We start from the raw sequence: 144179 nt of genomic DNA on the forward strand, positions 1-144179 counted from the left end.
AAAAGGTGTACCTGGGCTCAGTAAGATTTATTTGTCCTGAGAGCCTCCAGCCCTGCCTCCTAGCAGGGCTTTATTTTACCTCCACATCAGTGGCTACAGGCAGCCCTCCCGTTCTGCACAGCATCTGAACATTCAGGTCCAATCCTGGTCTTGGGGTTACTTGGGTGATCCCTGGCGCCCGCATGTCTGACAGTTACTAGAATTGAACAGAGGTTCTGGCTCGCTACCTAGACCTTGGCCCAGGGTGTATTTCCTGCGCACCTGGTTCCCGCAGCGGTATTACTGCATCCCCACCATAACCACCAAAGAAAAACATATTATTTTGCTTGGAGTCAGCAATGGATGGTTTTCACTGATGGCCAAGCTCAGTGATGGAACTTAGGCAGAATGGTCCCAAGCTCCTCTGGAGCCTAAAGACACAAAATAAAAAGTGAGGAGAGCCCAAAACACAGTCTTACATGGAAGCGGGTTAGGCAACTTGCGGTTCCGGCGACCCCAGGAGTGATCAGAAAAGGGGAAACGTTGTAAGGCTAAGGCGGGCACAAAAAGATTCGGGCACGGAAAGGCAGCGCTGGGTCGCCGGGCTTCGGTTTCCACTTCTGCAAAATGAGGATTATGGACGAGAGGGTCTCCTAACCCTTGAAGTTCCCTAGACCTGTACGATACACCAGGCCGAAGCCCGGGGCTCCTAAAGGAAAAGCGGGAAAAGTGAGAGAAGAGCAAAGGAAGACGCGGGACGCTGGGGTCAGGCTTGGCGGGTTTCCCTCATTACTCCGCCTACTCCCACACCTGCGTGTTCAGAGATCCGCCAACGCCCCGCGCCCGTCAGCTTCGGACACCGAAGTTCCTTCTTTCTCATACGTTCTGGAAGCCGTAGGGCAGAAGCTGAGCATGGTCATGCAAAGGGTGGCATGGGAAGGGGGGCCCGCTGGGGACCGGAGGGCAGGTGAGCAGACCCCGGGCTGTGCACCGGTTGGCATGGCCCCAAGCTGAGGATGGCAGGGAGCCCGCGTGCCCTTGCTAGCCAGCCCTGGACAAGTCAAATTTCATCCCCCAACTTCGATCTCGGATAAAGGGTGTTTGCAAAAGAAAAAAAAAGGAAAGGTTTTTGAGGACTTTTCCCCAAGTCTGGCTGTAGGCGGGGTCGGAGGGAGGTGCCTACAGCCTGATTCGCCACGGCAGCGGTGCAGAGGCGCCGATTGCGCGCGGGGTCCCGGGCCGGGAGAGCGGCGTGGGGGGAGGGGAGGCTCCGCGCCCGCGGGAGCGGCTCGCGCCGGGAGCGGGTTAATTTCAAATCGGGGGCTGGACTGCTCCGGGACGGCCACGCTCCCACGGCCCGACCGCCGCCCCCCCAGCCTCGGCCCCGGTGCCGCCCCCGGGCACCCACCTCTGCGCGGCGGGCTGAGCGAGTCTCCCTGAGACGCGCGGGCTCCCGGACCGGTGGAAACGCGCAGCCAGGAGCCCGGGCCGCCCGGAGCCGCCAGCCCCGGAGGAGGATTGACAGGTGAGCGGGGAGCTAACTGGCGCGGCGGGGCTGCGGGATCACAAGCGGGGTAGGATGAAGGCGGCCGTTTCCCGCCTCCCGCCTCCCGCCTCCCGCCCAGCCGGGCCCGTGGGGAGGAGCCGAGCTCCCGCGCAGAGGGCGGGGGGAGGGGCTCGTTCGCGCTCCAGCCCCGCGCACTCGGGGGCGGTGCCAGCCACGGTCCAGCTTTCCGCGCCAAATTTTTAAATCGAAGGCGGAAGGTCCGGCCCCGCCCCGGGGACCTCTAGCCAATCGCAGGCCTGAAGCGGACGTTCTGATTGGCTGGGAGCCGTCGCCCTGGAAACCGTGAGATGCTGTCTGGCGGCCCCCGGGGGCGGTGTAGTTTCGGGGAGGAGGAGCCAGTGCGTGCGCCCGGCGGGAAGCAGGCTACTGCAGGGTACTGTACCTGGCTGGGAGCGCAACCTACTTTGCATCGCAGTGATCTAGGCACCGAGGGAGACCCCTCCACAGCCCCGCATTACTGCTTATATTGAAACAAATCTAAAAGAAGGGGTCCAAATCCTGAAGCGCTCTGTAAATGCCCCATCGTGCGTTTAGAGCGCAAAGGCTGAATTGGAGGGTTGCTCTCAGGACCATTTCCCAAGTCCTTCCTTCTGAGCCTGTGCACGTGTGTGTCAGGCGAAAAAACTTAGCATCTCCCCAGATGCAAGCTCGGTGTGTGCCAATTGGTACCCGGGTTCGTACGCTCCATCCGCAGCCCGGATCAGTACACAGGTGGGTGCTTGCTACAGCTGTCTTTGAACGTGAGAGAGGACTGTCACTGCAGATTGTGTTAACTTGGAGTCTTGTGACAGAAGATGGGTTTGATGGAGGAATTTATTGCTGTCTGTTGGCGCGATCTGCCTAGAGCAGCGGTGTTTTGCTCGAGGGGGGCAAATATAACCGAATTGTCATTTTTCGTTTCTTTGTTTCAGGGGTCCTCCTGTGTCCGTGAATGCATTTTCAGCAGATCTTATTTCTCTCATCTCTCTCTTTTTTTTAAGGATACTAAAAAAATTTAATAGGATCGATTGGACTTCTTGAACCACTCGAATTTGGGAAGGAATTTAAGATTTTTCGTTTTTTAAAGACACACTAAATGTATGAGAAATTGACAAATGGAGAACCAAAAGTATTTTTAAAGTTAAGTCTACACCGTTGCTGTATGTTCCTGAGTAACAGCTAAAGTTTTTCCTTTAATAGGGCCATTGATGTCCCTTTTTGGTTGACTGTTGTTACAGAAATTCAAAGGAAATTCTATTTTTGAAGAGGAATAGTAATCTCTCTGTTTCAATAGTTTAGTGTAAGTTTCACATACACAAGTATTTTTTTAATACTTATGGCAAGTATTTTGTAAAAATTACAAAAAACTTTGACAGTGGGATTGTGTGGATTGTTTTTTTTTCTTCAAGTGAACTTATATAAATTTCCCGTCGATTTTAAGTGTTAGTTAAATAGTTTCACTGAAACTGCCACCCTTGGGTCAGCACCTCCTGAGGGAGAACTGGGCTGGCCAAATTCAGGTGCTAGTCTTATGAGATCTCTCAGCTTGGTGTCCTCTTCTGCTGAGTAGAAATGCCAACTTCAGCAGAAATACACACTGGAAAGTGCTTGATAATAGTCATGTAATACAGGATTTTTAACCCATGTTCCTAAAGTTACTGAGGGAACAGTGGGTGTCTGTTCTCTGAGCTGTTGTTTCCCAAGCAATTTCTTTTTTTAAGAATGGTGCCCTCCCCAAAGTGAAAATCCCAGTCCCCACTAGCCTTATGAAGTGCTAGCTTACCACTGTGTCTCCTAAGCAGGGACTGGCCCTGAGACCTTAAATGGCTACTTCCCTTGGCTATTTTCTGTATCTGTGCCTCAAAAGTTGATGTTGAAAGCAGATTTTTTTTTTTCTGGTCAAAAGTCTTGCTGGTAGGCATGAAGCCCTTCCTGATAAGTCTAACCGTAAGGGCACCCTCAGCTTCGCTGCTTGGTTCTGTTCCTGGTCAGCAGGGTGTTAGTGAGCCCCCACTGCACACAGCGAGGTGGAGAATGGCTTTGGTCCTGAAGGCCTTTGCTTGACATGAGTAGAGGCTGCCTCTAGGAATTTAGGTCACTTAGATTGGTTCTAGTAAGAAAGGGTGTGAGCTCCAAGCTGTCTTTACAGCTCTCCTATCTGAAAATAAAATTTAAAGACAAGGCCTGTAATTAAAGTTATTTATTGATTTGATTCTCGGATCATGGGGCAAATCCATTTTAAAGATAGAAAACTCTCTGATAGGTTCTCTTTTGCGATGAACTCAGCTGTGACTTCCTTCCAAACCAGGAAAACCTCTTTTCTGAGCCACATAAAAGGGGACTGATGAAAAGCCCCTTGCAAGAGTCCTCGAAGGCCAACATAGTATTGGCTGAGATCCAGCCTGACTTGGGTCCTTTAACCACGCCAACCAAGCCCAAGGAAGTTTGCCAAGGAGAGCCATGGACACCCACAGCCAACCTGAAAATGCTTATCAGTGCGGTGAGCCCAGAGATCAGAAGTCGAGATCAGAAGAGGGGCCTGTCTGACAACCGTGGATTACCTGAAGCTAGAGACTGTTTGCATGTAGGTTTGCGAGGAATTTCGTGTCAGCTGGGGGCTTGTTGAGGGAGGGGGGGTGAATACAGAGAGTCAAGCAATCAGCCGCTGGAAGGCTGCTGTTGACCTGCTGAGCATAAAAAGAGTTTGTACCCTTGAAGCACAACACTGGGAATCCTGGACCTTATGAGCGGCCTTCATCCCACGCTTCCTTTTAAGACCATTCTAATTCTACTCCCAACTCTGCAGTGATCCAAATTGTGTGTGTGTGGGGGGAGGGTAAGAAGTTTAAGTCATCTCGCCCAGATGTCCCCAATAAGTCTGTCAAACTTTATTTCAGAATGAGACATTGTTTGTCTTTTCCTCTGTAGGAACACTTATCTGGAGACGAGTTTGAGAAATCTCAGCCAAGTCGAAAAGAGAAAAGCTTGGGGTTGCTATGCCACAAATTCCTAGCGCGGTACCCTAGGTACCCCAACCCTGCTGTGAATAATGACATCTGCCTGGATGAGGTGGCCGAGGAGCTCAGTGAGTATGCTAGTCGTCGGCATGGCTAATAATGACAGCAAGTCCGGGGACTTAACTCACATCACCACAGATGTAAATGAGGCCCTGTGGAAATTAGAAGTCTCACAAAAGGCGATGGAGAGTGGCTTCCGGGTTCAGGTTGTCTCCAGAGCTATACAGGAAGGAAGTAGAGTTTCATAACTTGTTTTTACAAATAGTTGTGACTCTGACCCTCACCTTGGCCTTGGCCTTGAGGAGCCAGCGTATCCATAGCTGCACAGAGGGATGGCTTCTGAGACTCTGCCTCTCAGCCATTTGAGACTGGTGTAGACCTGATTCTAGAGCCAAAAAGGAGTCTGGCAGATACCATATCTTTGAAGTCATTAAAATATCTATGTGTGTGTGTGTGTGTGTGTGTGTGTGAGAGAGAGAGAGAGAGAGACAGAGACAGAGAGAGTATGGGTGTACATGTGTGTTCTCGTGTGCAAAGGGTCAGAGGTCAGCTTCTGGGAATGAGTCTCACTGGGAGATCTGGGGCTCACCAATTAAATGGGGTTGGCTTTTTCAGCTGGGTGCTGGGGTCTGACTCAGGTTAGCGCTTTCCCAATGGAGCCATTTCCTCAGCCCGGATGCATCTTTTTTTTAAAATTTTTTTAATGATTTATTTAACTTTATGTTCATTGGTGTGAAGGTGTCAAATCTCGTGGAACTGCATTTTCAGACAGTTGTGAGCTGCCATGTGGGTGCTGGGAATTGAACCCGGGTCCTCTGGAAGAGCAGTCAGTGCTCTTAATCGCTGAGCCATCTCTCCAGCCCCCGGATGCATCTTAATCTAAAACTTTGAAGAAGTGTGTTCAGGATAGTGTTTTAATACATAGCTATCACCCCATAAAGGAAAAGATGGCCTTTCTAAGCAGGAACATTACTTCATGGTTTAAGACTATGCTGTTTGGGTCCATCTGCTCTTCACATGCACCCTGTCTGGCTAGCGTACGTGCGTACTCTTCTTTGATTCATCAGAGGAGCATCTATAGCTCCATGAACAAAAAGGGCAAAATTCCCTTTTCACTGGAACCTGTCTTCAGTGGAGCAGCGGCTACAGAGCAAAAGGACATGGTAGGAACTGACCTTGTGTGAGCAGACAATACATGCTACAGAAAAGGAGGGGGGATATCTAGAAAACGGTGAAGGACCAGCAGTGTGTGGGAGCGGTGTTCCTGGCATAAACTAAGGGCTCATATCAAGCCAATGTCCAGGGCTTGAAAGATAAGCAGAGGGTCTGGGAGGACATCGGGGAGAAGGGCTCTGGGTGAAGGACCAGCCAGGGTAGAGCTCTTTATGCTCCTTCTCACCTGGCAGTTGAGGCCACTAGGGGTGCTCTATCCAGAAAGGCTAAGTTACTCTGTCCAGTATTGAATTGGAATTAGCAGTGAAGGTAGTTTCTAAAACAAGGAGAATCCCACCATGCAGAACACTGAATCCCCTTGTGGATTTAAGAGCCACAGAGTTGGTAGTCTTACCGTCACTGATGGTAGGCGGAACATGGGCCAAATTAGACCCCAAGAGATAGACCTTTCTGCTTTTTATGTAGGTTTTAAAGAAACGACATCATGGATTTTTTTATATTTTTCTGAAACCTCAGCACTTTAAAAAGGAGTGTGAAAAGTGTGGTGTGTGTGTGTGTGTGTGTGTGTGTGTTGTGTGTGTGTGTGTGTGGTCTTGGAGACCAGATGGAAAAGAACGCTGAAATCCTTTGTAGCTGGAGTTGCAGGTGGTTGTGAGTCACCCAGTATGGGTACTGGGAACAGAACTCTGGTCCTCTGGTAGACACAAGTGCTTCTTAACCACTGAGCCATCTCTCTAGCCCCAGGTCTAAGCACTGCGTGCTTGTGATATGATTAATGTGGGTACAAGGAGGGGAATAAGGAATGGGCTCAGAATTGCAACAGTTAGACTATTGAGAGGCTTGGCCATGCCTCGTCCTCGCTGTCACTGCAGCAAGTCTGAGCTGTGTCCTCACAGTAAGGTGCTGGTGACAATGGCCCACCACACACATTAGAATACAATTGTCCTTATGATGCATTTTGCACCCCTGGGAAGATGGAAGATGGTGACTGTAATTTAAACAGGCTCATTTCCCTGTGAGGGAGCCATGTCTTTCTGGCCTCCGTAGTGTCTGTTATGTGTATTATATTACTGTGTTGTTCAGATGCACCTGCTGACAGATAGGAAAGCCTTATTCCACTTCGAACACACAGTGAAAGTCTGATCCTGCTAACACACCGCCACGCGTTCTTTGCAGATGTTGAACGGCGACGGATTTATGACATTGTGAATGTACTAGAGAGCTTGCACATGGTGAGCCGCCTTGCCAAAAACCGGTACACCTGGCACGGCCGACACAATCTCACCAAAACCCTCGGGAACTCTGAAGAGCGTTGGGGAAGAGAACAATATGCGAGCAGATCATGATGATCAAGAGGAAAGAATACGAACAAGAGTTTGACTTCATTAAGAGCTGTGCCATAGAGGACCACGTGATCAAGTCAAACACTGGCCAGAATGGGCATTCAGACATGTGTTTTGTCGAACTCCCCGGAGTGGAGTTCCGGGCAGGTGAGAGGTGATGTTGCGTGGTGGTTGTGAAAACCACCACAGAGCCTGCTGCTCTGCAGCTGCTGTCACTTGTTTGGGGTGGGGATGGAAATTAGGGCTGGTGAGTCGAGGTTCTGGGCCCAGCCTGGCCTCACGTTCCTGATCGTCCTCTTGTCTCCCCTTGCCTAGCGCTGAGGTTTTGGGCGTACTCCACGTCTGTGGGCTGGCTGGTCCAAAGGTGCTATTTTTAAGGCTTGCTGGCTTTCCCTTCTTGTTAATCCCTAATCCCCGTCCTTCTCTGCAGCTTCCGTGAACAGCCGCAAAGACAAGTTCCTTACGAGTGATGAGCCTAGAAGTTTTGTGATGCTGTCTAGGTGTCCACGCCGCAGATATGTGAGCCTGGAAATCGCTGCCAAGATTTTAATTGGGGAAGACCATGTGAAGATCTGGATAAAAGCAGTTTAAAAGTAAGTGTCCACAACTACCCAGGAGGTTTGGGCATCCATTCATGAACAACAAAGCGTCGCCTTCCCTTTGACCAGGCACTGAGCAGATCTCTGGGTACCTGTCTATTTCATCCTCCCCACAGTGGTGGATGCTGCTGCTGCTAACTGGCGGAATTCAACCAAGACGTATAACCTTCTTACTGGTCCGACACTATGGTGTCATCTGATACGATAGCTCTCTCCCCGTTTTACATGGTAAATATTCCCCAGGGCTAAATGAATAATCAGTCGTAAAGTAGGTCCAGCTACTAGACCTCATCTCTCCACTAATACTGATCATTGATGGCATAAATAATTCCCACTAAATTGTCCCCAATGGCCCTGCAACACAGATGGCCTGCTACTTTGAAACAGTTTAGCCAGATGGCTGTTGTGAATTTTGCTGGTTCCTAACCAGCTCTTTTCCCATGGCTATGCCAGACATTGTAGGAAAGGTGTGGAGGAAAGAGCCAAGCAGGCAAGAGCAACCTTCCACACTCTTGCCTCCCCTGGAGGATCACCCAGATGTGAGCTGCTGGGCATCCAGCTGTATACAAGGCATAGCTGCCCTGAGAGGCCAGCATTTTGTAGATTTGTGTGGTCCCTGGCCTCGAGATGACATGTTCTGTAAAAGCTGTACCAGTCTGCAGAAGTTTAGCCCAGATATTCCTTGATTGACAGCGCATCTACAAGACAGGATCAAGGAGAGAGTAAGGCAGTAATTCTGACAGTTCTTAGGGAAAGTATAATTTGAGAAAAACACATCCTGACACCGCCATTGGTCGATGCTTTTCTGAGTCACCAGGTGCTCTTCAGCTTAACATTGCCATTGGTCAGTCATACCCTTGGAAACCATTCTAGTAACTGTGGAATGTGTCGCTTGCTGAATCACTGGGACCACAGAAACTTTTAGTGGGGACTATGAAGAGGGAGAGTCAGTTTGTTACTCTGTACTGTAGACTGAAGTTTCTGTCCCACCAAGCCTTGCAGCTCTTCAGTCCCAAAGAAACACACAGAGGCTTGCATCAATAATAAACTATCTGGCCCATTAGTTAGACTTTTTACTAACTAGCCACTTACCACTTAAATTAACCCATAATTCTTGTCTATGTTTAGCCACATGGCTTGGTACCTTTTCTCAGTAAGGCATTTCTCATCTTGCTTCCTCTTTGTCTGGCTGGTGACTGCATCTCTGCCTTGCCTCTTCCCAGAATTCTCCTAATCTGGTCACCCCACTTATATTTCCTGCCTGGCTACTGGCCAATCAGTATTTTATTAAACCAATATGAGTGTACAAAAGCATTAATCCCACAGCACTGAACATGGATGTAAAGGAAGACTTGTTAATGCAAAGCTTTTCAAGACAAGTGAGTTATGTAAAGTGAATAGATCTATGTCTTGCAAATTTTGCAAGGACAGTATATATGTTTGTGGTGATACAGAACTTTGCAAGTTTGTGACACTGTGAATCTCACTAAACTATCATGGGTAGAAAATCCATACATTTCCAACGCTGCCCTGTTTCTGTTTTTCCCTATTCTGACACCCAGGAATGTTTCTTTTTATAAAGCAGGGCCATCTCATTGAGTCACTTCCAACTGTCCTTTCAAAATTCAGGACCAGCAGTGACTCCTGAAATACATAAAACTCATTTTTTTTTGTTTTAATCCAAGCAGTGTTGTTAGAATAACTTGAAAGGAGGCAGGATGGCTCTTGAGCATATCTGACATTCTTAGGAGGCAAAATCCTTGTCATCTTTCATTATTCTATTTAATGCTCTTCATTCCTTTTTCCCCACAGCAAAAATTAGGAGGTTGTATGACATTGCTAATGTTCTGAGTAGCCTGGATCTCATCAAGAAAGTCCATGTCACGGAAGAAAGAGGTCGGAAGCCAGCTTTTAAATGGACAGGCCCAGAAATCAGCCCAAATACTAGTGGTGCGTATGGGGTTTTATTGTTGTTTTCCTTTCATTGCTTGTTTCTGTTTTTAATCTAGATGGATTCTTTCCCCTCCTTTCTGCTTAGCCCCACCCATGGGAAGACCATCTGTAGATGATTGGAAAAGCAGTTTGCTCATAAAGAAAGTTGGATGCTCTGACATTGGACACTCTCAGGGAGAGGTCCTTTGGTACAAGAATTTGGAATGGAGGCTCTGGAGCTGTGGTGACAGCTGCATAACCCCAGCCACGATATTTATTAGTGTGTGTCCTTAGCCAGTGTCTTCTGTGACCATGCTCCTCAAATCCACCATGGAATGCATTTCTTGAAAGGGCCTGCCCAACTGGAGCAGGCAGGAGGGTCTCCGCCTTCCACCCACTCTAACACCCCCCTGAGGAGAAATAAGCAAGATTTTATACATCACCAAAAGAGGAAAACCAATAGTCAATGCACACTGGCATTCCTCTGGTTGTGAGATACGGTCCACTCTCCAGATCCACGATTTTCATATTGAAGGGTTCATCCATAAGTTGGAAATGTTTTTTAGTCTGCATCAAACATGTACAAATGTTTTCTGGTCGCTAATCTCCTAAACAATAATATGTGACAGCCATGGGCATTCTATTAGGTATTTCAAGTAACCAAGAGATGATTTAGTGTAGACAGGAGGAGGTGTTTAGCTTCTGAGCGTGCATATGCCGTTGTGTGCAAAGCACTTGAGCTTCTGCAGCTTTGGGCACGTAAGAGGGATTCTGGAGCGAGTCCTCCTCAGATGTGGAAGGCCAGCTGTGCACCGTGGCATCAGTGATGCCGCACTGAAATACTATCTGTGACGTCACTGAAGGAGATTTGATGAGGTTCCAGAAAACAGAGTGTTTAGAGCAGGCGCACACAGTGGCTGTCTGTACTGTTGCCCTTTTGTCCCTGATGTGGTTTTATTTATTTTAACTTTTGTGCATTGGTGTTTTGCCTGTATGTATGTCTGTGTGGGGTGTCAGTTCCCTAGGAAACGGAGTTCCAAACAGTTATGAGCTGCCATGTGGGTGCTGGGAATTGAACCCAGGTCGTCTGGAAGAATATCCAGGGCTCTTAACCATGGAGCCATCTCTCCAGCCTCTGCTCCCTGACATGGTTTTAGAGCTGCATTTTGATTTACTCTGTTAGAAGGAAGCAGGACCAACTGGACTTTAATATACTGGCCTTTTCCCTTTCAGGCTCCAGCCCAGTCATGCCTCTTACCCACCTCCTTCTTAGAGGTGGAGCAGTCTGCAAAAGAGAACTGTGCCAAAAACCTCTTTTCTACACGGGGGAAACCCAGCTTCACTCGGCACCCATCTCTTATCAAACTGGTAAAAAAGTATAGAAAGTGATCGGAGAAGAATCAGTTCTTGCCCCCAGCAGCCCTGTCAAGAGCAGCAAAGGTATGTTTTCCTGGAGGTCAGGCTCTTCTCAGAATTACTTTTGATCTGCTTTCTTTAAACCTATTTCATCCCTCATAAGTCTAACTTATAAATGAATATATATGTATATATACACACATATATGATAATATATGTATATACATACACATATATGTGATATATAGCTTATATATATTTATATAACTTATAAAGATTAAATGCAGTTTGTGGGATTTAGTGTTTTTTAATTGCTGTGCAACTAGGTAGCAGATGGCTGCTTTCTGGTGTTTTTTTTGATACCTGCGTTTTCTTCCCTATGAATACTTAATCTTTAGCTCCCGACCATCTTCCCTCTACTTTCTTTTCGCCAGCTGAGAGTTCTCAAAATTCTCCCCCCCTCCCGAACCAAGATGGCTCAGCTCGCTGCTATCCTGCAAGATGCAGTTGGAAGAGCAGTCAAGGTAGGCTGGCCTCGCAGCTAGAAACAGGATGGGCTGCCTTGTCTCGGTGATGTTGTTAGAACTGATTGCCTCTACTCAAGGGTAGGCATCGCTTATGGAAACTGGAGAGACAGTCTTTAAAATACCTGTCCTCAGTCATTTAAGAAAAGAAAACCAACTGCCTCTGTTTTCATCAAAGTATGGCTGTGACCTGGGCAAAAAGCGGTAGATTGCAGGGGTTGGGGGATGGTTTGGTGGATAAGATGCCTGCTGCTCAGACGTGAGGACCTGCATCTAGATTCCTATACTCATATGAAAGGCCAGGTATGGCAGCAACCATCTGTAACCCCAAAGTGAAGGTATGGCCACTGGAGGCTCCTCCCTGAAGCTCATTGGCTGGCTGCCTCAGCTCACTTGATAGCGGCGCCGATCTTTAATCCCAGTGTGGCATTATGGCCACGGTAGGATCCCTAGAGCTCACTGACTGGCTGACCTAACTAATGAACTCCAGGCTCACTGAAACGGTGGCAGTCACTGAGGAAGACAGCTCCCGTCGGCCTCTGACCTCCACGTGTATGCGTGCCCACCCAGATGCAGACAGAACGCTTAGGAGCGAAGCAGTTCCATGATGCTCCCTTATCTCTTTTCTTCTAGTGAACCCAGGAAGAAAGTGAAAGTAAAGCTAGCAAGATCTGGGCACTACAAACCACTGGCCCCTCTGGACCCTGCAGTGAGCACCGAGCTGGAACTGCCTGCGCCCTCCCTCATCCAGCCCCTGGGGGTGGTCCCCCTGATCCCTAGTCCATTGTCACCTGCAGTGCCTGTGATCCTACCTCAGGCCCCTTCGGGCCCATCCTATGCCATCTACTTTGCAACCTGCCCAAGCCCAAATGCTGACACCACCCCATGGCCTGAGCCCAGCAGTCTGCCCCACCCACTCCTCTAATGCTACTGGATCCAAAGGACCCCACAGATGCCCCCACTGAGAGGACCACCACAGATGCCTCCAGCAGATCCGGAAGCCTGCAGCCAGCACCGGAAAGGACAGGGTGCAAAGAATCGAAGCAAGGAGACAACTGGAGAGCGGGGCACAAAGAGGGCAGGCTCCTCGGAGGACAGTGGCTCCACAAGAAACCTAAGGAGGAGCTGAAGGCGCGTGAGAATGTCCCCACGGTGAGTACAGCCTCGATGGTGCCTGGAAGTTTTTAGCAATTCCTATGGCCGACTCCATAAGGAACAGATGACTTGTAAAGTTTGCTAAAGCAAAGAGCAGTCTCTCAGAAGACAGAGTTGTCCTTTAACGTCCCCGTATCCAAACAAAGGCCCCAGACAGCTAATCCTCACGTAGGGATGACGGCAGGGACATTTTTAAACCTACAGGGGAGGGGCTGACTCGGTCTCTTTTTAAAGCGTCACAGGTGGCCACCCCATACTGGAACACAAGCACCTGTCATGAGAGTCATAAATAGTTTAAAAGCAGTTGTCACCGGAGGGGTACAAGGGCCTCCTTTAACTCGTGCCTTCTGAGTCATTCCTCAAGGTTTGCTTGATGTCATGTACCTGGCATCTGTTGCCTGGAAGAGAATCTGCCCCCCCCCCCATTTCTACTACCTACCTCAAACTTACCACAGTCTTTTTTGTGTAAGTGGAAAAGCCAAGCTGATCTTGTCAACCTGTGGGTACAGTGAATACACATTGGCTCTAAGGTGTTGGCCCTTGAGGTGATTTCTTTTCTTAGGTGAGATTAGATTGGGAAAGAATGAACTGAATGTTATTGGCCAAGCTAGCCACCCACATCAGGTATCACATCAAGGATCTTTTGCCAGAGGTCTAACTTGATTTGCCGGACAGCGGTGCGCGGAGACAGTGTCATTAGCAGATGCAACTAAACCCAGAAGCAGAAGTTAGTCCGTCCTTTCCCCTGCTGTTTCTTTAGTTCTCCACCTCTTTTCTTTGTCATGAAGTTATTCCCAGGCCCCCATCCCCTCTCCCCTCAGTCCGTCTATCCACTAGGTTAGAAAAGGACTGACCTCGATCAGGGTTCTAAGCCAGCACCCACCTTTTGATGGCAGTTGCTTCTTCATATGCTCACCCTGATGGCCACATTACAGTTTTTTGTGGGTCTTAAGGGAATGTGTACATGAGGATATGCAATAAAGGGCTTTGTGATCCCTCTAGGACCCGGTATCAGCTGAATGGCCTTATCTGGCATTGGGTTTAGTGAAGGCAGCTTGAGTCTGGAATTTTTCCTGAAGATGGCCTTGTGGAAACCATTCATGTCACCCACTGTCTCGAGGAGTATTCCCCTGCACTTGATGTACATACCAGGGTTGTGGGGAATCATAAGACCCTGGCTTGACTCAGTGTTCTGTGAGGGCCACACTGTCTGTGGGCACAGCACGCGTGATTTTCAATGGTTTCCTGGTGTTCCCTGGTTACCCCCAGCTTAAGGGTTTTAGATTTCTTGTGTCCCCTAGGCTCTTCATCTCTGTTGAGTTATTTGGACTCTCCTTTAGCTTGGACAAACAGTACGAAGAAAATGAATCATGTGCAAAGTTCATTCAATAAATATGTTCTGAGAACCCAGGCATGTGGGGACGGAGATGAAGGCAGTATTCAAATAAATGCAAAAGTATCTGATAATAGTAGCTCATAAAGGCAGAGAAAACAACAGGATAAATGATCAGAAGATGGGGGAACTCAGCAGACTAGAAGAGGTCACATTCAGGGAAGAAACATCGAATTCATTCATTTTGCTAACTTCAAAAAGTGGAATTACTATCGGCTAAACGAATTGTAGTAGATGTAATTTGTTGAAGTTGAGGCATAGTATTTCAGGGGTAATACAGGCTTACTAAAGATTTGAGTGAGTCAAGCCAGCAATCACAGTCCCTTGTCCCATCACAGAGGATGTCGATCGACTTTAGCAGCCCCTATGTACAACAAACACCCAAAACCCCAGTGGCTAAGGGCTCTCTATCCCTACAGCTTTCAAGGCACCAATTCCCAGTGTGAACAGTTCCAGGCCCCTGAGAAACAGTTTAAATCTCTCAGCTCTATGGATTCTGAATTCCCCGGTTCTCCAGGAGACCGATCAAGAGCTAGGGATCAAAGTGTGGGCTGTTGTTTTGACAACAGAGAGAAGAAAAGTCTGAAGAAGGATGGAAAGGAGCCCCCTGCTTCTAAGAGCTGCTTTAGATTCTCCAGTCAGCACCGGGAGGGGGAAAGCAGACTTTGGGGGCACCCACACACTCTTTGTGTTAGGAAAAGCTCAGCGGCCTAATAGGGTGGGAGCTTGTGCCTTTTTGGCATCTGGGTCTCTAATAGAACCAATTGGCGCTAGTTTCTCCCTGCCAGTTTGCTTTGCATGTGAGCAGACTGCTAGGTTTCGTCAGAATAAAAGTGCAAGGAAACTGCCAGCGCAGTTCCTTAGTTCTAAATCAGGAGTCAGAAAAACCCGGAGGCCAGCTAGCAAATTCGCTAGGCCATGGGGTCTCTGTTGCCACCCACTCAACTGTCCCTATTGATGGTCCAATGGTCCCTGCACAAAGGGTGGGGCACATTCCAATGAAGGCCCTCTCAAAAAAAAAAAAAAAAAAAAAGGTTAGGATGGTTTAGGACTATAGTTCAGCCACTCCTTTCACTTAATCAGTATTGCTTGAGGACCTTTTCTTTGTATATTAGTCCTCCTTAATGGCCCACTAAAAACTTAGTTGCCTAATGAACATGCAGTGTTCCCCATTGGGTTACTAACAGAGATCCATCATTGAAGTTTCAGAGTCCCTCAGTAAGACATTTTGTGTTAGTTTTTTTTCCAAAGCCTATTTGGGCTATGATTCAAGTATTTCCATTTAAATTCCCTAGAAACGGCGTCCCTCAGATATTCTCAGGGGAATACCAGTCTTCCGAATTAAAGATCAATCCAAGTAGTGACCAGCAGGGTCATATGTGGCGTTTATCACTGTTACGCTTCGCTCCGGCAGAGATATCTGATTGCAGGAGTTGGGATGCCAGTGTAAAGATAATATGCCGCCTGAGCCTACCCTTAAGGAGCCTCAAGTGGTTTCTTCTGAGTTGAAAATGGTGGTACACACGGGTCGTTCCAACACTAGGGAGACTGAAGCAGGAGGACCCAGGGTTCAAGGCCAGCCTGGGCTATCTGGGTGGCTAGATAAATGGCCCAGAGTGCTCTAGAAAAACAGCCAAGAGATGGTCCGGAAGGGGAAGGTACCTGACCCTGTTCTTTTGGTACGTGTGTGAAATAAATTCTTTCTCCTTATTTTTTAGACCCTGTTCCATCGGGTACCTAATCCCTCTCACCCAGTGCCCGTCCCTGGGGCAGAATCCGTGCTGTCTAGCACAGAAAACTCAGGTACACTTTCCCCGAACCACAGGATCTACGGCTCCCCAATTGCAGGTGAGTATATGCCAGATGCCATTCAGACCTGAGCTGGCCTGCAGTCCCCTTATCATCTTCCTGAACAAACGTTTTGCTCTTAAGACTTAGCCCTTTCCCCCCCCCCCCCCTTTTGCCAGGTGTTATCCCAGTGGCATCATCTGAACTCACTGCTGTGAACTTTCCCCCTTTTCACGTGACACCTTTGAAACTTATGTCTCCCCAACATCAGTGGCAGCCGTACCTGTTGGGAACAAGCCCAGCTCTCAACTCAAGCCACCCTGGCCCTGCCCAGAACCCAAGCTCAGCCATTGTCAACTTCACCCTGCAGCACCTGGGACTCATCTCCCCCAGTGTGCAGATGTCTGCCAGCCCTGGGCCTGGAGCTGGCACAGTCCCTGTGTCCCCACGTGTTGAAGCAGCTAGTGTCATACCAGATAACTTGAGCTTTCGGCAAGGGAGGGCCACCAACTATGACTCACCAGTCCTGGGCCAGAGCCAACTAAATGGACAATCAGTTGCTGGGGCAGGACCACAACAGGTAAGAGTATTTGCCTTTAATTTAAAGATAAGCCTAAAACTTGAAGATGGCCTTGACATTTTGATCCTCCTGCTTCTGCCTCCCGAGGGCTGGCATTGTCATTTAACTTAATTATTGAATCATCTGTATCAGGAGGCTTGTGTTCCCCTCTTTGGAGCCCCAAGAAGAATGCCCAAGGCACCCATGAGGTTTGTCTCCTCTTAGCAAACAATAATTCAAAGGAACTAGGGGCTTTCCATGTGGATATCAGGATTTATTAGTCTCTCAAAATGCCACAGATCAATCATCCAGCCCTGTCTTGAGTCTATTGGGGAGCGTTAGTCACCGTCGGCCTAATGCCATTTTTCCTTTGCTCTCTCCAATCAGCCTGTTCCTGTGACCCCCAAAGGTTCCCAGTTGGTGGGTGAAAGTTTCTTCCGTACCCCAGGTGGACCAACCAAGCCTACCAGCTCACCCTACATGGATTTTGATGGTGCTAACAAAACCTCCTTTGGAACCCTCTTTGTCCCACAGCGTAAACTGGAAGTCTCAACTGAGGATGTCCACTGATTGACCGAAGATGGTGGTTTAATTTAATTTCCTAAAGAGCTATTTAATGAGATGATAGACAATACAGATCGAGAGAATACCACCTTTGAAAATACTGTAAATACTTTGGGGGTTTTACTCAATATCACAGCGATATTTGTCATGCTTACGCATGTGTGTGCATGTGCACATACACATATGTGCACACACATTGTACAAGGCCAAATTCAGCCTTCTGTACTATAAGTAAAATGGTGACCTAAGGTACATTAACTTCTAGGGCAGAAAGACTCATTTTTTTCACCTGTGCCTGTATTATTATGCAATTTACACTTTACTACCCTTTCAGTAAATGTTTGGCTTACTGAACACAGCACCTGCTCAGACTTTTTTGCACAAAGGAAATGCTGTGTGATGTATAATGTATTTTTACCTAGGGAGGAGATAGCTATATTATTTTTTTTTTGTAATTTCTTTAATCCTTCACTGTTTGCAGTCTGTCTTTTTGTAGAGTTTACAACCCTCCTCAATCAAGTCTGGAAAAATTATTTATAAAATGTATTTTTAATCATAAGTTGTTAAAATTAAAACTCTGCTAAAAATGTAGTTAATGTTTTTATTGGGCCTCTTAGGGCACTTGCTGTTGGGCACTTGCCTAATCTCAGGGACAGTTTCTTGGGAAGGGCTTCCTCGGATACTTGGAGTTCATGGGAAGTGTCCACATTCTCCCAGCTTCTTCCCCCCCCCCCCCCCCCACACACATGGTCCTGAGCCTTGCTAGAATAGTAACAACGTAATGTGGAGATGCCAAAGAGGAGCAGATGTAAGGCAGGAGGAGCTAAGGCAACCCTGGCTCTGTCCAGTGCCCATCCCAGGCCTACTCTACACTGTCCTACACCTTCTCTGTGACCCAGCTCTAGGGAAGGAACTGCAGTAAGGAGTCTACTTTCCTCTAGGTAGGGAACCACCATGCACTGCACTGCACCCACAGTGAGCTCCAGGAAAAGGAATGAGCTAGGGTGTGTCCAACGTACATCTTCTTGAGCCGTTAGGGGAGAAGCTGCATGCTGAGAAGTTAAGGGCCTCCCCTGGCCTGCGTCTTCCAAGGACATCGTATCTTCTTCCTATGTACTGATGTCAGAAAATGCAGGACGCTTGAGTTGCATGTTATGAGCGAGGACCACAAGGCCACTGAGACAATAAGGCAACAAGTCCGAGGAATTGTTAGGACTCAACCTTCCCGTCCAACAGTGGGGTGAAGCCATCCAGCTGTGGGAGGCTCTGAGCTGCTGTGGACATTCAAGGTCACCCCCTGGGAACATGCATTCTCTTTGTGCGGCTAAGCACGGGCAAGACGGCAGATCTTCTGGTTGACTTTTAGCCTTCTTCCTCTGCACCAGAGAACCAGTGTAAGGAATTCCCTCCAAGGAACTCCACTTCTGTTTTTTCTAGCTGCAAACCTTTTGGAAGCAAATGCAGAGCAAACGATCCTGTCAAAAACAGCCCCGGCTTTTAAAGCACCTGAGTGCATACTTGGGGAAGATATAAAATCCACAAGGCATCTCCATGCACTAGAGTTCCCTCTGGCAGATATGGAGGGAATAGTTGCACAGAAGCCACTAGACTTAACTGCACACACAGCACAGCCATGAGCTCTTGGGAGGTGGGGCCTCCTTAAATTGCCTTAGCAGCCTTTGTGGACAGGGTAGGAAAACGGTGTTCTGTTCTGTTCTTGTTCTCAATCCTCCATGTGAAGAACCTCCCTGGGAAAATTAGATGCCCAGGAAGAAATGTTACCGGTACATTAGATGTCAGGACAGCTCTGCAAACTGAATCTCTCGGTTGTGCCACTCACAGAATTGTGAAGCTGCCCCCTCGATCACCACCTCCTGGTGTTTTACACCCTTCTTGAGTATGGGGAGGTCCTATGCCCTGCTTCTAATCGATAAGACCGTCAAAGAATGAGGTATATGTAATATTGTGTGTGTTTATACGATTTTTATCAGACTAGTTCACGTCTTCTCTTGAATCTCCATGCTGGTTTTGTGGACTTAGCTGCAAGAGTCCAAGGAAGTGGGCAGCCTTTTGGAGCTACAGGTAGCCAACAACTAACACAAACCAGGAAGAAACAACTTAAGTTCCTCCTATAGCCACAAAGAAATGAATCCCGCCAGCACCCTGACTGGAGATCAGAGTGTGTAGGGCCCCAAAGGCTCATATGTTGGTCCCCAGTGTGAAGAAATAGGGACCTCTAGCTGGTGAGCGAGAGCATGAAGGGTTAAACCATGACAAATTCATAATTGATACAATACAAGGAAGTGCGTAGAAGCCTTCGGAGGTGGGGCCTGATTAGAGAAAGTAGTTACCGTGTGGACAAACACAGTCCTCAAAAAGGACATTCTAGCCCTGGCCCCTCTGGCATCCCTCGGGGCTACCATGCAGTGAGCAGCTTGGCATCAGCCATCCCCCAAACAACATTCAAATGGCCATGTCCGGGGACCTCTGAAGCTGTTAGTCACAACAGCTTTCTTCCTTTAGATTTTTTTTTTCTGAGATATTTTTGCCCACAGCAATAGAAAGCTGACAGGATCATTCCGTTGGGGAAGCCTCAAAACAGATCACAGCCCCAAATGGCTACCCTGTCTGAAGCCGTGGCCAGCAAGCAGATGGGTGCTCTTTTAAGATGCTTTGTGGTAGTTCTGTTGAACAGCAGTCGGTATGTGCAGCCACATAGACCACCAGGGTTTATAAAATATTCTCCCCCTGTCTGTCATAGTATGGTTCATTGTTTGATGGTGTCCAGAGAAGGAAACGGGACTCCACATGGACTTTTCTGGAACTGAGCTCCATTCCTCAGCTGGGATCAACTGTCAAGATGCTACACACTACTGTAGTGAACACTTACCTGAGCAATTTCTTTTCTCACACGGCCCTCCATCTCCCTCCCCAGCCCCCCCTTTTTGAGACAGGACTAATATAGGCCCTATGCTGGCCTCAAACTCAGAGGGAGTAGGATGAAGACTGATTTTGAACTGTGATCCTCCTATTTCTAATTCCCGAGTGCTTTTCAATTACAGGCGTGTGTGACTCATGGGGTGTGTGAGGGAAGACCCGGAGATGTTTTCCACAGAGCATTGTGCCCCCTCTTCTATGCTTCATACAATATTCATTGTGTGAAAATCTCTCAAATTTTACCCCCTGAATGAAAATATGTTTAGCACCAGGAGATTGTACCATAGAAGTATGCTTAGCTGGTATGCACAAAGCTCTGGGTTTGATCCAAGTCCTGCCTTTTAAAAGACATGGTGGTACATGCCTGTAAACCCCAACACTTAAGAGGTTAGAGGCAGAAGGATCAGAAGTCAGGCTACATAGTGAATTTGAGATCACCTTTAGCTAATGGGAAAGAAAGAAGAAAACATTTTTTTGTTTTAGATACAATATATCGGGATCTTTCTTAAGCGATAATGTGGCTCCTGGACTCCTAAGCAGGACTGTACCACGTTTATTTTAAACTCCTCTTCATGGCTTATAACATGGCTCTGAACACAAGACAATGGAACACCACTTAGGCAACCGAAGATACCAGTTGTGCTTCAGAAGTTATTAATTAGGTAAATCAACATCCTTCTGAAATCAATGGCCCCATATTTTAATTTTTATTTTGTTTGTTTACTTACTAATTCCTTTCTTGACTGTGTCCTGTGTGTCCTTGCTATGGCATACTTGTGGTCAGAGGACAACCTGCAGAATCAGTTCTCTCCTTCCTTAGGGATTTAACTCAGGTTATTGGGTTTGGTGTCAGTGCCTTTACCTGCTGAGCTATCTCCTGGCCCATTGGTCCATGTTTTATAGTTGTTGGTCTCCGGCTTTGATGTCACCGTCTAATTACTCTGTCTGTCTTCCCTCATGATGGATGTCTTTCCTGACCCAGAAAATGTGAAGGCTTCCAAGGGAACTCATGTCTCCAACTTTGCCTTTATAAACCATGCCAAGTCCGTAGATTCCTTTCTGACCACTTACTGAGGCTCCTTTCCTCTCTGATGGGGAACAGGGACACAGCTTTGGTCAGATTTCCCCGACAATTAGTTGTTCTTCCTCACTATCCCCTCAGGCCCAGACATGTTAACACTGGAGAACTCTAAACCATGATAGTACCGGGAGAATGCCAAATATAAATTTCTGTGTCTATATTCACTATCAGTTCAAACCTTGGACAAGACGTTCATTTCTACACAGAGATATTCTGGGAAACAATCTTCTAGAAGCTCGGGGTCGGAGAGACAACTGGCAAGGCTTGGAAGTTGTAAGGAATAAGCATTGTTGGACTTTTGCTAGTCATCCTGAAAGCAGCATTACAAAATAATTACTATCAAACCCGCTTTGAGGAGGCTAACTTCAGAAAGCTGACAGTGCAAGTGTCCCCCCACACAGTATGTCTGCAGGGCCAGTGTGTAAAAGCAGATGTGCCTGGTGACCACACCTGCACTGCCATATCACACTCCAGAGATCAGGCTTCCTCCGTCTGTCACACACTTTCAGACTGTGAAGAAGAAACAGACTGACTCCACGTTGCTCGTGAACAAAGAGAACGGCGCTTCACTTGTATTAATCTTAACGATGTGGGAGCCATGCTGCTGTCTCAGGCTTCGTATTAGAGTTGATTGACTCTATCAAGTAGTTCACTCAGAACATTACGTAATTTTGTTTTTTTTTTTTGTTTTTTTTTTTTTACGCTGTGACTGAGGATTGAGTTAGTCCAAGTAGGAATTTTGCACAAGATGTTGGAAGCAGAGACAAAGTTACCGCTACTCTCAGAAGGTCACTGCATTTCATGCAGGGACAGACACAGGTGCCCTACGGGCACTCCCTCAAGGTTGCCAAGTTTCTGCTCTGAGCAGTGGCTGCAGCCTAACACCAGAAACCTTGTTGCTTCCTAGTACCAGCTGCCTTAGCAGCTCTCTTCAGTGACCGCGACACCGGCTTCATTAGGCTGACTGATCTATGGTTTTACTGATCAAGCAATATGCCATTTCAAAACCTCCACTCCTTCTCCTCTCCCCAAACGTGTTAAGGGTCTCTACTTCCTTTAAAAGCTATTCCCAACTCATCGGAGTTCTGTTTCCTTATTAAACCACAAATATATCATGTAGGACTTACAGATGATGGGGCCGGGGATAGAGGGTGGGGGAAAGAGAGACAGTCAGAGGCCATCACTTCCCACAGCCCAGAGAATAGGATGTACTAACATACAACTTGGCAAGCTGTGGGCCATTTTACCGGCCAGTACTTTCAAAGCTGCAAATCCGAGAGCTGAAGTATTCTTAGATCAAAGTCCCCTTTCTGAATGCATCACCCAGAGGCTGGCCACCTCCCAGCAGCCTCCTGCCCCAGCTGGTCAAATGCCTGGAGCACTCACTCAGTTCACTGGAGCCTAGGAGCTGAAGTCTGGTTTCTAATGCTGGTCCGGTGCCCCAGAAAAGGCACTTAGCCTCTCAGAACTGATTTCCTCCTTTGAGAGCAGCCCCAGTGAAGTTCACTGCCCCCTGCAAAAGACATGAAAGTAAAAGGGTGACTAGTAAAGAAGAGGAAGGGCATCGGTGGAGCTGGAGAGTGTGATGGGGGTGTTGGTTAGGCAAAAACATTATTCTCGTGTGTGTGAAAATATAACAAAAATCACTATTACATATGATTCATAGGTGCTAGCAAAAGTTTTGGAAAATGAAAAGAAATTATATTAACTTTTTAAAAATGATCTCAAGGAGTTGTTTTTTTTTGAGGTCCCTTATGAGAAGCAAACCCATTAAAACCCACTAATGATTCAGAGCACGTAAGCAGAAAGGGTGTTCAGCAGCCTGTCAAGCATACAGGAAAGGGCAGGTCCTAAGGAGGAATGGGGGCAGGGGTGGCCTCCAGGGAAACCACTGATCCTCAGACCTCAACACACAGGGCCTCCCTCTTGGCGAACACCATGTAACGTGGATCTAAAATTGACCGCTGTTGCTATTTCAGGAAGTGGTTACTTCTAAAAAAAAGGTCCCTTTCATTCTCCTGGTGGGTTAATGCCTTCACTTTACTTCTCAGTTCTATGGTTCTGTCCTCTTGAGAACATCTTCTGTGTGATGACCCATGGGACCTATAGCATGCAATGGAGTTCGGAGGAGGTCAGTAGACTGGCATCTAGCTAACGAGAAGCTGTGTGAGTGGTCATCCTGCCACATGTGGCGTCCTGGATCTTGGAGATCTTACCTTGAAGATCTTCCTATTTCAACCTTAATGTTGGGCCCCCAAACCAGTGCTTGGTTGGCTGTATCAAAAACACTCAGAAGGCATCAGTAAGGTGTGGCCCACAGATTTTGGGTTTCTATTTCCCTAGCCCAGTATAGGGTAGGGTTCTTGGACCTGTGTTTTCAGTTGCTACCTATGAAGATTCATGATATAGGAAAATCTAGATTTTCACTGAAGACTTCTGACATTAGTCAAGCAGAGTAACCCCATCACAGGCTCAAGAGTGAGCAGTATGGCAGTGAGCTGGGAGCCTGGTTCCCCCAATCTCTCAGCGGTGACATTGGCACCTCTGCCCTCAGAAGGTGACACATCAGGGTGATGGCTGCCAAAACAAGGAATGAACAAAAACAATGTCCACTAGAGGATTGTAACAGGGATCATGGATTTCATACCCCACTATTCGAGTGGTTGGGTGTGTTTGAAAGTTAGTTGGCCAATATAAATGTGAAAGAGAAGCAAAAGGAAGGAAAGTGGCCAGCTCTGAGGGGAAGAGATCAGCAGGCAGCAAACAATTACCAAAAAAACCTTTTTTAAAGTGACTGCTATGGCGATGCCTTCATGAATAAAGATGAATTCTCCGGAAATGCGTGGAAACAAAGGCGCTCATCAGAAGAGTCCAAACTCTAAGAAAAGAACAGTGGGGATTTTAGACCTTAAGATACACCCGAAGAAAAGAAACTGACTGAATGAGTTCAATAGGACAAAGTAATGCCTTACTTTCCAGAGATTTTAGTAAGGCAAGGAGCCAATAGAATGGCTTAACTCACAGTGACTGTGGTCAGTTGGTCAGCTGGTGTTGCACTTCAGGGGAGGAAGGACAGCACTTTCCATCAAGTAGACACACACATGAAAATATGACCCCCCCCCAATCTGCACTGTAACTTTACAAAAAAAAATTATTTTATACAGATACAGGCCTCAGCTTACCAAACATTTAGGAGAAAAGCTACCTTGGATTAAGTAAAAACCTTTTGTGTAACCCCTCAAAAATATCACCTATGAAAGAAAAAGACTGCTAAACTGGACTTCAAAATGAAAAAAAAAATACTCTCATAAAAGATGCTGTTTAAAATGAAATGCTAGTCATAGACGGAGAAAATATTTGCAGATCACACATCTGGCAAAGGACCAGCGTTCAGACAAAAACAAAACACACACAAAAAAACCTCTCAAAGCTAAGAAAACAATACCAATGCATTAAATAAGCAACATGTTTGAACGGTTGACTCATTATAGAAGAAATATTATGACAATAAGTATATGAAAAAGGGAGACACGCCACTGCTTACTGGGGAATTGAGACTAAAATTATGCTAAAGCACTGCTATATTACTGTTATAATTACTAACACTTAAGAAGCAAATGAAGTACTCTACCAAGTACTGATGGGATGCCCACAGCTGGACCACTCTCCACTCACACAATGCTGGTAGGGATGCCCACAGCTGGACGACTCTCCACCCATAGAATGCTGGTGAGGATACCCACAGCTGGACTGCTCTCCACTCACAAGAGTTCTGGTGAGGATGCACACAGCTGGACTGCTCTTCACTCACACAGTGCTTATGAAGATAATCACAGAGTGCTAATAAAGTCATTTTTGGCTATTTATTTCTTGTGAAGCTCAACACTGATATACCCAACTACTCAGAATATCTACTCAGACATTACTTTTAAAAATGAAGAGTTAAGCAATTTTTAAAAAACATTTTATAAAATCCTGTGTTCTTGGTATATATATTCATAACTGTCCCCTACTAGAGAAATCCAATCAAGTAGCTCTCCATTTACTATGGATGATGTGTCTGTCCTCTGGTGTCTGACATTAATTTGGGGATATTTTCAGTCATCAGTGCTCCAAACATTTCTCTTGTCCTTCGCTCTCCTCCTCCTGGTGTTCTGTGGCTTAGCAACTCTCCTGGATGACCCAGTGTTCAGTGTTCTACCCCACTGATTCCCCAGGCTTTTTTTCTCCTTTGCTTTGGGTCTGGGGAGTCTGTAGCCATATGCTGAAGCTCACCGACTCTCCCTCCTGTGTCTTGTGGACTAATGGTCCCACCAAAGGCAGCCTTCGTTTCCTTACAGCACTTTTCCCTCTGTGCTTCTTTGAGTCCCATCCCTCTGCTCACACAGCCTGCCCACTCTTCCTTGCTGTCTATGTGAATCAAATTATTTAATTATTCCATGTGAATCAAATTATTTAACATTCCGAGTCTGATCACTCCAAACACTTGCTGTATTCTTGCTGGGGTCTGATGCTTGCTTGCTCTGTCTCTTCAAATCTGTTTTTCCTATGAATATAATATTCCTTGCTTTTTTGTGTTTTTTTACAAGCCTAATTTGATATATTCTGGCAAAATTATTGCATTCTGATTTCCATGGGAGTTTCTACTCATGGCTTTGTTGTTTGTTTGTTTGTTTTGTTTTGGCTTGGCTAAATTGTGGTGCTGTTTTAATCTACCTGCCTCTTTCCCCAATTTGGGGGCAGAGCATTTCCTGTGATCTCAGTTCTCAGAGGAATGGGGAGCGAGATTTTTAATTCAAGTTGCCCAGCTTTTTATATGAGGTTAAGATGGAGTGTTGATTTCCAAGTTTCTTAAATGTCAGGATAGAAGACCAACAGCCATGCACTATGACTATGGAGGATCCACACGATCTAAGCTACTGAGCAGTAAGAAGCAGCTTACAGAGCCGGGCGGCGGTGGCGCACGCCTTTAATCCCAGCACTCTGGAGGCAGAGGCAGGTGGATCTCTGTGAGTTCGAGACCAGCCTGGTCTACAAGAGCTAGTTCCAGGACAGGCTCCAAAGCTACAGAGAAACCCTGTCTCAAAAACGAAAAAATAAAAATAAAAAGCAGCAGCTTACAGGAGATGAGCCGACGGCGTGAGTAAATCTCCATTGCACTATGTTCAGTGGAAGAAATCTGACCCCAAAGGCCAGGCTGTTGTATAATTTGATTTATATGACAATCTGCAAAGGTCAAACGTTTGGGATGGAAAACAGTTTAGTGGTTACAAGTGATTGGCTCTAAAAGAAAGCCCTGGACAATCTGGGGCTGTATTAGTTGGGATTCATTAGAGGAACAAAACTGATAGAATAAGTGTACATATTTAAGGAGATTTTATTAGATCAGCTTAATGATAATGGTCTGGGCTGTCCAACAATGGCTGCCTCATTCTAGAGACCAAGAGTCCAGTAGTTTCTCAGTCCACAGTGCTGGCTGCCTCAGCACTCTCTATCTGGTGCTGACGGCTTGGAGATTTCTTAGAGAGCTACCGTCTTTACTATAATATAATGTTATAACAATATCAGTAAAGGAATGTGACAGTGGCGGTCAGCAGGATGAAGGAAGCTGACAGAAAGAGTGAAGAAAGACAAATGGGCAAAAAGCAAAGTTTTCTGGTCCCATCTCCCTTTTATCTGGCAGAAGGGACCACCCATATTTAGGGTAGGTCTTCTGGCTTCAAATAATCTGGTCTAGAAAATTCTTCATAGCTGTTTCTGGCAGCTTGTGTTTTAGTTGATTCAAGATCTAGTAGAGTTGACAAAGTGCATTGTCACCGCAGGAAGTCATTTGAGTCTAGGCATTCATTTGAACTCATAAAACAATACATCAGAAAGCATATGCAGCTAGGAATATTTTTTTAAATTGCTGTTTCACACCCTATCTGGGTTGTTGCCAGACCTTACCCGAGGGTTTCCCGTGACAAAGAATTCACTGCTTTTGAAGATCATTGATTCCCCTACAGTAGGTCTTCCTTCCCAATTGCACTGCTGGAAGTGGGTTACAGGTTGCCAGGCTGTCCTCTGCCTCAGGCAGGCAGGAGCCACAGTACTGCTCTCCCAGAGGGGGCTGTAAGACGGGCTCCTTCTTCTATCGCTGTTACAGAGTGGAAAATGAACCATTACCCTGTAGAATAACTTAATTTTTTTCTTTTATGTTGAAATAAAAATCAGCTCATCTGCTACTCTACACTTAGTGGTTTCAGGCTTTGTTCTTTCTTTTTTTTCTTTTTTTTTCCAAGACAGGTTTCTCTGTATAGTCCTGGCTGTCCTGAAACTTGCTCTGTACCCCAGGCTGCGTGTTGGGATTAAAGGCATGTGCCACCATTGCCTGCCCCCCCCCCTCTGCTTATATACTTTATGTTTGAGAGCTTTCTCTGCATGTATACCTGCACACCAAAATAGGGCATCAAATCCCATTATAGATGACTGTGAGCCACCACATGGTTACTGGGAATTGGACTCAGGACCTCTGGAAGAGCAGCCGGTGCTCTTAACTAGTCCATTGTTTTATTCCAGCCAGTTCTCATCAGCTCCATTCTTTTTTCTTGAAAAAAATTGATTCCTTCCTTATATATGATGGTTCATTAAATATTTGAAGATTTTCTGTAGGCTCTCCTATCCCCATCATCTCTAGGTCTTCTAAGTGTATGTGTCTGGTTCTTTGGGCTTTTTCTCACATGACAAGTGTCTAAGATTATTGTTTCCCAGAGTTTTGCCCTTATTTTCAATACTTTTTCTCAATCACCGTAAGAGAATATCATATTTAATTTCTAACTAGCTTAGATTCTACAAAGATAGGTTTTGTTATTGAAATGGATCCCATAGTTCCTGATTTCACAATCCAACCAATAATGCATAATACAATCTTTCTTTGCAGAAGCCAACATTGCTATCTATTTTTGTGGCTGGCCTGCTCTGTCTGTCCGCATAGCCTCTGGGAGTTCTTAGAGAGCTTTGAAAGTCTAGGATTTGGAGACAATCCACAATCCAAAGGAATTCATAGACCTGAAACGTTACCAAGCAAATCAACAATAACTATCACTCAACTCCTATCACCGTATCTCAGCAGCTGTAAAAGAATCCACAGCTATAAAAAGATCTTCAGTTCACACCATGCTCAGCCTCTTCCCAGCACTGCTGATCACCATGACCACTTCCTCTCAAGTATTCTCCAATGAGAGGCAAACTCCTCCTATCTTCCAGGAATTGGGGCGTCTTTATGCCCCAGCTAACTTCAGAATGGTGTTCCTCACTCACACAGCTGCTTGTAAGCGAAGGACACCCCACATCAGTCTTGGCAGTCACATCGCAGCCAATAGACTCTGTACAGTATACACACTTACTAAGAAGTGTACTTTCCCTTGTTGGGTTATGGACCATCATTTGAAATTCTTTGACCTGTGACATCATATACAGCAAAATATTTCAGAAACAGGTTTGAAGTTGGCCATCCCCAAGATATCTGATCTTCAACAAACTTTTGAGACACGCTATAAATCATAATTAAATTTGATCAAAAGTGATTTCTCTTATGTCTTCTAATCATTAAGTCAAGGAACTATAAATAAAACATAGCCTACATTTACTAGGAGTGGCAGCTCATGCCTGTAGTCCTAGCAGCCAGGAGGCCAAAGTAGGGAGATTACAATCAAGTCATGGCCCCCTTGAGCTGTTTGAAGCAAGCCTGAGATATCTCCTCCCCTCCTCCTCCCCCTTCCCTCCCCTCGCTTCCACCCATACCCCCACTCCCTCCCTCTCCAGGCCAAAGAGCCATCAGGGTTCCCTTCACTATGTTAAGTCCAAGGTCCTCCCAACTCCCCCCAGGTCCAGGAAGGTGAGCAACCAAGCTGACAAGGCTCACACAGAGCCCGTCCATGCCGTAGAGTCCAAGCCCATCACCATTGTCCTTGGTTTCTCAGTCATCCTCCACCGTCAGCCACATTCAGAGAGTCTGGTTTGGTTGCATGTTCCATCAGTCCCATTCCAACTGGAGTTGGTGATCTCCCGTTAGTTCTGTCCCACTGTCTCAGTGGGTGAACACACCCCTCACGGTCCTGACTTTTCTTTCTCATGTTCTCCCTCTTTCTGCTCTTCAAGCTACATAGTGAGTTCGGGATAGCCTGGGTTACATAAAACCCTGTCTCTAAAAAAATAAACCAACAAAACAAAGAAAACAAAACCGTCTTTTATAGGTTATGAAACATTCTGGGTGACATTTCTGCTTGAGTGATAGGAAAGTGGGGTTTTGCTTGGGTCAGCAAGGTAGACAGCGTTAGCGTGTTCTCCAAAGGACGCCCTGGGTGGGTCAGCTGAAGGTGGACAGCATTAGCGTGTTCTCCAAAGGACGCCTGGGTGGGTCGACTGCAGGTGGATAGCATTACTGTGTTCTCCATAGGACACTCAGGAGAATGAGAAGACAGCTAGAGCCTAGGAGAGAATGTTTTCAAAGCACACCTGTGATAAATCCAAAATGCATAAAGAACTCTCAAAGCTCAACAATAAGCAAATGAACAGCCAGATAAGGGAGAACAGACAAGAGGGCAGGACGGGTTCTTCACCGGAGACTGAGATACGAGCAGATGAAGAGAGGCCCAGCATCCCATGTCCTTAGGAAAGTTCAAAGGAAACAATGTGAGATCTACTACACAGCTCTTAGAATGGACACAAGCTAAAATGCTGACAACCTCAAGGATATGGGCAACAACATCTTTTATTGATGGTAGGAATGCAGAATGGTCTAACCATTCTGAAAACAGATTGGCAGTTCCTTACAAAGCTAAAAATAGCATATTCTTACCATTTGATCCAGTGTGAACTTCTTCATATTTACCCAAATGAGTTATGTTGACCCAGAAACTTATGTACACACACACACACACACACACACACACACAATGAGTGTTTCTAGCAACTTTTTCTCATAAGTGTCAAAACATAAACACAACCAAGATGTCATGCAGTCATTTTATTGATAAATAATCTGAAGCCCATACAGAGAGTAGAACATTATTCAGCATTTAGAAGAAAAGAGCTATCATAGCCTAAGAAGACTCAGGGAGCAAAGTATAGTGCCAAGTAGAGGAGGCCGAGATGGACAGGCGACATGTTGCATGGCCACCACAAGACACCAGGGAGAAGGAAGAGCAATGAGGACAGTACAGAGGTTGGTGGCTTTCATGGGTTAGTGGGGTTGGGATTAATAGAGAGAGCACAAAGGATGTTAACCTCCACAAACTCTTCCTGTATGATGCGATAATAATGGGGTTCACAGCAGAATTGAAAGGAAGTCACGGGGTTTGTATATGTCCCCTGTCTCTTCCCTCACTACCCCCAACAGGGGGAAAAAGCATGACTATGTATCCACTACCAGGCAGCCTGTATATGGAAACTTTGTGACTTCTACCCAGTTCTGAGGTAAATCTCAATACTTACTAAAACACAAAGAGTGCTTTCAAAAATTGGAAACACCAGGTATCTTCTTTTATGGCAAGGCTGTCATGGTAACCATTTGGAGCCTGAGACACAGTGACACATACAACTCTGAATGAGTGTTACTTTAACTGGGCCTGTGTCACTTCTGGACAACTTTTACAAAGAGCTGAAGTAGTTTTCCATTTCATCTTCAAATCTTGTTAGATATGTTCTAGCCTCCATTTTCAGCACCCTCACTGATCACCTAATATTTGGTGATTATTGTATTGGGGTCGACTGAGGTAAGGGAAGGGAAGGGAAGGGAAGGGAAGGGAAGGGAAGGAAGAGGGAAAGAAGAAAGAGAAGAGAAGAGAGAGAAGAGAGAGAAGAAGAAGAGGAAGAGAAGAGAAGAGAGAGAAGAGAAGAGAGAAAGAAAGAAACGGAAAAAAAGAAAACGAAAACCATCCAGCCAAGACCTACTATCTCTCTTCTCTCTCTCTCTCTCTCCTCTCTCTCTCTCTCTCTCTCTCCTGTCTTTCTGTCTTTCTGTCTTTCTTTACTCCTTTTACTAGGAATCTCTGACTGGCACGGAACATCCCTTGCAGATTTGGCTGGCATCAAATGTACGGCAATCCTTCTGTCTCTCCCCTCAGGTGCCGGTGTGAGCCACATACTCAGCTTAGGCGAGCACTCTCTGAAGTCTTTCCATTCTCTTTGGGTTGTCACCATCTGAAGCGGAAGAGTCTGCTCTAGCACTACAGGAAATTCCTGTTTGTTGGGCGCTCTTGCTTTTACTTCCCTCCATATCAAGAACTCCCACCCCAAAAGCTATCCAGAGCCTTTCCTAATACTGTGTCTTATTAATAAGGTCACAAAAGACAAAGGCGTTTTAATGACAATGTGGACGGACCACTCCTGTTAAGAAAGATCATTCACACTCAGAGGGAAATGAAGGCTTGGTTTACATCACTGGAAAATAAGGATTATCAAATTATAGACTTAGAAGAAGCCTCAGAAGTCTACTGGTCTAGTGTGAACACTGCACAGAGAAAAAAATTAGAAAGGTACACAGCTAATTAGTAGCGAAGCTGTAGCTAGAAACCCATCCCAGAAGGGCTAGGGTTTTGGCTCAGTGGTAGAGCACTTGCCTAATGTGCACAAGGCTCTAGCTTCTGTTCCCAGCATGGGAAGAGTGCACAAAGTAACTGCCCACTCTAATCCAGTGTCTTTGCACCGTCGGTAGAGCACAAATCTAAGTAAAGCCAGTGAGAGACCTTCAGCTGTCATGGAAGCTCATTTAACCAGCCTTGTGGTGCTGCGAATAAGCACCCCTAAACAAGTAATGTTTTTACTGAATTTCTACGTTATCAGTTGCTGCTTATCTTAGATGCAGTGGGAATTTAGCTCTTTCAAATCGCTCAAAGTCTGACCAGTGAGACTGCACCACAGGTAAAGGGTTTGTTAAAAAACCTTGTAAACTGAGTTCCGTCCCCAAACCTTGCGTAATGGTGGAAGAAAATTGACTTCACAAAAAGTTCTCTGACCTCCACATATCTCACACATACAAATAATAATCAATCAACTCTTTAAAAATGATCAAAATCATTCAATTATATGAATACATTTATTGTGCCTTTTTGTTGGGGAGGTATAAAGTCTTTGTATGTAATAGCCCAGACTAGCCTCAAGTTCTTGATCCTTCTGCTTTGGCCTCCTGAATGCTGGGATTATAACAAAAGAATTCAAACAAAAAGTTCTGAATACATGCTAAGTATCAAAATCAAGGACTCAGAGATCACCAAGACTCTCCTAGGCCCTAACAAGCTCAAGATCTAATGAGTTAGAAGAATCCTATAGTAAAAAACATAGAATATTCTGAGGACCCGTTACCCAGAGAGGCACATCCCACCTGGAAAGGGGAGGCGTGAGCGCCCTGGGGAAGAAGCATCATATGAGCTGTTTTCCAAGGGATGAGGAAGATTCCACCAGGGCGGACGTGAAGGTGGAGGACATTCCAGGCAGAGCACAGAACATGAACGAAGCCGAGAGGCATGACTGCCCTGGCTATTTTTGGAGAACAGAGATTAGACTGGAGAGGCTGAAAGATAGGATAAAGGAAGGGCTGAGGAGAAGCTGGAAAGCTGGTTTGGAGTAAGATGAAGAAACTCAAATGCCATGTTCAATTTTTGAACATGATCTCATAGCAGTGGGGCACTTAGCAGAGGCCTTTCAGCTCAGGGCTGCCATCGTCAGAACTGCTTCAAATGACTCTGGTGGATGTGCCAGATGAGAGAGAGGTGGGGAAGCTTGGTGAGGGCTTCTAGAACAATCTAGCAAGATGTCTGAATGAGGACAAGAAGAGGAACTACAGGAAGAGAAAGAAGGGGTGGATTCTAAAGATGTTGAACTTATTGTTGACATAGATGACCAGTGAGCATCTATTTAACCCACTGAAACTGTTCCTAAAACAGTCTCACAGAATGAATGGTGCTCACTTGACTTGCCCTGGTCAGTTTGCTGGCCTGTGGTAGCCACTTCAGGGACTATGTTGCTCAAGGATACTCTTAGGGGCATAAAATATAAGAGCAGCCTCTCCTGATACCAAGGGACTAATTATATAAAGTCTTGCTAATCTCTCAGTGGAAGATAAAGTTGTGTTTGCACTTTCTTTGTGCAGGCATCTGACCCAGAGTCTTCTCTGACATCTGTATAAAACCACTGTAGTGAAAATTTCCACAAAGCCACGGCCTTTGGTGTGGAGGACTGATTGGGTCCAAGCCTAGACTTTGCTGTTTACTAGCTGTATGATTGAATTTCTCAAGCCAGCTTCTTCATCAGTAGAAATGGGGTAATTGCACCTCTGTTCTCCCTCTGCTTCAGAGAGAGAAAAACAGAGGTAAATGGACAGAGATGGAGATGAAACTAAGAGAATCAAGGGCATCGGAGTGCTCTCAAACTGAGGAGTATTGTGTAAGAACACCGTTGTCATGGAAGTGACCAATTAAAAATGCCCAGATACTGGGAAGAAGTGTGCCCTTTGCTTTTTCCAGTCTCTGCGCCTTTCAGAAAAAGTGGCAGTATTATTACCCAGCTTAGGTAGAAATAGCCATTGTGACTCACTCGTGTGTCCGTCTGTCCATTTCTGTGCCTTTCACAGACAGGACACAGGGCCAGGCTCAATTTTTGACTGGGAGGTTAGAGTTAATTCTCTTTTTGAAATAAGAACTGAAGACAAATGTCAGACCACTGGTGCATAGAAATAGCAGAAAGCCCTAGTTACTTCAAGAATGTGGCTGACATTGAATACATCAGGGCCCAATTATGTTTCTTTTCAGAGACGTTGGGATGAGCAGATGGGAGCAAAGATTCCTAGGCTGCAGATTCTTTTTTTAAAATATGCCTTCTTTTGTGTGACTTAGTGCAGAGCAGTGATTTCTAAAGCCAGGAATGGTGAACAGCAACCAGGGGAGCATGGGAGATAATGGAGCAAGAGAAAAAAATTAGAACTTTCATTATATTTTTTTCCTTTTCAGAGCATAGTTTGAATGTGCTTCATTATATGCATATTGTAGGAATATGATAAGAAGTTAGATATACATAATATGTAAATATGAGAGTGCACAAACACGTATAGCATATTGCTCAAAAATGTTTGCGAGTGGACCACAATCAAGCTAACCTAAGGGCCACTGTGTAAAAGGTTTTGGAGTTAGATCTGCATTTGAATGCCTTGTCCCTTTGTGACCTGTGTGTCTGAGTGACTTGCTACTCCAGGAGCAGCGAGGAGGGGAACATGTGGGTTCTCAGCTGAAGGCTGCCTGACTCACATGTGTGTTGGAGGACCGACTGATTTAAGGAGCGGTATCCTCACTAATCCAATGGGAGTAATAATAAAACCGTCTCGGCAAAGTTACTGTGAGGCTTAAGTAAAGACCTTATAGCATAGTGTCTTTCCTTTCTGATTTCAAGTTCAAAGGTATTGTTTAAGCTGTGTGTCCTAGATGGTCTCATTTTCTCTCTGACCTGCTGTCCATCACAGCTTGTCTCTTGATGGCTCACTCTCTTACAGCGGCTCTCGGGGGGCAATGCTGCGCAGCAATGGGCTCAGGTCTTAGCACTGCCACTCATTTTCTACTGAGTGAGCTTCCACTTCCTCCTGTCCAGGTGTCCTGCTGTACACCCCGCGAGATGCTGCCTGTCCTTTCTTTCACAGCACCCCGGACAGGACGTGGGTACCTTCTGTCTTTTTTCACACACAGGGAAGCTTTATGCCAGGGCAGCCCCACAGAACTTTCTATAGTGCTGGGCCTTTTCTGTCTATGCTATGCTGTGTGTTGGCACTGGACACATGACTATTAAACACCTTCAATGACTAAGAAATCACATCTTATTCAATTATAAATCATTTCAATCTGAATAGCCAAGTGTGGCTACTGACTACTTGGTTGAAGAACAAAGATTGCTAGAAGACTAAGGGACTCCAGAGAGAGATGTATTAGGGGAAATAAAACCATAAATAATAGTGAAGAACAGAGAGTATCCATCATTAGGTAAGGAAATTTGAAAAAATACAGAGAGGGCCTGAACACAAGGAGGATCCCTGTGATGAGGTGGGGGCTGCTTTGGGAACACTCTAAATGAAATCAGTAGAAATATGTGGAAAAGACTCCTAAGGCCACCATGATAATGAGCAAGGAAACAGACCCAGGGCCAGAGTGCTTCAAGTCTATAGTGTCAAGAACCCTAGAGTAGCAGGGTGGTGCTGGCACACGCCTTCAATCCCAGCAGCACTCAGGAGAAGGAGGCAGGCAGATCTCTGTGAGTTCAAGGCCAGCGTGTTCTACAGAGACAGCCAGAGCTGTTTCACAAAGAAACTGTGTCTCAAAAAACAAAACAAAAACCAAACAAACAAGAAGGAGGAGGAGGAGAAGGAGGAGGAGGAAAAGAAGAAAGAGAAGAAGCAGCTGAGAGAGATTCCTAGAGAGGGGCCGGAAATTCCCACTCCAGCCCAAGTCAACATAGCACACCACAATTCAGCCTGATCCATCCCTGGCTCACAATTGAAAGGAAAATCCTTCAATTGGAAACAAGCCAGGAGGCAAACAAGCAGGAATTCTCAGAATTACAAAAGATAGCCAAGAATCCTGAATACATTCTAAAAACCAGCACTACCAGGAACCCGAAAGTCAATGCACAAAGGAACCAATAACCAAGAAAATAGAATAGAGAAAATAGACCTCTCTCTCCTCAGTTAGTATGATTAATGTGTGCAGAGGTTCAGGATATAAGCCAAACAGAAAGCAAGAATGGGCTGGGCAAAAAAAAATTACATGTGCTAAAAATTACACAGAATCAAGTGTGGTGGTACACACTTGTAATCCCCCCAAAATGGAAAAAATGGTAAATGAAATCATTATTAAACTAGTGAATGAGTAAGTGGCTAAATATACTTGGATATAATGCAAATTCATTCTAGGCCAGTGGTTCCCAACCTTCCTAATTCTGTGACCTTTTAATATGGTTTCTCTTGTCGTGGTGATGCCCAAACATAAAATTATTTTTGTTGTTATTTTGTAACTGTAATTTTGCTACTGTTATGAGTCATAATGTAATTATCTGTGTTTTCCAATGGTCTGTGAAAGGTTTGTTCAACACTGTACACCTCCCGCCCCCAAAAGGGGTTGCCACTCACAGGTTGAGAACCACTGTTCTAGGAAATGTTGAGCTAAGGGATTTTTGCATCAACACAAAAAGACAATGCTATCAATTTTAGTGGGCATTAGAGGGAAGGCATTAATTTAAAAAAATAAAATTTTCCAAAGCTAAAAACAAAACAAAGAAAAGAAAAGAAAACAGGAGTTTTTTCTGACTGAAATGACCCACTAAATTACAAGTGATACAAGCTTTAAAAGACAAAAAAAAATCATGAGATTTAAGAGATCTAGTTTCCAGAGGAAACAAATCAAATTAATACAGGAACAAGAAAAAACTGATATCACCGCTCACTACAACACTACTGGCAATTATAGACAGTTCTGTCTAAATTCTGACTAAAGAATATAGTCATATAGATAAAGAAATAAATCTGTGTTCACCTTAAATATAGATTCTCAGGTGTAAGCATGATATTCACCCAAGAGGAATGCAAGATGAAAATTGAATTGACTACCTCTGAAATCCACGTTTACATCCCAACTAACAGCAGAATCTCAGAATGTGCTGCTGCATTTGGAGACAGGGATTTCAAAGAAGACACTAATCAATATACCTGGTTTCCTTATAAGAAAACACGGGGCCACACAAACACTGAAGGAAGATCACAGGAAGACATGAGACAGGACTCGCGTACATGCCAACGAGTGTGGCTTCAGAGAAACTAATCCTGTGGAATCAAGACCCGCGACATGTAACTTTGTCATATCTGAGGCCCTTTTGGTTATGTAAGGATTCAGTGAAGTCATTACAGGCTCTTTTTCAGGAATGTAGTCTCATGCCTGACTTTAAAGCGCAACGTTAAAGAGGACACTAAAAGCAGTGTGGAGGTCTGGTTTTATTGGCTTTATGCACTGATGCCTCATTTAACATGCGCTAAATTTAAAAAATATTGGTGTCAAAAGACACAAAAGTTCAAGATTTTGGGTTTTCTTTTGTGTGTGTGTGTGTGTTTTGTTTGTTTGTTTGCTTGCTTTTTGAGACAGTCTCATGCAGCCCAGGCTTGCTTTAACTTTGTTATGGGCCTGAGAATGGTAAATTCTGGTCCTCTGGCTTCCAACTCCAAAATGCTGGAATTACTGGAATTCACCAATTCCGCTGGTTTACAAAGGTTGAGGACTAAACACACACACACACACACACATGCTCTTTCGCGCATGCACACACGCATACGACTTTAAAAGTTGCTATCCGACAAGAATTTTTCTTTTGAGGGTGGGTTTCAAGACAGGATTTCTCAGTGTAGTCCTGGCTGTCCTGGAACTTGCTCTGTTAGACCAGTATGGCCTCGAACTCAGAGACCTTCGCCTACCTCTGCCTCTGAGTGTTGGGATTAAAGGCTTGGGCCACATTACCCAGCTTCTATAAGAATTCTTAAGATCCTTTAACCTTACAGGGCAGTCATCATTGCCTTATTTCTCAGAAGAGCAAGTTATGCTGTTTCCATGATAACACAGACTAAGTATATTTCATTTAAAGCAATGTTATGCCCATTCTTGTGAAATCACCGCAAGCCTTAGTCCAAACCACGAAATAGCCTGTTAATCAATACTTGAAACTCAACCTTGAGTGAAACCTTTTCTTCTTTGAATAAACAGGCCTCTGACGATTAGCTGATGTCAACCCCACCTCTCCTGAAGCCTCCTTGAGGAGATTAGCTAAGTGTGTGCCAGACCCCCATCACTCTTATTTTTAGCTCTGCGTTCTCCTCACAAGTGCGCTGACCTGGGTCTCGGAATTCCAGAGGGCTCCCAGGCATGGCTCATGGTTCATTTGCAGGTACCCTACACTGATTTCCAGAACAGGCTGGGCATGGGGGAGGGGCGCCGCAGAAATGATGTTAAATAAAAACCCTTTACTCTTCTTCCAAGTCCAAGTCTTTGGTTGGAAACTGTATACTTCACAAATGTATCCCTTGGTGCCTTAGGCAAATGGCAATTAAAATAGAACCCAACTAATATTGTTCTCTAGGAGGCTCCCGGCTGGTGTGGGGTGTGGGGGCTGGGGAACACAACTAAGGGCTTTGGTCACGGGCTATTTTGGGCAGCTGTGTTACTCATGTCTTATTCACCCCCTCCCCTCAGCCTCCCCCCTGCCCTTCCCTCAGCAAGCCAAGGCTGGTGACAGCCTCGATATATTTAAAGAGGACAAGAGTCCCCTTACTCAGTTGAGCTGACAGAGACCACACAGGCAGGTAAGAGGATTGAACCAGGCATTGGACTGGGGTGGTTGACTAACTGGGTGGCCGATGGACTATATAGAGTTCTATAGAGTGCAGGTATATTTTACAAACAAGTCCTAGTAGCTACTCTGGCTACACATGAGGAGGGTCAAATTATATACTTGATCCACATGTGAATCTAGCAGTTATTTTAAGCTTCTTAAAAGCAGGATTAATATTGGGGGGAAGTGTTTGTGAAGGTCTGGGTTTGATTTTCTGACATCTTAAAAACAAAAAAAGTTGGGGATTCAAGGGAACCTCTCAGACAGAGCAATGGGCATGGGATTTATCTGGGTCTAAAGCCACCGTCACAGAGGGACGGCTCCCGTCCTCTGACCCAGATGGCAGGAGAGCAGAGGAAAAATGGAGCTCAAGAGATCTGCATTGTGGTCTCAGAACTGCCATCTAAGAAGCAGATGAGTAGCTCTAAGGAAGTCCCTGCCCTTGGGGTCTTGGTCTCTTGTCCTTCAAGGGTTTGATACAAATAGAGTGACTTTTTATTCTAAACTCTAAAGAACTACACAGTTCCAAAGCAGGCATCATAGCTTTAATAGCACATAGCCTTTCTCAGCTCAAATCACGAAACTTTGCTACTCACGATGTGTGGGTAGACGATGAGATTGATGAGATTCCAGGTCTGTTGTTTTAAAACAGATACACATCAAAGATACTCAGTGGAAGGTATGCTTTTAGCCATTTAAGATTAATCAAAATTGGTCTTAAAAAGACACCGTGATGCTGAAAATCTATTAAAAGCTCTTATTTAATGGGAAGATTAATTCACTGCCAGTGGCAAGGATGATTCCCAGTGTTTCCTACAGGTTTCAGTCAAGGATTTCTTTTTGCTATCTGGTGAATGAGGATGAGAGTGGTTCTAAGCAATGACTTGGGCAGATACGCTGTGCAGATCAAAGATGCTGCTTCTAATTTCTGTTCTGGCCCTTAGCCAGGGCGGTGAACCCTCAAAAGAGGAGCCCGGTAGCCATCGGAGGGGCTTGTCTAACTCCGGTGTGGTGCAACGCCAGTTCATAAGCCCTATGACCTGCCTCCTATCTCAGAATTGGGGCAGGTAGAGGCATAAGTCATGAAAAGGGGTAGGAGACAGTCTGTGTCCTCAATTTACTTTGGAGGCTGAGTGTCAAGGGAAATGATATAAGGTGAAAGTGCTATGCTGTTTTCTGCAGAACAAAGACCAGGGATATCTCCTAGGAATCAACATTATGGCTATCTGTGCGCAATTACCACACCTCTCTCAACTAAACAATGCTTCATCCTCCAACCAGGTCATTACAATGTGTGCAGAACTGTTTTATCTCACAGAACCTGTGGAGATTTTCCTGATTTGCCTTTGGTTCATCTCTTATTTGTGCTCAGTGTTAGCAACTCCACTGTTAGGAAGAGCTATACCCCAGCCAGGGTTTGTTGCTTGCTCCCAAGTTGGGCTGATGGGTACTCTATAGCTTGGTCCTATCTGTCAGAGGCAAGAGAGCAAGCATACCAGAAAGAGCCTAGATGGGGTGAGAGGTAGGATGGGCACAGGGTGAGAAGAACAAGCAGCAGCAGCCAACAGGTGAACCACAAGAGCCTTACCCAGAAAGTGGAGACAGAACCACGGTAGATGCAAATCCTTAACTCTTGGGAGCCGTGAGAAGAAAAGCAAAGCAAACAGAGTCAAAGGTTCAACTCAGAGCTCTGCTTCCCAGTTTTCACTTCTGGAACAGGAACATGCAAGGGTGAGCACCTACCTCCAGGGGATGTGTGTGCACTGAGTAAGACACGGGGAAACACTTTCCAAATTTCACACCACTATGAGTAAAAGAAGCCTTTCAGAAGCGGCACAGGGCTGTCTCTGAGTTAGGAAAGATGTCCTGGGAAGCACAAGATGATGACAGAAGTCCAGCAGTCAGAGTGGCTAACAAGCTAGCCAGAAGTGAAAAGGTGATTGACATGTTTGTCAAGACGAAGGATACAGGCCTTAGGGTATCGTTCACAGGAAATACAACTCCAGGCAGGCAGCCTTCCAAGCTCAAGCATGCTGCCCAGATGTCTGGGAGTACTTACTGTATAGAGGGGTTGGGAGTCATGTCCAAAGAGAAATATGATCTGCCTAGGTGGAAACTGAGTGTCCTTCCCGGGGAAGGATCCTGCAGTGAGGGATGCAGGGATAGTCTAGGAGCTGCGGAGTGTGGAGCCTGAGGACATGGCTGAGCACAGAGATGGGCACCTGATGCTGCCAAGCTGCCCCTTTGCCGTTTCAGGGTAAGCACAGGCTTCTTTAGAGTCACAGAAAGTCCTGGAAAAGTCATTCTTTAAGGGGAGAAACTAAACTTCAAAAGACTGCAGCAACCACAGGGGGTCACATGTCCAGGAAGCAGCAGAACCAGGATGGGATTGAGGTACAATGTGGTCTTTAAAGCACAAAGGTCAACGCAGAACCATGAATGGCTTCCAGGAACAGAAGTCAGCCGTGCTACAGAGAAAATTCAGAGCAGGGTTACTGTGACTGTGCGTTAGTCTAAGCTCATGTCCACCATGCCTGAGAGGCAACATTCATGGTTATTTCTAAGCATGGAGGCCTTCCGAGGTTTGGTGACAGGAGATGGTGGGAAGATGTCCTATATACACCTGATCTCTAACATCAGGAGAGAGCTGCCCTCTGACCTTGACTCCTACTCTAGGAACAAAAGGGATGTGACACCCCTCAGCCACAGCTACTCCGTGTGGGTCTGCTTCCCTTCAAAGCCCCATGATTGGCAAGACAAGCTCATGGAGAGCTTCGGAGAGGCAGGGTAGGCAGAAGGCCAACTCAGTCAATGGTACTGGCAGTCTGAGATGGGAGCAGATCCCCCCAACCCCTGTCCTGGTCACACATGGGTAGCAACCTCTGAGATTCTGAATACTGGGAAACACAGTTGATTTGTGATCTGAAATGAAGATCCACAGAGAGAAAAGATGGAGAGCTTTGTTTGTTTTGCAAAAATCATTTAAACTATAGAGTAAATCACACCAACCAACCATCATAGTAATATATAGGCAACGCAAGTCTCTGGATCCCTGTGTGCAGCATGGATGAATATGGAGTACACTAACTTACTGCCCTTAGCTTTCTGGGACTGACCCGCTCCTTTGACACGCATAGGGACTGTGCTCAGGAATCTGAGCCATGTGCCCAGATCAGACTGCTAATGTTTCAAATGGCTCTGGTCTTTCGGAAGCCGGTGTCTTCTCACGCTTTGATGTCTTTTTTGCTGAACTATGAGAGGAGAGGCACTTGAGAGGGAACACTACTGAGCAGTGTTTCTGCAAAGAGAGTCTTCGCTCGCCGGCAGTTCGGGTCCTTAAATTGGTCTCAGGGCTGGGAGGACTCTAGAAGATGCTTCGCTGCATTGCAGCCTCTTAGATGTCCATCCCCACAGGAGATGAAAACCAGCAGTGAGAGAGACCTCCAGCTCACCTGAGCCCTTTCCATGTGTGAACACCACAGGTTCCTGGGAGGTCCCTTATGTTACCAAGTTGGAGTCCCCGGGACTCGTCTCATGAATACTTCCTACACCCCATGGAGAGATGATGGGTCTGTGAGATCTCAGTCGCCACCAGATAAAAAACTTGGTCACTGGAAGAGCAGGCTCATGTCTGTCTCCCGGAAGATAGGAGGCAGCAGAAGGTGGCAGATTGGTCAAGTTAACTTGCCTTTGAGATGCAGCTCTCCCATTTACGGACTGTGTGATCTTGGTCAAGGCCTCTGTATAGTTTTCTCATGCCCAACTTGGGAACAACACAATTCACTTTGTTTGACTGTTGTAAGTGTCCAAGCTAATGTATGGAATGCATTCATGTGAACACAGCTCTGGAGTCAAAGATCGGAATTCCAGTCTAACTATGTGATATAGGACAGAGATGTAAATTTTCCTAAATGCACATTTCCCTATCTACAAAGATGGTTTCAACAACAGCTACCTGGAAGGGTTACTGGTTATGAGTTACTGAGTGCCTGGCCCAAGGGCTGTGCTCTAGAATCTTTGACTTCATGGCAATGTCTGAGATAGTATTAACTCTATCATGGAGTCCAGAACTCTGTCTCAGCTTGTGTAGACAAATCAAACTCACCATGCGGCGGCTTCTCTTAAGAGGAGCAGGTGAGCCAACGGTAAGCTGAACACATTTGCTGAGTTGCTGGAGGTGTCTTTCCAAGTCTTGACTTAGCTTCCCTCCCAGATTTTTAAACAGGCCTCTAAGAAGTAATACGGTCACTAAGTGGCAGCTTTTGTCTACTCCACTTTGCCCTGAAACATCATCTTTTAGCCTCATGGTTGCAGGGAATGAGTAGAAAGAGAAAGAAGGGGGAAAGAGGAGGAGAAAGGGAGTGAGGAATGAAAATCAAAGGACTGTTCAATGAACAGTTTGGCTTTATTTTAGAAAATTCAGGTGACACACAGCTGTTCAGAGAGGTAGCAGACCCAATCAAAATCTACATTTTATAACTGAGTACCACTCAGTTTCCAGAGCGTGTGACAGTGGCTGAGCAGATGCAATTCTCGGAGCAGTTCCCAAAGAGTCCTCATTTGGGAAGGACACTTAAGGTCAGAGAGGTTACTGGCTTCCTGGATCACACAGCTTTGAAGAAGTTAGAAAGGACTAGACTGTAGGCCCGGACCTGATCCCTGACTCACTAAAGAGAACTCCCAGTCAGCGGCAATTCTCTCTCACAGAGCCAATATTTAAGAAGCCCGTTGAAGGCCGTCTCTGAGTGGGATTGGAGTAACCAGTCTGTTCCCAGCTGGTACAGTAGGCTTCACTCTCTACCCCACCCTTATAAACTCGTCTCCCTTTTGACCCTGACCTATGACTTGTCTCTGACAACAGCAACCTCAATAATAGTTCCAGAAAGCAGTGCCAGGTGGTGTGATGGTGGCCCAGGCGATAAACAGTGCCAACTGACAGGCAAACCTATATTTGGTGTCCTACCTTCAATGACCCTTGCCAGTTCCAAGCAACGCTGATAAACAAATGGCCCATCTCTTGGCACTGTGCCAAGGTAAATGCTCATCCGGATCCCAGCTCTGGGTGTTGAAACACAGCTATTCCAAAGCAATGCAGAAGCCAAAAAGGCCACCTGTAAGCCAAGACCAAAATGTACTCTCAAGTCATAGTGGCTTAACTAGAACATTGGTGGCATTTGAATAGCCTGTAATAAAGAAAAAAAAATCACATTTGCCTTGGAAAAGCCCAGCATTTCTTTAAATTTCCACCACATTTTCATGACCTTCACAACTGTCCCATGCACAAGAAGACACTAACATTTATTTCCCTTGGGTTCAAGTGACAAATGACAATCATAGTCCATGCTTTCTGATTCAGGACATGTTATGATACTTTTATAACTTTTGTGAGCACTAGAAGAAGAAATCAAAGCCATTTTTCTTGTGTAGTTTCCCTTGCTGTGCTCCCTTCCTTGGGAATAGAATTCACTATTAAGTGAATCTTTATGTGTTACTATTTTGGGTTTTGAGCTCTGATGTATGTAAGGCATAGAGTTATGATCACTTACAAACAGGTTGTTGAGATGCATTAGCTGGTGAGGAGGTATTATATATAATTTTACCCTCATTTTGAAAAGTAGGCCGAGGCAAATGCATGGGTGTGTGTGTGTGTGTGTGTGTGTGTGTGTGTGTGTGTGTGTGCTTTTTTCGGAGGCATATCAGTCTCTCAGTCTTACATTAAACATGCCGATGAAATCACTGACAATAGGAAATGGAAAAATCTGACCTGAGGTGGTTTTCACTGAAAGTTTCCATGCCATTAACTCTACAAGGGTCATTGTCATGTTCTCAGATAAAACACACTATACCTCCCCTGTTTGAATTAGGATGAAACCAGGATCAAAATGAACATGAACACAATTATGTGATTCTGCCCTTTTCCAGAAAATGTGTTCTTTCATATGTGGAGGATGGATCTGGGAAAAAGAAGCTAGCTAAGAAATGACCCTAGTTGTTTGCTTTCTATGTAGCCATCTTGGCTGGAAATGAGTATGCCAGACAATTTCCAAAATTCATTCCAACTCAAGAGTCTACTGTTTCAATGGAGTCAGTAGAACTACTTAGGCTCTGTTTTGGAGATATAAAGTCATTATGGCTTTTTACTAATTCTTAAGTCTCCATGAAATGTCCTTGCCTTCTTCTGTATCTGACGGACTCCTAGTCACTATCTGAATGTGGTCTCTAATGTGACCGCAATCCCTGCTGTTCTCTCACCCGTGTTACCATAGTACTCTGGTCCAAAGTGTTCTGGCTCTTGTCTGCTTCTCTCAGGGTGGGCTTCTCAATGCCAGGGACACAACCCACTCATTCTTCTATGTTTCCTCCTTGACCCACCACTTGGGACCTAGTTCAGTACGAGGCAGGCAGGTAGTAAGCCCCCAGTGAGAAAATGAGTGAATACAGGCTTGATTCCAGCCGTTCATATCACTCTTTCCACTCCACTGGATAAACTGAATGGCAGAATAGAAATGTCTACAAAATGTTTCCTGTTTTGAAGTTGTTTCCTAGTTTTTTTTTTCCTAAATAGAGAAGACACAGAGAGGAAGCATGGGGTGTTTAAGATGACTTCTAAAGGGATGGCATTCTCTGAGATGCTCAGTGGAGACATTCCCTTCAGTCCAGTGTCAGGTTCAGTGGTCTGTTTTCTGTTTACTTTCTGTTTCTTAGCAAAAACTGCCAGTGTTGTAAGACTGTGAGACACAACCCGGAGAGGTGACCCAAGAGGGCTTAGTGCTAATCGCAACTATCATAAGAAGGAACTGGGCAGAACTGCCTCGCAGAGTGCTTGATGGTGCTTAGTGTCCATGATTCGGTGACACACCAAGCTTCTAGGAAGCCAAAGGTTCCTGGGAGAAATCCAGCTCCTTGGGCAGATGGTAGGGCTTCAGAAGTCTACTGAATATCAACAGCTTAATCCAGCTTTGCTCCAAGGAAACTAAAAACTTGGGTTCACATTTAAGAACCTGAAAATTCTGGCTTACCACCCCTTTTATGAACATCTTTTAAACATCATCCTCTCGGGAAAAGCTGAGAGAGAGGAGAGGTACGGCTCTTGGCAGAGTGTGTTTCTAAGGTGCAGGGGACAGGTAGGTACCATCTCCCACTGAGCCTGTGAGCTCTTACGTCCCTTCTCACACACTGAATCTTCTGGTCCCCTAAATAACCCCAGAGAGAAGTGTTGGGTGGTGAGGTAGAGAAAAGCCCCGCAACCCCTCTAGATGCAAAGCATGCTGAGGGCAGCTGAGAGCACAGTGTATCTTCCGGATTGCCGAGCCACTATAGCGCTGGCTGCCTGGCAATGGCGTTCCTCAACAGATACGAGAACCAACACTCGACAAGACAGTTTTCATATTCTATATTTTTTGCCACCTGGACAAGCCAAGACCGCAAGCTGCTATCCGCAACAGCATCAATACTGCCTGCTCTGAGGTACACCAAGCCCGAACCTTCGCTATATTGAGATCTAAGGTAGACAGGCAAGAACACGTCACGTTCAGAAAGTTAATCCCACTTTTGATGAGATAACTTTCAAACTTTGGAGGACAAGAAAATAGTATTAGAATACAATTTTATGCACACAAAATTAGTTGCCTATTCTTTCTTGGAGACCTGTGAGATACCTAGGGACAGATGTTGCTGAAATTTAACAGAAGAGGGGACTGAGATGGCTCAATAAGCAGATGCCTCAAAGCCTGCAGGGTCTGGGCTGCTTGTAGAAGGTAGTCATTTGTTGAATGAGTGAATGACTGAATGAATCAGCCTGTACCCAGGCCCTCAGATCACTGTATTTCCAGTCAGTTTACCCTCAATACCATCTAAACCTAGGGCATTTGCTTTATATCCTCTTAGACTGACCTTGCTCAGAGTCTTCACCATGCCAAACTGGGGCGGAGGTGCAAAATGTGGAGCCTGCGAAAAGACGGTTTACCACGCGGAAGAGATCCAGTGCAATGGGAGGAGCTTCCACAAGACCTGTTTCCTCTGCAGTGAGTTGGGGAGACCCCCAGGGGTTTGCTGCGGGCTCTGAGTCCTCATTGAATCCTACTGTGATTGTCACAGTGCAGCACCAGCATGCGGGAGCAGGAAGCTCTGTGGAAACCCTGCCTGTGGGCTCCACTTTCCCTAGCCACGCACCAGCTCAGAGGCAGTTTCACCCAACTCAAAAGTCAGGACAAGCTGTGTTGGCCCTGCTCTCGGTGACATTTGCAAAGTATGACTTGGCAGAGAAAGGAAACTAGCAGTTGTCTGGAGCCAAACTAGATTTGGTTTTTTTCTTGTGTGGCCCCGGTCAGCTGTCACCGAAGCCAGCTGTGGCTAGTCTTCGCTAAGAAAGGGAAGGCAGTGGGCAGCACATGTCAGGCTTAGGCATCCAAATGAAGGAACTCTTTAGCTGTCAGACAGATTTACAAATGCCCAAACCGAGGGAGCTCTGAGCTACTGTGACATATACTTGAGGGTCTGACATGTGACCTTGGTCAAGTCGTTTCTTATCTCTGTGCTCAGGTGGCAGGCACCTGCAGCAGAGTGAGGGCTAACCCCTGCACCGTCAGACCCCTGCCCCATGGCTCCTTGACATCACATTCTGCAGTTCCTTTTATGCGACAAATGGGCCATGGCTTTGAGGGAAGGCCACCCACCTTCCCTGCTTCTAGGCCAAAGCAACGACTCACAGGCTAGCTTCATTCAGTATCTGGCAGGATCTGTTAGCCAGCTCAGTTCTCCCCTCATGCCCCACTGAGGTGGTTGCAAGGCCTCCATTGATGGAGCTCCAGATGAACTTCAGGGCCTAAGTTCTAAATGTTAGAGCCGAGAATACATACTCCAACTCTATCAGCCAGAAATAGTGTCCGGCTGTGTTCTCAGCTGCAGGTCCATGGTCCTCCCCCTCCTCGGCAACTGTATTTATAGAGGAAAAAGAGGACTGGTTTAGGTGATTAGGTTGACACACTAATGCTCTGGATTTTAAGGATGGGCAATTGTCTTTTAAGTCATCTTACAAATCCTTCATATCCACTATTTTTCATTTATAATTATCTGGACCTTGTTATCCATTCTCGAAGCCTTCAGTGACTCTCTAAAAATAGCCAGTGTCCTTTAAGTGACCAGAACCAGAAAGAGAACTGGAACCAAACAGGAAGTAAGCTTCGAGTGAGGCTTTTCGATTCTCTAACTGTAACTGTGGGAAGCTGTTTTATCATGGTAGGCCCTGTCTTTCTACCCATAAAATAAGGATGGATTTGCTAGGAGAAAACTGGGGTCCTACACCTGGAAATCCGGCTTTCTAGGCTTTGTCCTGCTTGTATTAACTTTGATGCTGTGTAGTAAGTAGAGTGGATGGAAGCTTCCCACTGAGGTGGGGGTGAGTTGTCTTGACTTCCCAGAGGATGACACTGGCTGTGCTCAGTGGAGACACAGGAGAAGGGTTTGAACACTTGGGAGCATACCCCATGGGTGGGATGAGAGCTCAGCCATGTGGGTTTCAGCCGTAGCGGCAGGGGCCTCTGGGGAGGGCACACTTTTCTATATTATCTCTATGAGACTTACCAGACTCCAGCCAAGCCTCTGCTAGCAGGGAACAGGGCTCAGAGAGGCAGTTCTACTGCACTTTAGCCTACTAGTGTGGTCCTGAGTTCTATATAAACCTAGAAGGAATGTATGTAAGCCACATATGTAAGCATAAGCATTCCATGGTAGTCATCATTTTATAGATATGCCAGTGAGACTAGGGAAAATCAGTTTTGAAATATCTCACTATGTGAGCTATAAGTCAAATATATATATACATATATATATGTCTCATGACTCATGAGATATTTGATATTTTATATTTTTAGTGTTCGCACTCAACTGAAGCTGAGTACGATTTTGTGAGCCTATCAGCACATCCTGTATGGATGGTTGCCATGGTACTGGGCAGCACAGTTCTCTACTGCTATGTACCAAAGCTCTTCGGGGCCCAGCAGAATGGCTCAGTGGGTAAAAGTGTTTGTTGGCAAACCTAATGACCTGAGTTCAATCCCTGGAACCCATATGGTAGAGGGAGAGAAATAATTCCTGCAGGTTATCCTCTGACTTACACACACACACACACACACACACACACACACACACACACCAGAATATAATATTTTTAAAGTTTTTAAAGTCAGACTTGGCCTGACCTTGCAAGGTGCTCTTCACAAGGTGTCACGGAGAGCTGAGAGTGGGAACTGGTAAGTCACAGGAATGGAGGTCAGGGACAGCCCTGAACTTCACTGCTGTACAACAGGAGCTCACTGATCTCTAATGACAAGGACCTTTACTCAGCCAGTCACTCACCCAACATGTGCAGATCTGGGCCCTCTGTCATGGTCTGGAGATACCCTATGAGACCTGTCCCCTGTGAGCAAAGTGGAGGGCAGTAACTAATGCCAACAGGGTAGACTCGGGTATCTGCCTTCTGTACCCCAGTGGAAGGCATTTCTCTTAAATTGTTCTTCAAAGAATTTTTTTTAAATTCAAAGCCTTTTAAAGTCTCTCATGCTATTGGACATTCTCTCAGTGATTTACATCTTTTTCCTTGAGCAAAGAATTTTTAATCTATCAATTGTAGTAAGGAAGAGGCTGCTTAGCCCCTAAATAACCACACAGATACTGTATTAATTAAATCACTGCTGGGCCCATTAGCTCTAGCCTCTTATTGGCTAACTTTTACAACTGAATTTAACCCATTTCTAGTAATCTTTGTACCACCACGTGGTTGTGGCTTACGGGGTAATGTTCCGTCAGGCTCCAGCAGAGCTACATGGCTTCTCTCTGACCCTGCCGCCTTTCTCCCAGCATTCACTTTAGTTTTCCCCACATAGCTCTGTTCTTTTGTCCTACCACAGGGCAGTTTCTTTATTCATTAACCAATAAAAGCAACACATAGACAGAAGGACCCCCACACCAATAGATACTTGAATAAATTCTCTCCTATATTCCTATCTTCCAAACTCCCCAACCATTAATCTCTGGCCCATCCTACTTCATTCATAATCTTCTTCTTTTATGCATGTTTTAATTACTCTAGTTTTAACAACAACACGTCATTTCAGAAAGGCATATTAATCTGCAATGATCTCATCCATGCCAGGTTCCTTATAAAGATCACTTGGCGGAACTGTTTTGTCTTTTAAAGAAACAAATACGTTGAATGTCCATGTTTTATTATTTCTGAGGTTATGCTCGCACTTAACGATTATTACTATAAACCTTTAATGGTCATTATTGCAAAGCACTGCAGTGTTTTGTTAAGTTGTGGAAATGGTTTATCCCTAACAGCTGCCTAACAACTATGGTAGGTAATAGGCTCTGTGCGTTGAGGTCATTTTCATGCTCTAGACTCCTGGTCAAGGGCCAAGCAAGGGCTGCCTGACAAAGGCTCAGACAGAGATCTACATGAACATGAGCTGTGCAGGGCGTCTGGCTACAATCAGCTGTCCCGAGAGTGAGTGTACAGATGAGGATGGCAAGAAAGAATGGGATCCTTGAGTTTGTGTGAGACTAGGAAAATTAGCGTTTCCAGTATATTCTTCATGTGTGTTATTAAATATTATAAGATGATATGACATTTTCATTTACATCTTTAAAAGTCCCACCCTCAGGATTGCCTGCTTAACTTAGTAGTAGAGAGCTTGGTTAGAATGCCTGAGGCCCTGGGTTAAATTCCTAACACCACACACACACACACACACACACACACACACACACACACACAAACAGACACATACACGCAAAGTCTTTTCAAGCTTAAAAATCAACTCTTTCTGCAATCTTTGTCTTTGGATTTAGTTACCTTATATTTGGAGACAAATGACATAAGGTAAGTGATAGATAACGGCTTGAGCCAATGGGTGATGAAGGGGACCAGTGGGTCACTTATGTCCCTTCTGTCCCACCCCTAATTCCAGAACTGGTCACAATATCACAGTGTTCTTCAAAAAGCTTGATAAAGGCTGGCAATGGTGACACACGCCTTTAATCCCAACACTCTGAAGGCAGAGGCAGGTGGATATCTGTGAGGTCTACAGAGCTAGTTTTAGGACAGCCAAAGCTACACGAGGAAACCCTGTTTCAAATAGACAAATAAAATAGATAGATAGATAAACAAACAAACAAATAGACAACAAAACCTTGATGGGTACAGAAACTGCTCCTATATGACTAAGGTGTAAGTAAGCTGCCCCACCCCACAAGTTCCCTGATGTCATTCAGCAGGATTCATTCGTTCACCAGGAACACTGTTACTAACAGGTCCAAGACTCCATACTCGGTTGCAATGCTGACTTCTACCCCCTTTTCCGTTGGGTACACCAAACATCTGTTTCTCTTCTCTGAGCCTCTTTTCTCGTCTGCCAGACCAGGTCTGTCTTGAAAGTGACTCAGAACAGACAGATGCTCTAGATGTGCTAGGAGTCACAGATGTACTCTTGGTCTGGGGCTCTGGGTGCAGAAGAGAGAGGTGGGGGAAGAGAGAGGTGGGGAGGTCAACCCTTACTCCTTGACTCTTTCTGTCCTCTGCAGTGGCCTGCAGGAAGGCTCTGGACAGCACCACAGTGGCAGCTCATGAGTCAGAGATCTACTGTAAGGTCTGCTACGGGCGCAAGTATGGTCCCAAGGGGATCGGGTTTGGACAAGGCGCTGGCTGCCTCAGCACAGACACAGGCGAGCATCTTGGCCTACAGTTCCAACAGTAAGTTACTACCATGCTTCTTTTCTCTCTGTTAGTCTCCAATGATCAAGACAGTTCATTCCGTTCCCATAGCAACATTTTCTGGACATGGGAGAATGGACTCTATTGTTGACTTGCCAACAATAGGAATATTCACTCTGACCAAGTTGTAACAATGTGTTGTCTCTCTCTGAATTATCTGCTTTTCTAAAGGGCAATTACTTTTACATGATGGTTCTCAGTTTGCATGTCAAGAGAGAACCCAGAATGTACAGATGTTTCATCATTTGATCTTTGCAAACTGCATGGAGTCTCTTTTCTTCTCTGTTGTGAGCTTCTGTGTAAATCGTATAAATAGAGCAGGAAAGTCTTGGTCATTCTCTGTGTGTTTGTTGGTGAAGATTTATTTCTTAGGTTGTAAGATGAGTAATGTCTGCAATGCAAGAAGATGGGTCTGGAGCTGACCCTCAGGCGGAAATACCAATATGATGGTTTTGTGGGCCTCCTTGGTTGTCTGCTGCCATACCTGTACAGTACTAACATCCCCCAAAACAATCCTGAGAGTGTGAGATATCACAGTGGCCACTGCCAGCTCAATCTACTTCCCCACTTTCCCTGTTAACCATCACTAGCCAGACTTGAAAACAATCTGATGATGGCTGGCCCACAGCTGCTGGCTGCCCAGCTGGTATCTTGTCTGGGCCTAGCCCTGTGGCGATTGGCCAGAAACAGCTAGCTGAACTGAGTACCTACCTCAGAGAACAGTTTGTCATTTTGTCTCCTGAGAAGAAGGTCATCCACTGTAGAGCCTGGAAAAGTCGAGGGATGTGTGCTCACTAGAGGCCTTTTCTTATTTTTCTCATTACTCGCCATCCCAGCTAGAGACCTTCAGTTAAAGACGACAAGGTGATAGCAGCTGCATGTGCTGTCTTGCATCATCTAAAGCCTACTTTTTGACATGGGGAAGGAGTGCAAAGCCGTTGGAGACCTGGGTTTTTTCCTAGCTCTACCTGCCATCTTCTGCCTAGTCTTGCTCCTGTCAGGTCCTCCCTCTCTTCCCACTGTCCGTATCTACTTCAGTCACTGGTGAGGCTCAAGAGACACCACATGTAATGGAACATCAAAGACTAAAACTGCAAGGAGCAGAGTCCTTGCTTTTAGTTTGGGAAAAGTGCGCATCATCTTGGCCTGTAGTTTTCACCTGGCTTCATGATAGTACAATAAAATATCTAAAGAACAAGAGCAAACCAACAACAGCAATGGCAGCACATGGGCATGCATGGAATACTTGCTAAAGTGTCAAAGGAAAGATATAAAATCATTGAAGCTAACACACGTTAGCCCATCCACACCGACAGGCGCTGTCTTCAGGGCTTTAACACAACCATCACCCTCAACAACTGAGACATGTCCCGTGATTATGCCTATTGTAGATGATGAGAAAGAGGCACAGTGGAGTGAGGTACATCACCTGAGGCACAATTTTCAAACTGTGCGCCAAGGGCAGTCTTCATTCCACTTACCGTTTCCACCAGGTCCCCGAAGCCAGCACGTGCAGCCACTACGAGCAACCCTTCCAAGTTCTCTGCGAAGTTTGGAGAATCAGAGAAGTGCCCACGATGTGGGAAGTCAGTGTATGCTGCTGAGAAGGTCATGGGAGGTGGCAAGGTGAGGATGTCCGGGTGAGCCAAACAGCGGCTTCTCATCTCCACTGGATCCGTGGGGACTATGGGTGGGGCCAGACCCTTCATTCTCCTTAGCCTCCACAACTGTTTAGAAGCCACACACGAACCCCCCCCCCCAGCCATTTCCAAAATTTGTGACTGTTACATAGTGCCGTTTGGCAACTACAATTAGCGAGTTTGTTGCAATAGAAACATACTGGGGAGAAGGTATGCAGCAGAGCTTCATCGATACAAAGGGGCACAAGATCCTCTTCCTCCCCCCCATGGTTCTGTGTTCCATCCCTTTAGAGGTGTTAGCCATGGAAACCCATCAGCCCTGTGCAACTCAGCTTGATTGGTTTGGGGAAAGTCATCAAGTGGGCACAGAATGTGCACCGCCCTTTAAGTCCAAACCCAGAGTGTTCACCAAAGGAACTGGACCTGGGGAAAGAAAAATTGTGTTCATTCTGTATAAAGAGAAGGGGAGACTTGGAGGGCTTGAAGCTTAGGGCTGATGTCACCGAAGACCAGCCATTTGCAGACCAACAAGACCTCCAGGCCATGCCTGGCAGGCAAAGATGTGCAGGACAGAGGTGGGCTACTGGAAGCCAAGCCATACACCTCTCTGCCATCATAGCTTCAGAGTAAAAACAAGTGGCTTGCCTGGATAATTGCCTAGTTCCCTCCTTTTCACTTTTTTGAACTTTATATGTAATATAAACATTGCTATTGTCTCATGGGCAAGTCTTTCCTGCCAGTTTGTCCCAATCTTATCACTAGAGGGAAGCCCTTTCCTGTTGAGTTTATTCTGAAGAAACACACATGCAAATTATTATTATAAATCCATTATCAGGGTTCTAAGAATTGCTGGTCAAAAGCATGGCATCTTATTTTCTTGAAACCCCTGGCATTATTAGTTGAGGGCCTTCTTTCATAAGAAGAGAAAGACCAGGGCAGTAGGTGCACTGCCTCGTCTAGTGCTGGTCAGTGCATTTTCAGTGGGACCACAATGTGATGCTTGCGTCTCTGATAAATAACCCTTTCATGGCTCCCAGCCTTGGCACAAGACCTGCTTCCGCTGCGCCATCTGTGGGAAGAGCCTGGAGTCCACAAATGTCACAGACAAGGACGGAGAGCTTTATTGCAAAGGTAAGTGGCTGTGGAGACTTTCTGGGTGGAAGTTGTGCCATGCTCAGAGGGCTGCCTATGTCTGCCAGGAATCAGGCTGCTCAGCTTGGCAGCCTGGGCTCTTGGAAGGTAGTAAAACCACCCAATGGAAATGGGGCAGCCCCTGTCCCCAGCTCAGGGGTTTGGGCCCAAGTTCGGGGGTTTAGGACCAAATGTATCTGGGAGGGAGATAAGAAAGAACAGTGAAACTCAAGCATCTCTCTTCCAGTGGGAAGCAGGAAGGGTGTCTTGCTGAGTGACAGATTGTCCTGGCCTCATGTGTATGCCTCTCCCACAATCTTTCTACACTCCTGACATTTGCTTCTGATGTTGCAAGCCACTTAGCAACCACAGGGACAGAGCTGTCTTTAGTGCTGATCCTTCCAGCTTTGTTAACCACTTCCATAATCCTTTGGTTGTGTGTGTAGATGGTGAGGCCCAGCTCCTTTCTTTTTTTTTTTTTTTTTTTTTTTTTTTCTCATGGTTTATTTTTTTTTATATTTAAAAATTTCCATCTCCTTCCCTCCTCCTCCCCCCTCCCTCCCCTCCTTCTCCCCTTTCTCTCCCCTACTTCTCCCCCTTCCCTCCCCTCCCCTCCACCCATACCTCCCCTCCCTCCCTCTCAAGGCCAAGGAGCCATCAGGGTTCCCCACTCTATGCTAAGACCAAGGTCCTCCCAACTCCCCCCAGGTCCAGGAAGGTGATCGACCAAGCTGAGAAGGCTCCCACAGAGCCCGTCCATGAAGAACAATCAGAGCCCAGAGCCATTGTCCTTTGCTTCTCAGTCAGCCCCCGCTGTTGGCCACACTCAGAGAGACGGGTTTGGTCGCATGATCCATCAGTCCCATTCCAACTGGAGTTGGTGATCTCCCATTAGTTCTGTCCCACCGTCTCCATGAGTGAACGCACCCCTCTCGTTCCTGACTTTCTCCCTCATGTTCTCGCTCCTTCTGCTCCTCATCGGGACCTTGGGAGCTCAGTCCAGTGCTCCAATGTGGGGCTCAGTCACCTTCCCCATCTGTCGCCAGCTGGAGGTTCCCTCACGGTCCTGACTTTCTTTCTCATGTTCTCTCTCCTTCTGCTCCTCATCCGGACCTTGGGAGCTCAGTCCGGTGCTCCAAGGTGGGGCTCTGTCATTTTCTTCATCTATCGTCAGGTGGAGGTTCTATGGTGATATGCAAGAAATTCATCAGTATGGCTATAGGAACTGGCCTTTTCAGGCTCCCTCTCCTCAGCTGCCCAAGGAACTAACTGGGGGCGTCTCCCTGGAAACCTGGGAACCCCTCTAGGGTCAAGTCTCTTGACAACCCTCAGGTAGCTCCTTAAATTCAGATATATGCTTCCCTGCTCTCATATCCACCTTTCCTATATCCCAAGCACCCCATTCCTCCGAGCTCCCCCCGCTCTCCCCTTCACACTTTTCTCTCCCCATCTTCCCTTGGCCCAGTCTTGCCCAACCCTCAAGTTCCCAATTTTGCCTGGCGATCGTGTCTACTTCCAATATCCAGGAGGATTACTATATCTTTTTTGGGAGTTCACCTTCTTATTATCTTCTCAAGGATCCCAAACTTATAGGCTCGATGTCCTTTAATCATGGCTAGAAACCGAATATGAGTGAGTATATCCCATATTCATCTTTTTGGGTCTGGGTTACCTCAATCAGAATAGTGTTTTCTATTTCCATCCATTTGCCTGCAAAATTCAAGATGTCATTGTTTTTTACCGCTGAGTAGTATTCTAGCATGTATATATTCCACAGTTTCTTCATCCATTCTTCCACTGAAGGGCATCTAGGCTGTCTCCAGGATCTGGCTATTACAAATAATGCTGCTATGAACATAGATGAGCATATGCTTTTGTTGTATGATTGGGCATCTCTTGGGTAGATTCCCAATAGTGGAATTGCTGGGTCCTGGGGTAGGTTGATCCCGAATTTCCTGAGAAACCGCCACACTGCTTTCCAAAGTGGTTGCACAAGTTTGCATTCCCACCAGCAATGGATGAGTGTGCCCCTTACCCCACAACCTCTCCAGCAAAGGTTATTATTGGTGTTTTGGATTTTAGCCAATCTGACAGGTGTAAGATGATATCTCAAAGTTGTTTTGATTTGCATTTCCCTGATAGCTAGGGAGGTTGAGCATGACCTTAAGTGTCTTTTGGCCATTCGAACTTCTTCTGTTGAGAATTCTCTGTTCAGTTCATCGCCCCATTTTTTAATTGGGTTAATTGGCATTTTACCGTCTAGTCTCTTGAGTTCCTTATATATTTTAGAGATCAGACCTTTGTCAGTTGCAGGGTTGGTGAAGATCTTTTCCCAGTCAGTAGGCTGCCTTTGTGTCTTAGTGACAATGTCCTTTGCTTTACAGAAGCTGCTCAACTTCAGGAGGTCCCATTTATTCAATGTTGCCCTTAAAGTCTGTGCAGCTGGGATTATGCATAGGAAACGGTTCCCTGTGCCCATTTGTTGTAGAGTACTTCCCACTTTCTCCTCTATCAATCTCAATGTGTTCAAATTAATATTGAGGTCTTTAATCCATTTGGACTTGAGTTTTGTGCATGGTGATAGATATGGATCTACTTTCATTCTTCTACAGGTTGACATCCAGTTATGCCAGCACCATTTGTTGAAGATGCCCTCTTTTTTCCATTGTGTACTTTTGGCTCCTTTATCAAAAATCAGGTGTTCATAGGTTTGTGGTTTAAGATCCGGGTCTTCTATACGATTCCATTGGTCAACTTCTCTGTTCTTATGCCAATACCAAGCCGTTTTCAATACTGTAGCTCTGTAATAGAGTTTGAAGTCAGGGATGGTAATGCCTCCAGAAGTACCTTTATTGTATAAGATTTTTTTGGCTATCCTGGGTTTCTTGTTTTTCCATATAAAGTTGATTATTGTCCTCTCAATCTCTGTGAAGAATTTTAATGGGACCTTGATTGGGATTGCATTGAATCTATAGATTGCTTTTGGTAGAATTGCCATTTTTACTATGTTGATCCTCCCAATCCACGAGCAGGGGAGATCCTTCCATTTTCTGGTATCCTCTTCAATTTCTTTCTTCAAAGACTTAAAGTTCTTGTCAAATAAATCCTTCACTTCCTTGGTTAGCGATACTCCCAGATATCTTATGCTATTTGTGGCTATTGTGAAAGGTGATACTTCTCTGATTTCCCTCTCTGCTTCCTTATCCTTTGTGTATAGGAGGGCGACTGATTTTTTGGAGTTGATCTTGTATCCTGCCACGTTACTGAAGGAGTTTATCAGCTGTAGGAGTTCTTTGGTGGAGTTTTTGGGGTCGCTTATGTATACTATCATATCATCTGCAAATAATGAAAGTTTAACTTCTTCCTTTCCAAATTGAATCCCCTTGATTCCCTTATGTTGTCTTATTGCTATTGCTAGAACTTCAAGCACTATATTGAAGAGATAAGGAGAGAGTGGACAGCCTTGTCGTGTTCCTGAATTTAGTGGGATAGCCTTGAGTTTCTCTCCGTTTAATTTGATGTTAGCTGTCGGCTTGCTGTAAATAGCTTTTATTATATTTAGGAATGACCCTTGTATCCCTAATCTCTCCAAGACCTTTATCATAAAAGGGTGCTGAATTTTGTCAAATGCTTTTTCAGCATCTAATGAGATGACCATATGGTTTTTTTCCTTCAGTTTGTTTATATGATGGATTACATTAATAGATTTTCGTATGTTGAACCAGCCCTGCATCTCTGGGATGAAGCCTACTTGATCGTAATGGATAATTTTTCTAATGTGTTCTTGGATTCGGTTTGCCAGTATTTTATTGAGAATTTTTGCGTCCATGTTCATGAGTGAGATTGGCCTGTAATTCTCTTTCTTGGTTGAGTCTTTGTGTGGTTTAGGTATCAGGGTAACTGTAGCTTCATAGAAGGAATTTGGCAGTGACTCTTGTGTTTCTATATTATGAAATACCTTAAGGAGTATAGGTATTAGGTCTTCTTGGAAGTTCTGGTAGAATTCCGCATTGAAACCATCTGGTCCTGGGCTCTTTTTGGTAGGGAGGTTTCTGATAACAGTTTCTAATTCTTCGCGACTAACAGGACGATTTAGAGCATTTACCTGGTCCTGGTTTAACTTTGGTATATGGTATTTATCTAAAAAACTGTCCATTTCTTTTACATTTTCCAATTTTGTGGCATACAGGCTTTTGTAGTAAGATCTAATGATTTTCTGAATTTCCTCTGTGTCTGTGGTTATGTCCCCCTTTTCATTTCTGATCTTGTTAATTTGCGTGTTCTCCCTCTGCCGTTTGATTAGTTTGGCTAAGGGTTTGTCAATCTTGTTGATTTTCTCCAAGAACCAGCTTCTTGTTTCATTGATTCTTTGGATTGTTTTCTGTGTTTCTATTTTGTTGATTTCTGCCCTCAGTTTGATTATTTCCAGTCTTCTACTTCTCCTAGGTAAGTCTGCTTCTTTTTTTTCCAGAGCTTTCAGGTGTGCTGTTAAGTCACCAATGAGTGCTTTCTCCGTTTTCTTTAAGTGGGCACTTAGTGCTATGAACTTTCCTCTTAGCACTGCTTTCATTGTGTCCCATAGGTTTGAGTATGTTGTGTCTTTGTTTTCATTAAATTCAAGAAAGACTTTAATTTCTTTCTTTATTTCTTCCTTGACCCAGGTGTGGGTCAGTAGTTGACTGTTCAGTTTCCATGAGTTTGTGGGCCTTCTGGGGGTAGCATTGTTGTTGAATTCTAATTTTAATCCATGGTGATCCGATAAGACACAGGTGGTTACTAATATTTTTTTGTAACTGTGGAAGTTTGCTTTGTTACCAAGTATATGGTCAATTTTCGAAAAGGTTCCATGAGCCGCAGAGAAGAAGGTATATTCTTTCCTATTTGGGTGGAATGTTCTATAGATGTCTGTTAAGTCCATTTGGTTCATTACCTCCATTAAGTCTTTCAATTCTCTGTTAGGTTTCTGTCTGATTGACCTGTCCATTGGTGAGAGAGGAGTGTTGAAGTCTCCAACTATTAGTGTGTGTGGTTTGATGGCTGCCTTGAGTTCTAGAAGTGTTTCTTTTACATAAGTGGGAGCTTTTATATTAGGGGCATAGATATTCAGGATTGAGACTTCATTCTGAAGGATTTTTCCTGTTATGAGTATAAAGTGTCCCTTTCCATCTCTTCTGATTGATTTTAGTTTGAAGTCAACTTTGTTGGAAATTAGTATGGCCACACCCGCTTGTTTCTTAGGGCCATTTGCTTGATAAACCTTTTCCCAACCCTTTACTCTGAGTAGGTGCCTGTCTTTGTGGTTGAGGTGTGTTTCTTGTAAACAGCAAAATGTTGGATTCTGTTTTCGTATCCAGTCTCTTAGCCTGTGCCTTTTTATAGGTGAATTGAGTCCATTGATATTAAGTGATATTAATGACCAGTGGTTGTTAACTTCAGTCATTTTTAGTAGTAGAGTTTGTGTGTTTCCCTTCTTCTAGTTGTGCTGGTGAAGGGTCGCTAGATGCCTGAGTTATTGTCGGCGTTGTTGGACTCCTTGGTTTGTGATTTTCCTTCTATTACTTTCTGCAAGGCTGGATTTGTGGCTGCGTATTGTTTAAATCTGTTTTTGTCCTGGAATATCTTGTTTTCTCCATCAATGGTGAATGCAAGCTTTGCTGGGTATAATAGTCTAGGCTTGCATCCATGTTCCCTAAGTGTCTGTAGCACATCTATCCAAGCTCTTCTGGCTTTCATGGTTTCCATTGAGAAATCAGGTGTAATTCTGATAGGTTTCCCTTTATATGTTACTTGACCTTTTTCCTTTGCAGCTCTTAATATCTGTTCTTTATTCTGTATGTTTTGTGTTTTGATTATTATATGGCGTGGGGATGCTTTCTTTTGATCCAGTCTATTTGGTGTTCTGTAGGCTTCTTGTACCTTCATAGGAACATCCTTCTTTAGGTTGGGGAAGTTTTCTTCTATAATTTTGTTGAATATGTTTTCTGGGCCTTTGAGTTGTAATTCTTCTCCTTCTTCTACCCCAATTATTCTTAGGTTTGGTCTTTTCATGGTGTCCCAGATTTCCTGAATGTTTTGTGTTAAGAATTTGTTAGATTTGTTTAGTTCTTTAATCTGTGAGTTTATTTCCTCTATAGTATCTTCAGAGTCCGAGATTCTTTCTTCCATCTCTTGTATTCGGTTGGAAATACTTGTCTCTGAAGTTTCTGTTCGTTTACTCAGAGTTTCCATTTCCAGTCGTCCCTCAGATTGTGTTTTCTTCAATACCTCCATTTCATTTATCAGGTCTTGTACTGTTTCCCTTACTTGTTTGATTGCTTTTTCTTGTTTTTCTTGTTTTTCTTGGGTATCTTTGAGAGATTTATTTATTTCGTCTACCTTTTTGTTTGTCATCTCCATTTCTTTATGGCAGTTTTTTACCTCCTGTTTAAGGTCCTCTATTATTTTTATAAAGTACTGTTTAATGTCGGTTTCTTCTATATCTTCTGGGGTAGGGTGTTCAATTCTTGTTGTTTCGGGATGTCTGGCTTGTGGTGATGTCATGTTGCCTTTCATGTTGTTGGAGGAGCTCCTGCATTGGCGCCTGCCCATCTCTTCCTTCAAAAGGAGCGCGGAGGTGTTTGGTGTCCCCAAAGAATGATGGATCCTCCTGCAGACTGTGAGGTCCCCTTGCAGGCCAAGCAGCTCTCAGACAAAGGCCTACCTTGCTCCGGGCAGTCAAATGAAGGAGGGGACCTCCCACCGGCCTGGGTGCACTCAATTCCAGGTCCCCAGAGCCCAAACAGGCTGAGCTGTGGGATTTTGTGGCCCCAAAGACGGGAGGATGAGGCAGGGGGAGGGGGGGAGGATTCTGGGTGCAAGCTGGGAAGGGACAGGAAGAGAGAGGCAGTATCCGGGGAGAATAACCCCTGCAGGAAGAGCAGGAAGTGTGCTGGTGGCAGGGGGAGTTGTGGAAAGTCGGTGGTCCCTCTCCGGGCAGCTGCCGCGGTTCGGGCACTCACTCCTCACTCACCCCAAAGAATGATGGATCCTCCTGCAGACTGTGAGGTCCCCTTGCAGGCCAAGCAGCTCTCAGACAAAGGCCTACCTTGCCCCAGGCAGTCAAATGAAGGAGGGGACCTCCCACCGGCCTGGGTGCACTCAATTCCGGGTCCCCAGAGCCCAAACAGGCTGAGCTGTGGGATTTTGTGGCCCCAAAGACGGGAGGATGAGGAAGGGGGAGGGGGGGGACGGTTCTGGGTGCAAGCTGGGAAGGGACAGGGAGAGAGAGGCAGTATCCGGGGAGAATAACCCCTGCAGGAAGAGCAGGAAGTGTGCTGGTGGCAGGGGGAGTTGTGGAGAGTCGGTGGTCCCTCTCCGGGCTGCTGCCGCGGTTCAGGCACTCACTCCTCACTCACCCCAAAGAATGATGGATCCTCCTGCAGACTGTCATGTCTCCTTGCAGGCCAAGCAGCTCTCAGACAAAGGCCTACCTTGCTCCGGGCAGTCAAATGAAGGAGGGGACCTCCCACCGGCCTGGGTGCACTCAATTCCAGGTCCCCAGAGCCCAAACAGGCTGAGTTGTGGGATTTTGTGGCCCCAAAGACGGGAGGATGAGGAAGGGGGAGGGGGGGAGGATTCTGGGTGCAAGCTGGGAAGGGACAGGGAGAGAGAGGCGGTATCCGGGGAGAATAACCCCTGCAGGAAGAGCAGGAAGTGTGCTGGTGGCAGGGGGAGTTGTGGAGAGTCGGTGGTCCCTCTCAGGGCAACTGCCGCGGTTCGGGCACTCACTCCTCACTCACCCCAAAGAACGATGGATCCTCCTGCAGACTTTCAGGTCCCCTTGCAGGCCAAGCAGCTCTCAGACAAAGGCCTACCTTGCTCCGGGCAGTCAAATGAAGGAGGGGACCTCCCACCGGCCTGGGTGCACTCAATTCCGGGTCCCCAGAGCCCAAACAGGCTGAGCTGTGGGATTTTGTGGCCCCAAAGACGGGAGGATGAGGCAGGGGGAGGGGGGGAGGATTCTGGGTGCAAGCTGGGAAGGGACAGGAAGAGAGAGGCAGTATCCGGGGAGAATAACCCCTGCAGGAAGAGCAGGAAGTGTGCTGGTGGCAGGGGGAGTTGTGGAGAGTTGGTGGTCCCTCTCCGGGCAGCTGCCGCGGTTCGGGCACTCACTCCTCACTCACCCCAAAGAATGATGGATCCTTCTGCAGACTGTGAGGTTCCCTTGCAGGCCAAGCAGCTCTCAGACAAAGGCCTACCTTGCTCTGGGCAGTCAAATGAAGCCCCAGCTCCTTTCTGACAGTGAGAAAAGAAAGGACACACTAGGGAGCAAAGGCAATATGTCCTCAACCCTACAGCACCTCTAAGGCGTAGTCTGAAGTTCATAGAAACATCATCACCTAATGATGGTGTTCCAGGAGCTTTGAATGTGTTTGGTGGAGAGGAGGGAGTAGGGGTGACTTGAAGAGAAATTGCTAATTGAGACTAGGTGCCAGGTGTGGTAGCATGTATGTTTGTAATAAACCCCACACCTTTGGGTGTAGTGACACATGCCTTTTATCCTAGCACTTGGGAGGCAGAGGCAGGTGGATCTCTGTGAGGTCAAGGCCAGCCTGAACTACAGAGCAAGTTCCAGGACAGTGAGGGCTACATCCTGTCTTGAGACAACAACAACAAACAAAAACAAAACAAAACTAAAAATCCCTACACCTGGTAGGCAAAAGCAAGTAGATATGGGAATATAAGGCCAGGATGGGTTGTAGGACTGTGTCAAACAGATCCAAAGACCACAGATTGTCCTGAGCGCTCCCCATGATGACACAGAATGGGAATTCACTTGCTGTCTGATAGGCAGAAGAGATGTATAGGCCATAAGACCCTAGAATCTCGGTGTAGCCATAAAAAAAAACCCAGCATGTAAACAAAAATGTTTTCAAAGTGAAAAACATAAATGAATAAAAGTGGAGCTGTATTGGAGAACATTCAGAGTTCAGCAGCATCCGCAGAGTGGATGCGATTCTGAAAACAGTCCTCTGGGCTTGGAGGGTGATATGGGCTTGGGAAGGGGGCATCCCAGGAACAGGGAACAGTAACAGGAAGGACTTTACAGTACATTGAAGAAACTGTAAGCACTTCCGAGTGCCTGGTGGACACAGCAGGGAGAGCCCTGGGCAGCAGCTGAGCAGAAGGCTGAGCAGGCAATTCAAGTTGGCTTTTGTGGACGATCATATAAGGAAGTTTCAGTAACACTGTGAAGCGCAAAGACATAAAAAATAGATTACTAGCAAATCTAAGTGCAGCTTTGTTTCTTTAAAAGTAAAATTTGCCAAAAGACTACTACTGGCAGGTAAAAAGGATGATATTTAGGCAGGTCCTAAAACAGCGAAGCTAATATATATTCTTCCTTATCTTCTGGTTCACAGTTTGCTATGCCAAAAATTTTGGCCCCACAGGCATTGGGTTTGGCGGCCTTACACAGCAAGTGGAAAAGAAGGAGTGAAATGGCAAGCATTCTCACAACCCTGCCAGCCAACAGCACGGCCAAGTTACCCCGCAGACACAGAGTTTTTCCCCAAACTGCCTCCTTTGTAGCTGGGCGGCATTCCTCCTCAGGAGCAGGTATAGGCTGCACCGAAGTCATTTGGAAGAAAACCCCCGGGATGTAATCTGCAACAGATGCTTCATTATTCACTATTCCTGGGGCGGGAGAGGCAATAAATGTTTTAGTGGCCCTGTGTCTGTCTTGTTTGCGGAGAGAGGGTAAGGCTTTAATGAGAGGGGGTGAGAACTGGTTTATGAGTTTCTGTATCAGCCATGAAAAGAGACTGGGAAAAGAGGTAAAGGAAGACAGTGTCCCAGTGTCTCTATGGGAGCATCTCCCTCATCACCGAGAGTAGAGAAGAAAACAGGCGGTCCGAGGAAACAGAGAACGTGAAAGCAGATGCTAAGAGGAAAATCAGAACTAATAGAATGAATGAAAGGTTGATCCTTTGTTCTAGCATGGGCTTTGCAAAACTATGGGACCTGGGAAAAGACAACAAGACTTGAGATGTGGCTCCGTGTTACAAATGACAGGAGGATTTTCTCTTACTCTGTGGTTCTTTGGGGTTTAGTAATTTTCTTGACATCCCCTTCCATCAAATTTCTAGCCTCACCAATGAAACACAGCCAATTAGACATGTCTTTCTCTGCCTCTTCGGTGGCTTGAGTATATGTATCTTCTTTAAGCAACCACACTGTTTTTGTTTTCCCAAACTCTCTGCAATTCCTCAACTACTTGGAATACAAATATAAATCTCTTGATAAAAGCTATGAAAACAAGCCCCCAAGAAAGGCTATTTTTAAAACAAGCAGTCATTTAGCACTGCCTACATGTTACCTTGGACAAGGTCCTAGGTGGATTTTAAGAGCAATACACTATTTTGCATTGTAATAGACGCCAGGCTTGCCTAGAAGTCAAAGACACATGTATGCCATGACTGCAGAACAATGCAGCCTCCTCCTCTGCTGCATTTCAGATACCAGCCCCACCAAGGAAGCACCCAGGAAACAAGCTTAAACTGTCACCCAGTAGTTTTTATCTATCCTTCATCTTGCCCCACTCCTTATACCTCTTTGCTTCTGACTTCTAGAAGACACCTCTCTGTTCCCATTTGGCCTACATATTGCTCTACTAGGGCTGCTGTCATAAAGCACCACAGACTGGGTGGCTCAACCAATAGAAAGTCTCTCCCATTCTTGGAGGCTGAAAGTCCATGATCAAGGGTCAATGTGATTGGCTTCTTGTAAATCTCATTATCTTTCTTTACATGGTCTGCTCACTGTGTCTATGTCCTAAAGCTGGCTTTCAATAAGAACACCAGAGCTAATCAAGGCCTATCCATATAATCTGCTCCAACCTTAATTTTCTCTAAAGTTTTATCTCCAAATATAGTCATATTCTAAGGAATGAGATTTGAGAACTTAACATAAATTCTGGGGAGGCAATTCCACCAGTAAAAGTCTATCAGATAAAGACCATCATAATTTATCCTCCACACAAGTTCAGGCTACACTCAGATTTAAATCTGTCCTAACATGTCCTATATTCTCTGCCTACTATGAATTTGCTGATGCTCTTCTTTCTGCTTTGAATTCCCAGAAAATGGAGAGCCCTTCCTTCTTTATTCCTTAACCTGACTCCTTCAGGCCCACGTCAAATGCTTTCAAAGTACTTTTTCAAGTACCTGAGCAGATGAGCCCACCTTTGCACCCCCAGAGCTGGTGTATGACCTCCTTGCCTCGAATTTTGATTTTCCTTGCATCCTTGTTAGAATGGGATGCCCTTTCATTTAACAACAAAGGCACAACAAATCAAAGCACTTTATAAATATCTGTTGAGTGCAGTGGAAGAGAACAGAAGCCAGACAGAACAGAATGTGCCAGAATTGAGAAAACACGCAATGAAGAAAGTTAAGAACATCAGAGAACCTCATGGTGGACACTCTCAGGCACTTGAATGCACTCCATTTTCTAGATGCTTTTGTAGCTCTCTGGGACAGATGATGGGGTTTGGCCAATGAAGCCCTGTTGGCCAAAGTTTCTTGGGCGAGTATTTATGTTCTCTCCACACCTCTAGACACAGAAAGTGCCTTAGATGTGAAAACATTCAGTAATGGTGTGTCTCTGAATGGAAGGACACCTGCTGACATCTGGACTGCAACAGAAGAAATGAGTCTTATGCTGTGTTTAGACACTAGTACTGAGGATACTTAAAGCCAGTGAGGAGATAGTTACTATCACATTAGTTCCCTTGACTTCCCTTGAAGTACCAAATTTACTACAACCAAGTTATCCTTCTTCCTGTTGCTTTGGGGCCCACCCTGTCCTTTGTAAATGCTACCATTCTGGTGGAGGAAGGCTGATTGTTCGTCCTGGCTGCCCAGAATGGAAATAACTACACAGAGACTGTATTATTTAAAACACTGCTTGTCCCATTAGTTTTAGCTTCTTATTGGTTAACTCTTACATTTTAATTTAACCCATCTCCATAAATCTGTGTATATTCACGTGACTTACTGGGTAAAGTTCCAGCATCTGCCTCTGGCAGGGCTACATGGCTTCTAACTCCTCCTTCTTTTTCCCAGCATTCAGTTTAGTTTCCCCCACCTACCTCTACTCCCTGAGCAGGCTCAAGACAGTTCTTTATTAACCAACGGTATTCACAGCATGAAGTGCATTGTAAGCAACTTTCAAAAATCTAGAATCGACAGAGACATCTGTACTGTTGGGGCATCCATCTTCAGCCTACAAGCCTATAGTATCCAGCAGACTTTTCCATGAAGCAAGATATTTCAAAGATAGTTCTGCCTATATTGGCAGTTTGTCAGTCACTTTCTTCTGTGTCCTGCAGAATGTCTGGCAGACTCTTCCATGAAGCAGGAACCCCAAAGGATAGTCTCATCTTTAGGCAAGTTCAGCAGTCATTTCTCTGTGGGTCCTGCATATCCAGTTCATCAAGCAGCCCAGGCAAGAACAGTTTCTTGCTCAAATGGCTAACAACTCCATAAGTAGCCTCTTCAATGCCCATCTTCCTCTTGAAGTAGATTGGTGCTGCCAGAAGCAGATGTGTCTCATGTCATGAAAAGTCCTAACTTCTTAAAACATTTTAAATGCAATATTCTGAAGGTCTCTGAAAGATTTGAAGACTACCTATCTAACTAAAATATAACTCTATACATCTAGAAAATCTAACTAACATGACTACAAATTTGACTATTATAGATGATTATCTATTAACCTATATTCCTTAATTATGCATTACATTTTAAAATGAGCTGCACAAACACAATACCTTAATCAAGAGCAGAAATATACATATAAAACAAAATTGACCTTAAATTTGTATCAATAGACCAAGATCCATACCAATGCAAATCTCTATAGTATATCCTCCTTTAAAATGTAAAGAAACATTTACAAACAATATTTGGGAATATGGCTGTATTTCTCTCCAAACTGCTTCCTGCTGTTTATTGGGCGAAGTAATTTTTTGAGTTCACAGTGACCTTTCAGGGGGTCTTGGTCCATCAAACCATATTAGTCTGGAAGCAATCCACAGGTTCTCATCCTCTGTGGAAACAAAAGAAGAACCTCTTTTCCAAAGAAACATATCCTTAGACCCAAATTTTGAAGACAACAACTTTAAAGTATGTATGTTGGTTACTTAGCTCCTTCACAGTCAAAAAATTCAAAGAAAACACAATATACATAATCCAGACTCTCTGTGAATATTCTATCTTTATGTGGCTTATTTTTATTATCTTTACTCCTTTAATCTATGCTTGTCTGTACTGTCTCTTTAAAGACTGTGTTTAACAATTTCTTTTTATAACTCTCTATACTATTTTTCTTCTCTCTCCCAAGCCTACATACATTTATACAACACTGTGATCCATTTAGAGTCTATCCTTATTGTGTATTTGTAGTTCTTTACTATCCCGGAACAGTTCTTAAAATGCTAAGCATGTCTTAAAAACTTAAGCTGTGGCATTACTAGGGTTTATATGGCTCTGTCTGCTTGCTCTGCATAGTCTAACATGATGGAAGTCTGTTTACTGCCTCTGCAAGCCATGCACATTGCCCCCGTTCCATGTATGCAGCAGGTCTATGATGAGCCATTAAGCAGTTTGTAACATGCTGTTATAAACCCCATTTAAATGCTTGGCCTCCTGAAAGAACCAGAGGTCACACTGGCAGCATGGCCCAGAAAGCCGCCATTTCAAAATGGTGTGGCCTTTTCCACCTACTACAGGAAAAACTTTCTTAAAGGAGCTGTGGCACACCACCAGCAAACAGCAAAAATCTGTGTTAAATTCTGTATTTTTTGTGTCTAGAATTCCTTTTCAAGCCCTTTCAGGTTTTAAGTGGATTTTAGTTGGCCATGTTGGGTGCCAATTTGTTGGAGGAAGGCTGCTTGTTCGAAATAACCACACAGAGACTGTATTATTTAAAATACTGCTTGGCCCATTAGCTCTAGCTTCTTATTGACTAACTCTTAATATTAATTTAACCCATCTCCATAAATCTGTGTATTGCCATGCGGCTGTGGCTTACTGGGTAAAGTTCCAGCATCTGTCTCGGGCAGGGCTTCATGGCTTCTAACTCTTCCTTTTTCCCAGCATTCAGTTTAGTTTTCCCCACCTACCTCCATTCTCTGCACAGGCCCAAGAGTTCTTTATTAACCAATGTGTATTCATAGCATACAGAGGGGAATCCCACATCACCATTTATAAACAATCCCTTGATAGTATCCACCGAGTCTCTCTTAGCCTCTCAATTCTTATGTCTTATTTGCATTACTCTGAACTGCTTTTAATGTTCGCTACCTTATACTAGTTTCGTTTATAGTGCCTTTTCCTCTGTCTTACAAAGCTCCATGATTATAACAGGTCAATATATCAATGTGGAATAACCTAAATACATGAAATGCACTTTCTATCTATAAAGACCTGGAATATGGTTGTGGTGATATTTTGTTTGTGATCTAACAAATAAAGCTTGCCTGAAGATCAGAACATAGAGGTAAGCCACTAGTTAGTCAGAGGCCAGGCAGTGGTGGCATACACCTTTAATTCCAGCACTCCACTCTGAAGGCAGAGACAGATAATCTCACGGCCACCCTGGGCTACATTAGACTGATCTAATCTCAAAAAGAAACAAGAGACAAGAGGTGGCGGCTCACACTTTTAATTCCAGCACTAGGGAGGTGGAGACAGGAAGGGATAAGGCTGGGCAGAGAGAATAACATAAGGATAAGTTGTGAGGAGACAGGTGATCAAAGCATTCAGTCTGAGGACTTGTAGAGAAAGGATACCCCATTCAGTCTGAGGATTTCATAGAGGTAAGGACTAGTGGCTGACTGCTTCTTCTCTGATCTTTCAGCTTTCACCCCTAATATCTGACTCTGGGCTTTAATATTAAATAATATTTAAGAATTCATTCTACATATGGTTGTTCCGAAGGTCTCAGGTAGGGAGTCTGAATTTGAGTCCAGGACTCTTAACCTAGTTTCCTTCATTCTGATCTAAATGTTCTGTGGACAATCTGAGTAAACTTACTTGGTAGGTGTGCTTTGAGTGAAAATGGCATGGCTCCCACAGGCAATAGGGAATGACACTATTAAGTGTGGCCTTGTTGGAGTATGTCATTGGGGGTGGGTTTTGAGGTCTCAGAAGCTCAAGCCAGGCCCAGTGGTTCACTCTCTCTTCCTGCTGCATATGGATCTAGATCTAGTACTCTCCAGCACCATGTCTGCCTGAGTGCCACCATGCTTCCAACCGTGACAATAATGGACTAAATCTCTGAACTGTAAGTCATCCCTGATTAAATGCTTTCCTCTGTAACAGCTGCTATGGTCACAGTATCTCTTCACAGCAAAAGAATACTGAGACGGGCTAGCGAGGAAGGGAGAGGATAGAGCTTGGGAAAGTCCTGTCCACCATCTGTGATCCTGGTCACATACATCATAACTTACTTAAAAATTCTTTATTTCATTCAACACATTAATTCAAAAATATTATTGCATGAACACTGTACTAGGCGATAGTCTAGGCGACTGACACTCTACAGGGCAACTAAACACCCATATGACCCTGGAGAAGATTCTTCTTTTGCGGTTAGGTCCTTCCTGGAGGAAGGAGCAAGGATCTGTGAAGACTGACCAGTGGTCTAGAGCGACACTGGTACAATGAAGCAGCATCATTTGGGGGCTGACAGGCCGTGACGAGACCCCACGGAAGGATTCAGTGAGAGATTAACTGGTAGAGCTGTGCAAACGATACTTAGGCAGAATCAGCGTTTCCTCTAGAACAAGGGAGATCAGTAAGTACAATCACCAGGCGACCAATATTTTAATGGCACTGGGTAAAAATTGATATATTTAAGATTTCATGTATTCAAATTCTAAGAGGAAAATTAAGTAAAACATTGCTTACTGGCATCAACAGCAATTTCAACTCATTCCTAAAATCATAAATTAGTTTCCCTATGTCTGTTAACTTGTTTTCTCAAGATTCTACAGAAATTGAGCTTCAGAAATAAGTCTCAAGTATAAAAAAATATTTTTATTAAGTGCGAAAGTAAAACAGGTACATCTGTTTAAATACTCTTTACATATTTATAGACACAATAAGGACAAATAACTTCTTAAAAATTAAAAGTTTAAAGAGTACGATTTTTAGAAAGCCAATACAGTATCTGAAAATACTCTATTTTATCCATCATCAGTGACTACTCTGTTTTTTAAAAAGTAACTCATATTCTTGGGGAAAATATGGAAGATCTTGAAGTATGTCTGCCAGACTGCTCAGTAACAGCCATCTTCCGAGGTCTGACAGAGGGTGCGCACTCCTGAGGACTGTGTGCCAGAGTTTTGAACTATGGTGAGCTCAGCATCTCACTTCACTTTCAGATCTCACAGCACCAACAGAAACAAAAACAAGTCAAGGTGTGTTCTGAGGTGCTCTTCTTCATACTGAGCGAAGAACTTTCTCTTTGGCTGGGTGGAAAACCATGGTGTACTGGGATGTCCAATCTATCATGCAGGGCTTCACTAAGCCAAAGCAGCCACACTGAAAGAAATCTGCCAGGTTCTGGGTGAATCCAAGGCTGCCAAGAAAAGAAGAGAAGACGGCTTACTATGCTTCCTTGTGTTGCTCCCGACAAGCATTCACCTAGACTGTCGGTGATCCCTGAGCATCTGCAATACACACTCTCTGAGGACCTTCTGGAAAATTGAGAAGTAAGCGGCAGCTCCCTGTATGGAACCCTAAAGCTGAAACCTAGCTCCATTTGTGGACCTGAATTGCTATTGTGAGACCCTGGCATCAGGTCAGCAACTTGAGTATACTTTTTTCATCACTTCCTTTAGGTCCCCTCCCTCTCCACTACCAGTCACTGCCCTTACCAAGTTTACACCCTATTTTCACTGCACTTTATCTAAAAGTTCACATAGGACAGAGCTGTAACCAGGAAGGTCGGCTTTCCCTAAGCTATCTAAGTAGCTCTCCCAATGATATCCCTGTCCCAGTTCCTTCCAATTTACCTGACACATTGGAGACTGTCTTGTCCTGCAGAACCCCTGATACATTGACAGACTCTTGCCTCCCAAGTTCAACCCTTTCAAGACACCCCTCTGCCCAGCGATCACATCTAACCTCTCCATTTTTATATTCAAGACTACCCAAAGACCTCAGGATGTACTTCCTCAGGAACCTTCCACTGCTGGGCTGGCTGTTTCCCATCACTGTGAACTGTAGGCCTGGGGCACATATTCTCTCACCCTTATCTCCTGCAGATTCTCAAGGTCCAGTCAATATCCACAATCTTTCTAGAGCCTCCATGACTGTAACTATCTTCAGCATAACCCTTTCTCCATCAAATTCCTGAAACAGTTCTCAGTTCAGCACAAGGAATACTTAATTTTAATGCATACACCTATGCCTTTTTAAGCTAAAGCCAATCTACACATACCAAACTGTGTAGGCACAGCCTTGACCATGTTGCTGTCAGTAAAGAATTAATATAACCAGAGAGCAACTTTCCAGAAGAAGGTTGCAAGTGTACAACTGTGTTGTGGGATAATCTTTTTGTACATTGTGAAGATGTGACTCTACCTAAGGCAACTTCTGATTGGTTTACTAAAAATCTGAATGGCCAATAGCTAGGCAGGAGAGAATAGGTGGGACTTCCAGGGGAGAGAGAAGAACTAAGGAAGAAGCTGAGGCATGAGGATTTTTGCCAGGCAGACAGAGAGGGAGTCTGACATACATGTGGAGAAGTAACGAGCCACATGGCAGAATATAGATTAGTAGAAGTAGGTTAATTTAAGTTATAAGAGCTACTTGTGAACAAACCTAAACTAAGGCCAAACATTCATAATTAATAAAAAGTCTCTGTGTCATTATTTGGGAACTGGTGATCCAAACGACTTCTGACTACAGAACTGAATAAGTGACAGTGGGGGAGACATTGGGAAATACAGGGTCGAGTTCCAGATATGTCACTGAGTAAAACTAGTGAGAGAGCAAAGTAAAAAGATAGTGATTTGGGCAAGGATTTAGAAGCTAGCCTCAAAGTGGCTCTAAGGTCTTTAGCTCCCAGTTTTATGTTTTTATCAAATGAGCCTCAGCTCTCACCTGTGCTGCTCTTTGGAGACTTCTCCTGGTCTCAGATTGCTCTTCCTCCCTTCTGACATCTGATCCTGCCTGACATCTCTCCTACCTCTGTCACAAGACTCCTGTACTTTTTTTTAAAAAATATTTATTTATTTATTATGTATACAATACTCTGTGTGTATGCCTGCAGGCCAGAAGAGGGCACCAGACCCCATTACAGATGGTTGTAAGCCACCATGTGGTTGCTGGGAATTGAACTCAGGACCTTTGGAAGAACAGGCAATAGCTCTTAACCTCTGAGCCATCTCTCTAGCCCAAGGCTCCTGTACTTTAAGAGCCCCCTCCCCTCCACTTTTTTGAGGTAGGGTCTTACATAGCAAGACCCTGGCTCACTTGAAACTAGGTAGACAAGACTAGACTCAAACTCAGAGATTCATCTGCCTCTGCCTCCTGAGTTTTGGGATTAAGGCATGCACTATCACTGGTGTGGGACAATGGTCTGTATTCTGTCAGGTATGTTTTAAATAAATGCTGAATGGCCAGTAGCCAGGCAGGAGGTATAGGCAGGACAACCAGGTAGGAAGTAGAGGCGGGGCAACAAGAACAGGAGAATTCTGGGAAGAGGATTCTGCTTTCTGCAGTCCTGACCCAGCCACAGAAGAAGCAAGATGTGACTGCCTCACAGAAAAAGGTACCGAGCCATGTGGCTAACAGGCAAGAATAATAGTCTAATATAAGTTATGAGTTAATAAGAAGCCTGAGCTAATGGGTTAATCAGTTTATAACTAATGTAAACCTCTGTGTGATTTTTTGGGGGGACTTAACAACTGCGGGGACCAGGCAGGTCAGAAACCTCAGTCAACACTATCACCTCTGTCCTGATTCTAGACTTCAATGGAGTAAATATTCATTACTCTAGCAAAACTACCAAGATATGGACTGCAGCCTGAAGTGATCATCACCAGCTTTAAAGTGCTCTCCAGTCCTCTCTGTGGCTACCTCTTCTCTCCTCCATAAATACACACTGTAACGTCAGTCCCTGGTTCCCTTGTCTAACAGCCTAACACCAGGAGCAGGCTTTGAAACAGACTGCCACTGAGATAAGCACTGAGTGCACAAATCCCTTAAGGGCTCTGGGTCACCCCTGCCACACTCCCTGCCTCCGAGACACTGCTGTAGGCTTCAAAGCCTTGCCTTTCACACCAGGAGACCAGAGCCCTGAAAGCGCTCTAACTTTAAAACTGAGGGCAGGTTTCACAGAGCCAGTGCTCTAGGAGGCACATCCCAGTCTAAAAATCTAGCTTCTCCCCAACACAAGAGGGCACATTACACAGAACTAAAAGAATGGCTGGGGCTGGAAAGCCATGCTCAGGTTCTGGAAAGGCACACCAGCCAACAGTTTCTGCAGCACCTTGTGGCTGGCCTGTCAGTCACATGTTTAACTATCTCATGCTGACTCCATGCCAGCAACACACAACCTTGTGATCACTTGGTTCAACTGGAGAGTCCCCATTCTGGCAAAACTTCAAAGTAACTTATAATATTTGTGCTGAGTCCAGCAGACTAAATTCCTGACCCCACTGGGCATATGACCTTATCACTTAAAACCTAACACTGAGGCTTCCAAGAAAGACAGGCTCGGCTCTAGCAGATAGTAAGTTAGAGAATGGAACTAGGTCAAGAAATCAGTGGCTGGGAATCTTCCAAGGACTGGTGACCAGACCAGAATTCACTTACTTATATGGTGTCTTCCTGAGGGACAATGCCTGTTTCATGTGCCTGCTCTGCTTTATCAGGTTGATTCTCTCATGGGAGGTTAGGCCCAGAAATGCAATCTGAAAAAGATGGAGGCACATCAGAAATTACTGCATCTTAGCAGCGCATTATAGAAGAGTGGTAAACATTTAGTACTTTACCAAGACTACAGGCCCCAGACTTTAAAACCTTAAACTGCATTTCCCCTTGTAAATACAATAGCTAGACTTACTATCTGAATCTTATAAATATTTAAGAAAGCACTATATATTGACTCAGAATTCTGAAATAATTTTTCACTACAGCCATGTCGTGGCCATATTTAGATTTCAATACAAGAACACATATCTGTGAAGAAATGAAACAGGGTATAAGGTAATATCAGCACAATTATCAGTTTCTGAGTTCTTCTGAACTTTTCTTTAAAAGTTGCAAAGAAAAAACTTTATACACTAAAGGGAAGAATAAGCAATTCATAAATTTGAAGAGTAAGGACTAAGATGATTAAGAGATTCTTAAATCGTTAGAGACCACAACAGTTCACATGATTACCTCATCTAAACCTTAAAACACCTTGTGTCAATTCCCAGTCTGTGAATGGTGTGATCAGAGCATCCTCATTAGCCTATGCTGAGGATCTGAGCTAACACATCTAAGACATATGCTGAGGTTCAGAGAGGTAAAGTAAGTGGTCCAAGGCACAGAGCAGAGAGAGAGGCAGAGCTGAGACTGGCTTCTGTTCCCAACCATCAGCCTGCATGCTCAGTTTGATTTAATGCAGTTAAAGCCATCTTATATCACGGGATTTAGGAAATCAAAGTTTTCAAAGAACTGGATTGTTTTGTTCCTTAAATAAACAATTGTGAGATTCTTGTTTGTGAAAATTATCTTGAATCTTTATTTTTCTTCTTTAGTACAGACAAATATATGAATCTTTCTATAAATATTAATAAATATTAATGCTACTATCTGCTTATTTTGGAGCCAGGTCTTGCTGGCCTTTAATTTCTAATTCTCGTGTTTTAAACTCTTGGGAGCTTGCATTAGAGCTTTTATGACTCCAAGCCCACCTTAGCTACTAAGGATATCTGAACCTCATATATCACTTTATCATTAGCCTTCTGGTCAGAAGCAAGGCCCTCCACTTTTGTTAGAGCTCGTTTCCCCACCTAATGAATTGAGCTACTACTCTGGTATGCCCCCTACCTCAGGCGTTTATGATGAACTAGATGTGTAAACACTTTGGAAAGTGTGCTTATAAACTGAATATGAATATTAACAGGTGAGCATCCACTGGTAATACTGACACTCACTGCTGAGTGGCTGATGTCAGGAAGGGACGGATGCTCAGTTTCATCAGTGTTAGCCCCTTCCTTAGCATTTCCTGACTCCCTTCACCTGTCCTCTTACTTCTATCATGATTTTCCTCACAAAAGTGGGATCTGCTCTGCTTTTGTGGAGTAATACTTTAACCCTAGTCTTATAATACTGCCTTATACTGATCACTGTTGCCTACTTCACGTAGACAGGCTGCAGCAACAGGGCACAGCACAGGGAGGAAGCTCTGCAGAAGGCTGTAGCTGCTACTGCCCTGACATGTGAACTTCCTCAACAGGCGGTCACCCAGTCCACTGGTCAGTGGCCCGACTTTCGTCTTCCCCCCTCTTGCATCTACCTAAGAACTGGAAGAACCAAAGGAATTAATTGCTTTGCATTTGTGCAATACTTTACAGTTTATATCATGTTTTCACATATTACACAGCTTGAATGTGACATAAAAAGAACATTGAATGGGACTGTTTTAAGAATAAAGTCTCCATTTTTGATTCTGCCACTCACTGAGTGACTTTGAGCAACCCACTGCACTTCTCTGTACCATAAATTAAAAGGCCAGATTAGGCCATTCCCGAGTGGGTACAGTTTCAGCAAGCAATCTATTATTCTAACCTTTAAGCTGCCCGTGAGAACAGATGGACTTCATTGTCCTCAGCTCACAGATAAGGAAACTAAAACTAAAGAGTGAGCGATGACATGCTAGACCCACAGAGGGTGCCCCGGAGGAGCTGGATGCTAGACCCACAGAGGGTGCCCCGGAGGAGCTGGATGCTAGGCCCACAGAGGGTGCCCCGGAGGAGCTGGATGCTAGGCCCACAGAGGGTGCCCTGGAGGAGCTGGATGCTAGGCCCACAGAGGGTGCCCCGGAGGAGCTGGATGCTAGACCCACAGAGGGAGCCCCGGAGGAGCTGGATGCCAGACCCACAGAGGGAGCCCCGGAGGAGCTGGATGCTAGTCTTCTAATTTTAAAGTCAAGTCTTTCTACCCAACCATGAGTCCCTGGAAATTTTACTCAGAGCCATAATGAGAATACCTGAAAAAGTTGATTTATTAATAAAAATGTTGACCATGAGAAATGGAAAGCTGCCAGCATGAAGATATACAAAACCCAGGGAGAACAGGCCACTATCTGACTGAGGTAGGTCCATAGTCCATCTTCCTTGAATGTTGTGGCACAATGATTTGACCAGTCTGTAAATCCACAAGGAGAAAAAAGCATTATTAACAATGACAAAAAAATCTAGCTATCCTCTAAAATAGGGAGAAATGACAGACAACAGAATAGATTAGAATTTAACTTTAGGAATGGGAAGAGTAGCTCAGGGTGGAGAGTATCCTTAATGTGTATATGGTCCTTGGTCCAAGCTCCAAGCATCAAAAGTAAAGCAAATCAAACAAAAAACAAAAGCAGATTAAACTTCAGGAGTTCATTCTCTAAAAGCCAGCTCATGACTGGAGATGAGAATGGGGCCCGAGCTGTAGTAAGGCTTTGATGGCACCACACCAGCAGCCGACAGGGAAGGGAGTGAAAATAAAAAGGGCCCAGAAAAACCTTCACTAAAAACAGCATACTCAGCATATAAAATACACTGGCCAGAGGATTTTTTTTTGGGGGGGGGGTTGAAAACTGAGGATAATGATAATTTAAGAACGTTAACTTCACTTAAAGGGAAGTTATAGATTGAGTACAGGACTGAATATACATACTTACTAAAGGTTCAGATGAGCAGGATTGCTCATATAGGGCACCATGCATAATACAAGCATTCAGATACCTCCAGGACACAACCTGTGATAGGGAGCCAGGTCTGTTATACCTCTGCCTTCAGAATGATTCATAATGCTCTCAAGAAAGGCCAGGGTGAAGGGCCTCACAGATATACCAGTCCAGCACAAGAATACTGAGCAAGATTTAAACGGTCACTGCCCACTTTCTCCTCCAGGGTATCTAAAAGAGGCTTTCACTGTAGCCATGATTCTAACCCCTAACCCATAAACTGAGAGCAGCAGCAAGGAGAAAACAGGTAGGAAGTAGCAGAAACAAGGAAACAAATCGCCAAGGTCATGAGGCTCACAGGCACGATGGCGGCACCGTATAAGGAGCTTTTGAAGCAAGAATTCTGTAGATTTGCACTTTGGTGTTTCGCAAAGCCCTCTGTCAATCTGTAAGCAGTTTCAGACATTCACCCAAAGTAGCATGAGCATCTCCTGAGACAGGAAGAAAATGAGCTCGAGGCTGTTCATTTTAGTCTTGAACATCTAATTTCCCCCATTTTGATTCCTAACCATCTTTCATGAACATATGCCTAAAGCACCTAAGAGCCGAGTAACAATCAAGGCAACACGTCAAAGCAAATGCCACATTTTAGAACTTCTCATTTGGATAGCAAAGGAAAAGGCATCCTGTGTGCTGGATGGAAAAAGGAAAAAGGAGGAATATAATTTCCACAGCAGGTAGAAGAAACAGCTGTTAAATGGGGAGACTATCTAGCTTCTTCATGAATTTCTACTGCTTCCTCCTGGGATTTTTTTTCTTTTTTTAAAATATAACAGCATGACCTACAGTGAAGCGCTCACACTGACTTTAGATTTATCAAAGATATGGCTGCAAGTGGTCATCTATATTATCTTATGCAAGGTAACAATTTAATCCATGCTAATGCAGCCTTCCTAGGTAGTCTATGGTTAATGATAGGGAACTCCCCCACCCCCGCCACCCCAACTGAAAACAGATTTTAGTCCTCTCACAAAATATATCTTGATTATGGTTTCCCCTCTCTTTATTCCTCCTAATTCTTCCCCACCTCCCCTCCATCTAAATCCACCCCCTTTCCTGACAGCGAATTCTTATTGTTCCAGGGCAGCCGTTCTCATCTTTAGGTAGCTCTGACAGTTACACGGCCCTTCCTGATATGATGTAATGCTTTCTCCCAACACCCTGTAGGATGCTGACTTTCTGATCCACCTCTTTCTACTCTCTAAGAGAAGTGGACTGAGGCTGTGCTGCAGCAGAAGCGGCTGGCAGTGGACATAGGAAGAGGGTGTGTGACATAATTCTAGGGATAACAAACAAATGACAAACAAAGGAGTGGGTGGCAAGGAAGGGGCATTCCTCTCTTGTTTTTTTTTTTTTTTTTTTTTTTTTTTTCCGAGACAGGGTTTCTCTGTGGCTTTGGAGCCTGTCCTGGAACTAGCTCTTGTAGACCAGGCTGGTCTCGAACTCACAGAGATCCCTCTCTTGTTAAGAGAAATGGAGCACAAGCTTGTGTTTGCTGTCTGGACAAAATGACAAATGAGACAATACCTTCATCAATGGCAAAGCATGCTCAGCTGGTCTACAGAATTTAAGACAATGTGACTCCTCAAAAACAAAACACCACAGGAAAACTGGTCAAAGTCAGAAAAAGAAAACAATGGAGGGAAAGAATAAATATGTGTCATAAAACCAACTTGAAAAGACTGAATGCGGTGGAAACTGTCGCTGTCCTTATCAACATGGTGTTGTGCTGGACCTCAACACCAAATAACGTGGCTATTTTTAGTGAAGGAGAGACGGGGTGGTGCAAAGTCTGGCTCCTTTCTGCTAGGATCAAGTCCAAGAGACAAGCTGGCCCATGGGCCAACTTAGAAGGTTTCCAAGAACAGGTTTCATTGTTGAGCCTTAGAAGGCCGCTGTCAGAGAAGTTCTGCGAAGATCTTGAAGGCTTTCTGTTACAAGGCGGTTTAAAACACTCAGGGCTGCTATGGATTTGGACAAGAACTCAGCCTGTCTGAGTCGGTCATGGCTATATTTTATAAAGCCTTCTCTAGAGAACAGACACCCACCATGTCAGGAGGAAAAGGTCTGACAGTGGCTGAAGCCTGCACTATGCCTGTGTCAGGGCACGAGGAAACCCAGCCCATACAGACTAACAACCTCCAAACAAGAAAACTCAAACACAACAGAACCTAACCCTGGCTGTTTGCAGGAGGGAAGACACACACAAAGAGCTGTCTTAGTTGCTTAGGGCTGTTGCTGCCAGCCTGCTGAGCTGAGTTTGATCCCTGAAGATCTCTGAAGGAGAGAAATGATTCCTGCAAATGTCTTCCTAACACAAATAAATAAATGTAAGACAATCCCCCTGCCCAAACCCTCTAAACTTACACAAGGAAGTGGGGATAGAAGAGAGGATGATGCAGAGAGACAGTCTGAGAGGACAGGAGTGCTAGGGCTTGGGATGTGGAGGAAAAAGGAAACACTGTGTTTCTGGTGCCGTTGACGCACAGCAACAAGCTAGGATGTTAGCGGCAACAATACGGAGGAGGACTCCAGGTGTGAAAAGATTAACAGTCAAGACCACGTCTAAATTTTCCCAGTCTTCAAAATACATAAACAACAAACAGTTAAAACCCAAAGTTCAAATAAATACATAGATAAGAAATACTAGCACTACAGGTTCTTCCCTTAGGTGAGCTCTTTCAGGGTGTGAAGAGGGTAGGTACACAATTCTTTAGAGCTCACCAAAACATTCTGTATGCTTCAGATTAAACCCTGTCCTTAACAGTCACCTCAGAATAGCCCTGCACGACACACCTAGGCATCTTAAAACATGTTACTGAAGTTATATTCTCATCCAGGACTACAGAGCAAGTGAGCCAGCATTTTCTTCCCAATTTCTCCTGGGTGACAGTTTCCCCTCTGTTCTCAATTTCAGTGTGATTCTTCTCAAACGTCCTTCAACCTCTCACCACCAGCCTCTTCTTTCTGTCTCATTTACTCCCCGCCTGCTGCTCTGCACTGGGGCGGCAGATCTCTCTTCCAGGAGGACGTGTCTACACGCGACATAACCGGTGTCTTTCTGAGCACTCAGACTCACCCAGGCACTCTCCCAAGTACGGCAGAGCTACCTCTTCCTACAGCTCTTGCAGCTTTCCAGGGTGAAAGTTTTAAAGGCCCCACTCATTCTTTCAGTAGGGGTAAGGTTTACACACTGGCCAGAGTGTGGCAGACAAGGGTTTGTAAGGAAAAGAACTGGGTACAGGTGTATGAGCTTGTAAGGAACATTTATACTTACAGACGAAAGATCCATAAATGATCCAGTCACATACCATGGAGAGAGAAAGCAAGAAGAAGATGTAATGATGATGGTTGCCAAAACCTGAGTCAGAAAGAAAGAAAACATACTTAATATTTTCCTTTCCTAATGACTCCCCAGACTACTCTTCTGTGAAATATCTTCAAAGCAAACAGAAGAAACAGGCTTGCTTTGCTTTTGAATACTACTAAACCAGACAGTTCTGATAGGACAGTCAGGTGTTTGTGTTAAATAATATTTCCCGCTGGGCAGTGGTGGTGCACACCTTTAATCCCAGCACTCAGGAGGCAGAGGCAGGCAGATCTCTGTGAGTTGAAGGTCAGCCTGGTCTACAAGAGCTAGTTCCAGGACAAGCTCCAAAGCTATAGAGAAACCCTGTCTCAAAAAACCAAAAAAGAAATAAAGAAAGAAAAAAAAAATTCCCACTAGCGTAAAAGAAGACATTCTGCATAGAGCAAAGTTAAGTAGGCAAAACCACCTTTGAACTGTCGTACAGTACTAGTGGGAGTTTAACAGGTGAAATCACATCTGGTCTCTTTCTCACGGAATGTCTTTAGGTAAGAACCTATGGGCATCAAAGACTAACTTGAAAGGGAACAGAAACAAAAAACTGAAGAGCAGCAAGTACATAACCTACCTTGGTGAACTACACAGCAAAGTGGGGGAACATGGCCTAAAAAAGGCTGTAGAAGGAAGGGGTAAGGGATTCCAGGCAACCAAAGCTCTTCCTACAATGTGTTAGCTGCTTGATGGTAGAGGTGGGAGCATTTTGGTGCTAACAACGTGTATGTTACTGTATCAGTCTCATTTTTCCTCTGAAGCAGCAATATTCAGTAGCATCTGAATGTACCCATTGCAACAAGCGACCCCTGCTTATGATTATCAGCTGTTATTACTGTAGCTAATGCCTATTGGATTTTCTGATCCTGCAGTCTCATTTATAATAACAAGAGGAGATAAGACCTCTCTTACTTCATAGGCCTGTGGTAAGCAAACAGGACTCTGCATGTGGAAACACTATCAAATGCAGTTTGGTAAACATAGGACTGCTTTCTTGCTGCCATTCAATCTGGCTGGCATAATGCCAATCATCTAGTCTTTATGAGAGAATGGGGCCTGGTAAGTTTGGGACCCCAGGAATCATCCTGCTACCTTTCACAGGAAGCAAAGAGAACATCAGAACCTATCACAGGAATCTACCTGACCTGAAGCCTCAAGTTCCTTAGGGGGATAAAAGAAAATCCCTCCTGAAATTTCTCATAGCTCCTTCTGTTATCTCTGCTCTGTCTCCCACCTGAGCACTGAAGGAGGCAGGTGAAGAAGGTTAAGGCAGGTTAAGGAGTGTGACATTTGGCCGGGCGGCAGTGGCGCACGCCTTTAATCCCAGCACTCGGGAGGCAGAGGCAGGTGGATCTCTGTGAGTTTGAGACCAGCCTGGTCTACAAGAGCTAGTTCCAGGACAGGCTCCAAAGCTACAGAGAAACCCTGTCTCGAAAAACCAAAACCAAAAAAAAAAAAAAAAAAAAAAAGAGTGTGACATTTGGAGTGGAAAATGAATAACTACAAAATAATCTCAACTGTTTACACCTTTTGCCTTGAAATGGAAATAGTATTAACAACCTCACAGATATGCTCAGATGACCAAACTGGACACCACATATGAAAGTATTTTATAAACTCTAAAATGCTATACAAATGACAGTAACTATCATCAGCAACCTGTTAATCATTTTCCAAAGTCTTAACTGTAAAGATTCTTGAGGAGGAGCTTCAAAATGGAAGCCCTGGAAAGCCTTCCGTTTCTTTTTGAGCCACACAGATAACTAAACACACTTAACTTCACCAAAGAGGTAAGTAAAAAATTAAGTCTCTTTCTCACCTATGCAGCGTCCAGTCCAGAAGCAGTGCTGATCAAACCGAGCCACACAGGAGTTGCATACGTGGCAATGCAGCGACCTTAAAGGCTTCCTTATCTGAGGGAAATCAAGAGAGGCCTAAGCAAAAACAGTCCTTGGTAACAGAGCATAAGCAAACCTTTAATCTTATGTCACAGAAGACTGGCATAAATAATCCTAAGTAGACAGCTCACTCGCACAGAAGCTCTGAGAGGCCTCACTAATATTTACTTCTGCACCTCCAGGAGGAGAGACCTGCACTCAGCAGTGACACAGTCAGCATGAGCACCGGAGTAAGAAAATGGAAACCTCAGTTCCCTTTCAGGCTCTTCCAACCATTTACTCTCTTCTTTTAAGCCTCAATTCACCTGCAAAATAGGAGGTTCCCGTTTGCATTTTGAGACGATGAGGTGCCTCTGACTTACAGTGAATTCTAACATACACTTCATGATAGGAAAAGCAAATAAAAGCACTACAGATAATTTACAAAAAGTTAACCACAGGGAGCTTCATGAGATTATAAATATTCTTTCACAGGCTCATGGCGGAAAACTGGTCTGACAGTAACACAAAATGAGAGCTAGGGAGAAAAACAGAAGTGTCTGCACATGCTATGAAGAACTGACAAACGCTTACATAAGCAACGCTACTAAGAATTATGGAACACAAAGTATTAACAGAAGAGACTCACAAGACATGATGTGCAAAATGATCTGAAGTCCAGACAGCCAGTCTCTGCGAGGGTGACGATATTCTGAAAGACACGAGTCTGGCCTTAGGGTGCGCTTGCTGGGCAGTCATGCATGGCATGCACTTCTCACAGCGTTCACTCCACTTCCAGCTTCAGAAGCAGCCAGCACCGCAATCTGGAATACTCCCCACCCAACCATTCTGTTCCTGAAATAACATGACTTTTCAAGGTGTTCTTTCAGGCAGCAGCCAAGAAATCTGACTGCATAAAAATTATACTCCCACACCGTTTACTGCCTTCTCTCAAATGGCCAGTTATAGTCTGCTAGGACAAAGAAAGAAACACACAGACACAGACACACACACACACACACACACACACACACACACCCTACTCATTAAAAAAGCAAAATTCATGGATAAACACCTAAACTTATGGCTACAAGCAGGAGGCCTGGGTCTTTCGGACAGGTCTTAGGTAGTAGAAGACAACGTTCTCCCTTACTTCTAAACCCCAGGAATAAATGCAAAGACGCCATGTTTCTGGGAACTTCATACTTGAAGAAGAAAGGGGCTATCTTCTCAGCTACTAGGAAGGAGGAACCTACTAAACTCCAGCATCATCATTCCTTCATGGAGCTAGGCATTCTAGACAAAAGGCACTAATCTAAAATTGTATTGAAGGGGGAGATCCAAGAACAAAAATCAATTCTAGAAAAGTTTGGTAGGGTGTCACTTTTACAGAAAATAGGCATTTCTAAAACTTAAGTGTAACTGTGTAGGAATCCCATTTTGATGGATCTCTCATCAGCCCACATTTACACTGTATCTGTTCAGTGGCAGGCATTATAGATGCAGCTGTACCAAAGGTCAACATGGCTGTGACTTTCAGAAAAAGACATAAAAAAAAGACTCACCACTTTTCTCTCTTCCTCAGAAGCCTTAGTGAAGCCTGGGTCCGTTGCCCAAGTCTTGTAGAAAAAATAGAGAAAGGCTATGATGCTGAAAATGAAAGCAAAATAGAAAGGGCTGCCTGCTACATGTTAAAGTCATGTTAAGGAACATACTGAGGAAAGCATCAATGTATGATGTGAGCAAATGTTATCACTGTCCCTCTGAACTTCTCTTTCATGCAACCTGCTCCCAACTTCACCATGGACACACACTATCCACCCAAAGTGGCCCTGTTCCATGTTCTAATCCTATATCAGTTTGTTTGTAGTTAGTCAAAACCATTGCTTCTTCATTATTGAAGCCCATTTTGAATACTAACAAAAGCTGCAAACATTCTGGAGACTGGGAAATATCTAGGTCTCCCAAAATTAACTCCTCAAGGTGTAACTGTGGTTTTCCTCAGATCATCTAGAAAAATATTCTCCAAACCACGTTCATAAGCCTTGGGTCAGAGATTTCAATGCACTTTCCTGTAAAGTACAGAACTGACTGCATGCGTTTCCTACCGGAGAGTTTAGTAACCTGTCCTTTTAACTGCTCTGAATTAAAAATTGCCCTTCTTGCAAAATGAGTACAAATTACACACTACTGGAAATAGGAGTAAGTTTATGCTGAAAAAGATTACAAGGACTAAAAACTGTCCACTTTAAAATGTTTTTAAAGAGGTACTTTTAAAAAACACTAAGTACTATTTTGCGACAGAGAAGAAACAAGTATGCAGTAATAAGTCAGCAAGACTGCAATGAGCCTGGCGGCGCCCAGTGTAAATGTTATTGGCTTAGCACAGTAACGATTGCCTTACAAGGTGTTACCAAGTCACCTTGTGCTAACTTCAGAACAGAAAAGGAGGCCATAAAACAGATGTTCAATTCATACTACTCAAAGTGTGGTCCACCAACTGACCAGCAATGAACTTTGAGCTGAATGCCAAGACAAGGAGTGCTCAGGCAGGAGGCTCTGAGTAGAGGCCAACCTAGGCTACAGAGGCAGTTCTAGGTTAGTCTGAGCTACTGAGTAAGACACTGTCTCAAAGATCTAACAAAAATGAAACTAAATGGGAAGAAAGTGGGAAGGGAGGGAGAGAAAGAAGGAAGAGGAACAACAAAAAAGGATGGACAGGAAGGGAAGAACATAGGCAGACAGTCAGGCAGCTAAGGTCAACTTCTGAACAGGCCACACCGACCGCACTAGACTGGCTTCATCCCACACTCAAGTCTGAGAAACACTGACCTAATCCAGAGACTAGCACAGACATGTCTGCTTCAGACAGACAGAACGAATCCTGCTGGCTGACTGTGCTAGCTAGTTTTATGTCAACTTGAGCCAGTTTAATCATTTGGAAAGAGACCCTCAATTGAGAAAGTGTCCCCACCAGACTGACCTGCCTGTGGTGCATTTTCTTGATTGATGATTGATGTGGGAGGGCCCTGCCCTCTATGGTGTTACCCAGAGGCAGGTCCTGGTGTTATAAGAAAGCAGGCTGAGCAAGACAATAAATAGCTCCCCTCCATGGCCTCTGGGAGCAGTTCCTCACCCCAGGTTCCTGCCCTGACTTCTGTGGAAGATGGACAACAAGCTAAAAGCTGAAAAAGCCCTTTCCTCCCTAAGTTGCTTTTCACCATAGTGTTCTATCAGCAATAAAAGCCATAGCCAAGACATTTAGTTTCTCACAGTTAATATATATGTGAGACTGCTTTTAAGAAAGATATAGAGGCTAGATAAATTATATGAAATGCAAGTTTAACAAAGGCTACAACCGAATGAAGAAGAACACTTTTAAATGATACACAAAATGAATTTTTATTAAAAATTAGATGCAGTTTTCCTCTAAGTCCTAATAACTTACATGTTATAGCCTCAAAAGTCCTTTGGTTCAGGCTTAGGGTAGTCCTGCAGGGTAAGTTGACTGGTGTTTCCACTATAACTTTAAGACAGGTCCTAGAAGCACCACTGGCTTCCCTCTCTCAAATAAAGGGACCTGCACTTTAATCCCTCACATGAAAGGCAAACATGTGAGGATTCCTCACTTCTGTGTTAACCATGAATACTCTCCACCACCTTACTTTATTTAAAGCAACAATTACAACATGTTCAAGACTCAACTTAGTTATCTCTCTTGTCTTTTCAGATTTGTCGAAAGACTTCACCTTTTCCTGAAATCAGGAATGCTCTCTAAGGCTTTCAGAATTTCGAATACAGTATCTGGAGATGTGTTGGCTTCCCTGGTAAGCTGGTGGCGCTACTGAAGATGCAGGGCTAAAACCTGCTCCCCTACAACATGACCACCTGGCTTCATTCCTCGGACTGTCTGTCTGTAGTCCACACTACTGCTCTCCTTTAGAGTTACCTGGCATCAGCTTATTCCAGCATTTGTTCAATACATGCATTTCTTATTGGCTTCAGAGTGACAATGTCATTCCAAATGACATCTCCCAGCATGTGAAACTGGGAGGAGTGATGCCATCTCCAGGATAGCAGCAAGGCTGCTCCTCACATACCAGTTTACTGGCCATGCTCCTGTAAATAACATGCTTGCATTACTTACCATTTTCTCAAAAAAAAAAAAAAAAAAAAAGAATTCAAGAGGGCATCATCATCAGTTGGGTCTGTACTGATCATTTTAGAGAACAGCTGTTGTCCTCTGCCTGGGGACTTAAGTCCCTGTAATACTACACCACAGCTCAGTCACCCAGTCACAGCTCAGTGTAGCCACTCAAAGTTCCCAAGTCTCTCTTCCCTCTTTTCTTCTTCTTTTCCTCTCTGTCTGGTGCTAAGTATCAAACCCAGGGGTTTTGCTGGATCTGAATTCAATGTATAGCCCAGGTCAGCCTCAAGCTTTCCATTCTCCTACCTCATCTCCCAAGCGCTGGAATCACAGGCATGCATGCATCAGCACAACAAAATCCTGATTCTCTGCTACTTGACTTAAAAACTAAGTCACACCGACGGCTGACTGAAACCACGAGGGCTTTTCACGTACCCAGATCTGACTTTAGTACAGCCAGCATCGTAAAGGAAGCACTCAGTGGTTTATCGTTTCTTTACCAAGTCCTAATTGTAGCTTGAATCATTATTAAAGTTTTCTTTCCTTTCATCCAGTCCCTCTCATAAAAGCAAACTGAACACATAAAAGAGACCAACAGAAAAAGATCACTGAGTTGTCCCTAAGACACAACATATTATTTAAAAATACCAAGTATGTAATGGGGACTCTGCATAGCCTTTAGACATCAACAGTATAGTAATTCTTGCAGCCACTCCGAGAGCTTGGTACTGTTGTCCTCAACAAACATAAACCTGAAGTCAAGTAACTTGCCCAATGATACAAAAAGAAAAGGTAATCCTTGTTAGTACAGTGGTGAGTGTCCTTGCCTATCTTGTGGGAGACTGGGGTTCAAATCCCTGATGGGGAGGAAAACCAGCCTTTACGCTGGCGCACTCTAGCGATGTATCTCAGCGAGTTTGAGGCCAGCCTTGTCTCAACAGCCAAGTAGGGCAGCTAGGACTACAAAGTGAGACCTCATCTGAAATAAACAAAACAAGAAAAAGGTCCTGAAATTCAGAAGCACGCTGCCTGATAACACCCGGGCTATAGGAAGCCCCTGGTAAATCCTAACTGGCAGCCTGAGCAAGACAAGTCTAAATATTTAGTTGAGGTCTCTACAAGCAGAAACAACAGCAAATCCACAGGGCAGTTCCAGCAGCATGTAGCGTTCATCCTGGAAAACACTACCCTTGGGTGAAGTGTGCCACCTACTGGTTCACATGATTTCACAGCAGTATGGTCAAGGTGGTGCTTCAAGGTTCAGCATGTGACATATTCCATCGTGTTCATCCTGACATCCCCAGATTCTATCTAGTATGAAAATCCATTCCCCTTCACAAATATCAAGTAGTTCTTAGTTACAGTTAAGTGAGAATTTCTGCAAATGAGGTTAATAGATTACACTAGAATTATATGTTTTGCTAATTTTTGATTCTGCAAAACCAAAATAATCTGATGTGCAAAATCTGGAATAACTGAAATTGCTTATGTTTAAAAAATTATTTTTAAACCACCATTTCAAAAATTGCTCACTAACACAAAAGTATGAATTATTCCTTTTTAGTATAATGCCCACTGTCCTAGCATCTAAGAGCACTGGGTCATCTGTGAATGATGTGGCAGAAACTATGCTGTCCTAAGTGGTGATACGAAAGCCAGTGTTAATTAAAACCCTCATCAAGTCAGTAATTACAAGACAAAGGTTAGAGGTAATTCTTTCAAAAGCCCAGCTACATCTATGGTATTTATGCTTTTCATTTAGGTTAAAGGAAAACAAAGCATGTTAGAAATAATGAAACACCATTTAAGGAGAAACATGGCATAATGGCTGTAGACCTATGCGCTCTGAGAACTCATGCCCACCCCATTTATTCCTGTGCGAAAGATTCTTAAATTTCCCTTTTGCATTACCTCGATAAGTACCCTCTTCTATCCTTTCAAAAATATTACCAGAAAGAAACACAGACACAGAAAGTAAGGCAATAAACTAAAAAGCACATTTCTTCCCCCCACACTTCCTCTTTCCCTGGCACGTAAGCAGTATTAAAATGGTTTCACAGGGAGGAGTGAAGGAAGTCTGTAAAGAGACAGAAGCCTGGACATGTTTACAATGTTAAAAATGGATATCATTCAAAGAGCAACCCCTCTTCAGGTTTTAGGTGGCTGAATCTGGTCACCATCAAGAGGACCTGGGTCCCTGTCTTCATGGAATAAACATACTCACGAGACAGAAGATCTATTTGAAACCACACGAGTAGGCCATGAAGGAATAACGTGGGCCACAACTTAAAAATTTTTTTTAAGAGGACCAAGGACGAAGCATGGTAAAGCACACGAGGGGTAGTTTTCTGAGATCTGCTTCATGCCCATTCAAAGCGCACTTAATGTTGCTGAGAATCCCTGCCTAAGCCACTAGCTCTGAATTTCTCAGCATTACTGAAGAAGCCATATTCCCCAATCTCCAGAAGACTTATTCATCAACGTAACTGCTGACTGAGTTAAAAGAACCATCTGACCTTGAAGTATCTCAAAACACCAACACGTTGTTATGGGCCCAGGTAAAACAGTATGTATTCTATTGCCATTCTCCGGGAAGGAAGGATACTGGAGACTAATATCCGCATAGCACCAAGCAGATTTAACAGAAACAACTATATTCAACATTAAGCTCAGTCAAAATTAGTATGTGAGTGCAGACACAAGTTGTAGTCTCTAGATTTTTTTCTAATATCTAAAGTGCTAATAATGGCATTACTGATTTTGAAAGTAAAATGTGGTATGTGTTTCATTTAAGCTTAAAGGATATCAGGAAAGAATAGGACGAACCAAGTCATAAATATCCAAAAAATGGAACTTAGCAGAAAGACTGTTGGTAAGTACACAAGGTTCTTATAGCCAACCAAAAACCTGGAAAAAAAGTAAACATTAGGTGTTAGTGAAGTAAGGAATTGGTGTGGTTTCTTGTCAATTCAGTTCTAACTCCCCAACAATAAGTTGCCCCTGTTTATATGTCAGTTCAATCTTTCACATGAGAAAATTGTACGATAACCTTCCAAAAGCACACATTCCAGTTCTTCTAAACTATTTCATAATTATTTCATTTATAACAATACATTTTCAGTGAATATTCGGTATTTCTATTGCAATACTGTATTTTTTCATGTAATTTTGAAATATACCAAGACACAGACATGAAATACATGGAAATTCACCTTCGTGTCTGAGCAAGTTTTTTTTTAAATAAAAAATCCAAGTTTATTCTTTTTTTAAAAGATTTATTTATTATGTATACAAGATGCTGCCTCTATGTACGCCCGCACGCCAGAGGAGGGTGCCAGACCTCATTACAGATGGTTGTGAGCCACCATGTGGTTGCTGGGAATTGAAGTCAGGACCTCTGGAAGAGTAACCAGTGCTCTTAACCTCTGAGCCATCTCTCCAGCCCTAAGCAAGCTTTTGTCAAGTGGGCAGCCCTATGCTTATAAAACAGCAGGTGTACAAGCTGACACATGAACTAGCGTGAGGAGTAGTCACAACGTGAAAATACACATCAGCTAGAATGTCACCATGGCACTAACAATCTCGGTCCTAGAACAGGTAGCTAATGCTATTGTGTAATTTGTTTAAAAGGTGACTACTGTAGTTTCAAAAGTAAAACATAAAAACATATATCAAATATACGCTTGAAACATCAAGTTCAATATAGTTATCTTATAAACAAATATACTTTACTTAGATACATCTTAGAATTTCTACTGGAAATGGCTAGTGGTGGGTTAAACAAAGGGGGAGAGGTGGAAGCAAGGGCTGGTAACTGAGGCCTATGACAGAAACATCTGAAATTTTGTTTAGTTAAAAGGAAAAAAAAATGCCACAATGACCACAGCCATAATTATGATAAAAGCCTGTCTGAGAAGAACCAAAGACCTCAACCTCTGGCACCAGGCATATGCCTGGTAAAAATGGAATCTACTGTAACCTCCATGTCTGCACTAAGATTTTACGGGGATAAGATAAACCAGTAATAAAACAGCGCAATGAACTGCCAGATCCACAGACTTGTTATTTCTGACAGGTGACACAGAAGTCTGGACCAAGAAGAAATCGCCCCTCAAGCCAAGTAACAACAGAAGCGTGCGGCTGCTAGCTGCGTAAAACATAAACTCTAGAGGAATAACGAGAAAACTAAGGCAGTGGACCAACCTGTCGCGTGCATTTGACTCCTATCTGAAATGTATACCCATGACAATCATAGCGGCTGAAGATATCAAACCAAAGATATTCACACAATTATTTTTTAATAATTTGGATTTTAATAAACATTCAAATAATTAAACAAAATGTTCCTGTTGTGAGTATGAATTGCTAGGTAAGCCCTTGCTGCGTCTTAAAAAAAAAATCTAGGGACTGATTCCTGCTAGTGTGGCATAAAGTGTATGCAAACATCCAGTGAAAAATGAGTATTTTTAGGTCATGTTTTCTGAATCAGACAATTTTAGGTATTTTGCTATATTTTAGAAATTTGAGCTTTCACATTTAAATTCTAGTTTGTTTCCATCTAACTATCCTGGTCTTTAGGTGGCTAAGTAAAGATTCCTGTAACACTGACTTTCTTATGACAGAAAGTAGTGCATGCTTATTCTAGAACGTGCAGGCAGCAAAAGGTCTTGGACAGGCACATCAGTCTCAGCTGGCAGGCTGCACTGTCTTCCAGTTCTTTCCTATGGATCCTTATCTTTACAGCTTGTCTCATTCAGAGAATGATACGTTCAGCAGCAGAGACAAGCTTCTACTTTTGTGGGCTTTACATTATAGGGAGGTGCTAGGAAGACTTATGGGGTTGCTGCAGACCTGTGTCAGGACAGCCTCACATGGGGTGGGGTCTGAACCCAGGTCCGAGGGACACCAGCAAGACTCAGAGAACAAGCTTGTGTTCCAGAAGCAGAAAGAAGGTGCAGGGCAGTGTGGGGATGGACAAGGGATGAAAGCAGCAGGGAGGGAATCTGGTCTGGTTTTTTTTTTTGAGCATAACAGTTAAGTTTTTTTTTTTTTTTTTTTTTTTGGTTTTTCGAGACAGGGTTTCTCTGTAGCTTTGGAGCCTGTCCTGGAACTAGCTCTTGTAGACCAGGTTGGTCTCGAACTCACAGAGATCCGCCTGCCTCTGCCTCCCGAGTGCTGGGATTAAAGGCGTGCGCCACCGCTGCCCGGCTACAACAGTTAAGTTTTAAGGGAGATTTTTAACAAGATAACCAGGCAGAAATGGATCTGCCTTGACTGTTAAGTGGGGGCAACCTGTAGGGATGAAGGCAGGAGAACAGCTGGGAGGCTTGGCATGAATTCTTTATGAAGGGCTAAATGTTAGGACTGAAGGCAAGGGGAGAGTAAAGGATGCAAGGAACTCAAGGATGACACCCCCATCTGTGTGAGAATTGACACCTTGCCAATAAGGTGGGGAATGGGGAAAGAGACTGGGATGTGACATGACTGATTACAAGTACAGATAGAGTACCAGACAATGTTCTGAGCATTTACATGCATTAGTCATGAAGTGGGCATCATCACAATTATCTTCACTTATAAATCAAGAAACTGAGGCACAGAGAGGAAGAACAGATTGTTTTAGATCAGATTGCTATGCGTTAAAACCGAATCTGGATCCAGGCAATGACTGACTCACCAGTACAATCCTGCATATTTCTCTGTGGGTTATTTTTAAAGAGAACTACAATGTATTTACTTTCATTATCTCTCCCCCCCCCCCATTATATTAAGGTTGCTTCAACTAAAACCATCACGTGGAAAAATAATTAGTATAAAATGAATTTAGGAGCTAAAAGATAAAAAAAATGTGAAAAATGGGTAAAATGATTCATAAAATGGCAACAGAACTTTATCACTGACAAACTGAATGATACAGTGTGTGACCCACAATATTTATATTTCACCAACTGTCTGCTTTCAGCCAAAAGCTATACCACCAAATCTCGTTCTTCCTACCATCCTGAGGATGTTGTCACATGATTCAGTAATATTTATAGTTCAACATCAATCTGAGATTCCAGTTGACTTAGAACAGAAATAGACAATTATGTTGAAGTGCAATAAACAGCCTTGCAAAGACTAATATACACACCTTGGAAACAGAGATGTCAGAAAAAACAAAGCTACCAGAAGACATCCTTTTAAAAGCCAAGAATCTGAATTGAAGTCCAGGATGTATCCAACGGCCCACAGGGTAACCACAGAGAGTATCAGCAGCAGGAAGAGCTATTGAGAGATTAGAGTTTAGAACTGTGGATCACACCTCCTAACAAGAATTAGTTCAGTACAAGAACTGCTTCCTAAGTACAAAACAAACAACTTAACCAAACTAGCAGATTTTCTTCAAATAGTTGTCAAATTAAAAAATATGATTGATTTACACACCTTAGAGATAATCTTATAAATTTTGCTTAATGACATTTTCCTTTTTCCTCAAAAATGGCATGTTTAAAAGGAAAGTGATAATAAAAATTAAAAGTTTCAAAAATAATTGATTGGGATGGGCCAAACAGGTGATTTAGTTTAATAATCGAGATGGTCTACGCTGGAAAGAAATTTGGGTGCAGTAAAGATGCAAATATCACTTAAGGGACGGATGAATAGGTAGAAAAGTTTTGTAGGACAGAATCTTGGCATCTCTACTCCTAAGAAGTTGGAGAGTAACAGTCCCTTTCTTCACCCCAACTGAAAACTAAGCATAGTACTCACAGGGATTTTCTATGTAAAAATCTTGCATCTGTTAGTCAGAATTATCCTGCAATTATAATTACTAATATTGCTTGAAAAGACACTATCATATTTGAGAAAAAAATTAATCAACCCAATACCCATTTTTATCATCGTGAGTTATATTCACAACTATGGCTTAGTTTTCTTAGGCATTTGAAAGAAAGCTGAAGTTCCTAAACCACTTTTTACTGTTTAGCTTACTTTAAGTTCAGAGAAGAATTGTTAAGTTAAAAAAAGTTATTTTCAGTAGGAAAATAAATCTACATAAAGACGAATGGGGCTGGACTAATGTGGCCATCAGTGACATGACGAGGTCATGTTCTAGTGACAAACTGACAGCAGGACCAGCCAGAAGCACATCACCATGGATATGGGGTATGACTAACAGCACACACTACCTAAGGACATCAGAAGGTTTAGTCACAGGTGGGCAGGAGCAGGAGCCCAGTTCTGAGACCTCACATTGCAAATGTCTACTAGACACTGAACTGGGGGGTCAAGCCTCTAAGAATCAAGCCCATTTTGCATTTCAATTCATTCCTTAAGTAATTAGCAAATATCCATCAGGTAACATAGTTTGGGTGCCATCCACCTGAGAATGTTATGGCAAAGATGTCATTAGCAGATCCATAGCAATACAATCAAAGTTTAATCTCCAGCCTCTTCTGTGGCCCTAGAAACGAAAACTAACAAAAACTTTCATCACACAGAATACCTCGCATTTATGTAGCCATCTCCAAAGTCTAAACTTTTTGTTCACTCTCCTCTTGGCTTCTGTTTTCAGCATGTGAATAATGAGCTGGTTTTTATTTTGTACAGCCATATCAAGAGGTGTTTCTCCCTTAAAAAAATCAATTATATTTTTATTTTTTGATATAGTACAGGTAATAAAACACTTTTTCATTAGATTCATATATTCAACACATTTATTCTAAGTGTAGATATTATTGTTAATATTTATATTGTGGTATCTAAAATCCAAATGAATAGCTACCAATGCATTAAATATCCTCCATCTTTGGCTGAAGAGATACTGAACTAGAAAAAGCAAACACCAGGTCATACCTTAGCATTTCGGATGTCCAGGCTAGAACCAGCTTCCAATAGCTTATCAACTGCACTGACATTTCCTGATGCAACTGCCCAATGAAGCGCAGTGTTCTGATGTGTTTTGTCAACAACACTGAGAGAAGGATTAAACTTTAAAAGAAATCCAGTTGGTTCTGGCCTGTGTCAAGACAATAAAAGCATTAGTAGAGAGGAAGATGTGAGGAGAAAAGGCAAATAGAGAAATTTTAAGGTAGTGTATCAAGTAACAAGTAGGCATTCTGAAGAACAAGAATATTGGCAGCTGTACAAGTATCTTTTCCTCTTAAAAAAAGGAGCTATTTTTATTTATGTTTAGGTGTGTATATACATATATGTGCAAGCCAGAGGAAGCCAGAGAAGGGTGTCTGATTCCCTGGAGCTGGAGTTGCAGGCAGCTGTAAACCAGTGAGTTCTAAGCCAGAACTCTGGTCTGGTCTTCTGTAAGAGCAGCAAGGGCTCTTAGGCATGGAGCCATCTCTCCAGTCCCAAATGTCTTTTACTTAAATACTCTGATTCAGAATTACATGCTCATGCTTGGAGTAAATGATAAACTTGATAACCTCACGATCTAAATTAAGCCTTAGGCTGCCATAGCATGTGCAAACAGTAATAGCAAACGACCAGTTCTGTTCTAGTTACTAGCAGAGAAGATCAAACAAACAAGACATCTTAAATGGCAGCCTGCTGTATCAATGATATAATTTGGTTAGCAATTCAGAGGGTAAGGAAAATTCTCTTCATGTTTTTGTTCTATTTAGTGATTAGTATTTTTAAAACTGTCAATTTAACCTTGGCTACTATTAAATGGTGTACAATCGAACACTAATTACATGTCTTACTTGAGCAGATAAACTAAAAGCTACCTTTACACTCTCTTTCTATCACCTACTAGGGAAAACAGGCGCAAACATAGGCTGGATACTCCTTTCCCAAAATACTTGGGACCAGAAAGGTATCTTGTATTTTCTTTTTGCTGCTCATCCTTAAGGAATAGTGGGTATTTTAGGATATCCATGAGTCCTTAAGGATATGCAGCAAATCTAAACTGAAATTCATTTGCTTCATATACATCTTATATATAGTCTAAAGTTATATTTTTTAATGATTCTTTGCATTATGTATAGTATAATCAGGTATCATGTTCTCTAAATAATTCAGATTTTGAACATTTAGGACTTAGAATTCCAAGATTAGTAATGTTCAACTTATACAGACATTATATTGTCTAAAGAAAAAGATTTTAAACATTTAGGACTTAGGATTCTGAGATTAGGAATGCTCACCTTTTATTTCCTAAAATATTAGTACATTTAGAAAGTGATAAGCTAAGCCAGTCAGTGGTGGTGCATGTCTTTATTTCCAGCACTTGGGAGGCAGAGGTAGGCAGATTTCTGAATTCAAGCCAGCCTGGTCTACATAGTGAGTTGTAAGACAACTAGGGCTACAAAGAGAAACCCTGTCTCAAAACATACATACATGCAAATAAATGAAAAAGAAAGTGACAATCAAGCAAGCAATTCAATGAAGTATCTTTTTCTTTTTCTCTCCTTTTTAATCATCAATACTTTCCCTTCTTTCAGGAGAGCTACCTAGTAAAAATAAGATCTGACTTTAACTACTCTATTAGCTCTAACAACATTTCTAGTCAAATGCCACCTGTGGCTCCACTGCTACCTAAAAAGAAGACCAGAAGAATGGTCCTCTAACAAGGCCAGCTACAGCAAGAGCTGTGTTGAGGATAAGCAGACCCGGGGATTCAGTACAATGCTGGAAACAAATTGATAAGGAGAAAACTATAACATGCATGTGTGTACAGGAATAATGATAGCTGGACCACATGGTGGGCATTAAATAAATGTGTTTATGAATATGTATCCGATCACATCCTGTAACAGACTCTTGTCACAACTCTGTAAACTTTCAAACTTTTCATCAAAGCTACCAAGAGAAAACAATGTCCTTCAATGGTGCATTTTAAGTATAGACAGTCATGACCATGTGTAAAATCTTCAGCATGTACTAGCAACTCACAGACCAAGATACTTGAGATTATATGTACAGAAAACCTATAAGGACCAAGAAGCAGAATGAAGGGATCCAGTAACACTCACCCAATGACTTTGTAAGCTGATAGCATGAGAGGCGTCTGGCCATTGACATCTGTCATATTCACACTCTAGTCAAAAGGAATCAATTAACAAAACTGTGAATACAGTATAAAAAGTTGCATTTCTTAGTAAATAAATACTTTAACACATTCAGCCCATCACTGCTCTACAAAAATGGTTCAAATATCATTTAAGTTAGAAACAAAAAAGAGGTTGTTTTTACAGGGTAAAAACCCATAGAAGGCAGGCTGGAGAGATGGCTCAGAGGTCAAGAGCATTGCCTGCTCTTCCAAAGGTCCTGAGTTCAATTCCCAGCAACCACATGGTGGCTCACAACCATCTGAAATGAGATCTGGTGCCCTCATCTGGCCTGCAGGCATACACGCAGACAGAATATTGTATACATAATAAATAAATAAAAAAAACCAAGGGAGAATCTGAATATATGATATAGTGTTCTATGATGCAAAAGGAAGAGAGGACAGCTGACAGTCACCATCAAATATGACACAGAGATCTAAATGACATATGATTTAAACCTTAACACATGGATTTACGCTAACATTCATCCAATAAGTGAATTACCTATCTTCAGAGTCACTTTTTTTTTGTTTTTTTGTACTTGCTTCAAACAGTTAATCAAGAAAAATTCAAAACTCTATATTTTCTGGAAGAGAAGGAAAAGGGAACTCATATCCCAGTAAGGACACACAGTCCTTTCACACACACAGTGGCTCTCATTACATCGAAGAGTCTAAAGTACTAAGGGTTCTCAAGGCCCTGGAGAACCAGAACTTGGGAAGAAGCACAAAGGTCTCCCCCTCCTACATCTTCCCAATATGAAGCACAGGAGGAGGCTATAATTATTCTACTTCCCTGGGCTGTCTGAGAGAAAGTGCTTATAGAGGGAGAATAATCAATCCAATGGCATCTGTGCAAACACGCTTTCATTCCAGACAAGACTGCTAACACATAAACCACCTTGCTGTCAGAGAGCACACTCCATCCAGCAAACACAGCTCACAGCGAAGCTCCCACTGCTGACAGCCTATAATTTAACCTGTGCTCTGAAGGACATCATTTTCGTGGAATTACTCAGATAACAATAAATAAGATGCACACATTCAAATTGGCCTCCCATTTGAGTCCAAATAATGAAAGCAAACGATGATCTGACTACCATTTCTACACTCAAGCAAAAGAAAAATACAGGGTTTGAGGTCATGTTTCTGAAAAACCCTGAAAATTAGTGGTCTCGTCAGAAAAACTATTACAAGCTTACAAGTTTCAGAAACATTAAATGATGCTGAGCTAAAATAACCTGTCTTTCCCCCTTAATGTAGTCAAAAAACCCAGTGCTGAACAGCTAGGTTGGCTTACCAAGGTTAATTCTGAGTATATGAACATCCATTAACTTATAGTTTAAAAGTCAGAATAGACTAGGGCCAATAACCTTCCCGATACCTTCAGATCACACTACCTGGAATATAGGAACATTTCAAAACATACCTGTCCCTTCGAGATGAGATACGCTATGATCGGCATGTGCTGAAACAGGACAGCCAGATGAATGCTGCTGAATCCCTCACCATCAATGAGAGTGGGGTCTGCACCATGCTGGAGTAATAATATGACCATAGGCAAATGCCCTTGTCTGTAAATAGAAAAATTCTAAATGTACTGCGTTTTGGAGAAGAAGAATTAATGCAGAAAAAAAAATATCCAGGAAGAAGCTACATGTCTAAGACATAAGGGATTCTGGATGGATGAAAGAATGCTCTCCAATAGGAAGATGTTTTAAATACTGGCAGTTGTACATTTTTATTTATGTTTAAGTGTGTATATACATGTGTGTACAAGCCAGAGAAGGCCAGAGAAGGGTGTCTGATTCCCTGGAGCTGGAGTTGCAGGCAGCTGTAAACCAGTGAGTTCTAAGCCAGAACTCTGGTCTGGTCTTCTGTAAGAGCAGCAGGGGCTCTTAGGCACTAAACCATCTCTCCAGCCCCAAATATCTTTTACTTAAATACTCCAGATTCAGAATTACATGATCATGCTCGGGGCAAATGATAAACTTGATAACCTTACAATTTAAATCAAATGTTATGCTGCTAAAGCATGTGTAAACAATAGCAGCAAATGACTAATGCCAACAATGGAACTTTAAAACCTGCAGTTTCAGAAACTAAAACATAATCATAGGCTAGAAATATAATATAATTATCAGTGTAATTGTGAAAATGTTAAGAACCATATATGTCTATAAACCATATTAAAAACCATATATATATATAAAGAGCCATATATGTATATGATACACACATGAATACACACACACACACACACACACACACACACATATGTACATATATCTCCAAATGTAACTCATTTTCATGTAAACTAACAACATCAGCAGCTTGAAGCAGAAAAGTAACCCTTGGGTTCTTCAAAACTCTTGCCTGTGGAGAACAGATCCAGTGCTCTGCTTTGCAGTAACAACTAACTGTTCACTTCAGTTCCAACCTCACCAACCAGAGTGGTCAGGCAGACAGACTTATTCCCTCAGCGTCATAGGATCAGGGGCTCACACAGCAAACGGGGAGGCTAGATATCATAACTGTCACAGTCAGCCAGCCTGCTCAAGATCATCATGCATCAACTTCAAAGGCGTTTACCCATTTGATCTTAAATATACTTTACTTCTATTCTGTGAAGAAATCAATCTCTTTATTTTATTTATTTATTTATTTTTGTGTTTTCAAGACAGGGTTTCTCTGTGTAGCCCTGGCTGACCAGAAACTCACTCTCACTCTGTAGACCACGCTGGCCCTGAACTCAGGGGATCCATCTGCCTCTGCCTATTGAGTGCTGGGAATAAAAGCCTGCACCACTACTGACTGGCAAAATCAATCTGAAAGGCTGGAGAGTGAGTTTATAGTTGAAGTACTGCTTTAATTCACACAAACCGAATAGAAGAGATGTTCATTCCAGTTTCAAAACAGAAATTCTAATACATTTGAGTCTGATAACCATACTGCAGCACAGGGTCAAACACTAAACAACTCTTCTGGAAACACTAAAACAGTACTTCATTTTGAAAAGAGTGAACAAAAGAAAAGAAAACCATTCTCCTGCCTGCAGCTGAGGTTGACACCTGCCCCCACAAGCCACACAGCTTAACGTCAGCTTGGAAAGACATCTTACCGGATGGCCCAGTGAAGAGGAGTTGAATTTAAATCACCACCCAACTGATCTATCACAGCACCTTTGGAAATATAAAACCTGTTAAAAGCAACGACAATAAGACATGAAACTTAAGATTCATACTGAGAAAGAAAAGTCCTTCCTCTATTTCCCCACCCGCCCAAGACAAGGTCTCATGTATCCCAGCTGGGCCTCAAATTCACTACGTTCTAAAGATGATCTGAACTAACTTCTGATCCTCCTGTCTCCATGTCCTGGGGGCTGGGATTAGAGGTGTGCATCATCACATCCAGTTTGCATGTGACACTGGGATCCAACCCAGGGCTCTGTGTCTGCTAGGCAAGTACTCTACCAACTCAGTCTAACTTTTTCTCAGCACTATGTTATAAAAGAGAAATTAAATTAGAGTAACTCTCCTGAAGGGCCCAAATCTACAGAATTCTCAAAAATATGTAGGACAGCAGCAGACAAATCTCTGGTGAAACACTAGTACATGTATAATTATTTCTGCTATAAATAGCATTCCCCTATCACCCACATAGTTACAACACATAGTAACTTCCCTGAACATCTTAATGACTATAGTACTCTTATAGCTTCAAAAGTAGAAAGAGAACGGTGAGATTTTATCATTTTTAGCAGTTCAAAATTAGAAGTAGCATGTGAGAAGGAATTTTTAAAGTAGCAAAAAATTGAATTTAAAATCATTTTAGACAAATTGGAAATGTTTAGATAAATTATGAATGTTCTATTTTTGAGAACACAGGATATGAAATATTGTTACATTGAACCTATAATGTAATAAGAACAATATTCATCTCTAGTTTAGAAAAGTTTATTTTCTTGCTTCAAAGATATGCTCTATATATCACATTATCTAAAGAATATACGTCTGTCGGTATGATTTGTTAGAAGATTTTAAACGAATAAAGTTAGTTCTTTAGGCTGCAAGGATTTTATACATATAGGCCTCTGATAAACATGTACACTCAAATACTCACTACCCACTGCCATTTACACACTAAGTAGAAACTGTTAGGAAGCTCCACCCAGCCCCTCTCCTCCCATTCCAGACCCTGTCCGTCCCTGAGAAAGTCCACATATGGTGGCTCCATCCCCAGAGGGCATCTAAAGCCCCCTCCTCGTGGTTTCCCCTCTGGGTTTCTGTTCTTCCCCTGGGATCACTTGGGATTGCTTTGCTCAGATGAAAAACCTTTCACAAACAATAGGTAGGTAGCAGAGCATTCTTTATAAAGAACTATATAAACCATTCCATGCTCACTTCAAATGTATTCCACATTTAACTTTTCTCAAAGTTTAATTCTCTACCTATCTATTCCTCCTGCTGCTAGAACACAAAACGTTTCAATGCTTCTTCTAGAATTAGATGCAGCTTCTCTTCTGAGACTGATGTAATGCTATTCCTTTTTTTTTTTTTTCCAAAAACACATCTGCTTTTACTTACTAGCCTTTATCTTTATGATGGTCCTCTTCAACTCTATAGTAAGACTGCATACTCCAGGTATTCATTTACAATAGAAGACCATAGGTGGCCCAACTCATACAAAAAAACAAGACAAGAGTGAGATCTAGAACCACAAAGACCAGTTTACACACGCACACACCCCATCTTACTTTACAAGCTCCAGTCTGTTGTTAATGGCAGCCCAGTGAAGAAGAGACACATTTTCTCTGTCTGGTTGTCTGACATCATATCCTGCTTCTACCAACTCTTTACATCGTTCAAAAATTCCGTATCTTAAATAAGAAAAAGAAAAGCATAGTTAATACATTATAACAATTTTATGTGTAAAATTTCTTCCCTTCATCATGACCTTTGTTTTTTATTTTTATTTATTTATTTTTTTAAATCTACACAACTCTCTAATCAACATGGAAATACAAAGTTCTTCAATATCCTTAGAGGAATCCTCGCAGATGCCAACATCTGTGCATATTTAAGTCTTTTACATAAACAGTGTCATATATATAAAATGCATATTTTCCTACATACTTAAGTCAATTATAGGTTACTTACACAATATAGATGCCATGTAAACAGCTATCATACCATATTGTATAGGTGACCAAGACGAAGCTCTAAAATTTTATGAATGTACAGTACGAGTGCTGGTGCAGTATTTCTTGAAAACATTTTGAACTCAAGATTGGTTGAAACTATGCTTGCTTAACTCCACAATGGAGAATTCTTTGATATGGTCCAACTCTAATTAATGCACGAAGGGAACATAATGCAAAGCCAAAGTAAGCTCAGTGTATGAACTGATGGATTAATCCATGTGGAGCTGAAACAGACTTTCTTAAACTTTAGTGCTCACACCTGCCCCCTTCAATAATTGCACTGTTCCCACTCATCTTGAATCAGATGTTTTTAAGTGCTGCTTCCTCCTAAAGGAACATCCTTCTGTCCACTTTGCTTTTCCGCCTGTAGGCTGACAGAGGACAGTGGAGCAGCCAACATACAAGACCTCTTTTTGAGCACGGCTAAAGACCATGGTGACTTTACAGCATCCTCCTGACTTATCTCTGAAGCAAAGAACACTATGCAACTACCTCACAATGCAGACAAAACCCTAAGAGCAAACTTGGAATGGAATAAATTCAACAAGAAATGGCCAAAATGTAGATCTAGACAAGGAGGGAATGAGGAGTCCTTCCTGGAGAAACTAAAAGATGATAGACAGGCTGTATTTTAAGAAAGGGGGGCATTCTGGACAGGAGAAACAGCATGTATAAAAACTGAGATGTGAAATATTATACAGATGTTCAATGAAACAGAAGCAACTCAGCAATGCTGAGCACAAACAATGCAGAAGAGAAGAAAGAGGAGTAGAAAGGGCAAGAAACAAGACCACTCAAGGTAGAAGATAAGACTCTACAGTTCAGTGGGAAACCAAGAGAGTAACTTGAAAAGAAAAGTCCCGGGAATTTAAGTTTTAAGAACAATCAGAGAGCAACAAAGGGGTGATGGCAGACAACAGAAATGGAAAAGGTGCATCTAGGAGATATTCAACCTATTGAAGTATTTCTTTTAATATTTTCATAAATTCAAAAATCATTCATTAGCAACTCTGCTCCCTCTGCCTCTGTTTCTCTGTAGCTCTGGATGTCCAGGAACTTGCTCTGCAGGCCAGACTGGCCTTGAGCTTAGAGATTCACCTGCCTCTGCCTCCCGAGTGCTGAGATTAAAGGCGTGCACCACCACCTGCACAATATTTCTTTCCAACAGAAACTAAGCACAGCATATATCTTTGGCACTTTCTCTGAAACTCATTTCTATCTAGAAGAACCTGAAAATGTCAACAGGCTCTCAGAGGTCAAAAATCAAATCAACTGGCAAATGATCTCACTTTTCTACACTGTTAAATGAAAATGTTTCTGTTTGATAAAAATGTGCACAAGCCTTCACAGCATTTTAAAGAGCGGAGGCACATGTATGTCAATACCAAATGAGAACAATATGTGGAAGCGTCTGATAATGGCACAGCGTCACAGTTGTATGCTTCATCTTTTGAAGGTCACCTTGGTTATTTTACTGGAAGAGAATATTCCTTTTATTTGAGAAACATCGTTGGTAGTTTAGAACGCCTGTCTCTCTGCTCATTTCTCCTTCCAAAACAACTAACTAAAGATGTCTCCACAGTCATTTGAGAAGGTCCAAAACCTAATGGAACATCAGAATTGAGTTCTCATTGAGCTTCCTCGTGAATGCAGCAGGTATCTAGCATCTGTTACAACAGAGCTTTCCAGGTGACAGAGACATTTCAGTATTCCCGTTCTGATTAAAGCCAATATTCCCCTTATGAACACTCTTGTCTTCATAGCAATACAAACTACCAAATCATATTCACCCAATGTAGTGGGCCCAGGGTCTCTAAACTTTATAAACACTGGTAATTAGGATACTCAAGTAATTGTCAATATATGCATTATGAACATAAACTTTAGTCAGTGTTAAGGCCAACCAGAGATTTAACAGCAATCATACCAAGATAGTCTGGTAATACTAGTTATTTTTTTAAATGATGATTTGATGAGTGTGACTTATGTTAAATGAACATTATAATGTTTATACTTGATTACCTCAATATAAATCACTACTGAATTCTGTCTGATAGACAATGTATTTCAAAATATGCTCAAATGCAAGAGGTGAGACAGCCACTGAAACGAACAGGTTCTACAAAGATGAAAACACTGGCAATAACTGATGTTATAGATGTCCACGTATAATCACAAGCAAAAATATTTTAGATGCATTTCTGTTTTCAGACCCATTATTTGCTTCAAGTGATCAAGAGTATACTTCTAACTACTTGTCCTCTGGTAACAGCAAACAAAAATATAGGAAATATATAATAATTAACAATTAATATCTAGAAACATGAGCTGGTATTTCCCATCACACTCCTGTATTAGGTTACAGCATGCTTTAAATTCAAATTCAGAGTCTGGTTTTAGTCTTGTCCCAAATCATTCACTCATTCATTCATTCACTCATTCTTTCAGTAAACAATTTTATCAGGCACCTAATAAAAGACAGAAACTATGCAAAAGGCCTGGGGCTACAAAAATAAAGGAGATTTAATTTTGCTCACAGTCAAATGGAAGTGCCTGATGCACAGCCTGTATACTGCATTAAGTATTCAGATGCTGAAATGGCAGACACACTGGTGCTGGCACTGAGCTGTAGGATACAGTAAGGAAGTGCCTATCAAGTACCATCAACTGCACACACATGATCAGAACTGAAGAGCATCTAGTAGACTCACTGTGTAGCCTTGACAATGTCACAGTTACTGGAGTCCTCTATAAGAGGAAGAATTTCTTTTGCCTTCGCAAGTTCTTGGTTTTCATGTGCACAGACGTTGTGTCGACCAAATCCCGGAAGGTGGGAGCCATGGCTGTGATTCCTGCACTGAAGAGTAAGAGCAATTGACAAAGCATGTAAAAGAATCAACGTCATAATTCAATTATGTAGCGAAGCATTCAACTATCAATACCTGTGCTTTAATCTATTACAGGAGTATCTTGGAGAAGATTTTTATCTTAGATGCTTACTGTTGGAAAAACCCACATAAATGTTGTCAAGGAACAGGTTACCAGAAAAGGCACAGATGCGCCTTGGTAGTTGTAGCAATAGAGGGTCATGGCTACTGACACTGTAGGGACGTTATGGGGATCTTATTTTCAGAGTTGTGGGCACCCCCTAAAAATATTCTCCCCACTTCCTCAAGAATCAAGATCTTGTGTTTTCCACATTTTTGAAAATGGAAACACCCTGTGGCAAGGAACATGGCAAAGGTGGTAGGACAAGGCCTTCTATGACAATGTTGATGAGTGTCTTAGCAGAGGCTTCTTCCTAATGGTTTTGCAAAAGCAGGCTGCTATGAAACAAAAGGGATGGCAAGAAGCCCAAGTGGCAAGGCTGGGGGGGGGGGGGGAGTAGATTCTAGAACTGAAAGTGCCCCTGGTGACAGATATCAAGAAAATGAAAGCGTTATCAAGCATCCACAAAGAGCTGATTTGCATTACTAACCACACGAGCTTGAGAAAGAACTCTTTAAGTTCCATAAGGGAACACAGCTCTGCCATGACACCAGCTTGTGATACCCTGAAAAAATGATCCAGCTAAGCTGTATCTGGACCTCTGACAAGCAGAAACATTGAGCTAATAAACAATTTAAGCCATTACATGTGTGGTCATTTGTTGTACAGCAACAGATAGCCAGTACAGAAATGACCACAAAGTTCAGGGAAGGAGTCCCATCAGCTAGGCCTGAGCTCAGGCCTAGTAATTCCAGTGCCAAGGGATCTGACAGATCCTTCACAGAGACATGCATGCAAGCAAAACACCAGTGGATAAGTCATTAACAATTATAAAAATAGAAACCTCACAGGAATGACTAGCTGCTTGGATTTTAGTTGATTACAGGTGTAGTCAAGTTAACAATCAAGATTGGCCTTCAAGCTAGGTGGTGGTGGCACACTTGACAATTGTCAACAACTTTATTAAAATATCAAATGCCCAAGCATCAGGGTAGAGATTGGAAATGGGTTAAAATCAAATGAGGCTCACTTAGTCACTGTAATACCCCCAAAGCAAAGATCTAATTTTATTTGAGAGAAGGCCTCTTAACAACTGAAGATTACAGACACTTTTCAACATTTCTCAATACTTAATAACAAAGATATTATTTGTATATATTCTAAAATTTAAAAATTGATTCTAAAATTTAACTCTGATGATGGTAAGACTGCATTCATTAGTAAGATAACCAATCAAATCAATCAAACTGTTCAAATTCTCAAGTAGAAATATAGTATTCAATGTCAATAAATGCATTATTGCTTATGCTAAGAAATGACATTGAAGGCCAAGATCAAAAACACTGATGACAACTTATGCTGGAGAGATTGTGGGGTAAAGGGAAGACTCCTGCATTGCTGGTGGGAGTGCAAGCTGGTACAGCCCCTTTGGATATCAGTATGGCGATTTCTCAGAAAATTAGGAAACAACCTTCCTCAAGACCCAGCAATATACTTTTGGGTATATATCCAAAGGACGCTCAATCATACCACAAGGACATGTGCTCAACTATGTTCATAGCAGCATTGTTTCTCATAGCCAGAACTTGAAGACAACTTAAATGCCCCTCGACTGAAGAATGGATAAGGAAAATGAGGTACATTTACACAATGGAGTACTACACAGCAGAAAAAAAATGACATCTTGAAATTTGCAGGCAAATGGATGGATCTAGAAAACGTCATATTGAGTGAGGTAACTCAGACCCAGAAAGACAATTATCATATGTACTCACTCATTAAGTTGTTTTTAAACATAAAGCAAAGAAAACCAGCCTACAAATCACAATCCCAGAGAACTTAGACAACAACGAGGACCCTAAGAGAGACATACATAGATCTAATCTATATGGGAAGTAGAAAAAGACAAGATCTCCTGAGTAAATTGAGAGCACATGGGGACCATGGGAGAGAGTTGAAGGGGAGGGGAAAGAAAGGGAGGGGAGCAGAGAAAAATGTAGAGCTCAACAAAATCAAATTTTAAAAAAAAGGAAAGAAAGAAATGGCATTGAAAGCAGACTGACGGCGGTATGTCAGTGACAGAGTTCTTACTAACATGTATGAGGCCCTAGGATCACTGCTCAAACACTGAGGCAACAGTAGAGTAGAGGGTAAATTCCTGAATTATTATTAAGCAAACTAAGAGGTATTTATCTACAAGTTACAGATGATTTATAAAAATCAGCAGTACTTATACCTTCATATAGTTTCCTTGGTTATTACAATTATATTACCTTGAAATATTTTAGAATTTTCTTCCTGAAACTGTCAAAGCTGTATGAAAAAGTCTAATAGTGCATTTTCTGGTCCTCCTGTATCCACCTGGAAAGTGAGAGAACTGTAGGAATGTATTCCCTATCTGGCCTTGGCTTCTTTTATACACTGTTCAGAGTATTAAATGAACTACACAAAGCTACCACCAAAGTCCTAACACCACATTGCTGGCACCCCATCACACTGCCTGCACTCCATTAACACTGGCTCCAACACACACTATTCCCACCCTGAAGAAAGCTTCCTCATTAGGAATAATTGCTTTTGCTTTTCCTTACAGTGCCATCCCTTAAATACGCAACCCTAAAACTAGTTGTTTTACTCTTTAATCTGGTGTAGAATCATATTAATATGTAACCTTTGTTTTGCTTAATATTAGACTTAAAAGTTGATCTAGGAAGCTACAATTAGTTCATTCCTACTGAAGTAAAATGATACATTAACATACCACCACCAACTTACTTTATGTGACCACTTGGATCTTCCCAGTTTGGGGTTACAGCATATAATACTGCTGTGCACTTTCTTATATGTCTCTGGGTATCCATGCATGAACAATTCTTAACAATATGTAGCCTGAAGTGTAACTCTTTGGCATTAAAGGCATACTAAGCCCATCTTTAGAATGGCTACATCAGTTAAGTTCTCAGAGCAGGTCCTGGGAACTTTCATATTCTTGTTCTCACAAACTGCTGGTGTCATCAGACTCTGATTGCTGCTGCTTTATGGGATTTCTATCTTGTTTTCTTAGATGACAGTACTTATGTATCCGAGTACAAGTTTTTTTCTTAGCTATTTACAAAATAAAGCAGGACCTTCTACTTTTGTGCACATTGCAATAACCAGAATTAGATCTCATCACTGGCTGTCCCGTTATTTTAAAGAAGGTCTAGAAAACTAGACAAAACACCAGAAATAAACTATTTTAACTATGAACAATAGGAAGGTATGCATATGACCTGCAATAAAATCAGAGTTTAAGAACAAAAGTTTGTTTTGTAAAGAGAGGGAGAGAGTATAAACTGTATGGAATTAGACATGGGTAGAAAAGTGGGGAGGATCTGGGAGGATTTTTGGTAAGGGGAAACTATGATCAGGACAGTGTATGAAAAAGACATTTTTCAATAAAAAAGAATGGAAGGAAGGGATGTGGGTGAACCTTATCATGAACCCAAAAGTTTTAGAAGTACCACTAGCCTCATGGGCTGAACACAGACCAAAACAAAATAGTAAACTTACTTAATACATTGAGGTTGTTGGTGACTGTTTAAACAACTCTGTAACAACATTGTGTTGCAATGTTAAAGGGTCTGCTAGAGCCTCAAGGCCTCTCTTTATAAATGAGAAGTCAGAAGTAATAGATAAAATAGGCTGGGGTAGCTCAAGTTGAGAGCAAATTTCAAGAGAGAAATAAGCTGAGCAGGGAAAAGTGTGTGTGTGGGGGGGGGGGGAGAAGCTTAAGATTTAAGATACTTAAAATTTCTCAATATTTCCTAAACACAAAAAGACATTATTTGCATATATTCTAAATTAAAACAAATAAAAAGAATATACTCTATATAGGTGTGTACAGGGTGAACTCTACAAGGCTACAAAAAGGCTGTCTATGCAAAGCTCAATTTAAACATCTGTGTATTTACACAGAGGTACACAAACTTTAAGCATAGAGAAGGCAGTGGTTATAAGAAGATATGACAAAGCAAATGTTAGCGGTATTTTGAGGAGTAAAGAAGAGCTCATAATATTATAAAGCTAATTTGCCGGGCGGCGGTGGCACACGCCTTTAATCCTAGCACTTGGGAGGCAGAGGCAGGCAGATCTCTGAGTTTGAGGCCAGCCTGGTCTACAAGAGCTAGTTCCAGGACAGGCTCCAAAGCTACAGAGAAACCCTGTCTCGAAAAACCAATATATATATATATATATATATATATATATATATATATGCTAATTCATTAAGAAGATATAACAACAGTGAATGTATACTGAATTCTAATGTTTAAATTCATGAAGTAAAAAACTGCTTCAATTCATGAAGCAAACTGACAGAACTGAAATTACACTTCTTTCATTGACTGTAGTATGAGTGAACCCAAAATAACACAGGATAGAGAAACAAAACACCAACCTGGGAATCAGAGAGACTTTAAAAAAGCACAATCCAATGCATCAACTTGGTCAACTGTTAGCACAACAGATACATAGTATATTTCACAGAGGTCTTAATTTGCATATCCCTTATGGTGAATGAGGCTGAGGGTTATTTCGCGTGCTCACCTGTCTTCCGCATATCTTCAATGACGTTTCTGTTCATGTCTTTGCCACCCTCCCTTTTTTGATACAGGGTCCCACTACATACAGTTCAGCTCTAACTTGTGGTGGTCCCCCTGCCCTAGCTTCCTAAGAACTAGGATTCCAGGCATGTGCTAACATGATTAGCTTCCATTTTCCATTTGTGCTATTTGTTTCTTACTGTTAGTTTTAAGAGTTATGGACTTTAAACAATCTAGATATAGTACTGGAGATATGTGACTTGCAAATATTTTCCCTAGAATCGTTCATGGGGTCAGTTTTCCATTTTCATGTCCGGTTTTTCAACTTGCTATTTCACAGATGAATGTTTATTTTGTGCTCAGTTCCAGGAACTACTCTTGAAATCACAATTCTTCTGGCAACTGAAGAATGTTCTAACACCCCTGCTGCCAGAAGATTCTTTTCTTGCTTCTTGAGTGAACTGAACTGCTTATGGAGCTCTGTCTACCCAGATGCCCTCTTTCAAGGCTCAAGTCTACACCAGGGGTAAACCAGAAGCAAAAAAGGTAAATTATCTGGTGGGTTGGTAGAGTCTGACTTCTGGTCACTTCAGTCTGCTTTCTACCATTTACTTTTCCAGAGTCCTGACTGAAAGGTGTGTTTTCAACCCTTTCATTTTACCCAGAACCAGAACCATAATGAGCTTTTTAACAGGTCTGTTTGGCTCTCTGCTATAAATCAATCAATCAATCAATCAATCAATCAATCAATCAAACACAGAGTCATATATAGCCAAAAGCAACAAGTACTTAGCTACAGTAAAATGAAAGTAAGAACCTTTTAGGATTCTTTGTCTATCAGTAATTATAATCTATTTAACTGGATGAAAGCTAAAAAAAATCTCTGGCTCTAGCAGTCTATGATTTTGATTCATTAGGATTCCACTTCGCAAATGACTCAAGGTACCAGGATAACATGTTTTGTTTCTTGTTTTTATAAGATACATGGGTTGTTGGGGAGAAATGGAAAGAAAGGAATAACAAGAAAGATGTAATTAGCTGAATACTTTTTCACGGGAAAGAAAGGGGCTGAAATAGGAACATTGTATAAGAGGCATACAGGTACATCTGTGGCAATCTTTATAATATAGGCACCCAATTTTTCTTACTTTCAAGTTCAAGAGTTGAAGGTCTATGCCACTTCCTCTTGACTTTAAGCTCTATGAACTGCTTCACTAATAAAATATTGCAGAAATGATACTGTGCCAGTTTGCAAGTCTATGCCTTAGAAACTGGTACCTTCCTCTTTCTGTCTCTTTTAAGACCCACTTCTTTTAGAGTCCCGCTACCATACTGTGTAGAAGACCAGGTCACATGCCACACAGAAGTGTCTGTTGAGAGTCAGCATTAACTGCCAGATCTGTGAGTGAAGACACTCCTGTATAATACCAGCCCCAGCTAGCAATTCACCCCTAGCTTGTGAGTCCTTCCAGCTGAGGCTCTAGACACAATGGAACAGAAAGACAAACACCTGAGCAGTATACTCAAACTTCTGATGCACAGATCCATGAGTTAACAATGGCTGTTCTTCATACCATTATGCTTCTGAGTGGTTTGTTATACCACAGCACATAATTAGAGCATCTTTAAGCTACAGGGGAATCATCATGCAATCAAACTATTTTAAAAACAGTAAGTACTCTGGACGTTATAATGGACTTTAAGAGAAAACCATGATCTGGAAAACTCTGGTGAGGGTCATTATCCTCACTAATAAATAAAATGGGATAGGGAGGTATGACAGAAAACCATTAAAATTTGTCATGATATTAACAGAGTATCAGAGTTAAGTTTCTAAATTCACTAGTGGTTAAACAATACCAGTGTTAGACTCTCTTTCCTATGCTTGACATAAAGTAATGAATGCATCTGATACAAATCACTGCCCTCACAGCACTTATTTCTGTCAGAGGGGAAAGACAGCATCCTCAGGATCAGCGACTCTATTGCATGATATTAACTGCTGGGTGAAATATGAAACCAGGAAGGGGTCAGGGAGTGCTGTTGCTAGTGATGACAATGGAAAGGCTTCCAGTTTTAAGTAAGAGGGATGAAAAATGCTACACGGAGGTGAGATTTGTCTGAAGACATTATAGAGATGGAGGAATAAGCCACATCAATGCACAGGATAGGCAGAGCAAACCAATACAAAAGCCCGGAGCCCAGTGTATCTGGGAGTTTAGAACAAATCTAAAATATGAAGTCTTAAATGTAACCGAGAACCAGACTGGGTAGAAAAAATCTGGCAAAAACCTACCAGCACTAAGAACCAAATTCAATAAAAGGGATGGTTTTGTCTGTTTTGTTCATGAAGTGCAGAGCCGAGCTTCTGGAGGACATTCAAAACACATTTGCTAAATGAATGGAATCTTGGTGGTGCCAGCTGCTCTTATAGCTGTGAGTTCACTTTCTTGAGTCTCAGTTCTCACATTTAAAATTAGAAAATAATTACTCTCTCCTAGCTCACAAGTGGGTAGTGAGGACCAAGAATGGGGACTTTCTACAAAGTGTAAGCTTTCTTCGCGATATAACTGAAGAAAGTACCAGAAGCAATTATTACTGACAACAATCTCTCTTGCCAACTCCAACCTCTAAAATCATCCTCCCCCTTCTGAAGTCACAGGCCTTGGGCAGGGTCAATTTCCCTTCAGCACGCAGGAGTAAACTTTAAGCCCTTACAGGCTTTTATTATAGAGTGACATCAATTAAGAAACGATGGCTACTCTTGCCAACGTTGGAGTCTGAGAAAAAATACAATTTTATGTAGAGTCTACACCCTTTTATAAAACCCAGTCTCCCTGCACAGCATTTTTTTCCTTTAAAAATGCAAGAATTCCCAATAAAAACACTTCAGCATGTTATTTTCCACTTAAACCTACATCAGACTGGTTGAAGAAGAAAAAAAAAGAGAGAGAATAAGCCTGAATAAGCCTGGAGATACTCTCAGTGAGCATCTACTGAATGTCAGTTACTAGTTTTTAGAGGTCACAATCCAAAGGGACAAATTCTTAGTTCTCTCGGCTTTGGCAGCTTCCCCCGTGGCCCCTGGGGCTGACCTAGCTTGGGAAGTCCTTTGGGATTTTGTACGCGGCACCAAGGAGCTCCCTTCCTCCCGCGCCCACAGCCTCAAAGCTTCCCTTCCAAGGAGTAGGAAGGATGTGGGTGGGAACGAGAGCTAAGACAGCACAGGGTGGAGGGAAGGCGGCAGCCTAGGCTGAAAACTACTCAACAGAATCTCTCAGACTGCAGGCCAAGGTCTCAGGCTGACGGGGTCGCCCGAGGTGTGTCACCTGAAACCCTCCACGTCCCAGTCGACCCAGGGGCCGGTGCGTGACGCCCTGCAGCCGAATGGAAGCGGCAGGCGCGGCCGCCCTCGCTTCGCGGCCACAGCAGAAGACAAGCAGCATCGGGCCCCGCCACCCTCGCGAAGCCACCTCACCTGGCCACCGCTCGGGTCCCCACCGCCGTCCCCGCCCGGCCATGCCGCGCTCACCTGCGAGCCCAGCCCGGGACCCTCCATCACGCCCGGCGCCCGCCCCGCAGCGGCTCCTGCGCAGAGTGGCGGCCGCGGCTCGCCCGCCAGCACGCCTCGGCCGCCTCTCGCTCACTTCCGGATTGCGCCCCGCCCCCGTAGCTGCGCGCGTCCCCGCGCTGCCAATCCACGACGCCGAGCCAATCCCCGCCCTCTCTCGCACGGAGGCGGGGCTTTCTCATCTCTAAGGAACGGCCGGTCCTGCCCCGCCCTCCGCCCCGCCCCCGCTAGACTATTTCCCTCAGCCCCACCCTTAGCAAACCTCAGGTTCCCATTCTGGAGGCCCTACGGGTTTCTGTTCAGGCTGTTATTTCAATGTCCAGGAGTGGGCTAGCCCAAACCTAGATGTCCTTGTGGAAATCTCTACCTCACCTCAGTCTCCCCAACTGTGAAATGGAGTCAAGAGCAACTTCATCTAAGCGTTTGGAGGATGAACTGAGGAAAATTATGCACAGTCCCTCAGCAGAGATTTGGCAAATGAAGTGCATTCTGTCTCATGGACAGGCTCACAGATATTAACTGTTAAAATATCTGCTGCTCTTGAGCCATGTGCTCTAAGGGAGGCACTTCTACCATCACGGCCTATTTCCTCATGGCTCAGTGGGCAAAGGCGCTTGCCAACAAGTCTCACGACCCAAGTGTGGTCCCCGGGTGTGTTTCCCTTTGGCTGAAAGGGAAAAGTCTCAAAGTTGTCCTCTAATCTACGCACGCACGCACGCAGAGAAGTTCTCTTACCAGCACCCCTACAAATAAATTAATAAATGCAACAAAATAAGTTGTTTTATAGCAGAAGATATATGAATTCCACAGGGAAGGTGCAGATAAACTGGACAAGTCTCACCCTGCCTCTTTTGGTGGACTGCAGGGAGGAACTAGCGTGTAAGGCTTACAAAGATTGATGGGTTATGAAACAAGAAAACTCTTGGATCCTACTAGTGGGGAGCTCTCCTTCCTCAGCATCCAGAAAACAATAGGGCTTTCCTGGGCCAGCACTCAACACAGTGCTTTGTAATAATTCCTCAACGTGTCTCCTGCTAAGTCAGCTGACTTAGATCCTTAGAAGCTAGTTCAGAATCCTGTAAAGCATGAAATAAGTGTCTGGAAATTAAGTGCTGGGTTTACCCAGGAGAAAAGTATTACTTTGAAACAGAAAGATTGTAAGTGTATTGTTGTTATTGTCAGTGGCCCTACTTATTGGGCATACCCACAAAACCTACACCCAGTGAAGATGGGAAGCATATTGTATTTGGCTTGGAACTCCCACTGCACAGAACATCACTGAGACTTAGAAAATATTTCCCATAATTACAATGAGTAGATGGGTGGATGTACGAATGTGTCATCAGCTTTTAAGACGGCAGGCAGAGCAAACTGAATGACAAAGAGAAGGAAGGGCAAGGGACTTCCTTCAGAGCTGGGTAGGACGAAGCCTGGGGAGGGTTCCAAAGAGGAGAGAACCTTTTGGTGTGGTCCTTCCCACTCATTACCTAATCAGGTAATGATTTATTTATTTATTTATTGCCTAATGTTTGTTGGCAACTGTGCCAGTGTTCTGCATACATTATATCTAATCCATGAGTTGCTTCTGACTGATTCCATAAATTCCAAGTCATTTGGCTAGTGAGTGGCAGAAAGAGGATTCAATCCCATTTCTTTCATTAATTGGTGCTATGGCCAATGTAGTTTGGTTCTTTCATCTTTAAGGAGTTAACAAGGTGCTGTTGAACTTGAGGGAGCCTTGAAATCTTCTATTCCATGCTTTTGTTTTGATGACCTACAATACTGGAAGAGTCTGTACCGAATACATTTTAACGCCCCACTTCTTAGCCAGGCTCCTGATTCCACTCTGCCATTAGCTTCAAACCCTCCCCCAACAAGCTACTTCAGGTTAAGATAAACATATTTGTGTCTAATTTCTCAATGACAGCGAGTCCAGGGAAGCTGCTGAGTGCTGTCACTGTCACTCACCTTTGAAATGACCTCTGTAGACATGGCTCAGTAGAAAAGCGTAAATGCATGTGCGTGCTCCCGAAGCTGCTTTGGTACATTCTAGACTTGTCAATGGACTGCTTATTATAATTGCCATGCTCTTCCTCAGGAATGGGACTGGGGGAGCATTGAATGGGACCAGCTGGGTGCTGTTGTGTAAAGGGGAAAGGATAGAGATCCAGCAAGCCTGGCTTCTAGTTTATACTTTCTGCGTGTATTAGATTCCTAGGGTTACCATAGAAAAAGACAGCACTGACTGAGTGGCTAAAGTGCCAGGGAATTATTGTCATATAGATCTGAAGTCTGGAGCCTAAGGTCAAGGTCCTAGCAAGCTTGGCTTCTTCTGAGGCTGGTCTTGTTAGCTTAGAGATGGTCATGTGCCTTCATGTGATTGCCTTTGCATGTATTGTATCCTAATTCACTCTTCTTGTATGGACAGGAGTTAAATTGCATTAGAGCCCACTCTGACCATATTTTACTGTTCTTATGTAAAAGAAACAATATAGACAAATACAGTTCCATTTTGAAGCACTCTATGAGAGCGTATTTCAGTATACGGAGGGACAGAGGCAGGGCATTCTTCTGCCCACAACCCTGTGTGATTCTGAACAAACCATTTCCCCTTTCTGTTACGTGTCCTCGTATGTAAGTTGCCTGGAAGCTGAGGTTTTTATGGTTCCTCTTAGGTTTGATCATGTAACTTTCCTAAGCAAGAGTATACATTTTCTCTAAGACCCTTACATAGGTAGCGCTATCCTCACCCTACAAGCACATGTTAACTTTCTCCTACATACCAGACATTGCTCAGCATTGGGAAAGAGCATTTGAGCAAGAAAAAGACCTGCTCTCTTGATCCCCATGGCTAGCGCAAAGAGAAAGACTCTATAACCAACTCACCAGGACTCCCCTCTTACAGTTGGTGTAGTTGTTAAGTAGTAGATCATTACTTTTTTTTCATGGCCATGGGCTATTGGTGAACATCCATATTTCCCCCTCCCTCTATCATGCTTTGTGCATCTGATAAGAAGTGTTCAAACATACAAACAAACAACCACACGTAAAAAGTGGTCTGTAAGGGTGACATCAAAGGTGGCTCAGATCCACAGATCATACTAAGTGCTGATTTCACAATGTTGAGAAATTATTTGAATTGAGGATTCATAGTAGGATTTTGTACTGGCTGCTTTTGTGTGTCAACTTGACAAGCCAGAGTCAATTAGTGATCAATGGGGGAAGGCCCAGTCAGTAGGGGGTGGTGCCAACCATGGACAGGTGGTCCTGGTTCTATAAAAATGCAGACAAAGAAAACAGTAAGAAGCACTCTTTCATGGCCCCTGTATCAGCTCCTGCCTCCAGATTTCTGCCCTGCTTGAGTTCTGCCTGACTTCCTTTGGTGATGAACAGCAATGTGGAAGTGTAAGCCAAACAAACCGTTCCCTCCCCAACTTGCCTTTTTGTCACAGCAGACAGCAGACATTAAGAGATCTGTCTTAGAGATCCTGGAACAGGATAGGATGCCCCATCAAATATACCAATAGCACCCTCTAATACTTCCATCACAGCATCCATGGAGCATTATGGCTACATTGCATTCACATTTAGAACATCTCTCTTCACTGAAGGGTCCAAGAATAAGAATATAAAAGTGTAGATTCCAAAAACAAGAATGTAGAAATATATATATATATATATATATATATATATATATATATATATATAAAGTTGTAAGCCTAGGAGAATGAGAACAGACTGTCAGCAGCTTTTTCAGCAGCTTAAGGATTAACTATTAACAGTGGGTTACTCCGCTTTACAACCCATAGCTCTATTTACAAGGTCGAAGCATCTCTCTGCAAATTGAGAGCCTGCTGCCCCTAGTATAAAAAGGGAGGGTTCAAAAATCGGCCTTTGCCACAGCCTTACAAAATCCATCTCTGACTGTAGTCTCAGCTAGCTGATAAGCTTTTTGTGCCCCATGGAGAGTTTTTTTTTAATTTTTTATTTTTTTTCCTGGAATCTGGTTTCTGGAATAAAGTTTGCTTGGTTTATTAGACTTTGGTGGTCTCTCCCATTTTTGCACAACCCCCCTGAACCCAACATCTCCTACACAGCATGAGCAGTTTCGTGAACACAGGACCCGAGTTGTCTCAATATAAACTTATTCCCAACATACATCACAGTACAGGGCCCATGGGAGCTGCTCAACCTTCAGCTGTTGAGTGCAAAATCAGATAGCTGTCATTTTCATTTATATCTCTGGCAGCTAGCACAATTACCAAGTATTCAAAAACATTGATCTACATTAAAGAATCCTCTATACAGTTTGCAAACTACTTGACTGTCACTTAGGTTTAGGCTCCAACAAGACTGGGGAACAGGCAGAGCAGGGATCAGCCTCCCCCCATAGACTTAGAGTTGTTATGTGCCTCAGAAGGATAATCAGTTATCCAAGAGCATCAAGCAAGATAATATCAAAAAGCTAAGGCCAAAAATACTGTGGAGGCCCAAAAATGTGAGCCTTTTCTACCTTGTCTGAGGTCAGAGTTTGAGGTTGCTCAAAATTGTTGAGAACAACCAGGGCTATACATCCTGACCCAGGATGTGGCTACTTGGTTCTTTTTTCTTTAAGGTGGCCCATACAGGTAGTTCCACTTCACCCTGACAAATGGTCAGGCTAAGCGAGCGTACTTCTGCTCCTTTTTTGAAAAAGGAGGTTTGACCTTTGGAGTGGCTGGCTTCAGGATTTAGTCTAGGGTGGGTTCACTGCCTCAACAACAGAATGCTAATGACTTGATATCTCAAAGTACTGAAGTAACTGTTCTAATTGTCCTTTGTAGCATGTTAAAGCAGTCTTTTGTCTTTTCCCTCCTGTTGTATTGGGGTATAAAAGTATATGGAAAATTAAACGCAGTGGATTTCAGTAGTCACTGGAACTCCCTCTAGATACTATCCATGTTTTCTGTTTTATTATTTTCATTTGCGTCTTCGTCCTCTTTACAGTTTTTCTGATCCCCATGCCCCTACCCTGATAAGTGGTATTTCTGTCAGAGCTGGTCTCCGACAGAATACCCAATGGCTTGAGCAGCACAGTTCCCTGCTTGTGGCTTTGGCAGCACAATCACTGGGGAGAATTCAATTCAGAATCCAGGAATTAGCTCCAAGTTCAGAGCCTTTCAAAACTTTATCCAGGTGCTTTAAGCGACATTCTCAAGCTCCCAGTTACTCTGGAGAATGAAGGTGAGACATGGGTTATGGAGCCTACTCTTTGCTTCACTCTAGAAAAGCCCTGCAACTCTGGGTTTCTATGTTCTAATTTGCAAGGTGGGAATACCAATAGTACCCACACTTCAGGGAGGATAAAATGAAGACAGTATACTTTCTCTTAGAACATGGGGAACAGCTCTGACTTTGCAGCATCTCATAAGGCCATGACATATTGCTTGCTCATCCCTAAATCTACTATGTATCTTTATTCAGATTCTTCAAAGAGAGAAGCGACTTTGTGGTTATTTATTCAGTGGCTTCTGAGTTCTCCAGTTACTTATCCATCTTGTCCACGCAGCTGTGCTGGGGTATCTTGTTTCTGCTAGGATCTCCCAGGGCTTTAGGTAGGAACAATTTCCAGGAAAGGGAACCTACAGCATAAGAAATTCCAAGTCCTAAAACGTCACCCCCACTCATATCTAAACACATTCAGGATCATTTATTAATGTTCTAGGGCCACCAGAGAAAAATAATACAATAGGTGACTTTAAAGAACATATAATCATTTCCTCATAGTTCTATAGGCTAGAAGCCCTAAACTAAAATGTGAAGAGAGCTATGGTCTCCTGAAGCTCTAGGACAGGAGCCCCCTTGACCCTTCCTCATATCTGGTGGTCACTAGCAATCCTTGCACACTGTGTCTGTAGGTGTATCCTTTCAATTGCTGCTTCTTCCATGCCATTTACCCACGGTTCCTGTCTCTGTACTGTTCTTCCCTTCTGGCAAGGGCAGGGGTCACTGTTGTAAGTTCCACCCTTACCCAATGCGAAATCATCTTTACTTGATTATTTCTATAAAACCCCATTTTCAAATATAGTCATAGTCACAGGTGCCAGGACTTAAGCCTTGAACACCTGTGTTTGGAGGGCACAATTCAACCCACATCAGAAACTGAGGAGAGGAAGTGAGATCTCGCCCAATTTGTATCTATCTGAGAGGTTCTAAAATAGCATCATGTTTGATGACGGAGTAGAGAGAAATGAGTTAGAAGTCAGACTGAGATAAGAAGTGCTTTCTAGAGACAGAGGCCAAGAGAATGAGATCATGAGGGGCTCTGGATAGTGAGAGTCAATAAAGGCCACTGGGATCCTGGTGGTGGGGGTGGGAGGGGGAGGAAACAAAAATGTTAGGAAATTGGGAGAAAATGGATTCTTGACCAAGTATATACTACTATATGAGTCACAAGAATCCAGAGTAAATATCTCACCACATGCAGGAGAATGGAAAAATAGTGAGTACTCAGGGAAGAGAGCAAAATGGAGAAGGGAAGAATGAGTAAGACAGGGAGAGGGAAAGAAAGACTGAAAGGGAGGAAGAGTTAGCTGGGGCCCAGATGGCCATTGCCTCTGCCCCATAGCTTGGCACTCTGGCAATGGGCTTATCTTACTGTATTGTGTCTGTCACTGCCTCCAACGCATGACTGGGAAAGCCTAGGTCTCATAAATGCTTGCTGGGTAAAGCGGATAAAACTGGCCAAGAACTCTATCCTAAAGACATGGTTGAAGAGGCACAGTGGGCAAAGGGAAGGTAGAAGTTAACCCAGAACTCCCAACTCAGATAGTTACATGACTCACTTTCAAATTCTGCATAGGTCTTTGCTCCCTCAGGGCTGAGTCAGGAGAAGAATAGTCTACCTTCCCCTTTCTTCAGGGAGCTACAGACTTCTGGTGGAAGCCCACTGTACAGGTGCCAGAACCAGTCACATGAAGAACTCAAATGTCTGGAAGCGTCATGCAACAGAACCATGAAGAGGTCACACAACTAGTATGTCCCCAAGGTAGAACAGAGGGTTGTGTCACAGGGTTACCTGAACGGAGGGTACAGGAGGCCAGTCTTCAAGTTGTGACCAGAGCTGGGCCACCTCACAGAACCACAGAGTGCCTTTTCCTAGGTCAGTTTCCTCCTCAATTAGAGATGCAGCAATTGAACCTGGTGATGGAGCTGTGTGCGGCAGGTGAAGGAACACAGGGCAAGACTCCCGGTGTCCTTTAAGTCTACACAGCCATCACTGGCACACAGTCTCAGACAAGATAGTCAGTCTCTAGTCAGTTTCCTGTCCTGTAAAATGGATCTGTGGACACAGCACGTCTGGGCACACGTCGGAATGTGGTACCATGGGAAATCTGCCTGTGTTGTTCATCTTAAGGGACACACACACACACACACACACACACACACACACACACGGAATTATCCGCTACAAGGCCAAGATGATCTCAGCCCCAACTCCTGTGGAGACCTATGGGAGATTGTCCTCTGTGAAGGACAAGCTGGAGTCCTGCTTCTGAAAAAGGGAAGCCCTTCCATGACGCTACTCTGTGCAGAACCTGGGGCCAGGTACCCATGAACAAGGCAGACGGAGACAAAAGCAAGTACCCACATGACACCCCCTGAAGCTCGGGCATTCTCCCCTCACTTCCTTTAGGTAACTCACTTATACAATGAGGAAGAATATTAAAATTGGTTAAAAATATTCACAAATAAGCATAAGCAGAGTTATCTTAAAATGTTTAAAAATGGAGTATTTTAAGTAATAAACATGAAACTGAGAATTCTGGGAAGTCTGGGGTAGATTAGAACAGTTTCAAGAACAAAGATGTTTGCAAAAATCATTGACACAAAATTGATAATTTTTTGACCAGTGGATAATTTTTATATATTTACATGTTTAATTAATTAAGGTAATTTACCAGTTGGGATTGACCCAGATTATAAACTAAATTTCAAATGACTCTAACTTCAGGGACTGGAGTACACAGAACACAAGAAGTAATTTCTGTGATCCCTCAGTGGGCAGTCCTTTCTGCCAAGCCTAAAACCTCGAGTTCAATGAAAGAACTGATTCCTGAAAGTTGCTCTCCGGTTTCCAAATGTGTGCTATGGCACATTCATGCCCCCTGCTCCCCCAAGTCAATCAATCAAGAAATGTTAAAGTAAATCTAAAAATGAAATAATTTCATAGTCATATGGTCATTAAAAGTCTTGTTCCCAGAGGCTACAAGATGGTTGAACAGGTAAGGGAGCTTACTGTGTAAGACTGACATCTTGAGTTCAATCCTGAGTTTATGTAGATGCAGAAAAAAGGAAGCAACTTCATGAAGTTGCACTCTGACCTCTACACAGTTGCTGCAGCACCCAACCCCCTCACCCCCACCCCTCCACACACCTGTTTGTTAATAATACATTTGAAAAATATTCTAAAAGTTCTCTGCTCTGTGCATTCTCTGAGTCAGGATTATTTCTCTCTGGCACAGCCTGTAAAAGCTGTTGTCATTATCTCCAGAACACCTACAGAAATGTGGGTCCATTCTCTATCATCCATACTTTAAGTAGAACTCTGTATCCCCATTGGTTCTTCTTGTCTTCACATACATTTTCAGTGAAGTTCCTGTCTTACAGTGAAGACCACTGATACCTGAATGCATGATGATACCATTGCTTTCTAGCATTTTGTCATCCTGGTTAAACACCTTTTGTCCTTCCAGCCTTTCTTCAGTTGCTACGGAGGCAAAGAGATGGGGACTGCTGATCTGGGGGACAGATGGAGCTAGCTCTGCCTCTGGGACTCTTGCCCAGTAGCTGAGTCCCCTTAGCCAAGTCACACAAGCTTTCACAGGTCTGCTCCAGTTTTGTAAGGTTGTCGAAGCCTAATTGAGAGAACCACATGGCATGGTATGGTACCTGGGGATGAGTGGTTTGGGGGATGGATGGTGACAGAATCATAGATACGTTAGCTGAAATTATTACGTTTTCAGAAGAATTATGCTTTAAAAAAGCTTCTCAACTGCAAGTTTAGCCCATTTCAATTCTCGCTGCCTCTGGACTGCTGTCAGCATCCCATCATCTTCCTGGAATGCAGAGAAAGAGATGCTCCATGGAGACAGACAGATCCGAAATGGGAGAATGAGAGGCTGGATGAGGTGCGTAACGCCTGCCCCCTAAACTCTCTCACTAGGTGCATCACTTTTACATTTGTGATGAGGTGAGAGAAAGGATGCAGGAGAAAGAGACAGAAATTAGGAAGGAGCATCCCTACAGGCTTCTTCCCCAAGAAAGTATGAAGCCAAGGAGGGGAGCATTACCAGGATGGCTGGAGAGAATGAATGCATCGGTCAACAACACTAATCCTGTACTGACCATCTGCTGGGCAGACTGGAGCCTGCCCACTGTAATCATCATCCTTTGCATGTCTCCAAATGGGACAGCAGCAGCCACTTGCTCTGTACGACCTGGCATGGCCTTCCATAGCTATCCCAGTGCCACACTGAGAAAGTCACTGTTGTTGTTTTCAGGATTTTGTGGCTACTGAAATAAATTATTCAATTTCAAAAATTGTGTTAGCTTAGGCTGGAGGGGTTTGGTCTTGTTGGGGTGGTGAGTAAAGTTGCATGAAGTTTTGCCTTGATTGAGTTTCTACACAGGGGCTTTCTCCTGTGTAGACAACGGTGATCTGAGGTTATTGGAGGCCAGAGATTCGCCTTGACTGAGGACTGTAGCTGTCCTGCTTCCTTCCCTGTATTCAGGTACCCAGCTCAAGAGGAACCTTGTTTTCGCATCAGTGATCAGCAGGGTAGGTGTAAAGAAGCCAGGCTCTCATAATGACAGGTGTCTCAGGAAGCCAAGAGATGAGATACAGCCTATCTCTGATGAGGAGTGTGGTTCATCGGCGTGATGTCCTGCGTGGTAAAGGCCTAGAGGAGGTAAAGTTAAAGGCCAAGAGTAGAGGGTATTTACTTGTTATCCGAGGCAGGTCATTCTGTGTAGTCTAGACTGACCTCAGACGAGCATGGGATCTTCCTGAGTACTTGTGTTGTATGTGTGCACTACTCCACGGCTTAATAGAAAATTTTATCTTGTGTTAGTTCATGATAGTCCATCTAACATAGGTCTTCTGAGTCGTGGGCTCTTCATCTGTGCAATAAGGTGAAGAGGGTTAAACCCCTACCCAAATCTCTTCCTCCGCAAACCATCGGACACCTGGCACCTCTACCGGTGGATACTCCATTGAGTGAAGTGGTTTTGTAAGGTTCCATGTCCTCTGTGTCTTCCTGCAGCAGGTGTTGTATTCTGAGTGTGGCTTATGAAGAATATTAATAAAGCACAGCAGCACATGACTTGAGATTTAATATTTGCACTGTGGTTATCCATAATGAGCATCTTCTGAATCCTGGGTATTAGGTACTCCAAACTTCTCCAAATTATGTCGCAGGTCTCACCAGAACACGTGTATCCAGGGAGATCTTTTTGTGAGGAATTTTACTTTTCATGATGGCTTTCTGTTCTAACTTGGACTCCAAAACCAAGGAGCTGATATTAGGATGGTCTTTTATCTCTGGTTTGGTGGCCTTGACTCTGTCTGTGTACTGATTTTATACCATACCAAATGTGTGATTCCTTGCCAGTTTGTTCTTCCTGGAAAGGAAAAATCCTGAAGCCCCAGCACCTCCAGAAACCAAAATAAACAAGCAAAGAAAATTCTCTGCTATGATGCAGCGACAAAGCTTTTTTGTAGGAAAGTGCCATCAGCTCAAAATGTTATCATTGTATTTACGAGCTGAAAGAAGTGCCAGACAAAACGCTGGACTGACAGGAGGGGGACCAAGTGGGCCAATTATTATTTAGTATTCAGGCACAGACACACTTTGTATGGTACAGTATTAATATGCTCTAGGATAAGTTTAGCATATCTGCTCATAATAGAGACCTTTCTCATTGGCAATGGAATGTGCATAAAGTATATTATTGTTGCATCATGTATGTGTATGCATGTGTGTGTAGGATGGCTTTTATCATTACTGTGACCAAATATCTGACAAAAAGTCACAGATGTTTGTCCATCATGGTGGGAAAGCATGGAGGCCAGAGCAGGATGTGAGATGAATGCTGGTGTTTGGTTGGCTGGCTCCTGTACGACTTCTTCTGCAGACCTGGGCCCCTGCCTGAGGGGCAACGTTAGCAATGTGCAGTAGGAAAAGACCCTGGGCTGGACATCAGGAACCCTGAGTCTTTAGGTCACCAGCATGGATGCCAGTGTTCTCTCTTTTCTTTGCCTCTTGAAGATATGGGTAATTAATCACAGTGACAAATTTTGCCTACCTTCTGGTATTAAACTCAGAACACTCAACAGGGTCTTCTAGGAAGTCAGTGTGAGGCCTATTTGACACCTCCCTTTTGAACTCTGTTTCCTCATCTATAAGACAGGAATAGTCCATGCATATCTACTTCAACATAGAGTGTAAGGCTCAAAAATATAGTAAGTTGGGGAAACAGTTTATGAATGCTAAACATTAGCAAACACAGACAAAGCATTCAGCAATGCTAACTTAAAATAATATTGCCAAAATAACATCACTGTGAATGTGTGCTAATGTCTTGCCTGGATCACGGTAGCCATCTGGTGTATGTTAATTTGAAGACACGGCTGTACATTTGCCAGGCATCCAGCCACCACCAACTCTGTCTACTCAAATGGTATGAATCCTTCAAGGCTAGTAGCTCTGTAGCCCGCTGTGCAGTCCTCCTGGGTGTGACAGCAAGCTCTTTCTGAACTGCAGCATCGCTTCACGTTTCCACGGGATAGACCCAGGGACAAGCCCTTCTCTGTCTCTGCAGATGAATACTGTAAACTCATCTCCCAGTGTTTCATTTTTTCTTTCCTTCCGCTGGAGTCAGAAAACTGTCCCTCACCATTTGGTGTCTCTAAATGGCTTTGATGGGGGCCTTTGCTGAGAACTGGCTCATAGCTTGGGCCCAACTTGCTGTGTGATCCTGACATGCACTGACTGACATCAAGCTTTTTTTTTTTTTCTTCCTGGCTTCTAGGGATTTTGCAAACACCAAGAAGACAAACTTGTCACACAAAAAACTGTTTCAAATGCTGGTGCATTCACGGTCTAGTTGAACAACCACAAGAAAGTGGTTGAAACTTGCTGGCTCAGTTGTTGCTCTTTTGTTTTGCCTGTACCATTAGAATGTTAATGCCTAGGTTCTAAAATGGCTAGTCGAAGCAGCACATGTCAAATGCTTAGCATAATACTTCCTAATGAATGAGGCTCAGGCTTGTAAGAGCTATTACTTTAAAAGGATTACTTTAATCAAAACAGATGATAATGTCAGGCAGGAGGCATAACTAGGCAGGGCAGGAACTGGGATCATACAGGGAAGCCAGGAGAAAGCACATGTGATGTCTTAGCAGTTGGCTTAGGAAATTTAAATCTCGCAGCATGAAGGTCAAGACCAGGTAGATTGTGTCAGGGTAACCCCAGTTGTAGGAGAGAGGCTGCATGTTTGTCCTGGCCGCCCAGAACCAAAATCATCATACAGAAACTGTATTAATTAAATCACTGCTTGGCCCAGCTCTAGCTTTTCATTGGCTAACTTTTACATTAATTTAACCCATTTCTATTAATCTGTGTATAGCCACATGGCTGTGGCTTACTAAGGTCCCAGCATCTGTCTCTGGCAACTCCATGGCTTCTCTCTGACTCTGCCCTCTTTCTCCCAGCATACAGCTTAGCTTTTTCCACCTACTTCTGTTTTGTCCTTGCCATAGGCTCAAAGCAGTTCTTTATTTATTAACCAATAAGAACAACACATAGACAGAAGGACCCCCTACACCACCCAGTTATAACAGTTACCACATAGGACCAAATTGCTCTGTGCATTTGCATACAGAAATGTACATTATGACCTTGTTGGTCAAGCACTGTTTCCCTTTCCAAACACGGAATAAGAAGCTCAGAGACATCTAATATTAGACTTAGCCAAGATCATAAAGAAGATGAGGGCTTTGAAACCAGGCCTGAGTGTTGTCTATGGCCTCTTTTCTTAACTGTAAGGCTAAGGTAAGCGTAGAAGTCCATGCCATGTGCTGGCCATAGAGTGAGTATTCAATGCTGTGGAATTCTCTGCTCCTGGGGGAAGAGCAAGAGGATCACTGGGGCCAGTGCTGGGTAGGACCCAGTGGGAGATTATAGACTACTTCTTCAGGTTCCAGACTGTCAATGCCTGGGTATCCCTGAGTTAGGAACCAAAAGGGATAGATAAGATTGGATGTCAAGAGACTGAAATGATGATCTCTGATGCAGTAGCCCTATAGACTGAATTATGCACTGACACTGCATATAAAGCTGTGTAAAAGGCTCCTAATAACCCCCATGTGCTCTAGAGCCTTGCTTTAAATAATCCCTTCCACCCTTACTGCCATGGATTTAACCACCATTCGGGGAAGCAATTCTGTCTCTGTTCATCCTGGCCACACACCAGCTGTGTTCCTGGACCCAGCCTGAGCTAACAGGCCAAACAGTGTTGTAATTTATATAGTTTCTGTGTGATCATTTGGGTCTGGGTGGCCGGGAATGAACGCGCAGTCACCGTTTACAGTTCAACCCATTCGTGTCTCTATGGAGAAGTCTTACCTTCCACGCCAAGCCTTTTCATCCCGGAGTTCTCATGCTCAGCAGGAGGCTGACTGAGAGTAGCAGGGGTCAGTATGGGTATATACATGACTACATGTCTTCCAGAGAGTTGGTTATATACATCAAAAGAGTTAATAGCATAAGTGTCCTGCAGTGCAGGAATTCCAGAACGAGAGTGTTATTCTATGGAACAATCACACAAGCATTTTAAGAATACAAACAACCATAAAATGTAACAAAATCCAAGAGGTCTTGGAAAGGACTCTGTAAAGACAGCACAGTCAAAGGACAGGACACTGGGCTGTCATTGAGAGCAGTGATGTCAGCCTGCATTTACGGTGTGGAGATAAGTTCCATGATAAGCTAAAACAGAATGCAGTATGGTCCTGTCTTCTGTCAGCTGGGGCGTGAATGTCTTTATAAGCAGCGTGAACTCTCTTACTCAGCTGCCAACCACTTAGTTAACTGACAGGTGAGTCAGTTCTCCCCCTTCCACATGGAAAGCCGCAGGGCTGATGCTCAGGCTGCATGCGGGTTCAGGGTGGAAGGCTCTAAGACTTCCGACCCCCCCCCCCACCTTTGCTCCTTGGGGACAGCTTGTGTACTTAGCAGGAGCCCCTTGTGCAGCTGTCTGCGACATTTACCTGTGTACCAGTTCACTGTTGTTGTGATTTCCTAACTAAATATTATGTACATAGAAGGACCCAAGAAGATAATCTACAAAATGAAGATGAATGATCAAGAGAGCTCAAAAGTGGTGCCCTTATGGGTAGGAAGGTAACTGTGAAGGAAGCAGGGGCCATCCTGCAGGACCCGGATCATCTTTTTGGAGTGCTTCAGTGACAGTTTTAGGTTTTTTTCTCTATTACTTTGGTATTATGATGTCTATAAGAAAGGCAGACTTCGGCAGCCACTCAAGCATCAACACTGAATCATTAGCATGCTAAATTAACAGAGTAAATAGGCAAATACATTATTATTATTTATTATTTAATTAATTGTTTGCGTTGTTAATGTTTTCAACTAACTCTTTTGCTTAGCTAACTGAATACAGACCTCAGCACAGGCTTAATTTATGTAGGTCTAGGACAGGCAAGAAAAGCGACACACTGAGAGAAACAGGTAACAGCCAATTTTTGTTTTTTTTTTTTTATGTCTTTTATGCTTTTTAAAAGGATAAGACTGTCATGTAGTTTAAAGATCAGAAAATACCATCACTGAGGATAGGGAAAGCAGAAAGAACTCCAGGGTTAAAGGAATGACATATTTAGTCCCAGGGTTCTCTGGGAAGACTCTGCCCATCTTCACTTCACTGGTAGTGTTGGGATTATTTCATGATGCATTCAAGTCATGATAATAAGCTTGGCTGCTTGGTTCTGCCCTATCCTCAGGGCCAGGTGATGTCAACACTCAGATATCTCAGCACTCTTAATTATATGGGAAGAGGGTACCAGAGGGATGGGAATTCCTGGGTAACAACATACTAAGGGAGTCAGTGAGGTCACAGCCAGGGTTGACAATGGAGAGGAACCATTTAAGGGACTTAAATTATACTCCTTCTCATAGGTTGGTGTCAGGTGTCAAAAGATTGCATTTATTTATTTATTTATTTATTTTTTTAAAAAAAAAAACAGAGATTGCTTTCTTTCCTTGGAAAGTTTAAATACAATCCCTTCTTGATTTAAAAATACTTATTGAAAACTCACTTTCAACTATAATCAGCAATTTTAAAAATTTAATAAAACTGCTCAAAGTGTTGCAAAACAAAATCAGAGTTGGGAAATGACTTTCTGGGTAAAGGACTAGCTTGCAGGAATGAGGATCTGAGTTCAGATCCCCAGCACCCATAAAAGTTGGGCATGAAAGTACATACCAGTAATCCCAGTACTGAGAAGGTGAGGTGAAGACAGGAGGATCCGGGGCTCGCTGGAGAGTTAGTTTAACAACCTGGTGAGCTCCCAGTTCAGGGGGAAACCTGGTCTCACAATGAAGGTTCAGAACAACAGAGGAAGACAGCCAGTGCTAACCTTGGCCAGCACATGTGTACACATGCATGTGTGCATATACACACAGAGGTGCACACACTTGAACACACAGACACCCTGCATCCCCCTCCCAACTAAAGGTAAAGGTAAAGTTAACCAATTATTCCAGTGTCTTTTCCCAGCACACACTGCTTCCGTTCTGGAGAGGATGGCTCCATCTGACAGAAACAAAACAAAGCAAAGCAAAGCAAAGCAAAACAAACAAAACAGAATCCTAATAAGGTTAAAGTCCTACCCTTGGCAGTAAGATTGCTAATTATTCAACAACATTTTGGGCCTCTGAATTGGGGCAGCTCAATGAGAAACCGGAAAGGAGAGCTATGGGGCTATACTATACTTGAAAAGTTCTAGTGACACCATTGTCTTTCCGAGGGCAGGGTCACAGCTTTGGATCCCGTCTGCTTAACCTTTGACAGCTAGCTGTGATAGCAAAAAGGCCATAGGCATTGTGTTCCCAAGCACAGTGCTTTGTACAGAGGAGGCAGGAAGTAAGTCAAATAAACGAACAAGCTGACTTGTTGTAAGTTAGATGTCTAATGGGTACAAGGCTGCTTTACTTCCTTCTCCTCCTCAGTCTGCTTTCAATGTACTATTTAACACATTATGCTGGAATAATTGTGTACTCGCAGAAAATTTGAAAAACAACATAAGGAAGTCCCTACTACCTATTACCCAGTTACCTGCGACAGTGATATCACCAGCTCTTGCATGTATTTACTTGTTTGTGCCTTTGCACAACCAACACAGATCTATCTGTCCATCACCACAAAGCATCTCTCTGCTGATGCCCTGTAGACTTACCCTCACCGCTGCTTCTCTCATCCCCACTCCTTGGCAATTCCCCTTCCATATACATTGTTGTTTTGTAAGCGGATTCATATAGTTTCTCACTCTTTGAGACTGGATTTTCCCATTTGTTACAGTACTTTCATGATCCGCCTAAGTTGTTTTGTTTGTCAATAATGTGGTCCCTCTTATTGCTGGGTCATAGTCATGGTGCAGCTACTGCGGTGAGTTAACCTCCACCCACTGAAAGACAACTAGGTTGTTTGTAATGTTTCCCTGTTATAAATGATGCTGTTGTGAGTGTTGTTTATCAGATTTTAAGTGACTATTAATTTCTCTGAGATGAATGCCCAGTATTGGGATTGACCAGTCATAGGGCACAAACATTGTTAGCACTTTCAGAAATTGCCAGCCATTTCCAGAGTGGATCTACCATGCTGCATGCTCACCAGTAATCTTCAAGATCCAGTATCTCTTGACTTCCTCTGTGTTTCTGCAATCGGCGTTCTAAGAAGCTTTAGAATGGGGCACCTCTAATTTGCGTTTCTCTGATAGCTAGCAATGCTGGCCATCCACATACCTTGTGCAGAGCAGTGTCCGTGTGCTTCTCTCGTTTTTTTTAACACATCGTTTCTTGAGTTTGGAAGTCCTCAGTCTTGGAAATGGGCCCTTTGTCACATATACCTGTTGAAAATATTTTTCTTTGGTTACTACTTTCCATTTAGTCTTCTTAATGTAGCGACTTTCACAGAAGTGTAAGAATCTAGATTAAATGAAATCCAGTTGATTTCCCCTTGTTTTGTACTGAGATTTATTTTGGGACATATCTAAGAATTTTTTTCCTGACTAAAGATGACAAACATTGTCTCTTGTGTTGTCATTTAAAAGCTTTATGACTTTACTTTTTCCATTGAGGACTATGCTCTTCCTGAGTCCCTGTAGATGGTGTGAGAGAAGGCTACCCAAGGCTCATCCTATTGATGGCTGACTTTCTGCCCTTTGTTTCTGCAGAGGGGTGGCAACACCCGTTTCTACAAGAGCCACAGAAGTAAGATGCTATGCACAGAGGCAGGATGTGTAAATTGCCCCTCACATGAAATTAATTGCCCTCCCATGTTCTAGAAGAAACTGGATGCTATAGAAACCAAACAAATGGGCGAGTCTTTCTCTTGTCATCACGTTGTGCAACCAAATCCTGTCAGTCCTGGGTGCTCAGGAAACTCCTGCTTCCTGGTGTATCATGGGTGTAGACTCAGAAAAACTGTCAGAATCAGAGAGCGAACACTGGGGATTCCTGTTCTACGTGACAGCCTATCACTTATGGTTAGGAAAGGGTGACTCTCCAAGTAATCACAGACACATACATTACTGACTGGCGGAAGTCTGTGACCTGTGCTAGGATGCTAAGAGAGATGTGATAGGGATATGCCTCATCCAGATGTGGCTTCCTGGAGAAGCGACATAGAATCTGAGACCCAGGGGGATAGGTAGCAGAAAACAAGGTTGACTAGAGGAGAAGTTGAGGCAGTAGTAATGAGTCCAAGGTGGCGAAAGCAGCACAAGCAAAGGCTCAGAGGTCAGAGGGAGGGTGGTGGGCCTGGGATCCTAATTAGCCAGTGTTGCTGGCTTATGCAGTACGAGGGAGGCAGGGCCAAAAACATATATTCTTAAAGGTCATGGTATCCCATTACTTGGGATACCAACTGCCCACTGGATGGTTATCGAGATCTTTATTTCAGAGATCTTACTTTGGAAGCATGGGGGCAGACTGATGGGATTTGGGGAACTGCTTAGGAGACTATTGCCGGAGAGAGTGGAACCAGATGGGGTTCCGGGGATGGAGGTGAGCTAATACATTTACACCGAGGTAGAATCAGGTTCTTGGAGGAGGAAGATTTAGTAAGTGTTCTGACAGATGAGAAGCAGGAATCATGCTGAGAACTAGAACCTGAGGTTGGAACCTCTGACTGGATATTCTCAATGAGGAAAAGTCAGCCCATCCTTCACTGTGCAAAGGTCCTGCTGAGCAGAACTTTGCTTCCTGTGACTTCGCAGCCTGGCCACACAGTACAGTCCCCCTCCACTTGTCCTCAGCAACCTGCTAGCAGTCTTAATCATAAGCCACATTCTCTAAATTCCCTTTCCTTTAGTTCCTACAGCTTCTTCCTAGTAGACATGACTTTCTGTGTTGTCCTTCCCTGTTGCCTGCCTTCCTTCCTTCCTTCCTTCCTCCCTCCCTTCCTTCCTTCCTTTCTTTCTTTTTGGTTTTTTGAGACAGGGTTTGTTTGTAGCTTTAGAGCCTGTCCTGGAACTAGCTCTTGTAGACCAGGCTGGCCTTGAACTTGCAGAGATCCACCTGCCTCTGCTTCCCAAGTGCTGGGATTAAAGGCGTACGCCACCACCGCCCAGCCCCCTGTCGCCTTTCATCCCCCTCTGTTGATTTAATCACAAGCAAACATTAGATAACTCTGACTAGTTGTAGAAAGACCCCCTTCCAGGGCCTAGACCTCTGTTTCATATTCACACACAATTTGGATCTTACACAAAGGTACCTCCTCCTGTAAGCATCCAGGCCACCAATGCAATGTTATCCCTCCAGTGAGATCTCTGGTCAGCATGGACATCGGGAACAGGCCTGGGCTAAGAGCCTCAACCAGAGAAACAGGTTGCACAAGGCTCTGTCTGACTCACCTTCCAACACCAGGCAAGCTGGATCTGGGAACCTGTGACCCAGTCACACCAGGAAGTTGGTTTCCTGCCTTTTCTCCTCCAGAGAGAATCAAGGCATCAGTAACTCATCACTGACCGCTGCTGGCTGTGTGGCTGTGCGTGGGACATGGAGAACACAGAGTGGGGCACTGGTTGTCGTCAAGAAGTGTGCAGCCTTGCAGGAAGGGAGTCTGGAAGGAAGAGCAGTCAGGGAACGCTGTTCACAGAGAAGATGGGGCCACAGCCAGACAGCCCTCAAAGCATGAGGACCTATCAGTTGATCAGAAGGGTGGGAAAGGAATAGTGATGGTGGGCAGAGCAGCTAAGGAAAATCCAAAAGAGGAAGAGAAGACACTGGTCACAGCAGAGACTGTATATGTGAAAAGCTGAAACACAATGCTGCATGAAAAATATGGAGGATGTTAGCTCTAGATACTGAATTCTGCTGGTGGCTGGGGGAGCCACCAAGGGCTCACGAACCAGAGCAGGAGACTGTTACAATGGTGACTACTTTGGTGTCTGGGTCTGATATACTCTGTCATTTTCAGGAAGATAGTACCTCATGATGTCTAGAAAGGTCAAAACCCTTCCAGGAAATAGTCCAAGGACCCCAGAGAGGCCTCTGGATGACCTTGCTTTGGCTCATTCTTGGGGAATCTTTTCCATAGTCTTTGCAGGGTGACACAAACAGAGACAGGCAAACCACTCAAATGCATGAACTGGGACATTCTGAGTAGGACAATGAAACCTTGAAACCTTGGATTTGGGAACAGAACAGGGTCCCTTGTTGACTCCTAAGAATTTTAAGTTGGCAGCACAAAGCAAAACTCACATCACATGCCTGTGGTCCTGGTCCTGACTTGGAAAAGGTTGAACACAGGTTCCTATCTAAATGCTTATGATAGGTTCACAGCAGGGTCTAGCATCTGTAGATTACAACAAGAGTTTTAGTTCTGTTCTGGGCAGGTGAGAGCTCAGCATTCCGTCTCCAGAAAAGAATAATAGGCAAGGGGGCAGGGAACCTGAAATCTAATCCTGGCTTAGTTTCTACCCTGATGAGTCATTTAATGTTTATGTCTTGGTTTTCTTTGTCATTGCAAGGGTTCAGTGGTTCCCTGCCTCTGTCACTTCTATAGGAAGGGTGGTTCTAGATACCACAGCAGGCATGCTATTGGGCTGTCTGCAGGAAGACAGGCGCTCAGTTACAGAATGAGCTGAGTGAAATGCACCACCAGAGCACCACCTCTAAAGGTGTTCTTTTTTTTAATCACAAGAAAAGTCATCTTTGGCCGTTCTCAGAAGAATATATTTGAAGGGCCCACATCCAATCTTAATTTTTCTGCTAACTCTCTGTAATCCATGGACACCTGACTTTCTTTCTCTGTGCCTTAGTTCCCTCTTGTGCACAATGCAAGAACTAGACCTGAAGATTGCCAAGATGGTTTTTGTCTCTCACTTCTGTGTTTGTTTGCATCTGTGGTCCAGTGCTTAGTGTCACATGGTGTTGGGATGAACGTAACTGTCCATATCAACCAACTGTAAACCCACCTTAGCTCAAAAATGACATGTAGTTAATGTCTGCATCTCCAGCTCCTGGCACAGTATCTATGCTTAATTAAGAACTGAATGAATAGAACCAGCAACGCACATAGAGAGTCTCAGGTGTGGGGCGGGGAGGGGGGAGAAACTAAAAGCAAATGAGCCAAGGAAATGAAAGCAAATAAAATGCCCCAATAGTGAAGAATAAGAAAGTTTCTGACTAAGCAAAGACCCCAATCTTAATTATTAATTCATTAGTGACCACTGGGGGAAGTTATCCTACTTAAGGTGGATATATCATAATGAAGAGTGGGCAGCTGCATAAATGGATCGTTCAAGAAATTCTGTGTCAGGATGTAGTATCTGATGTTTGCTAGACACGTGGTAGAATAAAAGAAGACTATTTATTAGCATAATTGCTCTATGGAACTACTTAGTATATTTATTAGCTAAGAAGAAGGAGGTATGGAGGAGAAGGCTGGAGATTTTATAGAGGGAGGGAAGAAGCATCTGATATGTTTATGTCTTACAAGGGTCAGGAAGGCAAGGGAGCCAAGAACACAGCTCCTAGTCCCTGCCAGGCTTTCACCTGAACATCTGGCTAATGTGTGCAGTGACACAAAGAGGGGACACAAACATCAGACAGGAGTTGAGCCATGTAGTTTTTAAGTTTTTCCCCCACAAATTCTATGGCATCCTTGCCAATGAGGTTCACAAACAAATGAAAAATAGACAACATACATAGTGAGACAGTCTAGTACCATTAGCACGTGCTAATGACCTTACTAGTAAATTGTCAGAGAAAATGAACCACTGGAGACAATACAACTTGTTTTGTGTGGTAGTCCTGGGAAAGAATGACAGACCTGGAGTGCCTTGGCTGGGGACATAAAGCTTCATATCACCTCTTCTGGTAATTCTTATGTGACCTTAGGTACAGCGCTTCTTCTCTGTGAGTTACAAATTTCCTTGGAGCAAAAGAGAATGAAGAGAGTGACTGGTATATATTCACACACTGTGGTCCTTGGGTGCTGCAGCAGCATCCTGGAGAAATGAGCACTCGCCTGGCCTCTATCCCGCCTGGGTAGCTCCATGCTTAAAGTGATCACCCCAGCATAAGGAACAAAACAGGTCTTATGAAGGCTTTCCTTGGCAAGTCTCACCCATGTCACCAGGGGGTCATTGTACCGGCACCAGTTCCAACAGGAAACTCCACATGCTTGGCAATGACATCCAGATCCTCCCATTTGGACTGTAGTATGACAGAATCCTGTTCGGTAAAGAGCAGCTTATGTCAGACTGCGAGCAGGTGGCATGAATGAAGCCTGGCTGTTCTGGGGAGGGGAGCTCCTGACTCAGCTCCAAATTCTCGGTTCATAATTTGCCTTGCAATTCATCAACTAATGTCCACATAGGATTGTAGGGGGTGAGTGATCTTTGTCACCGAATCTGTCATGGCAAATTAGTCAACCATCTCTTGACTCAGCAATGTGCATCCAACAACTTTTTATACTTCAAATGTGTTCTAGTGAAGGGATGCATGGTTGAACAGAATGATGTATGAGGAGGATCAGCAAGACAGAGTCAGGTAATGCTCTAGCAGACCCAGGATCCCTTCCACAACATTATTCATCTGGTAGGTGTATGAGCAAAGTGTGTTAGCTATAAATGAAACAATCTTAAAGTGGCTTATGGGGGCGTGGAAAGGAAATTCATTGAATTAAGTAACCGCTAAAACATTATCAGGAGTTTGCAGTCAGTGCCCTTTTATCCTGAAGCTCTGCATCCTCTCAGCATCCTTAGTCCTCTCCATCCAGACCATGTCTGTACCATGTTAGCCTGGTGACCTCAAATAAAAGGTTGTCTTCCCCCTAGGAGTTCTAGAAAAGTCTTCAAGAGGCTTCTCACTGGCCCAGCCTGAGTCACGAGCAAACAAATCTTATGGCTAGGACGGGTTGGGTGCTGTTGGGTTGGACTTGTCATGAATGTCCCCACAAAGTGCAGAGATGATGCCCAGTACAGTGAAGCTCAGGGACTGAGTGCGAGCACAGGGTGGCACTGGCAGAAAAGAAAATACCGGATGCTGGGCAGAATGATCCTTACATGCCCTTTCCTTGGTCAGCTTTTCTTCTGTTGTCCCTTTGCATGCTCACAGGTCCCTCCCTGTGTTTACTGCACAGTCCTCTGGGATTTGAAGTCCTCTGATGGGAAGGTTAGCCTGTTTTACTCACTTGTGTCTTTGGGGTCACCCACCACAGGCCTGCCTGCTAGAGAGCAGCTCAAAGCCCAGCTGAGGCCCAAGGTCAAGTGAAACTGGTGACTGGTTGGAGCCAGGCCAAACCACTCTCTCCTAGTAACTGAATACAAAGAAGGCAGCCATCCCCCATTCAGCCACGCCTCCTGGAGGTCCCATGAGCTAGCTCAGAAGGTGAGCATTTCCATGCATAGCTCTGTTCTCCTCTCCTTTGAATGCCAGGGTAACATCACTCCAAGGATGACAGTGCCCTTCCCCTTCCCACCTCTTGTTTCTGACATTAAAAATCAGTCTCTGCCTTTCATACCAATGGGGAAGGGTGGGGCCTGGCTAATGAATGTTTGAGAAGTCCTTTGAGATCTTGGATGAAAGGTACCTTGTAAAATACAATTAAAAATAATAGGCGTAATTATTAGCCAAGCTAGTCCCCGTAGGATAATTACAGAGATTTTGCCTGGCAAATCTTGAATTCCTGCACAAAAACATGGGTTCCAGGAAGAAGGCCGATTTGAGACTTTGGAGTCCACTGGCTTCAAGGGTGGAGTCCCTGAGTCCTTGCTGAAATCTGAGGAGCAAGGTCGCAGGCCAAAGCTGGGTCAGGCCTTAGAGATTGTCTCACCGAAATATTTGGATGACAGATGAAAGCACTGGGGCTCAAGGGGGACATGTGATGGATTCAAGTTGTACAGCAAGCATTGCAGAGCCGTATCTCTGGAGGTTCATGCCTGGGTTAACTCAGCTGGGGGTTTGTGTCACCACCACTGCTCAGCGACACAACTTGTTCAGTCCTTGCAGGTTGACCTTCAGAGGCACAGAAGACTCTCACATGAGAGTCACACAGAGTAGAGCCCATATCCCAGCTCTGCTACGTGTGAAAGATGGTAGCTGGCAGGTCAGCTTCAGATGCTCCATGACAATAACAATACCAGTCTCTGCCATGAGGAGCTGAGGAGTGCTGTATAGGAAAGACCACCTGGGACCACCCGCTCAGTCTGTGCTGTTCGGAGTGTGGACCCCTCTGAGATTAAAACACACACACACACACACACACACACACACACACACACACACATACACACAGACACACACACACGTCTATGGCTGGTCCATGTTTAGTGGGTATCTGTCATGTGTCAAACCTTGTTCTAAGCTCTCTGAGACTGTGATTTCATTCAGCCATCACCAGATCCCCCAAAGGTCAACCGTTCAAACTCAGGTTCAGGTTAATTAATGAACTTGTCCAAGGCCATGTAGTTGAGAGGGAGGTGGGCCTTAAACCTGGGCCACATGCCTCACTGCCCTCTCTTGTGAAATGAGGCAGACATATCATGTCACCCCAAGAGAACCTTACAAGGATTAACTTGCTGGGTAAAACTGGGGGCCAAGGTATGGTATTGGCCTATAATAACCTCATGATTATTAAATTATTCTGAGAGTCTGTTTGATGAAAGAACTTATAAGACTTCCCCACGAAACTCAGTGAACTCCCATCATGAGCTTTAGAGTCAAGAATTCTATACCAGGGGCTGGAGAAAGGGTTTACTGGCAAAGAGCCCTTGCTGCTCTTTCGGAGGACCCAGGTTTAACCACCAGTTCCCATATGGGAGCTCACAAACATCTGTAACCCCAAGTCCAGGGTATCTGATGTCCTCTTTTGGACTCTGGAGGCACCAGGCACACATACAGTAGACACACAAGCAAAACACTCCTACATAAAAAATAAAAATAAAATTAAAATAAACCCTTTAAAAAAGAAATCCAGCTCAGGAATGACAAGATAGCTTAGTTGCTGAAGTTCTTGCTGTATTGAACATAAGGAACTAAACCCAATTCCTGGTACCCTCATAAAAATCCAGGAGTGCTGGTGCCTGTCTGTAATACTAGCATTGTGGAGGTGGCTCCCTGGGGCACATCAGCCAGCCAGCCTAGATAATTGGCAAGTTCCAAGTGACATCTTGTCACTAGATGGATTCTGAGGAATGACACCCACACTGAAGACTGACTTCTGGCCTCCAAATGTACAGGTGTGCATTTACACATGGACATACATGTGTGTGTGGGGGAGAGAGAGAGAGAGAAAGAGAGAGAGAGGGAGAGAGAGAGGGAGGGAGGGAGTGAGGGAGGGAGGAAGGGAGGGAAGGAGAGGGAGACGGATAGAGAGAGAACACTGGAGCATACTCTGGATGAGCCTTTTAGACACCGAGAACCTCTGTGGGATCAGGGCCTTGATTCTCCACCACGTCTTAAAATGTGAGTTGCATGGTGTGTGGATGGTGGGTGTGGAGCCTCCATGGTCCATGGATGGTGGGTGAGGGGCATCCAGAGGTGGGACCTTCCAGGCTCCCAGGGGCCACACTGGAAACATCTTGTCAGCTGTGACTCGGTACCAGCGCAGATTGTTACTCATGACATTCCAGCTTGAGAAGGTTTTAGCATGAAAAGCAGGCAGCTGAGCTTCAGGCTGGTGAACCTTGGCTCAACTCACCATGCAGAGCCTAGGCCAAAGATGTCATTTCCTATCCAAGTACAGGTCGGAGCATTTACGGCTCCCAGCTCAGACTGCCTGATGAGAAGATGGGGTTTTAGAGGAGCAGACCTCTGACATTCAGCTGTAAGTCTCAGGAGGCTCCATTTATTTCAGGGTCCTCTCCCCAGATGAAAGCGGAGATTAGTACCTACCAGTTAGACTGCATTTGTGTATCCCTTAAGTGTCACTGTTGGGGGCTGGAACAGGAGGTAAGCTGGCTGGGGAGTCACTAAGCACTCCCCACAGACCTCTGCAGCCCAGACGTTGCCACATACTCTCTAGGAACCTGGAGAGGGAGGGGCCTGTGCTTTGGAACCACTCTGCTTAGATGGATGGTCAAGCCATTCTTGAGGACCAAGAGAATGGGAGCATGTGACACAATCAAGGCTAAAGGTGACTCAGAAACCACTGTGCCAACTAGCCTAGGCGGGCATTTCTTTGGGCTTTTCTGGTAAGGTGACAGCATGGGTGAGGAGGAGTTCACGTCTTCACACTTGTCACTTGCTCCAGGTTACTACCCTCTGTCTCCAGCCACCATCCATTTCCCAGTAATTTACACCCACTGCTAAGGGGTCTGTTCTCAGAGCCACTGGCAAAGCATCAGCTCCAAGACATCAAGACCAAGGCTAAATCCTCCACAAGAGAGAGTCTAGGGGAAGGTGCAGGAGACAGCATACAGATTTAGGCACCAGAAAGACTCAGTTTAAACCTTTCCTCAACAGCTCACCTGTGGCTGAGAAATCCAGCCTCTCTGAACTTTGGCGACTGGTAAAACAAACGTGGATCTCTTCGGTGCTGTGGGACACACAGAAAACCGTTGCCTATCATAGGCACTCAGAACTTAGCAAAACCTAAGTAATATTCGCATGTCAAGATTTATTCATTTTCAAACATTTAATTAGTGCTTATTTATTTTGCCAAGCATTTTGTTGGGTGCTAAGGACCGGCTAGGAAATGGTTTGCGGTGTCACGAACACCTGCATTCTCACGCAAGCTCTCTGCTGACTAGCTGCCTGACTGGGACTACAGATTGCCTGTGCTTGCTCAGAATCCCACCTCCCCACGTCTGTGCCTCCCTGTGTCCCATCACTCCACCTCTCCTCTGTACGGGTTGTGGGATAGCATGAGGCGAGGCTCATGGGGGTGTTATCCCAATTCCTCCCTGGTGCTGTCTCAGCATGTTGCAAGAAGCTACCACCCTTCAGGGGCCAGAGATTCTGAGTACAAAATGAACCTCAAGTGAGGAGCAGGAGGGTGGGGAGTTTAACATAGGGATTTAAAGCAATCTTAATTTTATAGTTTTTGATGCTGGACTCCAGATGGCCTCCTTCATTCGCCTTCTTCCTAGAGACTTTGTATACAGAAGGTCAAAGTCCTGTCTCTTTAGCTGCGACCCTGTGGACACTTACGGATGTCTTCCACATTAAGAATGAAGACAGGACCTGTCAGAAATTCTTCCATGCAGACAAAGAAAGTCTAGCTCTGCCTTTAGCTCTAAGGAAGTTTCTTTAGGTCCACAATGGCGAGAAGCTGAAGGCTTTAAGAGTGCAGACACTCAGCCTGTGGTTGAGGGGCAGGGGATGTATCTTACCTTCTTGAGAGTTAAGATGGGCAGTGATGGGCTCAGGGTTGGTGCATCTACTGTTCTTAGCATGAGTCTAAGGTAAGGCAAACACATAGACTTGTGGGAGGGGGTAAAAAAAACTGGAGCTAGGAGAAGGCTCAGGAGGTACAAGGGTACCTTGAAAGCTCCAGGCAGAACAGCACTAGGGTCTCACTTCCTGGTGACTATGCCTGACTCAGGAACTGCCCACAACTGACTGTCAGTTGTGCTGTCTGATGGACTGAAAGGCAACAGTTGACAGAAGAGGATATATTCTGACATCTCTGGGAGAGAAGCAGGTGGAAGGAAGACCTGTCTTGTCTGGTCCCGCCCTCACACGCCACACACAGACTCTTACCCCATTCCTGCTCTGCATCGTATGGGAAGACAGAGCTCTGCTTTGCAATGTAGGTAAGTCCCAGGACACTGGGAAAGCTACGGGTTCTGATTCAGAGGGTGTGGGAGGGGTATGAGATGTGAATGTGTTATGAGCTCTTAAGTGATGCTGAGGCTGTCTCCAAACTCTCAGCCAATGAAACACAGACACACAAGAAGGGCATCTTTTGAAACAGGACAAACTTGAGGGCAGGAGAGCCCTGCCAGCATGGATACGGATCCAAGCATACATGTGTGATGAAACTGGCGTACACTGGATGTTTTCTGCCATTGTTTGGCATGTGTCTGTTAAGCCACAGGATTTGCTAGGAAGAAGGGGAATGCTGACACTCTCCATTGATCTCCTTACCCAGGCAGGATACAGAATTGTGCTGGCGATGTCTCTGCAGAAAACAGTCCTCAGGGGTAGCTACGCTCCTGGAAAAAAAGTGTTCAAGAAAAAGAAAATAAAGTCCATGTCTGCTTTGATTCGGGCTTGGTGGGGGAAGAAAGCTCCTTGAGGTTTCAGAGCTACTGGTCATTCACTCATGGTTAGGGACTGTGACCTAACACTAACTTAAGCATGGCTAGGGACTGTGCCCTAACACTATGTTAAGCATGGTCTCCAGAAACTCACTTATCCTGCAACCTCAGTGGAACTCTGAAACACATCTTGCTCTAATACTGAGGGGACTTAAGAGGTGAGTGAACAGCCACGTTGGGAGACACCCAACATGGACCTACACAGTGGGACAAAATCCCAAGCCCCTTCCTCAACTCCCTCAGCTTTTCTAGCCAGCCAGAAGGAGAGTTTTCTGCTGGTAAGCTCCTCCAAAATACAACTCCATCACTGGCCTCTCCAAGCTACTAGCCCCACCTCGCCTAAGAGCTGAGAGCTTGCTACAATACTGAGGGGACCAAGAACTTGCTACAATACTGAGGGTATCAAGAGTTTGCTATAACACTCAGGGGACCAAGACAATAGGCTTAGAGAGACCTCAGAGACTTCCAGAGACACAGACATTGACATTATAGAGCAGACCAAGAAAAATTCCCAAACACTCAGACAGCCACTGCAAGGATTGGACTAAGTCGCAAAGACACTGTTGGCCTTATTTGAAGGAAGAGATGGGAAGGTGCCAAGGCAAGAATTCATCCAACAACCTAAAACGTAACATGGTAACACCAGAACCCAGTGGACACACAACAGGAAAACCTGATCATTCTAACCCAGAAGAAGCAGAAGAAAACAAGTTTAAATGTAGCTTTATGAAAATGATGGAGATCTTTAAAGAGGAAATGAAAAATTCCCTTAAAGAAATGGAGGAAAAGACAAACAAAAATGGAAGAAATTAATAAGTTCCTCAAGGAAACCCAAGAAAAAAACAATCAAACAGGTGAAGCAAACAGTTCAAGATTTGAAGACTGAAATAGAGGCAACAAAGAAAACACAAACCTAGGGAATTCTGGATATGGAAAATCTGGGTAAACAAATAGGAACTACAGAGACAAGTATAATCAAAAGAATACAAGAGAGAGAAGAAAGAATCTCAGGCGCTGAAGATACTATAGAGGAAATAGACTCATTGGTCAAAGAAAACATTAAATCCAACAAATTCTTAGCACAAAACATTCAGGAAATCTGTGACACCATGAAAAGACCAAACCTAAGAATAATAGTGATAGAAGAAGGAGAAGAACTCCAGCTCAAAGATGCAGAAAATATACTCAACAAAATCATAGAAGAAAACTTTCCCAACCTAAAGAGGGATATCCCTATGAAGGCACAAGAAGCTTACAGAACATGGAATAGACTGGATCAAAAAAGTCCCTTTGCCATATAATAATCAAAACACAAAACATACAGAATAAAGAAAGAATATCAAGAGCTGCAAAGAAAAAAGTAACATATAAAGGTACACCTATCAGAATTACACCTGACTTCTCTATGGAAACCATGAAAGTCAGAAGGTCTTGGGAAGATGTGCTGAAGACACTAAGAGACCACAGATGCAAGCCCAGACTACTATACCCAGCAAAGCTATCAATCACCATCGATGGAGAAAGCAAGATATTCCATGACAAACCAGATTTAAACAATACGTATCCACAAACATAGCCCTATAGAAAGCACTAAAAGGAAAACCCCAACCCAAGGAAGCTAACTGCACACACACAAATACACAGGCAACTGATATCCCCACGCATGACCCAAAGAAGGAAAACACACAAACACTACTACTGAAAAATAACCAGAATTAACAACCACTGGCCATTAATATCTCAATATAAATGGACTCAATTCACCTATAAAAAGACACAGGCTAAGAGAATGGATATGAAAACAAGATCCAGCCTTCTGCTATATACAAGAAATACACCTCAACCTCAAAGACATGACCTCAGAGTAAAAGGTTAGGAAAAGCTAACCAATCAAATGGACCTAAGAAACAAGCTGATGTAACTATCTTAAAGTCTAACAAAATAGATTTCAAACTAAAATCAATCAGAAGAGATGGAGAAGGACACATTATACTCATAACAGGAACATCAAGATGAAGTCTCAATCCTGAACACCTAAGGCCCTAATACAAGACCACCCACATATGTAAAAGAAACATTCCTAAAGTTTAAATCACACATCAAACCCCACACACTAATAGTAGGAGACTTAACACTCCACTCTCACCAATGGACAGGTTAACCAGACAGAAACTTAACAGAGAAATAAGAGAGCTAACAGATGTCATGACTCAAATGGAGTTAACAGACATTTACAGAACATTCCACTCAAACGTAAAAGAATATACCTTCCTCTCAGCACCTCATGAAACCTCTAAAATTGATCACATACTCAGTAACAAAGCAAACCTCTACAGATACAAAAAAATTGGAGTAAGCCCCTGTGTCTTATCGGATCACCATGGAGTAAAGCTAGAATTTAACAACAATACCACTCTCAGAAAGCCTACAAACTCATGGAAATTAAACAGCAAACTACTGAACCACCTTTGGGTCAAGGAAGAAATAAGAAAGACTTGCTTCATTTTCAACGGAAATGAAGGCACAATGTATCCAAACCTATGGGACAGTATGAAAGCAGTGCTAAGAGGAAAGTTCATAGCACTAAGTGCCTATATAAACAATATGGAGAAAGCTCACATTAGTGATTTAACAGCACTTAACTGAAATCTCTAGAGCAAAAAGAAGCAGACTCACCCAGGAGGAGTAGAAAACAAGAAATAATCAAATTGTGGGCTAAAATCAACAAAATAAAAACAAAGAAAACAATACAAAGAATCAATGAAACAAAGAGTTAGTTCTTTGAGAAAATCAACAAACCAATCAAAAGGCAGAGAGAGAACATCCAAATTAACAAAATCAGAAATGAAAAGAAGGGCATAACAACAGACACTGAGGAAATCCAGAGAATCATTAGGTCATACTACAAAAACCTGTATTCCACAAAACTGGAAAACATAAAAGAAATGGACAATTTTCTAGATAGATAACATATACCCAAATTAAATCAAGACCAGGTGAGCAATTTAAATATACCTATAAACTGCAAGGAAATAGAAGCTGTCATCAAAAACTTCCCAGCCCAAAACACCCAGGGCTGGATGGTTTTAGTGCAGAATTCTATCAGAACTTCCAAGAAGAGCTAATACCTATACTCCTAAAAGTGTTCCATGTAATAGAAGCAGAAGGAACATTGCCAAACTCTTTTTATAAGGATACAGTTACCCTGATACCAAAACTCAACCAAAAAAGAGAATTACAGACCAATCTCACACATGAACATGGATGCAAAAATACTCAATAAAATACTGGCAAACCGAATCCAAGAACACATCAAAAATCATCCAAACATTTACACATTAGAGTACTACTCAGTGGTTAGATAAAATGACATCTTGAATTTTGCATTCAAATGGGTGGAATTAGAAAACACTATCCTGTGTGAGGTAACCAGACCCAAAAAGATGAATAGGTATGTATTCACTCATACATGGATACT

At 43.7% G+C, this 144179-nt stretch overlaps 3 protein-coding genes across 4 annotated transcripts; 2 read left to right on the forward strand and 1 right to left on the reverse strand.

Moving 5' to 3' along the window:
- Window positions 1-911: 911 nt before the first annotated feature.
- Window positions 912-17332, forward strand: E2f8 (E2F transcription factor 8). Its single transcript, XM_042054052.1, is given in 27 exon segments — window positions 912-946; window positions 3812-4109; window positions 4454-4610; window positions 6892-7010; window positions 7012-7043; window positions 7045-7205; window positions 7489-7620; window positions 7623-7655; window positions 9470-9607; window positions 10823-10845; window positions 10847-10960; window positions 10962-10997; window positions 10999-11029; window positions 11380-11414; window positions 11416-11439; window positions 11441-11469; window positions 12103-12316; window positions 12318-12407; window positions 12409-12492; window positions 12494-12572; window positions 12575-12641; window positions 15736-15794; window positions 15797-15865; window positions 15985-16059; window positions 16062-16099; window positions 16101-16385; window positions 16752-17332. Coding segments are annotated over 27 exon segments (2640 nt in total). The 3' UTR covers window positions 16935-17332.
- A 28914-nt stretch (window positions 17333-46246) lies between these two features.
- Window positions 46247-63355, forward strand: Csrp3 (cysteine and glycine rich protein 3). The gene is made up of 5 exons (XM_038314105.1): window positions 46247-46358; window positions 50917-51085; window positions 52600-52732; window positions 53784-53877; window positions 63279-63355. Exons 1-5 carry the CDS (start codon window positions 46247-46249, stop codon window positions 63353-63355), a joined length of 585 nt encoding a protein of 194 aa, XP_038170033.1.
- A 6584-nt stretch (window positions 63356-69939) lies between these two features.
- Zdhhc13 (zinc finger DHHC-type palmitoyltransferase 13) lies at window positions 69940-112735 on the reverse strand. 2 transcript variants are annotated; one of them, XM_038314031.1, is made up of 17 exons: window positions 112615-112735; window positions 104223-104368; window positions 101065-101187; window positions 99430-99507; window positions 97738-97882; window positions 96232-96296; window positions 94097-94259; window positions 93747-93872; window positions 92394-92527; window positions 89067-89167; window positions 83679-83803; window positions 82763-82825; window positions 82056-82149; window positions 80156-80239; window positions 76135-76292; window positions 73749-73846; window positions 69940-70503 (listed from the first exon to the last, which is right to left on the reverse strand). In XM_038314031.1, exons 1-17 carry the CDS (start codon window positions 112639-112641, stop codon window positions 70365-70367), a joined length of 1869 nt encoding a protein of 622 aa, XP_038169959.1. In that variant the 5' UTR covers window positions 112642-112735; the 3' UTR covers window positions 69940-70364. The 2 variants fall into 2 exon arrangements, with proteins under 2 accessions (XP_038169959.1, XP_038169960.1); XM_038314032.1 differs by lacking the exons at window positions 101065-101187; window positions 104223-104368; window positions 112615-112735 and adding an exon at window positions 100895-101033.
- Between the last annotated feature and the right edge of the window lie 31444 nt (window positions 112736-144179).

This window comes from Arvicola amphibius, chromosome 12 (genome assembly GCF_903992535.2).
Source record: "Arvicola amphibius chromosome 12, mArvAmp1.2, whole genome shotgun sequence".
Taxonomy (NCBI): Eukaryota; Metazoa; Chordata; class Mammalia; order Rodentia; family Cricetidae; genus Arvicola; species Arvicola amphibius.

Excerpts from the sequence above, each read along its gene's own strand:
- Csrp3 (XM_038314105.1), top strand. The coding sequence starts at position 46,247 with ATGCCAAACTGGGGCGGAGGTGCAAAATGTGGAGCCTGCGAAAAGACG. Across the intron at positions 46,359-50,916 it reads CAAGACCTGTTTCCTCTGCA|TGGCCTGCAGGAAGGCTCTG; the intron begins GTGAGTTGGGGA and ends TGTCCTCTGCAG. Across the intron at positions 51,086-52,599 it reads CTTGGCCTACAGTTCCAACA|GTCCCCGAAGCCAGCACGTG; the intron begins GTAAGTTACTAC and ends CGTTTCCACCAG.
- Zdhhc13 (XM_038314031.1), bottom strand. The coding sequence starts at position 112,641 with ATGGAGGGTCCCGGGCTGGGCTCGCAG. Across the intron at positions 104,369-112,614 it reads GTCCCGGGCTGGGCTCGCAG|TGCAGGAATCACAGCCATGG; the intron begins GTGAGCGCGGCA and ends CTTACTCTTCAG. Across the intron at positions 99,508-101,064 it reads AACAGACTGGAGCTTGTAAA|GTTTTATATTTCCAAAGGTG; the intron begins GTAAGATGGGGT and ends TGCTTTTAACAG.